We start from the raw sequence: 129,593 nt of genomic DNA, 5'->3' as shown, positions 1-129,593 counted from the left end.
GAAGGGGATTAGGAGTGGAATGTGCAATTTATATGGGATGACCAAGGAAGACATAAAATGCACATATTCCTTCAGGTTTAGGATTATGTAGTATTTCACCTGCACTGAGACGTATCTGATATATTTTTATATGCTACCAAAATAATGATGTTAAGAGGCAATAAAAAGAAAGTGTACTGGGTTTTAGGGTTCTAGGTAGCAACACTTTTTAAAAAAAATAAATTTATTTATTTTTGGCTGCATTGGGTCTTCATTGCTGCGCGCAGGCTTTCTCTAGTTGTGGAGAGTGGGGGCTACTCTTCGTCGAGGTGCAGGGGCATCTCATTACAGTGGCTTCTCTTGCTGTGGCATACTGGTTCTAGGCGCATGGGCTTCAGTAGATGCGGGGCCCCGCCTCTAGAGCGCAGGCTCAATACTTGTGGCTCACGGGCTTACTTGCTCCGCGGCATGTGGGATTTTCCTGGACCAGGGCTCAAACCTGTGTTCCCTGCATTGGCAGGCAGATTCTTAACCACTGCACCACCAGGGAAGCCCTACTTTTTAAGATTAAATCCATTGCGAGATACCCCTAGTTTCAATTCCACTTTAATAATGAATACTTGGGAGTCTTGTTTTTTTTTCCTTCAAATTTAGTTTCCCAAGAAGTAGCAGGACTGACTTTTCCTGTACTCCAGGAACACTTACAAGGCTACGTGTGCTCTTGAGAGCAGGCGATATGTCTCATTTTTACTTTTTATTCCCCAGAGTCCATGACAGTGTGGGGCACATACCTTTCAAAGCAAGTTTGGTGCTTGGAAGCCACTGAATGTGTGTCCAGTAAATACTAACTGCAAGTATTGGTGCGAGGGAGAATGTTGAGCAACAGGGCCTGCTCAGGCACAGCACATCCCAGAGATTCCAACTTCACAAGGGCAGATTTCTGAAGAAATCTCTTTATTTGGATCAAAATGCTTTCTGGTGCTTTCCCTCTGCCGAATAAGCACGAATTTATGAAACGTGCTCCTGTCTGCTCTAAAGGCAGCGTCCGACGTTGACAGCTGCATTGGGCCGAGAGGCCAAGTTCGTCCTCTGCCAGTGTTAGACCTGTCCCTAGAGGAGCCCCTCTAGGTGGAGAGACTGACGTCTGCCTCTTTGTCTCCCCCCTGTTTCTCCTAGACCCTCGTTCCCAGTCCCGAGTTGCCCAATGCGCCTCCCGCCCGCCCACGCCCAGGTCGGAGGACTTATGGCCACGGCATCCATCCAGGAGGAGAACACCGAGCCGAGACCTCCAGCGTGGCCTTCCTCTTCTACCGCCCCGCGCACTCACTCCCGCCCCGCCCCTCCGGAAGCTCCCCGATTGGCTCCGGCGGGCGAGGGTGCCGCTGATTGGCCAGCGGGCCTTCACCGCGCAGTGACACTGCTCTCTCCCGGCCCGGCCCGGCCCTGAGTGACAGCCCGCCGGGCCGCGCACGGGGACGAGGACTTCGCCTGCGGACTCACGCAGCGCGGGTTGCGGCTCCCGGCTCAGACCGAGGCTCACTCGGCCGGGGAGAGGGTGGCAGGAGCAGTGGGCCGAGGGGTAGGGGTTGGGGTGCAGGGAGGGCCTCGAGTCTTGGGCTGGGGTTGCAGGGCTGGGAGGAGGGCGGGGGCGCCAGGCGGCTCCGGGGAGCCCAGGGACATGGCACTGCCCGACGATGAGGAGGGGACAACGGTGGCGAACGGGCACCCGCCCGCGAACGGATACCTCCCGGTCCCGGGGGACGCGCCGGCTGGAAAGGTGAGCGCGGAGACGCAGAACGGGCCCAAAGCCGGCTGCCTGGCCCTGAATGGGGTCTCTCGGGACAGCCCCAAGGCCGCCTCGGGAGCTCTGGACGGGCCGAAGACTCCGCTGGCCCCAGAGGAGGAGACCCAGGCCCGGCTGCTGCCCAAGGACCCCGGCGAGGAGACGCCGGCGGTCGAGGGCACCCTGGTGCCCCGGACGGCGCTCTCCGCGCGGCGCTTTTTGGTGCTACTGATCTTCAGCCTGTACTCGCTGGTGAACGCGTTTCAGTGGATCCAGTACAGCATCATCAGCAACGTTTTCGAGAGCTTCTACAACGTCTCCTCGCTGCACATTGACTGGCTGTCCATGGTGTACATGCTGGCCTACGTGCCCCTCATCTTCCCGGCCACCTGGCTGCTGGATACCAGAGGCCTGCGGCTCACCGCCCTGCTGGGCTCCGGCCTCAACTGCCTGGGCGCCTGGATCAAGTGCGGCAGCGTCCAGCAGCATCTCTTCTGGGTCACCATGTTGGGCCAGTGCCTGTGCTCTGTGGCCCAGGTGTTCATCCTCGGCTTGCCCTCCCACATCGCTTCAGTGTGGTTTGGGCCCAAGGAGGTGTCCACAGCTTGCGCCACCGCCGTGCTAGGTAATCAGGTAAGGACTAGGGTAATAGATGAAAATCGGATTCTGAAGGACCAGATAAAACGTCATAGGCCATGTGAGCTAAGTATATGGATGGACCCTTAGGAGGCGTTCTATAAATGAAGGAGAGATGAGCAGTCATAAAATAGGAAGCAGTCTTGGATTAAAGAGGGGTTTTGCTTTATATGTGAAGACAGACCTTTCAAAACCAGTTTAAAATGACTACCTGGTCATCTTTGAGAATTACCTGTAAAGTAATTACCGGTACAGGCCCATATCTAGGCCTAACATCATAGAAAACTTGTCAGTGCAATAATGAATGAGTCTGAAGTAGGTATTATTTTTGTCATCAGTGTATTCTTTGCAAAAGGAAGGTGCTGGGTTCTGGGAAATTTGTTCTTGAGTGGTCCATGTAAACAGCTTCTGTTTAATTTTATATATTAGCAGTCAGCAGAGTGCCTGGTACATAACAGACATTGTAAATGATCGCTAAATAAATCTAGTGATAAAGACCTCACAGCATTACTGAGTCCTATTACCAAATTTTAACGGTAAGAAAATGCAAGACAAATCATAGATCATAGAATCCATTGCAAAAGTGTGGCTTATTTTGGCAAGTCTCCATTAAACTGTTTCCTAGACTTTGCCAACACCGTAGGTTCAAATTCATTAGCATTCCAGTAGCATTATTAGGTAGAATTTGTGTGTGTGTGTGTTTTAATTGCAGAATGGTCCTTTTACTGTAATTTAAATTTTGCATATGGAGTCCTATGATACTTTATGTAAATTATATTGAGTGTTCATTCAGCTTGAGGAGAATCAAGTTAAAAACCTGTATAACAAGGGACTTCCCTGCCGGTCCCATGGTTAAGACTTCCCCTTCCAATGCAGGGGTTGCGGGTTCGATCCCTGGTCAGGGAGCTAAGATCCCACATGCCTTGGGGCCAAAAAAACCAAAACATAAAACAGAAGCAATATTGTAACAAATTCAATAAAGACTTTTAAAAGAAATTGCTTAAAAAAAAAAAAAAAGACCTGTATAACAAAAATGTTACCTCTCTCTATACATATATCATGTAGCTATGTAACAAAAGAATGTTACTCTTTTACTTCTGGTCTAACACTTGTTTCAAGATCACAGTAAGATCTATTTAAATTCCATGTAAAGACTAACTCTACATGTGGGCTTATTGCTTTATATTTATTTCCTTTAAAAGTACAGAAGCAGGGATAGCTTGAAATATAGTTGTATATCCAAAATAATTTGTGACTGATATTTTAGTTGGTTGCTTCTGCATGTTTGGATAGGAACTGTTCCCTTAAAATATTTTTTCATTTATGAAATTATATGCAAGATTAATACTTCATTGAGCATGATGGAAATATTATCAACTCCATATCTATGGATTATCTATTTCATGGATAATAAATGGAAATGTTTTCTCATAGGCAGATTTCCCTCTAACACTTAGCATACCTCTGGGCCTTCCTCCTATATTCTCCCTAAGTGTTCGAATCCTTCCTTGGCTCTAGTAGCTCTGCACTTGCTCACGACCCCCAAGTATGCATCTTTAGCCTAGATTATGGAGTGATCATTCATAGTAATATTTAACATTATTGAGCATTCACTAAACCTGGCACCATGCTAAGTACTTTACACACATTGTTTCATTTAATTTAATTATGTAAGGTAGGAACTATTAGTCTCCTCATTTTATATATACAGAAGCTGAGACTTGAAGGGATAAAATTATTTTCCAAAAGTCACACAGCTAATTAGCAGCAGAATTCACACTCAGGTCTGTCTGATTCCTGAACCCTGTCTTTTAACTACCCATCTACTGTGCCAAGTCTCTAACCTGAGGGAACCTTCTAAAAAAATTTTTTTTTTAAATTTTTTAGCCATGCTGCACAGCTTGCAGGATCTTAGTTCCCCAGCCAGGGATTGAACCCGGGCCCCAGCAGTGAAAGCACCAAGTCCTAACCACTGGACTGCCAGGGAATTCCTGAGAGAACCTTTTAAAACATAGATCAGATCATGTCACAGTTCTGCTTTGAACTCTCCAATGATGTCCCATAGTAATTAAAATTAAATCTAAATTCCTTACTCTGGACTACAAAACCTTACTAATATGTTTTTGGTTCCTTAAACAACACTAAGCTTGCATTTTTCATAAGGGCCTTTGCAAAAACATTCTCTCTGTCTGGAATGTTCTTCCTCCTAGGATCACATTGTTATATCCGTATTATCATTCAGCTCTCAGTTTAAATTCATTTTAAATATCATTCAGTGGCATTTCTTGAGGATCCCATTTAGAGTTGCCCAGTCGCTGTCTTATTACAATATTGTACTTTAATCCTCTATGTAGTGCTTATCACTGTCTGATGTATTTATGTTTATATATTAATTGTTAATTATTACTCTTCTCCCATCCCCACCATTAGGTTGTAAGTTTCATGAAATAGGCACATCGTCTGAATGTACAGCATTCATTACAGTGCCTGGTGCGTTGTAGATTCTCCATAAAAATGTATTCAATAAATGAATGAGCTTCAGACTTAATGTAGATACTGGTCAGCTGGATATTTCCACTTGACTATCCCATATGACCCCACCAATCAAAATTTACCTTGTCTCCCAGCTCATTGCTCTTCATTTCTGCTGCCACCATCTTAGCCTTGACCCCCCGTAGCTCTCACCTAGAGCTTGCTAACTGATTTTCCTATCTCTGCAGCTCTTGCTCTCTTCCCTCTGTTCTCCACATTCGTCCATTGTGGTCTTTCTAATGTGCAAATCTGTCCTGGACACTCCCTTGCCCCCTGCAGTGTCTTCCATTGCCCTTAGGAAAAAATTCAAACCCTCTTAAGTGTCAAGTGAGACCTTCCAGTTCTGCCTCCTGCCAATTCCTCAGCATCACCTCTCTGCACAGCCTCCATTCCTCATACACAGACTCTTTCTCTGCTCTGAGGGGACTTGTGCACTGCTTACAGTTTCTCACAAGGTCATGCTCTCTCCTTCCTTTGTACATGATGTCCCCTTGACTGGGAACATTTTTTTTTTTTTGAATTTTATGTTATTTATTTTTTATACAGCAGGTTCTTATTAGTCATCAATTTTATACACATCAGTGTATACATGTGAATCCCAATCGCCCAATTCATCCCACCCCCCCCCACCCCCGCTTTCCCCCCTTGGTGTCCATACGTTTGTTCTCTACATGTGTCTCTATTTCTGCCCTGCAAACCAGTTCATCTGTACCATTTTTCTAGATTCCACATACATGCGTTAATATACGATATTTATTTTTCTCTTTCTGACTTACTTGACTGGGAACATTTCCATTTCACTTGGCTAACTCTAATTTCTTATTCAGATCTTTGCTCCTTCAGAAATTTTTCCTGAACCCCAAGTCTATACAAGGTGCTCCTCCAAAGTACTCTCTTAGCTAAGGTGACCGTATGTTCCAGCTGGCCTAGAATAGTCCAGGTGTACATCTGTTGCCCAGTACAGCTGCTCATGGGGTCCCTTTCACTCTGACTAGTGTTCTTGCTTGAATGATCAATTACACGATCTTCCCAGTCTTGGCACCCTCTACCTCTCATCACAGTACTGCTCTTACTACACTTGTAATTACCTGTTTAACTGTCTCTATCCAGCTTTTTATAGGGAGCAAATGAAATATTTGGTAAATGTTACTATCTCTGCCTCAGCCTCTGTTTTGAAACCAATCTTGGGCCCTTCTGTCTCACCTCCATCCCCCAAAGAATCTGAAATCTCCCTCCACTGAGCCTCCTTTAATACTTTGATTTTATTTCTCTTGTTGTGATTATCATAGTCGGCCTAATTTTTTTTTCCTGAGGTGAAATTCACATAACATAAAATTAATCATTTGAAAGTGTACAGCTCAGTGGCATTTAGTACCTTCACGATGTTGTGCAGCCATCACCTATATCTGGTTCCAAAACATTTTCATCTACCCTCAAAGAAGACCCAGTTTCCACTAAGCAGTCACTCCTCATTCCCCCCTCTCTAGCCCCTGGCAACCACTAATTTGTTTTTTCGCTATGGATTTCCCTAGTCTAGATATTTCATATAAATAGAATCATACAGTATGTGACCTTTTGTGTCTGGCTTCTTTCATTTAGCAAGTTTTCAAAGGTCATCCATGTTACAGCATCTATCAGTATTTCATTCTTTCTAAATAATATTTCATTGAATGGATATACCACATTTTGTTTATCCATTCATTCATTGATAGACAATTTGCTTGTTTCCACCTTTTGGCTATTGCAAATAGGGCTGCTATGGATATTCATGTACAATATTCAATACCTGTTTTCAGTTTGGGGGTATATACCCAAGAGAGGAATTGCTAGGTCATACAGTAATTCTATGTTTAACTTTTTAAGGAACTGCCAAATTGTTTTCCATGGTGACTGCAGTGTTGTACAATCTTATTAGCAGTGTACAAGGGTTCCAATTTCTCCACATCATGACAACATTTGTTATTTTCTGTTTTTTTTTTTAAATTATAGCCATTCTAGTGGGTGTGGTTTTGATTTGCATTTCCCCAATAACTAATGATATTGAGCATTTTTTCATGTACTTGTTGGACATTTGTACATCTTCTTTGGAGCAATGTCTATTCAGGTCTTTTGCCCATTTTTGAATTGGGATGTTTGTCTTTTTGTTGTCGAGTTGTAAGAGCTCTTTATATATTCTGGATATTAGATCCTTATCAAATATATGATTTGCAAATATTTTCTCCCATTCTGTAGGTTGTCTTTTCTCAGCATTTTTTGTGTGTATGTGTGTATTTTTATTCTCCTTTTTTATTGTAAGTAGCCAAAGGGTAAGGAGTGTGTCTTACACAACTTTATAGCAGCATCATTTGGATGGTTGGAGCTTAGTAAATGTTTATTGAATAGGGAAGATATTTGACAGCAATTTTCCTTTAATGGTATGGTAAAAAGACATTAGAATATGGTGCTTTAGAGCTTACGAAAGGACCTTGCAATAGTGGTTGTCTTTATGCTGATTAATTACTATTTTTTCTCATAATAAGAAGAAAGAATTAACAGAACTGTTTCTTTTACAGCTTGGAACTGCAGTTGGCTTTTTGCTGCCACCAGTTTTAGTGCCGAACACACAGAATAACACACAACTGCTGGCTTGTAATATCAGTACCATGTTTTATGGAACTTCAGCTGTCGCCACACTTTTATTTATTTTAACGGTAATTGGTAAGTGAATTATTTTCCCTAAAGCTTAAATAGATAAGTGCATGACAAACATATGAAAATAAAAGTAACCAACCCTGAAAATTTGTACTGGTAATATCTCAAGTGCTATTTGCTTGTTTCATTCTTGCTGTTCACTTTCTTGTTTAGGTAATGAATGCTACACGCCTAGGGATATGTTATGGTCCGCTACATCCGTTTTAATATTGTAAAGGGTTTGAAGACTAATTCGTCTCATTTATCTCCCTACTAACTTTTCTTTCCTGATAACTGTTGGTTTCAAACATATTACCTGCCTCCTCTTTGCATATCCGTCTACATGTCTGCATCTTACGCTAACCTCGCCAGGAACAAGTTCTTGTCGTGCTTTGAAGTGATGCGAATAGACTACAACCTTCCTTTAAATGATAAATCCTTCCAGGGATCCCCAATTTAACAATTAACTGGATCTGAAAATGTTGACCAGTGAATGATCCTGGGCAGCAGCAAGCTGTTCAGCAGAATTTCAAACTGTGGCAACTATCTGCTTGTTAGGCCACTCCAGCAAAGCACTGCTGCCACCACTCGTCCCCGAGTCCTCTCGTCCGGGCCTGTCTCTTGAAGCAGTCAGTCAAAATCAGCTGCAAGCAGCCATCATCAGTTTGGAAGAAGGTTTGGGAAGGTCTGCTTTTTAAAGTTTATTTTTAATGGGAAACAATTTTGATTTCAGGGAAAAGAATAGGTGAGGCTTATTTAAGTAATAGAGCTGCTAACATAACTATAATATTGCCTTTTGGGCGCTCAGTATATCTTAAATTGATTTGAAGAAGAAAGGAACTTTAAAGTTGAAAGGCCATCTTTTAATCATTAAAATTTATAATTAAATTTCATTATAGCTGGAGTTTTAAATTTTATATGTTAATTTTTACCATGGTTATAACAGTAATGAAAAATGCAAGTTTTGTTTATGATCACCAGATATAAAATCCTCAGTTTTCAAAGAAAATGTATGTTAAAGACTATGGAGTGTTTTGACAGAGATGCCTTTATTTTTTTACATTTTATTTATTTAATTAATTTATTTTATTTTTGGCTGCTTTGTGTCTTTGTTGCTGTACATGGGCTTTCTCTAGTTGCAGCGAGCGGGGGCTACTCTTCATTGTGGTGCGCAGGCTTCTCATTGCGGTGGCTTCTCTTGTTGCGGAGCACAGGCTCTAGGCTCACAGGCTTCAGTAGTTGTGGCACGTGGGCTCAGTAGTTGTGGCTCGCCGGCTCTAGAGCGCAGGCTCAGTAGTTGTGGCGCACGGGCTTAGTTGCTCCGTGGCATGTGGGATCTTCCCGGACCAGGGCTCGAACCCGTGTTCCCTGCAGTGACAGGCAGATTCTTAACCACTGCACCACCAGGGAAGTCCAGAGATGCCTTTAGAGATGAACTGCTGGACCAAGGGATAGGAAACTCAGCCCACATATTTTTAATTTCCCTTAAGATAATGAACAAAGTATTCTCTTGGTAGCATTTAAAGTATTCTGACATGTCCAGTCTACCTATGATTGGTTTTTATGTTTCTGTTAGAGAGTGGCAGATTTGCTCTGTGCTGACTACTGAAAAAGGATAAATTATCCCTTGTACTATTTTGGCAGTTTAACAAGGTTTTAAAAGAAATCTATATTTTTAAAAAACAAATTCCTGTATCTACTTTTCTGGTAGCCATATTTGATTTGCTAGATGAAGTATGAGATATAGTTTATATACATTTTGCATAAATGGATCTTCCATTAGCAATAGGGACTATTAAAATATAAAATTCTCTTTCCTTTGATTGCTATGTATCTTTGCATAAATTCTGGTTTTCCTTTTTTTATCGTCTTCAATTGCTTATCTCTTTGGAAGAAGTGAGAGTAATAGACTGTATATAAGATATCTATAGATACAAAATTATATATATGACACATGTATTTAAACATATATATATATATATGAGATACTACAAATATAAGATTTTTATTTGTCAAAGGAGTGGGACAAAAAACATAGGTATGACCATTGGCATATCACCCTGTATTATTTAAGAAATTAAAAGAGAGCTATTCATGTACATAATTATTTATGTACTCATGGCTTATGAGTAGAGAGTGGAAATGCAAATGGGGGGGAATGGAATGGTAATAGAATAGGAAAAAAAAAAGCTCATTGTCAAGTTTTGCTTGGTGACCTATAAACTTAATCTTATGATACTAAGCATAGTATAAAAGCAAGATAATATACAGTTGTGATATGAAAGTCTAGGTTGAAAATTGTGACGTTTAAATTAAAAATTTACCTGTTTTCCTTATACCTAAATATTTGCTATTGAGGAAAATATGGATTATTTTAAAAATCCTAACTTTCTTAAAGTTCCTTAATTACTAAGAGACAATGTCACTTCCTTCTAAATTCTACCCATAAATACTTTGGAAGCACAATCAAATCTTATAAAATAATTTAGTTTTGCTGATGCTTTTCAGCAATGTGACATATACCAAACTGGTATTCAGAAGTCTTCCTAAAATACTAACTTGAGGAGGGTTCATGTCATGTAATCCTATTACCCTCCCTAAGTGTAATCCATCTAACATTTCTAGGAATTAAGCCCAACCTTCCACTGAATTTCACACTAATACCCCATTCTTATTGGGAGAATACCATTACAGTCTCTAACATTTGATTGATATGTACCAAACATGTTTAAAAGCACAACTACATGCTATATTTCATTTAATCCTCAAAGCCCTATAAGGGCGGTACTATTATTATCATTCCCATTTTATAAATGAGGAAATGGGGCACAGAATTGAAGTAAATTTAACTTACCCATGGTCACAGTTAGTATATAAATGCTAAAGATGAAATTTGAGCCTAGGCAATCTAACTCCATTAATAAAATGTTACATATACAAATATATCATTTTAATTTTTACTTAGTCTGATTTTTTGTTTCAATTCCTCTTGTATAAGTGGTAATGCTGTTGTATTTGAAAGCTGTTCTTCTTATGCAGAGCAGTAAACTGTATCACTTAAGTATGTCAGTTAAAATCCTTATCATCCTGATTCACTAAAATGAGTGGATGACAGAAACCAAAAGTAATGGCAGTCAAAATATTTAATATTAAGGTATTTAAATACATGAGTATAAAACATGCATGCATAATTTTACTTTTGATTCTTATATTCAGGATATTTATATATTGGCTCCTATTATAAATTGTTAATAGAAGTACGTTTTACTTAGTGTATAAGAATTTCAAGCCCTGAGAAAAGTCTCTGATTTTATTTTATTTTTTAAACTTTATTTATTTATTTATTTTTGGCTGCACTGTGCAGCATGTGGGATCTTAGTTCCCCAAGCAGGGATCCAACCTGTACCCCCTGCGGTGGAAGCCAACTCCTAACCACTGGACTGCCAGGGAATTCCCTGAAACGTCTCTGATTTTTAAAAATAAATATTTCTCAAAAAGACAATGTATTTTGTGTAGTACTCAATAATTACAAAATTCTTTTACACATATCATATAGTCCTCATACCAGCTTGTTGTTATTATCTCCATTTTATGAATGAGAAAGCAATAGCTGAGAAGCAGGAATTGATTTCTTCGAGTCATATAGTGAGATGAGGCAGAGCCAGGATTCAAACCTGTGTTTGTCTTATAATAAATTAATATGTGTAATGTCCGCTTGAATCACAAAGGCACAAATAATGAAATCAAAAGATAATATTATAACCTGATTTCAAAAAATAGAAGTGGTTCTAAACACAATAGATTTGTTATTTATTCATCATGGGAGAAAAAGTTTGAATGTGGTGCCCAAAATCCTTTGGCTACTTTCCATGCCTATTGCTAAGGGTGGAGAATAACTGTTTTATTAATTAATTATTTTATTAATTATTTTATTTGCACAACTTTTTGGTGGGGAGAAGAGAAGAAGTTAGAAGTCTATTTTTCAGTTTCAAAGGGGAAAGAAAAAGCCATATTTCGTCCTTTGAAAGGAGCAATGAGGCCTAAACAGGGTCATAGACCAATGGTTTTTTTGTTCCTCTTTTTTTTGTTTTCTTCATAGACTTAAGCCTGACTTTACTATATTGTGTAGCTGGTAGATAAAGTCTTGAGTTTGTCCAAGAGAGCAGTTTGACTTCCTGAAACTGACATAACACTTGTATTCAGAAAACAAGTCTAATGGAAAGTCTACCAGAACTTGTTTTTATTTTGCATTTGAGTTCAGATCTGAGCCATTTAGACTTATTTTACTATAGTAAATAAAAATCTAAGTAAGAGACTTAGGACTCATTCAATACCCATGACTACATTGTAAGCATAGTTTTTACATTCTGAAACTTTGTTTTACAACCATGTGAGTTCTGTTTTACCAATATTAATAAAAAGAGATGTCTCCTGTCTTAACTAGGATGCAAAGAGACTTTCAGGAGAGGACAACAGGTGTCCTCAAGAGTGCAAGGAGCAGATAGGGTGAAAGGAAGGGGAGGGATTGCAACCACTTAAAACATTTTATGTCTACCAGTCCTCCAATGTAAGGATATTAAAAAGTAAATATTTATGAGTTATGTCTCCTCTTCAATTAGTTGTAAGACCTATAAAAATAGAAGTCTAGTTTGTTGTTTTATTTATATCGTAATTCATGTTTTGGTGAGCAAAGAGCTGTAATTTTTTAATTTTTAGCAGCAAACAGGAGAATTAGAGAATTACAATATTGTGTGCAAGTTTTAAGGCTCATTTCTTTCTTTTGCAGTGATTTTCAAACCTGGCTGAGTGTTGAGTTTTGTGTAATACAGTTTTAAGGTTCTGTTCTGGAGGTTCTGATTCACTGAGCCTTCTTTAGAATCCCAAAATCTGTATTTTTAAAAAATTTCTACATGATTACAGTTGACAGTCAGGTCCATCAGATCTAGACCACTTTCAAACTACAAAGCAGGCTTCTTTGTTGGAAGAAAGAAATAGCCACTATTTAAAAAGAGAGAGAGAGAAAGAGAAGGAGGAAATTCTGATATTTTAGAAAATATTACTTTCTTCTGAATCCCTTTACCTTCTTTTTGGCTTTTGAATTTACCCTACTTTATTGATTCTAAAGTGTACATTTTTTTTATGGTGTCTCTGAAATTGAGGTGCCTTTAGTAATCAATCAATGGCGTCTAAGATGAATAAGTTCTAGAGATAATGCTGTATAACATTATGCCTATAGTTAACAGTACTTATTGTACACTTAAAAGTTTGTTAAGAGGGTGGATTTCAAGTTAAATGTTCTTATCACAATAAAAAAATATCAATGGCATGTAACATTGGTGTCAATTGAGACATGGTTATGTGAAAACCTTCTGTTGATGCCTGCCAAGGTCATTAAGTGCCAGCATCAGACCATTTAAGATTCAGTGAAATACAGCATTTTTCCTGTATGTATTTTAGTTTAAAATTTTGAGTCAATACTAAAACTAGATTTTAATTTCTGATGTAGCACTCTTAGCAGGTCAGCTCTTCTATCAAAAAGTCTTGACTCCTGGCTAGCCATACCCTACAGAAATCTCTGCCTAGCCATCTGTTGTAGGAAATTAGTAGATCCTTCCCTGCCCAGCAAAAGGGCAGTCTCTAAATGTCTGGCTGAGAAGGCTGTGCGATCTTTCTCTAACTACATAGTAATGGGCAGTGCTAGAACTTACAGTATCAGAAACTATGTAGCACACTTTTATGTCTCTCAGCTCTACCCCTAGATTTTCCATATGCAGCTGAAGTGAGTCAGCAAGCAGGACCTAGCTCTGCTCCCATGAATCCACATGGACCTTTTCAGTTCTAGAGGGGTAATTGCATCAGATGATAAACTTTATATCAAATTTCAGAAGAAAGTAGGTACTAACTCAAGACAATCCTCTAAAAGTTCAATAAGATACTGGCTTGCTCATATCTGATAATTACCTCTAGTTACAGATTGAACCAAATTTAGAAATAGAATTGTTGAATACTTAATATAAGAAAAATTAATCTTGCTTAACTAAAAATGGAATAATCACTGGGCAAAGTTGTGACGTAGTATTGATGGTTTTACAGTTCAGTTCTGTGAATTGGCCAAATCTCGCTGAGTTTTAGTCCGTCTCAGAGGGTTGAGATGATAATATCAAACTATTCTTCACTTAGAAATTAGTGAAAATGAAAAGCCTTACTGTAAAAGACTTTTACTACCTATTTAAACGTAAACTGAATTTAGTCTGCTCGCTAAAGAAGACTCGTATATTGAATTATCTTTTCATGTATGTTTCCAGCATTCAAAGAAAAACCTCAGTATCCACCAAGCCAGGCTCAAGCAGTTCTCCAAGACAGTCCGCCTGGAGAGTATTCCTATGTGAAATCAATAAGGAACCTATTTAAAAATATTCCTTTTGTCCTTCTATTGATCACTTATGGTAAGTGGTTTTATTTTCGTTGATGTCTGTGTAAACCTTTGAGCATTACAGATTATTTTCTTATAATCTAGTGGCTTGAGCTTTAATTAATGAGATAATGAGATAGGTATATTAACTCTATAATAATAGCATAGTCATAAACTTAAATTTTTAACCAAAAGCAAAAACTTCAGAATGGATTTCCTTACATGTTTTTAGAACAAAAAAAATTTGTGGATATTAAAGAGAGAAGCAGTCTTTTTAAAAAAAATTTTATTTAATTAAAAAAAATTTTTTTATACAGCAGGTTCTTATTAGTCATCCATTTTATACATATGACTGTATATATGTCAATCCCAATCTCTCAATTCATCACACCACCATCCTCCCCCGCCACTTTCCCCCCTTGGTGTCCATACATTTGTTCTCTACATCTGTGTCTCTATTTCTGCCCTGAAACCGGTTCATCTGTACCATTTTTCTAGGTTTCACATATATGCGTTAATATATGATATTTGTTTTTCTCTTTCTGACTTACTTCACTCTGTATGACAGTCTCTAGATCCATCAACGTCTCTACAAATGACCCAGTTTCATTCCTTTTAATGGCTGAGTAATATTCCATTGTATATATGTACTACATCTTCTTTATCCATTCGTCTGTTGATGGGCATTTAGGTTGCTTCCATGACCTGGCTATTGTAAATAGTGCTGCAATGAACATTGGGGTGCATGTGTCTTTTTGAATTATGGTTTTCTCTGGGTATATGCCCAGTAGTGGAATTGCTGGATCATATGGTAATTCTATTTTTAGTTTTTTAAGGAAACTCCATACTGTTCTCCATAGTGGCTGTATCAATTTACATTCCCACCAGCAATGCAAGAGGGTTCCCTTTTCTCCACACCCTCTCCAGCATTTGTTGTTTGTAGATTTTCTGATGATGCCCATTCTAACCAGTGTGAGGTAATACCTCATTGTAGTTTTGATTTGCATTTCTCTAATAATTAGTGAAGTTGAGCAGCTTTTCATGTGCTTTTTTGGCCATCTGTATGTCTTCTTTGGAGAAATGCCTGTTTAGGTCTTCTGCCCATTTTTTGATTGGGTTGTTTGTTTTTTTAATATTGAGCTGCATGAGCTGTTTATATATTTTGGAGATTAATCCTTTGTCCATTGATTCGTTTGCAAATATTTCCTCCCATTCTGAGAGGTTTTTTTTTGTCTTTTTTATAGTTTCCTTTGCTGTGCGAAAGCTTTTAAGTTTCATTAGGTCCCATTTGTTTATTTTTGTTTTTATTTCTATTACTGTAGGAGGTGGATCAAAAAAGCTCTTGCTGTGATTTATGTCAAAGAGTGTTCTTCCTATGTTTTCCTCTAAGAGTTTTATAGTGTCCAGTCTTACATTTAGGTCTCTAATCCATATTGAGTTTATTTTTGTGTATGGTGTTAGGGAGTGTTCTATTTCATTCTTTTACATGTAGCTGTCCAGTTCTCCCAGCACCACTTATTGAAGAGACTGTCTTTTCTCCATTGTATATCCTTGCCTCCTTTGTCATGGATTAGTTGACCATAGGTGCGTGGATTTACCTGTGGGCTTTCTATCCTGTTCCATTGATCTATATTTCTGTTTTTGTCCCAGTACCATATTGTCTTGATTACTGTAGCTTTGTAGTATAGTCTGAAGTTGGGGAGTCTGATTCCTCCAGCTCTGTTTTTTTCCCTCCAGACTGCTTTGGCTATTTGGGGTCGTTTTTGTCTCCATACACATTTTAAGATTTTTGTTCTAGTTCTGTAAAAAATTTCACTGGTAATTTGATAAGGATTGCATTGAATCTGTAGATTGCTTTGGGTAGTATAGTCATTTTCACAATATTGATTCTTCCAATCCAGGAACATGGTATATCTCTCCATCTGTTTGTGTCATCTTTGATTTCTTTCATCAGTGTCTTATAGTTTTCTGAGTACAGGTCTTTTACCTCCTTAGGTAGGTTTATTCCTACGTATTTTATTCTTTTTGTTGCAGTGGTGAATGGGATTGTTTCCTTAATTTCTTTTTCTGATCTTTCGTTGTTAGTGTATAGGAATGCAAGAGATTTCTGTGCATTAATTTTGTATTCTGCAACTTTACCAAATTCATTGATTAACTCTAGTAGTTTTCTGGTGGCGTCTTTAGGATTCTTTAGGATTCTCTATGTATAGTATCATGTCATCTGCAAACAGTGACAGTTTTCCTTCTTCTTTTCCAATTTGTATTCCTTTTATTTCTTTTTCATCTCTGATTGCCGTGGCTAGGACTTCCGAAACTATGTTGAATAATAGTTGCGAGAGTGGACATCCTTGTCTTGTTCCTGATCTTAGAGGAAATGCTTTCCTCTAAGAAAAATGTTTTACACCATTGAAAATGATGTTTGCTGTGGGTTTGTCATATATGGCCTTTATTATGTTGAGGTAGGTTCCCTCTATGCCCACTTTCTGGAGAGTTTTTATCATAAATGGGTGTTAATTTTGTCAAAAACTTTTTCTGCATCTATTGAGATGATCATATGGTTTTTATTCTTCAGTTTGTTAACATGGTGTATCACATTGATTGATTCGCGTATACTGAAGAATCCTTGCATCCCTGGGATAAATCCCACTTGATCATGGTGTATGAGTCTTTTAATGTGTTGTTGGATTCTGTTTGCTAGTATTTTGTTGAGGATTTTTGCATCTATATTCATGAGTGATATTGGTCTGTAATTTTCTTTTTTTGTAGTATCATTGTCTGGTTTTGGTATCAGGGTGATGGTGGCCTCATAGAATGAGTTTGGGAGTGTTCCTTCCTCTGCAATTTTTTGGAAGAGTTTGAGAAGGGTAAGTGTTAGCTCTTCTCTAAATGTTTGATAGAATTCACCTGTGAAGCCATCTGGTCCTGGGCTTTTGTTTGTTGGAAGATTTTTAATCACAGTTTCAATTTTATTACTTGTGATTTGTCTGTTCATATTTTGTATTTCTTCCTGGTTCAGTCTTGGAAGGTTATACCTTTCTAAGAATTCGTCCATTTCTTCCAGGTTGTCCATTTTATTGGCATAGAGTTGCTTGTAGTAGTCTCTTATGATGCTTTGTATTTCTGCAGTGTCTGTTGTAACTTCTCCTTTTTCATGTCTAATTTTATTGATTGAGTCCTCTCCCTCTTTTTCTTGATGAGTCTGGCTAAAGGTTTATCAATTTTGTTTATCTTCTCAAAGAACCAGCTTTTAGTTTTATTGATCCTTGCTATTGTTTTCTTTGTTTTTATTTCATTTATTTATGCTCTGATCTTTATGATTTCTTTCCTCCTACTAACTTTGGGTTTTGTTTGTTCTTCTTTCTCTAGTTTCTATAGGTGTAAGGTTAAATTGTTTATTTGAGATTTTTCTTGCTTCTTGAGGTAGACTTGTATTGCTATAAACTTCCCTTTTAGAACTGCTTTTGCTGCATCCCATAGGTTTTGGGTCATTGTGTTTTCATTGTCATTTGTTTCTAGGTATTTTTTGATTTCGTCTTTGATTTCTTCAGTGATCTCTTGGTTATTAAGTAGTGTATTGTTTAGCCTCCATGTGTTTGTATTTTTTATGTGTTTTCCCCTGTAATTGATTGCTAATCTCATAGCATTGTGGTTGGAAAAGATGCTTGATATGATTTCAATTTTCTTAAATTTACTGAGGCTTGATTTGTGACCCAAGATGTGATCTATCCTGGAGAATGTTCCGTGCCCACTTGAGAAGAAAGTGTAATCTGCTGTTTTTGGATGGAATGTCCTGTAAATATCAATTAAATCTGTGTGGTCTATTATGTAATTTAAAGCTTGTGTTTCCTTATAAATTTTCTGTCTGGATGATGTGTCCGTTGGTGTAAGTGAGGTGTTAAAGTCCTGCACTTTTATTGTGTTCCTGTCGATTTCCTCTTTTATAGCTGTTAGCATTTGCCTTATGTATTGAGGTGCTCCTCTTTGGGTGCGTATATATTTATAATTGTTATGTCTTCTTCTTGGATTGATCCCTTGATCATCATATAGTGTCCTTCCTTGTCTCTTGTAACATTCTTTATTTTAAAGTCTATTTTATCTCATATGAGTATTGCTACTCCAGCTTTCTTTCGATTTCCATGTGCATGGAATATCTTTTTCCATCCCCTCACTTTCAGTCTGTATGTGTCCCTAGGTCTGAAGTGGGTCTCTTGTAGATAGCATATATATGGGTCTTGTTTTTGTATCCATTCAGTGAGCCTGCCTGCGCCTTTTGGTTGGAGCATTTAATCCATTCACGTTTAAGGTAATTATCGATACGTATGTTCCTATGACCATTTTCTTAATTGTTTTGGGTTTGTTTTTGTAGGTCCTTTCTGTCTTTTGTGTTTCCCACTTAGAGAAGTTCCTTTAGCATTTGTTGTAGAGCTGGTTTGGTGGTGCTGAATTCTCTGAGCTTTTCCTTGTCTGTAAAGCTTTTGATTTCTCCGTCGAATCTGAATGAGATCCTTGCCAGGTAGAGTAATCTTGGTTGTAGGTTCTTCCCTTTCATCACTTTAAATATATCGTGCCACTCCCTTCTGGCTTATAGAGTTTCTGCTGAGAAATCAATTGTTAACCTTTTGGGAGTTCCCTTGTATGTTATTTGTCGTTTTTCCCTTGTTGCTTTTAATAATTTTTCTTTGTCTTTAATTTTTGTCAGTTTGATTACTATGTGTCTCGGCATGTTTCCTTTTGGGTTTATCCTGCCTGGGACTCTCTGCTCTTCCTGGACTTGGGTGGCTATTTCCTTTCCCATGTTAGGGAAGTTTTCGGCTATAATCTCTTCAAATATTTTCTCAGGTCCTTTCTCTCTCTCTTCTCCTTCTGGGACCCCTATAATGCAAATATTGGTGCATTTAATGTTGTCCCACAGGTCTCTTAGGCTGTCTTCATTTGTTTTCATTCTTTTTTCTTTATTCTGTTCCATGGCAGTGAATTCCACCATTCTGTCTTCCAGGTCACTTATCTGTTCTTCTGCCTCAAATATTCTCCTATTGATTCCTTCTAGTGTATTTTTCATTTCAATTATTGTATTGTCATCTCTGTTTGTTTGTTCTTTAATTCTTCTAGGTGTTTGTTCTTTAACTCTTCTAGGTCCTTGTTAAACATTTCTTGCATCTTCTTGGTCTCCATTCTTTTTCCGAGGTCCTGGATCATCTTCACTATCATTATTCTGAATTCTTTTTCTGGAAGATTGCCTACCTTCACTTCATTTAATTGTTTTTCTGGGGTTTTATCTTGTTCCTTCATCTGGTACAAAGTACTCTGCCTTTTCATTTTGTCTGTCTTTCTGTGAATGTGGTTTTCGTTCCACAGGCTGCAGGATTGTAGTTCTTGTTTCTGCTGTCTGCCAGCACTGTCTTCTTTTGTGAGTTCTCCCAGGGTGTTTTAGGTCCTTTGTAAATTATAGTTCTGACCACTGTAAGCATATGGAAAATGTCATCAATAATTCCTTTCTTTGACCTTGTGCAAACTGTCATCTATTTTGACTACTCTATCAAAGTCTCATCCTTCTAGGTCTTTCAGCATAGCAGACAGATATTCCTCCTAACACTGTAGCTTTGACTGCAGGCACCAACACAATGTGTTCCCTTCAGAGTTTTCTGGCAGAGTATTCTTTCGTCCTTGTATTAACACTGTTTATTAACCAATACCCCCTATTTCTGTCTTACTTGCCTTCAGAAGTCACTCACTGCTATTCTTTTCTTTATATTTTTTGGGGGCAGTGCACACAGGAGTACGTAATTGTTTTATAAGTTGTAACAAATTATGCTGTGACCTAAACTCTTACCCTTTTACTGGGATTACTTCCCCCCACCCCTTTTCTTAGTGGAAATTATTAAACACAAAAGTAGAACATTTAATTTAATGAATTCCTAAGTACCCATCATCACCCAGCTTCAACAGTTACCAACAGTTCACCAATGCTTTTTTCCTGGAATATTTTACCTTTTTATTTTTTTATTTTTTTGGCTTTGGCCACTCTGCAGCTTGTGGGATCTTAGTTCCCCAACCAGGGATCGAACCCGGGCCCTTGGCAGTGAAAGCGCAGAGTCCTAACCACTGGACAGCCAGGGAATTCCCTGGAATATTTTAAAGCAAATACCAGATGTTATATCATCTCATAATTAAATACTTCAGTTCCTTTTCTTAATTTTGGTTACCTCCACTGCTTAGCTTAAACCTAAAATTCATAACTAGGAAGTAGAGAAAATATAGTGGCTCACTGTTATCTAGTAGAGCAAATTCATTTCTTTAGCCTATCATTTAAGGTGGCTTCTTTCCTTCTTTTATACCTCATTGTTTCCCAATGCAAAATTCTCTTTTAGCCAAATTTATAACCAACCCTGTGCCACATACACAGAAGCACAAACATGCCTTCACATGCATATACACTGTTAATTCTCATCTATGTAATACATTTTGTGCCATTATTTCTTTTACCTGAAATGTGTCCTTTTTTTCCTTAAGCAGTCCTATAAGAGCTAGCTTAACGTTTACCTCACTTATTGTTCATTGTATTATTCATTCATTTATTCATTTATCCTACCAATAATTGTCAAGTATCTACTAAATGTATAATAGTGCCCTAGATGCTGTGTGGATTAGAAAGAAGCATGATACATGATTTCCACCCTGAAATAATTATAATTCAATTGAGGAGATAATGTAAACCTCTGAAAAGTAAACAATCGTGTAAAAGTTATTTATCAGAAAGATAACAACATAAGAGAAGTTGTATGGCAAGTGCATGCTAAAGGCCTTCAGAATACATAATTGGGACAAGATACAAGAAAGGAAGGGGTGTGGATGGCAGGGAGGGCATCACAGCAAAGATGGTGGTTGAGGCTGGCCTTGAAGGACAGGTTAGATTTGGATAGACAAGGGGGAAGAGGGTAATGGCATGAGCAAGGGCCTTAGATGGCACCGTCTCTGAATATTCTGATTTCTGTGGAGCTATTATGTATTTTATAGCACATTATTTAGCACCTGATTATGCATAAATAATTAGGTAAAAATTTGTTTAGTTGTTTGAAATTTGTAAAGGACTTCCATATATATTATTTCAGCTAACTTTTTGAGAGAGAAAGATTATTATACCTATTTTAAAAATAAAGACTCCGAGTTCTCATTTCTTTTTCTTTTTTTAAAAGAATATTTAAATATTTATTTATTTGACTGTGCCAGGTCTTTTTTTTTTTGGCTGCATTGGGTCTTCATTGCTCTGTTCAGGCTTCTCATTGCAGTGGCTTCTCTTGTTGCGGAGCATGGGCTCTAGGTGCGCAGGCTTCAGTAGTTGCAGCACGCAGGCTCAGTTGTTGTGGTGCACAAGTTTAGTTGTTCCGTGTCATGTGGGATCTTCCCGGACCAGGGATTGAACCCATGTCCCCTACATTGGCAGGTGGATTCTTAACCACTGTGACACCAAGGAAGTCCCTGCGCCAGGTCTTAGTTGTGGCACGTGGGATCTTTGTTGCCCTGTGCGGGATTTTCATTGCGGCATGAGGGATCTTTAGTTGCGGCATGTGGGCTCTTAGTTGTGGCATGCGGGATCTGGTTCCCTGACCAAGGATCGAACCAAGGCCCCCTGCATTGGGAGCACGGAGTCTTAACCACTGGACCACCAGGGAAGTCCCCTGAGTTCTCATTTCTTAATTCTAAATTTTATTTGTATAGAATTTAAAAGGTACAAAGGACATACAATGAAAAGTCAGTCTTCTCCCATCTCTATCCCCAGGTCATCCACTCCCTGGAAGGAATCACTGTTACCACCTGCAACTTATTTGTTATCATCTGCAATTTATTTGTGAAGCTAGTATAACCTTGATATCAAAATCAGACAGGGACAGTGTAAGAGAAAAATTATAGGCCAGTTTTACATATGAACCTAGATGTAAAAACCCAAAATAAAATATTAGAGAACGTAATGCAGCTATTTATAAAAATGATACTGCATTCTGATGAAGTTTGGTTTATCTCAGGAGTGAGAAACGATTTAGTGCTAGAAATGTATGCATATAATTGACCACAGTAAGAGATCAAAGAGGAAAATTTACCCAATGGCTGAGGAAAAAGCATTTGGTAGAATACAATACCCATTGGTTAAAGACTCTTAGCCAATTGTGAGAAAAATGAACTTTCTGAACTTGATAAAGTTTATCTACAAAAACCCTATAGCAAACATCATTCCAAAGGCAGAACCTTAGGAACATTACCCTTAAAAATCAATAAGCAGTATCCCTTAAAACAAGGATGCCTATTGTCACCACTTCTATTCAACATCCAACTGAAAGTCCTGGCTGGCCCACTAATACAGGAAAAATTAAAAGTATATGAATTGGAAAGAAAAAAGATGCTATTATTTGCAGATAATATGATTATGTATACCAGAGGTCAGCAAACTGTCTTAGGAGCCAAATCCGGCCATTGCCGGTTTTTATAAAGTTTTGTTCACTTACATATTGTCTATGGCTGCTTTTGAACTACAAGAGCAGCAGAGTAGCCACATCAGAGACCATATAGCCTGCAAAACTAAAATATTTACTGTCTGGTCTTTTACAGATAATGTTTTTGCTGACCCCATGGTCTACAAAATAATTCAAGAGAACCTACAGACTCTATTAGAACTAATAAGGATGGGTTCAGAAAGATTATGAGATACTTAACAATGTGAAAATATCAATTGCATTCTTATAAAAAGATACCTTTTATAATAGCAACCAGAAGTATAAGATGTGTAGGAATAAATCTACCAAAAAGAACTTAATGTAAATCAGCTATACTTAAATGTTAAAAAATAACTTTATAAATTATAAAATTATAGAACATTGAAAGACATAAGAGAAGATCTCAGTTAAGTGGAGGGATATGCCATGTTTTTGGAAGACTCAAGATTGTAATAATTCCAGTTAACCTTACAGGACCACTATATTAACAAATGCCAATTATGGATTTGGACTGATGGAAAGGCCAGACACAGACACAGGCTTCAGAAACTGAACAGAGTTTACTTGTTGAAGGAATTAGAAAGAGGGAGTTGGGAAACCCTGTGGAGAGTTCAATAATATTCCCCAGGACAGTTGGAGAAGTTTCTTGACTTGATATTCGTCACCGAAGGGGTGCGTAGTTAGGGATCATAGTGTCTGAATGAGTGAGAGTCATATCACACCTTTTGGAATTGTACCTGTCCCCCTCCGTGCCTAGTATTATATACAAAAGATTGGAGCAGACTTGTACATGGGATAGTCTGGATAGGCACTACACTCCTAGGACAGGTTTTCAGGATTTTTTAGTGTCCAAAACTCAGGAACCAAATAAACCAAGAAACTTTTGTACCATCGTCTGGGTTTCCCATACATGTTTTAGCTGTAGGAAGATTTCCTTGAACCTGGAGATTTGGGAGCCATGGAATGGGTACCACACAGTATTACTTTAAAGGGTCTGCATTTGCTCACCCAACCTCACCAATCCTCTCAGCCCCAAGAGTGTCCAGCCTTATGTCTCATCCAGCTGTGGGTCTAGATGTGGTCAATCCAGGTTGCATCACAGCCCCTGAACGAATTTTGTAAGAATTTCTCTCTCTTTCACTGTCTTTGTTTTTGGGGGTTTTTTTTGTAATTTATTTTTATATTGGGGTTTAGCTGATTTTCACTGCTGTGTTTATGCCACTTTACACCCACTTGATTCACTTACAGAGAGATATCAATAAATACTTTTTTAAGATTCTTACTAGTCAGATATATTGTTCTGCGGTGAATAGGCTTGTTGAGTCCAGTTCATTGAGCAATGAGTAGGTCTTGTCTATTACATATTTGGTTTATGGAATAGTATCTGTGCTAATTTCAAACTCTTGGTTTATGCCTCACCCCACCTCACCTTTCCCCTTAAGCAGCCATAAGTGTGTTTTCTAAATGTGTGACTCTGTTCTGTTTTATAATTCAGTTCATGTGTAGCGATTTTTACATTCCCTCTCTAAGTGATGTTATGATAAGTTTCTTTTTCTGTGTGACATATTTCACTTAGAATCATCGTGCCTAAATCCACTCATTATGCTGCTACTAACCTTATAACATTGATTTCATGGCTGAGGGATATTCCATTGTACATAAGTACCACAACTTCTTTATACATTTTTCTGTTTCCTGGGATATTTAAGGTGTACCCGAGTCGAGGTTCTTTTAAACAGAGCAGCCCTAAACTTTTTTTTGAGTTAGGGCTATTTGGAGAAAGCATGATCCCTCACTGTCCCCATCTGTAGCTACTTGCTATCTGAAACTCAGACAAATACCATACTCTAGATTCAGCTAACAGTATTCTTTGCTATTATAATTCTTTCTTCAGATTCTGGCTATCCTCACTGAGGTCTGGAATAGATTTGAGATCACCGTAGGGTACAGTGCAGTAGAGTACACTGAAGCCTCAGCACAGGCCTCCTTTATTTTCCTTGGCCTCCTCAGGCTAGCCTAGCTGGGTCCCTATGCATTCCTGAACTCAGTGGGAAGTGAGTAACAAAGGCTAGTTACCCAGGGGTTTTTGATAAGATCTTTAGACCTAGGCCTCATCTTGCAATCTCCAACTTAAACAGGGTTTGTAATAAAACTTGGCTAATTCTGAAATTACTGTGAGATAAGTAAGGGCCAAGAACAACAATGGTAATTTTGATAAAGAACAAGGTAAGGAACTAATTCTCAGATATCAAGATTTATAGAGCAGTGGTAATCATTATGTCATGTATTAGTAAAGGATAGACAATTAGATCACCGAAACAGAATAGAGAGCCCAGGGACCTAGCCCTGTGTATCAGTTGGCATAGGTTAGGTTGTATTATAGCAATGAAACCCCACCAAAAAAAATCTTAGTGGCCAAACACATCAAAAGTTTATTTCTTGCCAATGCTACCTGTTCACTGTGAGTAGGCAGCAAATTACTCAGGGATCCAGGCACATGTCTCCATGATTACTCAGGTAGGGAATGAGAAGTATCACTTTTACTCACCTTTAAAGTCATATGGCCATGCCACTAAGTGCCTGGATAGAGAAAAACTAGAATATTTGCAAACAGCTGTGATGACATTATGCATATATGAAAACTTGATATTTGTAGAAGAGAATCTACATAGTAAATTGTCCTGGGACAATCAATTAGCCATAGAGGAAAAATAAGGTGAAATTAGGAAATGAATTGTGGATTAAAGATCAAAGGGTAAAAATCAGAACTTTAATTTTTTTTTTTTTTTTGGCCACGCGGCACGGCATGCAGGATCTTAGCTCCCTGACCAGGGCAGGGATTGAACCCGTGCCTCCTGCAGTGGAAGCATGGAGTCTTAACCACTGGACCACCAGGGAAGTCCCCAGAGCTTTAATGTTTTAGAAGCAATAAAGGGAAGGGAAGGGAACCATCTTTAGTATTCTTAAAAGAATTTCCTAATGCAAAAAACATAAACCCTAAATAAAAAGATTGATAAATATATACATTAAAATAATGATATGTTCTAAAAAGACATGACATAGGCTATGAGAAAATGTCTGCAATGCATATAACCAACAAAGGCTTCGTACCCACAATATAAAAGTGACCCCTACTAATCACTAAGAAAAGAGCAAATAGTCCGGGGAAATCAGAAGGCATTTATATGTTTGTGTGTGTGTATATTGCTCATGTATGATGCTCAACCTTACTAGTAATTGAGGAAATGCAAATCAAAACCAAAGTAAGATACAATATCCCACACATTCAAATTGGCAAAAAAAAGAAAAAAATTTTTTAATCTGATGCAAACAAATTTGGCAAGGATGTGTAGAGTAAAGGAACTCTGTTGGTAGTACAGCAAGTCCCCTACATATGAACCTTCAAGTTGTGAACTTTCAAAGATGCAAACGTGCGTTCCATCAACGTCAGGCGTGAGTGAAGTTGCAGCTTGCCCCCCGTCTCCTATTGCTGATGATCCTTCAGCTCTACCATCTCCCACCTCCTCTCCCTCCTCCAGTCAGTAACTCTCCTTGCCTGTTCACTTGATGCCAGCCCCTGAATGTCAGCTGTTGTACTGTACTACTGTACAAGGTACTGTACTGTAAGATTAAAAATGTTTTCTTTATTTTTAGTTTGTTTTTTATGTATTATTTGTGTGAAAAGTATTATAAACCCATTACAGTACAGTACTATGTAGCTGATTGTGTTCGTTGGGTACCTAGGCTAACTTTGTTGGACTTACGAACAAATTGGACTTACAAACCCGCTCTCGGAACTGAACTCGTTCATATGTAGGGGACTTACTGTATAAACTGGCACACCCATTTTGAAGAGTAGTTTGGCTATATCTAGAAAGTAGAAGTTTTACTCCTAGGTACATACTTAGAGAAACCCTTATACATAAGAACAAAAACATAGTATTTATTGCAACATTGTTTTAAATAGCAAAAAACTGGAAAAAGCCTTAACATGTCTATTGACTTAGGACAAGAGATAATTAAATGGAAGTATATTCACACAATGTACTATTATACACCAGAGAAAACCGATGAGCTAGAACTAAAAGTATCAACATGGTTAAATCTCAAAACCATGATATTGAGTGATATGAGCAAATTGCAGATGGATACTAATATCATATTATTTATATAAAATTTAAATACATGCAGAATAATTCTAACTATTGTGTATTGATACACATATGTTATAATATCTACGATAATAAACACCAAGATCAGGATGGGGATTACCTCTGAGGAAGAATAGGATTAAGGAAGGTCTAAAAAAATGAATCTAAAGCAAAAATGGCAAAATGTTAATGTTTAGTAAGAGGGTGATGAGTAAGGGTATTTGTTAAATTAGTCTCTGTACTATTTTGTATGCTTGAAATATTTAATAATAGGAAAACAATAAACTTAAATTTCAGCTAGGTTAAAAGACTTAGACCTAAAGTTACACAACATATGTGAAGAAACTCCATGATTCAAATCTAATCATATGATTCCTGATAACCAGCTGTTTTTATTTTTCCTTTTTAAGTATTCTTCAGTTAACATTGTCTTACTAATTGCCTTATAAGTCTTTGATGCAGGGGTGAGATCTCTGAAAGAGGGATTCTGTCTTAATGCTTTAACATTCATCAGCTTGTGCAGGCGCTCAGGAAGCAATCCGTTGCTAGATTGCTGTATACAGTGTTAGGCATGGGACTGTGATTTCTGGTCCATCTGTCTGAATCTAAATAATAGTAAATGATGTAATGACAGAATTTTACAATCACAATCTCTAGTAAGTTTAGGTGTTACGTTGATCAGTCCACATCCTGAAAGGGAATAGCAAGAGGTCTTAATTTTTTCTTTCAACTGTCTAAGAAGACATTATACTTTCACAACTGTCACAGAGTGTTACATATTACTTTATGAACTAGTACATGGTACATTGATAGTTTTCTCTTTATTTATTGTAGGTATCATGACTGGAGCATTTTATTCTGTCTCAACATTATTAAATCAAATTATACTGACATACTATGAGGTAAGCTTCTGCCTATATTGTGTTGCATGCCTGGCCAAGAATTTTTCTTTAGAAATATAATTCCTGTTAGCATGATCATAAGGCTAAAGATTTATGACCTTGTTGCTGTAAAAGATTTATATTTGTTTTCACTGAGAATACATTTAATCCAGTTTATAAAACAACATGGAAAGCAGAAGTCATTATTGCTTTGACAGTACCTGAGTCTTTTTTAAATTTTTTTTAAAAGAGATAGTGTGACTGGTTATATGAAAAAAGACAAAGAACAAACTTTAAAAGAAAACCAACACAAATATAAAGACGTAAATATCAAGCTCTGATCTCTCTTTGCTTTTGAAAGGAGAACGCAGTTGTAGTATGTAAAAGCTATCAGCTTAACTTCCTTTTCAGACATCTGTGAATTAGTTAAGAATTCTAACAAAAATTGCTCTACTTCTAACCATGGAGGATCAAGAAAAATTCCCTTTTTGATTTCTCCCATATATCAGGGTTTTTTTTTTCTGTTTTAATGTAGAATGTCCTTTAATATGTGCTTTACCTGCCTCTACCGCATTCACCTTAACACATGTACTGAATTCTTCATGTTATATTGTATGCTTAATTTTATCTGCTATTTCCATTGACTTTGAGAAGGTATTGGAATGTGAAGGATCTGTTTGAATTAGAAGTATCTGATCAACTTCTTTTGAAAAAAATTTTAAGGGAGAAGAAGTGAATGCTGGAAGGATTGGGCTAACACTAGTATTAGCTGGAATGGTGGGCTCTATTCTTTGTGGTTTATGGCTGGATTATACCAAAACATACAAGTAAGTGAAAGTAGGCAAATGTATGGTGTACAACCTAAGGTATTTTGGTTTTAAAGGAACCTTTACTTTTTATTTTTAAGAGATTTACAAAGTGTTATTATTACTAAAAGACTTGGATTCTAGACACTCTTAGGTTCCCTTAACTTCTGAATACAGTAGTCTCCCTATTATCTTATCTGTCATGTTTATTTCAACTTTGAGAACTTGGATACCTTATGAACTCTCCTCCCCTGTAATAATACTCATATATACCTCTTCAGAATGGATCATTTCTATTCTAAAAGGGGCCCTTTCTGAGAAACATTTGACTTCTGACAGAGACTTTATATTGCCCTTTTCTCATGTTATGAACTTAAAAACAAACAAATAAAAAGTTGTTCTTTCCTATCAAAAGGTTTTTTGGTAAAAAGTTTTTGGCTAAAATGCCCCCAAACTGTAGTTCCACTTAACTATAATACTGTAATACATAATATGAAGATGCTATATTAATTGCACATCTGTATGGAACCAGAAAAATGCTAATACAAAAGAAAAAGTGAGTAGTACCAACTAGGAGACTGAGAAAGGGGTTTCAGAGGCAGCATCTTTTGCACTGGGCCTTAAAAGAATAGCTATATTTCAAAAAAAAAAAAAAGAAGAAGAAGAATAGCTACATTTCTTAACAGACAGAAACTTCCCATCTGTTTGGGAGAAATGAATGAATGGAACTATGAATGAATGAAGTATGGAACTATGTCCTCTGCACCTTTCAAGGCCTAAGATATATTTGATACCGTTATCTAGACCCTTTCAAAGTACTGCTGATCTTGAAATTCTCCAAGGTAGTTCTCGGGTAATTTAAGACAGCACTTACTGTGGCTTCATTATTACGTAATGGTAGCTTAGAGTAAAACCCATTAAATTTGTAGATGAAGGGAGCATATGTAAAGGATTTACATTTATTAATAGTCTTTGGTCCATTTTATAATTAGGAAACTGGATTGGCATAGAAGTGTTCTTTGTTGCCCTGGCTTTCTTCTCAGGATAACTGCCATTCACTCACCAAGTTCCTGTTATGTGCATCACTCTTAGCTAGGAATCGTGGGAAGTAATATTTGATCCCTGTCCTTAGGACCTTTGCAGTCTAATTGGGAAAAATAAGGTGTTCACATATGTAAAGTTAAATAATAATATAACAGACTAAAATAGATGTCAAGTGCCAATTATGTAGATAGAAAATGATTAGGGAGTTTGGAAGAAAGGAGAATCTTGTAAGCTGCAGTGGTTAGGAAAAGCATTTTGGAAGAGGCGGAATTTGATCTGTATCTTGAAATACGGATAGGGAACTATCCCATTTGGTGGCACAAAAATGATTTTATCCTTATGAGTTTTCCTTCTTGTCTGAGCATTGGATGTGATGTGAGTTTTGTTGTCTGTTGCTGTTGAAACTTAAATTTAATCTTTCAAGTCCATGCCTTGGTGGAAACATTTTCCATAGATAAGAAGGGGTTAATCTTGAAATCTGAAGAATTTATTACTGTATGGACAGAGCATAGCCAGACATGATTTTTATGTGCCTAAGAAAATCAGACAAAATACTAACAATTTTGTTGTTTTTGTTTTAGACATACTACTTTGACAGTTTACATTTTGTCTTTTGTTGGAATGGTTATATTTACTTTCACACTAAACCTTGGACACATTATCATCGTGTTTGTCACTGGAGGGTTGCTTGGGTAAGCATCACATGTGTTTAGGAGGAATGATAGCATGCTGTTATAATTCTGAAGTATAACTACTGTGGGTTTTAATTTTTTTAAGTTCATTCAAAAGTTCTTTAATATTTTATTTATTATTTTTTTATTTTTATTTTTTTAACGTCTTTATTGCAGTATAATTGCTCAAAAGTTCTTTAATATTTTAAACTTTAAAAGATCTGTCTCGTGCACGTCAATGTGTAATTCTTTACAACTATAAAAAATTAGCTTAAAATTATTTTTTTGCTATACTATCTGTGAAAAATGGATAAGCCTTACTTAATCCAAGTAACTTTACTTGGCTAGAAAGACAACTGACTTAGAAAACTAGGGGTAAATTTTTCTCAGGAAAAAAAATTAGAAATTGTTTTGCTTCCTAGTTCATGGTTTTGCGTCTCAGTTCTCATGTCCTTGGGTTAATTGGTGAATCATAATAGTGCCTTCCCTTCACATACCAACCTCAAAACATTCACTTACTTGATAATTAGAATAGGTCTGAGAAGTTAAGCAATTGCATCAATATGTGATATTGTCCTTTTAATGATTCTTTCTGTGATTTTGGATTTATTTTCTTAGTTTCTTCATGACTGGTTACCTCCCCTTGGGTTTTGAATTTGCTGTTGAAATCACTTACCCTGAGTCTGAAGGTACTTCATCTGGTCTTCTTAATGCTGCTGCACAGGTAAACCTCTGATTTCTCTTAAATCTGAGACCGTTAGTTTACCAAATAGTCTAGTGGGTAATGAGTTTGACCATAGCTTTTGTTTTAAAAATTCCACCTTTCAATGCATGTTTCTAGAAACCAAATCATATGAATAAAATAGTTAAGAAAAGTTCTGGGGAAAACATTATATTTGTTTTAAAGAAGCAAACAATAAAAATATTTCTCTTACTTTATTTTAGATATTTGGAATTTTATTCACGTTGGCGCAAGGAAAGCTCACATCAGACTATGGTCCTAGGACAGGGAACGTTTTCCTCTGTGTTTGGATGTTTGTAGGCATCATTTTAACAGGTAAATTCGGGAATTTGCCTGCCAAAGTACTCGTGTCATGTCCTCTTTATATTTAATTTTCATTTATATTGCTTCTCAAGGCTTGACAGAACTCAAGAAAAAAATGAGATAAAAAGCAGGATATTATTGTTTCCCTTCAAGGATATGAATCTATGAATTCAGTTTTCAGGTTTCAAATTCAATGCAATTGCTATGCGTAGAAAACAAAACCATTGTAACAAGTGTCAGTAAAGGCCTGGAATGGACAGACCTGGCCTCAAGTTCCGATTCTGCTGCTTAGTAGCTGTGTGACTTTGAAAAGTTACTCAACCTCTCACATCCTCCCTTCTTCATTTATATAATAGGGTATTAAAAGCCTGCTTTATGATGGTTATACAATTTTTTGAATATAATTTTAAAAACACTGAATTGTATACATTTAAGGGGTAAATGTTATGATATGTGAATTGTATCTCAAAAAAATGTATATAGATGTAATATAAATATGGTAAAAATAGCAAAAAGAAAGGGGGAAATGCAACTATACTATTGCAAGATTTCTACATCTTTCTTGAAGTAATTCTATATAAAGTCTAAGAAGATTGTGATAAATTAAAGATGCACAGTGTAATCCCTAGAGCAACGAATAAAAAATAAACAACAACAAAAGCCTGCCTTAGGGGGTTGCTGTGAGGATTAACTGAGACGGTTGATGAAAAGCTCCTAGTATAGTGTCTGGCACCTAGGACATGCCTGATCATGTATCACATAGGCTGCTTTTTTTTTTTTTTTAAGATTTTTGTTTGTTTGTTTTTTGGCTGCGTCGGGTCTTAGTTGCGGCACGCGGGATCCTCCGCTGTGGCGTGCAGGCTCTTTGTTGCAGCACACGGGCTTCTCTCTAGTTGTGGCCCGTGGCTTGTGTGCTCAGTAGTTGCGGCCCATGGACTTAGTTGCCCTGTGGCATGTGGGATCTTAGTTCCCTGACCAGGGATCAAACTCGTGTCCCCTGCATTGGAAGGCAGATTCTCAACCACTGGACTTCCAGGGAAGTCCCCTTAAGATTTTTTTGATGTGGACCATTTTTAAAGTCTTTATTGAATTTTTGCTTCTGTTTTATGTTTTGTTTTTTTGGCTGCGAGGCATGTGGGATCTTAGCTCCCCAACCAGGGATCGAACCCACACCCCTTGCATTGGAAGGTGAAGTCTTAACCACTGGACCACCAGGGAAGTCCCAGGCTGTTATTATAATGTGGTAACCATGGGAAGAAGTCAAATGGTGGTGGTGGAAATAGTGTGTGGAATTATTTGCCAGTTCCTCTTAGGTCTAGTCAGAATAGACATGGGCAGGAAAGAGAATAGTGCCCAACCTCCAGAAAAAGAGCATGTTAAAGAACTTTTATCCATAGTTTGTCCAGGCACAAGGGTGTAAGGATGAATTTCAAACCAAGATTTATAGGGAACTGCCTGGCAGTCCAGTGGTTAGGACTTTGAGCTTTCACTGCCGGGGCCGGGTTCAGTCTCTGGTTAGGGAACACAGATCCCGCAAGCTGTGGGGCGTGGCCAAAAAAAAAAAAAAAAAAGCAAGATTTATATCCAGTAGTGCTTCCAGGCCCATGTTGGCCTCAACTGTTATTTCGCTTTGTTAATTTCTTTCTGAGTTCCCTTGTCAACATGAGAGACAGAAGCCATGGAGACTTGAAGAGGGGTTATTTTTTTGATCTGCTATAACTTGATTCAAGGATAGAATCTAACAGAAAGATATGAATCAAGGCTTCTTTTTATATTCGTTGAATACCTGATCATTCTTTTTGAAACCCCCGATATGATAAGTGCTTACCAGTGATAAGCACTTATTTTGGAAATACACAACCACCTAAGGTCACTATCATTCATTCATTACACTCAAAGGGACTAAATGGACCATTTCGTCAAAGAAAAACATCCTACCATGGAAGTGTTTTCCTCTTATTCTCTTCAGTTAGTAAAACAAAGCGTACAAAACTGAATGTTTTGTAACTGAATGTATGTAATTTAATACATTAACTGTCTTAACTACTGATCTGTCATAAATAATTCCATATTTGTTCTTAATTTCCAGGGAAGTAACACCTAGCTATCAAATGAGTGTTTCTGTTGCACCAAAAAAGGGAACAGTTTTGTGTTCTCTTTTCACATTATCTTATAGTAAGATTCATAAATGTTAATTCAAACAGGTGAAGTACAGAAAATTAATTAAGAAGTGAAAAAAAGATCTTTAAAATTAGTTTTACATTGATACTTTTGCCACCTAAAAATGCTAATTAATGTCTCTCATATGTTGAATATTTTACTGGAGAGAGGTGATGGATTTATATCCAGTAGTTATTTGTTTAGACAGAGGAAAGAAGGCTGGGAAATTCCTGAGGTGTGGTGAAGGTGGTACCTTTTCTTTTTACATTTTTTGAGAATTGTTGGCAGGTCTTGTTTTTTTTGTTTTGTTTTGTTTTAAACGTTTCTTTAATTTATTTATTTATTTTATATTTTTTTATTTTTGGCTGTGTTGGGTCTTCGTTTCTGTGCGAGGGCTTTCTCCAGTTGCGGCGAGCGGGGGCCACTCTTCATCGCGGTGCGCGGGCCTCTCACTGTCGCGGCCTCTCTTGTTGCGGAGCACAGGCTCCAGACACGCAGGCTCAGTAGTTGTGGCTCACGGGCTCAGTTGCTCCGCGGCATGTGGGATCCTCCCAGACCAGGGCTCGAACCCGTGTCCCCTGCATTGGCAGGCAGATTCCCAACCACTGCGCCACCAGGGAAGCCCGGCAGGTCTTGTTTTGACAGGGGAATTACCATTTAAATGCAGTGCATTCTGCTTTTCCAGTATTGACAGCTCTCTGTAAAGTCTATTATATATGCTCCTTAGCCTATTTATGTCCATTGAAAAAAGTGTTTCTAAACACTTCACAGTGTTTCTAAATTCTATGATTAATATTAATGGTAAAGAAAGCCACAGTTTCCCCCTATAAAAAATGAGTAGCCTCTTTGATTTGGTGGATTGTACAACAATGTCGAGCGGATCAGCTGATGTCGACCATTGCTGCAATTTAAAGCATGACGTTTTAATGTCAAGCTGCTTGTAAATATGAGCTTGTTACACAACATCACTTTAAAATCATTTAAATGGGGCTTCCCTGGTGGCGCAGTGGTTGAGAATCTGCCTGCCAATGCAGGGGACACGGGTTCGAGCCCTGGTCTGGGAAGATCCCACATGCCACGGAGCAACTGGGCCCGTGAGCCACAATTACTGAGCCTGCGCGTCTGGAGCCTGTGCTCCGCAACAAGAGAGGCCGCGACAGTGAGAGGCCTGTGCACCGCGATGAAGAGTGGCCCCCGCTTGCCACAACTAGAGAAAGCCCTCGCACAGAAACGAAGACCCAACACAGCCATAAATAAATAAATTAATTAATTTAAAAAAAAATTAAAAAAAAAAAAAAAAATCATTTAAATGCATTCAGAAAGGCCATTTTACATATATCCAATTAGTTCAGCGTAAATATCTGAATTTCTAAAATATTGGTATCAGTAATGGAACAGAATTATAAGGGGCAGTGTGGATTTCTAAAGAAGCATTAGTCTAATTTTTAAGACTGATTTTACTTTCACCTTTCAGACTTTGCTTTATGACTGATTAGATTACTTAACTACCCACAAACTTTTATCTTTTCTTGTTTTACACTCTCTTTGTGCAGTCTATGGCCTTAACTACCACATTAATCTGTACCTCCAGACCCTGATCGTTTTTACGTTTCAGACCAAGATGTCTAATCATCTATTTATCTCTGGACCTGGATGTCCCATGGGATTTTATACTCAACCTGTCCAGAACTGAACTCACCACCTTCCCAATCACACCAATTCGTCTTGTATTTTCAGTTTCAATAACTAGGACCTCCATCCTTCAGTTGCCCAAGCAAGTCACCCACTTCCCCCTCCCTAATCCCCATTTTTCATATCCTATCAAACCACTGCGTCTTTTTAAAAAAATATTATTTATTTATTTATTTTTTGGCTGCGTTGGGTCTTAGTTGAGCCACGTGGGGCTTTCGCTGAGGCGTGCGGGCTCTTCGTTGTGGCACTGGGCTTCTCTCTAGTTGTGGCATGTGGGTTTTCTCTTCTCTAGTTGTGGCGCACAGGCTCCAGAGCATGTGGGTTCTGTAGTTTGCGGCACGCGGTCTCTCTCATTGAGGCGCACGAGCTAAGTAGTTCTGGCATGCGGGCTTAGTTGCCCCGCGGCATGTGGGATCTTAGTTCCCCGACCAGGGATCGAACCAGCGTCCCCTGCATTGGAAGGCGGATTCTTTACCACTGGACCACCAGGGAAGTCCCTCAAACCACTGAGTCTTATTGGTTCGATTCTAAAATAGCTCTGAAACCTGTCCCTATATCACCATTTCTCACACATGCAGGCTTTACCACCTCTCAGCAGGATGAAAGCCTCTTGACTGGCCTTCCTGCCTCTAGCCTTGTTGCTGATGACATCCCCCGCACAGCTGCCAGACTGAGCTCCCTAACGCACAGACCTGATCACGTCCTCCCCTACTCAGACGCAATGTCATCCTGCCAACCCAGCCTCCCATCTTGCCACCTGCCTCTCGTACTTGATGTTCCAATGATTCCAAACTACCTCTAGTGCCAAGAATAGACTGTACTCTTCCTGTCCTGGTCTCTTGGCATGTACTGGTTTCTGCCTGCCTAGAACGCCTTCCCCTCTCCTCTTATCTGCTTGCAAGTTCCAACTCATTTTTCAAGTTTCAATTCAAACATATCTCCTCTGGTAAGCCTTTCCTGATTTCCTTCTGACATAGGCATTTTTTCCCCCACACTTCCGCTACACGCTGTGCATGCCTGCATTATTGGAGTTATTATGCAGTGTTATAATTGTTTGCATGTCAGTGTTTCTCCAGACTGGAGTGTCCTTTAGGGAAAGAATGGTGCTTTTCATCTTTGTGTCTTGGTTCTTAGCATCCTGTATTTGTTCACTAATGAATGACTTGCTAATTAAGTTAATGGCTTAGAGAGATACTGTTATTTTTTCAGGCTACAAGAATGTTATGGAATATTATGGTACTGTAGAGTGCTAAATTTGACAATATCAAAAAAGATTTTGTACTGCTTAGAAAAAAAGTATATATATACATACTCTACGGTAACTCCATTGATGCTTCTCTGTTTGCAGCATTAATCAAGTCCGATCTGAAAAGACACAATATAAATAAAGGAATTACAAATGGTGATATTAAAGCTGTAAGTAGTGAATATTTTTATGATTATACTATTGAGAAATGTGTGCATAGAGTGAGTATAAACCCATCTACCCCATCACCTGTTTTTTTTCATTCCTGTGGATCTGTCATAATGGCATATGCCAGATACGTACTGTAAATTTTTTATCCTCTTATTCTTTCTACAGGTACCAGTTGATAGCGCCACAGATGAAGAATCAAAAACTATTCTGATGTCCAAGCAATCAGAATCAGCAATTTGAGGTGAAAGGAAAAGTTAATATCATGTGATAACTGAGTAATAAAGCTTAGTTTATAGATTGTGGGTAATGGACACTTACTTGAAAATTGTTGTATGACTTCTGTATGCAGGTACTGTTCTTACTTGTTAATTTAAGCAATATTTTGCTTAAAATACTTTTGTTTACATCATTTTAACACTACCATTTATCTAATGAGTGTCCCATCTTATATTATTGACCTAAAAGTAAGCTTCTTGACATTTGGTTTTCAAAAGTAAATGTTCTTTTTGTAGAAAATGGAAGCTTAGAAGGCTTTCTAAAATGATAATATGGAGGTCCAATCCCTTCAAGTCACATAGGAGTACATGCAATTTGTTTATATAAAACTATCCAGTGGAGCCAAGTGTACAATGTATTCCTAATTATCTCCCTTTCCATTGTTCAGACCAGCTGTCCAAGCCCCCTCAGTGTGAATACAGTCTATGAATATGACACTTCTAACCCACCAAATGACACTATTGGGATGAGACTTCCAGATGACCTCTTAAGATTTCTCCCATTTCTTACATTCTTGTTAGAAAATGCTTTGTAACAGGTACTGTCAGTGGCCATAAAAACTTTTCAGTGTGCAGACGGAACCCATAACTTTGGTCTTAGGCATATGTTCTCATTAAGCGAAGTAGCCCAGACACAGACTCATTACCGTGAGTTCTTCTTTGTGCTGCCTTCCCATTCATCGTAAGAATGCTAACACTATATTTTTCACTCCAACTTGATATAGAGTAGTTTTGTATCCACTACCTTTTTTTACTCTTTTTTTTCTTCAATATATAACTTTCTAGTAAGAAAATGTCATCCTATGTGTTACTGGCTTTTTCATGATTTTTTGTATCACACCTTATACTTTTGCCTTGAAGATTCCTGAGATAAGGAAATCTGTAATAACTTCAGGTAGCCTAGGTATTCCCATTTAGTGGAGACCTCTTGAGATGCTGTCTGTTCTAATTCAGCAAATCATTCTTTATGGAGTCTGTATCATTCTTTGAGGAGTCCTTTGCCCAGGTCTGTGCCCCCTCAGCGTGTTGGGGGAGTGGGCTCTTTGCTTCACCACAGAATGTGCATAGGCTCCGAACTGCCGGGACAGTCTGCTCTTTTACACGCTCAGGGTAAGGAGAATAGGACCAAATGCATTTCCACAGTGCCTACCACTGCGTTTTGTTTACAGTGAGAATCTCAGTGTTGTTCGTGTCCTGGCTCTCTAAGCGGATAGGGAATATCTTTAGAGTAATGGCATTTAAACAGCCGTAATATTTATATTATGTCCACATAAACACAAAAAGCCAATCAGGTATTCCCTTGAATATCCTTGAAGTGAATTAGCAATTCTGATTTGGGTGTACTATATGCATCGCTTTATACTGAAATTATAACATTGTCTGTAACCAAACGACAGTAAATTATGTGGAATCTTACCCTGGAGAACGTGTTACCAGAAGAACTTAGCTGGGAATCAGGAACTTCAGGTCTATGTCCTGGTTCTGTTTCTAGCTTCCCTGTAAATCAGGCAGCACTTTCCTCATCCGTATAATGAATGTGTAAAATTTGATCTCGGAGATCTTTTTTGAATTTTAAATGCACTCATCGGGGGATAGAGCAAATCATTGTACCACAGGAACTTAAATCTAGCTGGAGAAAAATTACCTGGACAGTTGAATAAACAACTGTGGTTGTTACCTTGTAGATACAGGGAACTTAAAATCTGTTTTTAGAACACCCCTGGTGGTGCAGTGTTTAAGAATCTGCCTGCCAAGGCAGGGGACACGGGTTCAAGCCCTGGTCCGGGAAGATCCCACATCCTGCAGAGCATCTAAGCCCGTGTGCCACAACTACTGAGCCTCTGCTCTAGAGCCCGCAAGCTGCAACTACTGAGCCCGCGAGCCACAACTACTGAAACCCATGCACCTAGAGCCTGTGTCTGCAACAAGAGAAGCCACCACAACGAGAAGCCTGTGCACCACAATGAAGAGTAGCCCCCACTCACCACAACTAGAGAAAGCCCTCACGCAGCAATGAAGACCTAACGCAGCCAAAAATAAATTAATTTTAAAAAATGCATGACAAAATTTTTAAAAAGTAAAATCAAATCTGCTTTTATGCTTTTTGTTCAGTTGGTGATAGTTCAGGCAGAATATGCTGAATCATTAACTTCCTTAGATATTTACATCACAGATTTTATGGCCAAAAATATATTTTAAGGTCCCTCCTCTAAATAATTGTTTTTACTTTTAAACTGTCAATGTTATTTCAAATAATCATGTACTTGTCAAGTTCCTGAGGTTTGAACAAATTACAGATAAAAGTTGGAATATTTTATTTCTGAAAAGCATATATACATATATGTCATGTGTATTTTTCCTTGTTGATTAGAAAAAGAATGAAATATGATGTGACAAAACACAAAATGAATTGATAATTTTTCTGTATTTTGAATTAAATTTGTCTGTAATGTATCAAACAAGAATGTCATGTAATTCTATGTCGTATCTTTGGAATATGGAGTTGGTAACTATCACTTGTGTAAATTTTAATCAAGTGATTTTAGAAAGAAACTGGATGCTTTCAAAAGCTCTTGTATTTATAAATGTTGCAAATATAGCTTTTGCGAATGTTGGAGAAATGTCTTTAAAAATGTGTTTTAAAAATATGTGTAAACATAAGAGTATTGCCAGAAGAATGCCTGTCTGTCTTAAGTCATTTTTCATGTTCTAATTTTAGCTCTTTGTACTGTTTAGCTGTATGCTTGTTCTTCAGTTATTTCAGACGAGATAAATTTATTTTTTTAAGGTTAATTTTGTGTGGCTTTTTTTTTTTTTTTTAAGTTCTGATGTTTTAGTACACATGGGGAATGGAAAGGGATTATAACATTTCAGAATGGGCCAAGGGAGAGAGGTGGTTTGTGGAATACAGTAAGTCCCCTACATATGAACCAGTTCTGTTCCAAGAGTGCATCCCTAAGTCCAATTTGTTTGTAAGTCCAACAAAGTAATTTTCACATTTGTTTCCATTGTTATTGCTTGGCACTTCTTAGCGGTAGTACCAGCTACATCCCTGCTGCTTTCACGCTTGCTTCCAGACATACTAGGCTTGAAATAAATATGCTATACTACTGTACTCTATATAGTACTGTACAGTAAGGTACACAAAAGCACGTGATTGGACATGCAAATGCACGTTCGCATCTTTGAAAGTTCGCAACTTGAAGGTTCGTATGGAGGGGACTTACTGTACAAGGTAACAAAGCCCACCAGGGTCAGGGTCCAGATCAGGGTCAGGGCTGAACCAGCAAAGTAGCCAGGGCTCAATCTCTTCCCCTTACTTTGGTGCTTGCCTCTCATTGGCCAGATGGGCGGCCCGCCATGAGCCATCATGGACACTACATCTAAGCTCCAGACTGTTCTCTGCCTTTTTCTCCTGGTAGCATGTGCCTATATGGGACCTTATATCCTCGAGTATGTGTAACTGTTCCTCAAGGCCTTGCTGATTAACGTAATAATATCAATCTACAAGTTTCTTCATTGAAAATAGGGTAGGATAAATGTTCATTCTTCATAAGATTAAATGAGATAATACATGAAAAGTGTTTAGAATTGAGCTTGACATAGTCAACACTCAAAAGTTGGGTATTCGGACCTCCCTGGCAGTCCAGTGGTTAAGACTCCGCACTTCCAATGCAGGGGGTGCGGTTTTGACCCCTGGTCGGGGAATAAGATCCCACATGCCATGCAGTGCAGCCAAAAGATTTAAAAAAAAAAAAAAAAAGGGGGCATGATTTTAATACATTAATGACTGGTAACTAGCAACGACTACCACTTACGTGTATTTAAATTTGAAGAGAGACGTTCAAGTGACATATCAAAAAGAATACCAATGAGGAAAATCTGAAGTCCTGTGGAGGGTCAACAGAGAAGATATTTGGGGAGAAGGGAAGTGGTGGCCTGCGCTATTCAAATCAAACCGGGCAGGGGGCTGCCCCCCCTGCCCAATCCAAATCCTCCCGAAGCTAGTCTTGTGTACTAATAAATGGGTTAGTGTCTATTAAGGAAACTGTAATAGAGACTGGAGGCCAGATGAAAGATTGGTCTAGGGCAGTGACTCCCAAAGGTTTTGATCTCAGAATTCTTTTACACTTAAAAATCAATATGTATCATATTAGAGACTAAAACAAAACTACTTGATTCATTTAAAAATAACTTTATTATATCTTAACATAAATTACATCTTTATGAAAATAACTATTTCCCAAAATAAAACAAAGGTAGTGAGAAGAGTGACTCTTTTTAATGTTTAAAGAATGCAAAACTCTTTAATGTCTGGCTTTATAGAAGACAGCTGGATTCTTAGATTCTGTGTTCAATCTGTAAAGATACGCTATTTTGACATGTTTGAAGGAAAGCTTTGCAGGTATATGGAGCTGGAAAGGGAAATGTATTGTACTAGTCTTTTCAGGTAATTGTGGATATTCTTTAATACTATACCAAAATTCGAACTGGTAGTGTCTTAAAAGTTAGTTGCTATGTGGAATCTGAAACTTTGTTACATTAAAATCTAATGGTCTGTCTTCTTGTTTAAATAGATCTGTAACCATGCATGATTTTGTAATATTATGCATTGGCATTTGGAAAATAGGATTTCACTGAATTATGCAGCTCTTCCAAATATTGATATATTTCATTATATGATGCCAGACAAATCACCTCTGATCTCATCAGAAAGTCTTTTAAGTATTGGGAAGCAGTCAAGCTCATACAAGCATTCTAAATCTTGTTTTGGCAGATGCAGGATTTCCAAAACGCTAATTTTAGTTTGAAAACTTGATTCTTATCATTGGAAAAAAAATTCTGTCAGTTGTTTCTTGAAGTGACTCACTTCATTGTTTCTTGAAGTGACTCACTTCATTGTCTCTTGAGAAAATACCTACTAAATGCCCAAGTCTAGGTAACCGTAACTTGTGTCAGTCGTTCTTTCAAGTGAAAATGATTTTCTGTGAAAATAAGGCTCTAGTTCAGCTTGCAACTCAAATAATTGTACAAGTGCTTTTCTTCTAAACAACCCTCATACTTTGGTGTGTGGCAGGGTGTGTTATGCATACCTCCCATGTCATCACAAAATATTAAAAAGTCATATACCCAAGGATCGGGATTCAATAGCTCTTACTCCTTCACTGAGGATATTCTTAGGTGAAACTGACTTTAAAACTGCAAATGCGTGGTGGTAAAGAATCCAGTGACCACCAGTAGTATAGTTTGGTGCCACAGCCCTATTCGGGCTAAGATGCCAGCAGTTTTACCAGTCACTGCTTTTTGCAAATGTCACCCAGTAAAAAATGCAAGTAACTTCTTTGTATTATTATTATTACAAGAATTTTTACATGGATTCCCTGTAAAGGGTCTTGGGGACTCCCAAGGTTCTGCCAACCGCACTTTGAGAACCACTGTTCTAGAAAAGAGATTGGCTTTCAATCAACGATTGACAGTGTGAGAAAAAAGGAAGAGTGGAGAGTAAGAGGAGGTCAAGGATCAAAGGTGTCTAATAAGGAGACAGAAGAAAGGAGAATCATTGGAGACAGAAGAGTCTGTGAGAAAGAAAGGCAGAACTGGGTAGTTTTATTAGTTATCCTATAATAAACAAGGACTTCCAAATCTAAGCCCTTTCTTAGATCCTATTGAAAAGCGCTAAAATTACATTTAGATTTTCAGTGGGAAAAAAGACTCCCTTTCAGAAAAAAAGTACCATTCTCATTTTCCACAGCAGGCAAAGATATATAGGTAAGTAGCACATTTCTTTTTTTTTTCTTTTTTAATATCTTTTTAAATTTTAACCATGTGCATTTTATTGCATGTATTTATACCTTATTAAAGCTTAAAAATATTATCCAAAATAAAAATCTGGATTTCTTACTGTTTTTGTAAAATCCCCTATATCGACTTCACCACTTTCTGCCTCACGCCCTGGGAGGGTCACCTTGCCTCAGTGGTCAAAAATATAAGTAAGCAATGAAGACTGTTCCCACCTGATTCAACAGGAATATTGTCTGGGTCACAAAGTCCGTGACTCGATGAAAAGATATCCCTTCTCCCTATTCTCATTTTTCTGTCTGCACAGAAATGGCCTTGAGGAGGATAGCCCACAGAGGCTACAGAAATCCACCAAACCTTCAAATTATTTTCTCTTGTAATGCCCTCTGCTCTACAAGCTTCACAACTCAGGAGATCTGAGACTTTCTGTACATTCTCATCCTTCACAGCCACAATGACTGGAACATTGTCATTGTGGTGCCCCTTTAAATGAGGCACATTCCAGCCAGCTTGTAATAGTGTCCTCCTCCCACTATTAATCCAATGTTTTCTGTAACAATTATCATTCCCCCTATAATCTTACAACCAGTGATGCTTCGCTACAGAATTCTGCACATAAGGGCACATGGCTCTACCGCAGGACCTGGGAGAATATTTTCCTCACTAATGCTGAGCTCAAGGCAATATCCCTTGTGAACAAGACAACAATTTCATGTTACTCTCAGAAGCAAGGAAGGTTGTCACAACAATTGCTTCTTCCCCAGGCTGACCTCTGAACCAAGAATATGTGGCACTCAGGCCACCAATTAGGACCAGAAAGCTCTGTAGTCTTTCCTTGGAAGCCTTGGGCAATAATGCAAACAAGGCCAAAATGGAGAGAGGTATATCTGCTATCATACTGTGCCCTTAAGGCACACAAAGCGTGGGATTCCCAACAAAAGGTGATCACTCCTTTATGTTAGCAGAACCCAACTGTTTTCAAATCATCCCATACAGTGAATGGAACCTCAAGATTTAATGTGGCTTAAACAGTGAGACCTTTTTAATTGCACAAACCAGAGCAATGGGAGGGAAGCGACTCCTGGATTAGTGACTTGACGGCTAGAAAATCCTATCATAGGAGTTATGTGAGGCCAACAATATCCCTGAATAAGGTCGTCCATTTTTGCAAGTCATAAGCAGAGTCCTTTGGGCCAAAAATGGGTCAGGTCAGTGACTTAGCTCATCAAAGAAATGAGAAAGGAGTGAGTGCTCAGGCTTCTCACAATCCCGCCTGTGAATGGGAAAAACCAAGATTTCTTTCCCTGAACACACTGTGGTGGGTGAATGCTGTACACTGTGAGTACCTGCCAGGTGGGAGAGGTGAAATGGCTTTGGCCACAGAAACTGTCAGTGACAGAAATCTGGCAAGGGACCTGGGCAGGTTAAAAAGTACAATGCAGCTCCCACATACCTGGGATGTTTGCAGATGTTTGGATGTATGAGGTTCAATTCAGATGGTACCACGAGGAGGGATCTCAAGTGTTGACCTACTGAAAAAAGGAAATTGTACATCCCTGCACATGTAAGATGTTTTTTTTCCTTCTGAAATCTGTGGTTCCAGAGTCAAAACCTTGGGCTAATGGCCTTATCGTATTCGTTGCATTAACAAGGCCTTGATCCAGTGTAAACAGTCTAGTGTTTGAAGAGACTGGAGCTGTAGGTAAATAATTCAGCATATTCCCCAAATTGAAAGGCCTTTTCTCAGTGTGAACTCTCCGACGTGTGATGAGGTTAGAGCTCTGGCTAAAGGATTTCCCACATTCACTGCACTCATAAGTCCTTTCTCCAGTGTGAACTCTCTCATGTCTAATGAGATGGGAGCTTTTGCTAAATGATTTCCCACATGCGCTGCACGTGTAACATCTTCCTCTAGTGAGGACTCTCTGGTGCTGAACAAGTGTGTTTGCCACTGAAAGTTTCTGGGCAGTCTCCCCATTTATAATGATTTTTTCCCCTTGGAAAGGGAGCCTCACGCTCAGATCCACTATTTGACTTCTCCCAGGTACATGTGGCCTGTTGGTGAAGAAATCCTGAGTTGCCAGGAAGTCCTTCCCCACATCCCCAAAGGTAAAGGGCTTCCTTGATACATAGAATTTGCAGCTGTTCACAAACAATGCTCTCCTCGCATCACTTCTCAATGGTTTGTCTCCAGTGTGCTGCTTTTGGTGATGGAGGTTTGCTCTGAAATAGAATGGTTTCTCACATGCCCCACGCGTGTAGTTTCTGCCCACAGCGTGCTGCCTGGTACTCAGCCAAGTGAAAACTGTCACTCAAGATCGGGCCACACATCTCATCGAGGTTGGCCTTCTGGGGAGACAGACCTGCCTTAACAACTCTGATCTGTGAGCTCCCTTGATCAGAGATACTCTGCCCAGAAAGTGCCTCCTCATCCTCTTCTGCATGCCAACAACCCAGGGAAGTTGTAAGTGCCAAGTTCTCCAGCATCACATCATGGTACAGGCATCTCTGAGCCTCGTCAAGGAGACCGCATTCCTCCAAGGAAAAGTTCACGGCCACATCTTCAAAAGTCACACTGCCCTCAGGCGGGTCCCTCAGCGCCGCCGCCGCCATCGGACTCTGTGGGCGGAGCGGGGCCGGTAGCGGCGGGAGAGGAGGCGGGACGCGGACACGGCGGTCGCTCTCCCGGGCCTGGCGCGGGGCACCCCGAGCTGCGTCGCCGAACCTCAGGCCCGCCTCTATGCCGCAGGGACAGTCCCTCCTCTCGCACCTCTTCTGTCCCGTCACCTCCGTCCCTACCCAGCGTTGCGGAGCTGAAACAGGCCAAGGCCAATTAAAAACTAATATTTTTTTAGAATTAAAATTTTTTATTTATGTATTTATTTTTGGCTGCGTCTGGTCTTAGTTGCGGCATGCGGGATCTTTCGTTGCGGTGCACGGGCCTCTCTCTAGTTGTGGCTCAGTAGTTGCGGCATGCGGGCTTAATTGCCCTGCAGCATGTGGGATCTTAGTTCCCCGACCAGGGATCAAACCCGCATCCCCTGCATTGGAAGGCAGATTCTTAATATCTCACAGGAGATAAAATACCTTTGAGTTCCTAAAGAGAGATAAGGTTTCAAAGTGCACTGACCATCAAGGAAGAATACCTTATCTTAAATCTGTACTAAGATCTATAGATGTCCTGTGAGCAGGTTTGAATTGGAGGAAGGAGGACATGGGTCTGGAGGCCCTAAAACCTTGAGAAAAGAGGAGAATGGCATTCAGGAGAGAGGGAAAAACGACTCATAAGGTAACGTATATGAGCTTCATTTCCTATTTAGACAAACGACAGATCAGGCTTCTGCCTACTCCTGTTCCATGTATTCATTTGCACTTTTCCCTTCATTCCTATCATTTTAAGCCCATGGTGAAATGGTCACTCTAAAGAGAAGTGTCAGAAACCAGTAGACCCTTCATTTCTGGTTGCAGCCTCCAGGTTTTGGTTGACACATGCTGCTTGAGTACACCTTTCTCAGGGAAACATCTGATTCCTCCAGGGATTGAAATGGCCCCTAACCCCCTGAGATTAATGGATAGAATAAATTTTCATAAAGCTTCAGAATGCAAAAGAGTGAAGCTGAAATAAGAGTAACAATGGGCACTTCCCTGGTGGCGCAGTGGTTAAAAATCTGCCTGCCAATGCAGGGGACACGGGTTCAAGCCCTGGTCCAGGAAGATCCCACATGCCACAGAGCAACTAAGCCTGTCCACCACAACTACTGAGCCTGTGCTCTAGAGCCCACGAGCCACAACTACTGAGCCCGAATGCCACAACTACTGAAGCCCGTGTGCCTAGAGCCCATGCTCCGCAACAAGAGAAGCCACCGCAATGAGAAGCCCGCGCACCACAACGAAGAGTAGCCCCCGCTCACCACAACTAGAGAAAGCCCACACAGCAACAAAGACCCAATACAGCCAAAAATAAATAAATAAATAAATAAATAAATAAATAAATAAATAAATAAATAAATAAATAAAAAGAGTGACAGTGATTTCTTTTTCAGTGAAAAGCCTAATCCTTCAAAACATATTTTGACGCAAAACCAAGAGAGGTAAGCTCCAGATCATCAGCTAGGGCGCGATTTATGGGTGGACGGAGCTTCCCGTTACACAATCAGCAGCTCAGTATTAGAGAAGGGGTCCCTGGAGACATTACACATAGGCATAGACTCATTGTCTCCAAACCTATGCAGTGCTCGGTACTATTATTCATGACAGTTTTCCTGTATAGTTAGGCTGTATTATTCATGTGCGTTATTTTATTGCCTCTGCTGCATTGTGAGCCCTTTGAAAGCATCCGTCATGGTATGGTGGGTAAAACATGCACGGCCTTTGGGAGCCTAGTCTGAGGTATGAAACCCAACTGCCTATGGTCTTGGGGAAGTAATTGAAACCCTCTGAATTTCTGTTTCTTCCTTTACGAAATGGGATAATATTTCCTTGCTTGCAGGTTTGTGGTGAGGATTAAATTTACGTAGAAGCCACACAGTAGCTTCTGAAAAAATCAGATCCGTTATTATTCTCATTGAGAAAGGGTACATATAGGGACTTGCTACAGATAACACTTGAGAAGCAGTTGACTGATCTGGGAGAACTTAAATGAGAAGCAGTTAACTGATTTGGGAGAACTTCAGTTTAAGTGTTTGAACTTGATGTTACTCACAGCAGCTGCCATAAAATCATTAATGTCCAAAGGATTTAGATACTTCTGTGTGCATGTGGGTGCAGCCCCTGGCATTGTGACCAGCACACGGAACAAGTGAATTCTGAAGAGACAGAGATCTGAGCAAACAGGATGGGAGTCAACGTACTTTGGCACCAAAGAACAAAACTGAGACGCTCTTGTGAGCAGGAAAAAAAGGTTTTTATGTTTATTGCACAACCCACAACAAAGGAGATTAAATCACAAGCTAGGAAGGAAGCTACCCACACGTCCACTGCCCTGCCACAACTCTTCATTTCTCCTTGTTCCCTTTTTGTTCACATGAATGCGCAATCTTCTGTAGATATAAAGCAATTTGTATACTCAACATAATATCATAAGCATTTCCCATGTTGCTACATGGCCTTTGTAACCAATATTTTATTTTATTTTTATTTTTTTCCAGTTTTATTGAGATATAATTGACATATAAACTGTATTAGTTTAAGGTGTACAACATAATGATTTGATTTATATATATAGTGAAATGATCACCACAGTAAGTTTGGTTAATAGCCATCACCTCACATGGTTACAATTTTTTTTTCTTGTAAGAGCTACTCTTTTAGCAATTCTCAAATAACCATTATTTTATTTATTTATTTAAATATTTATTTATTTATTTGTCTGCGCCTGTCTTAGTTGCAGCATGCAGGATCTTTTAGTTGAGGCATGTGGGCTCTTTAGTTGCGGCATGGGGGATCTAGTTCCCTGACCAGGGATCGAACTCCGGCCCCCTGCATTGGGAGCGCGGAGTCTTAACCGCTGGACCACCAGGGAAGTCCCTGAAATAACCATTATTTTAAATCACTGCATAATATTCCAATAAGGCTGATACACCATAATTTACTTAATGGTTCCCAACTCGTGGCCATTCATTTGTTCATTTAGTCAACTGTTATTGAACATTTACAATTGTGTCAGGGTTTATGACAGGAGCTAGAAATACAAAGCAGTATCCCGCTCTCAGAATGCTCAAAGGCAAGAAAATAAACCATCAGGGTCCACAGCACTTGATCAGAGACTGTCCACGTGCAAATAATAACGGACCCCCAAGAGGCGGCGTCCCTCCCGAGGGACACAGACACTCAGGCAGACTCAGCTCTCACCCTGGGAATCACACAAGGCTTTTCTTTTCTCTGGAACAGAGGAGGATTGCGATACTTGCGAGGCCTCAATCTCATTGTTTTATGCCCCGAATGCCTCTCCGCCCACCCCAGCACTCACTCACCCTCACCTTCTAGTTTGTCAAAACCCTCTCAGCTCCCTCCGTCTCAAGGAGACAGGAAGGCCTGAAGTGGAATCCTGGATTATATTTGCATTTTAAATGGATAAACCTCAGACAGTCTCAATTGTCTGGGAAGACAGACTATGCGAGCCTTTGTACCTCCCTGTGTCCCTGAAGTCACTCTGCATTAGGCTGGTGCCTCTTTGACCTCTGAGTCAATCTGGGTTTTCCTTAGCACTGAAAGCCAGCCTGCTAGACCCATAGCGGGCTCAGGGCCCGGAGAGCCGGTTCCGCCCCAAACTGGGGCGAGTGCGCCCTCTACTGGGTGGTCTCACAAACCGTTTCAGACAAGGCAGAAATCTCACTGTTGGGGAGTGGGGGATAGGATGTGCTGGTTCATTTCAACCATATCCAGGCCAGCAGGAGTCACTTAACCCAAACACACACACACACACACACACACACACACACATCACATCACGGGGCAGCAACAATCTCTTATACTTCTAGTGACGCTTCCAAGCCAAATAACGGGATGCTTGGTGAACATGCTGACTTCTCTTAACTGTCCTGCACAATTTCTGTAAGACTGGGAAGACCACAGTGTTTTCTCGCTGGAGGCTGCTCCTGTGGCCCTCGGCGTACCTCTGGCCACACTGCTCCAGACCCAGCCCGGTAGCCCAATGGAGGGCTTCCTTCCACTGACACCCCTCAGCTTGGCCGTGGGCTTTCTCCCTTCTCCACACCTGCTGACCAAATATCAAGAAGTAGCGGGCCTGGGCTTCCCTGGTGGCGCAGTGGTTGAGAGTCTTCCTGCCAATGCAGGGGATACGGGTTCGAGCCCTGGTCTGGGAAGATCCCACATGCCGCAGAGCAACTAGGCCCGTGAGCCACAGTTACTGAGCCTGCGCGTCTGGAGCCTGTGCTCTGCAACAAGAGAGGCCGTGGTAATGAGAGGCCCGTGCACCGCGATGAAGAGTGGCCCCCGCTTGCCGCAACTGGAGAAAGCCCTTGCACAGAAACGAAGACCCAACACAGCCATAAAAAAATAAATAAAATAAATTGAAAAAAAAAAAAAAGAAAGAAAGAAGTAGCAGGCCTGTGCTGAATGAAACACGACAGTTTTATGTTGGGCAAAAGGATCTGCACACTATGTTAGTCTCCAAGCCAGGTTACCAGGGAATCTGTGGAAACACATTCTCCAAGTTGGGATAAACGGTCATCTGCACCTGGAAGAGAGAAGGCATCCTTCAGTAGGTGACTTTCCTCAGCATTTCTCCCTGTCATGTGCTTCTCAGCTGGCTCTCAAACGTTTTTCACCTGCCAGCACACCTAGAAAAGGATACTCTTTTTTTTTTTTTTTTTTTTAAATTAATGAATTTATTTATTTATTTTTGGCTGTGCTGGGTCTTCATTGCTGCACACGGGCTTTCTCTAGTTGCAGAGAGTGGGGGCTACTCTTCGTTGGGGTGCACGGGCTTCCCATTGTGGTGGCTTCTCTTGTTGCAGAGCACGGGCTCTAGGCGCGCGGGCTACAGTAGTTGTGGCTCGTGGGCTCTAGAGCGCAGGCTCAGTAGTTGTGCACAGGCTTAGTTGCTCCGCGGCATGTGGGATCTTCCCAGACCAGGGCTCGAACCTGTGTCCCCTGCATTGGCAGGCGGATTCTTAACCACTGCGCCACCAGGGAAGCCCCAAGGATACTCTTTGTACAACACACTAGGGCAGATGGATGAGGCTGCTCTGACTGGAGGCCCCCTGGGGGGACCCCCGGCCCCTGAGCCCTGCCTCCCTCACCAGGGCTCAGGGCTCCCTATCCTGGCAGACCTTACCCAGAGGCCCTGCCTCAGAATCCCCTGGAAGGCTTGTTAAATCACAGCGTGCCACGCCCCACTGCAGAGGTTATGACTCTGCCCGTCTGTGGTGGGGCCCAAGAACTGGTGTTCCTAAGAAGTTCCAGGTTATGTAGACGCTGGTTCCAGGACTGGGGACCACTCTTTGAGAACTCCCACCCTACAGTAGCTGCTTCTGGCCTCGCGTCCCTGGGTGGGCTGAGCGCAGGCCGCCTCTTCAGGGGGGTCTCCCCGGGCTCAGCCCTCCCTCCCCACGCATGCGCCCCCTGGTTGCCCCAGAAATGCTTCCTCCAGCCTCACTGGAAACAGGCCCCGGCTATTTCTTTCATGATTCGGATGGGAGGCTTTGTCTTTCCCCCAGTGAAGAGGAACAAGGTAGAGACTGGGTTTCTTAGCCACCTGGACAGTTCCGAGCCGGGCGGGTGCATCTGTGGCTGCGGAGGGAAGGCACGCAGATGGCGCAGGGGGCCCGTCTCCAGCCTGCCCGGGACACACGCCACCACCAGGCACCTGCTTCTGTGCAGAAACAAGCCGAGCACCCACAGGAGACACGGGGAGGGCCAGGCTGGTCCCTGGAGAGTGTCAGCTGGCGCTCTTCCCAATCAGACGTTTATCTTCCTCCCCTCCCCTTGCTTTTGGACCAATTCAGAGAACAGGGTGGATTTGAGATGGGAGCGAAGGACTCTGCTTCAAGGGAAGGAGGGTTGGAAAAACCAGCTTCCAGGAAAGCTGCTTTCTCCCTGGTGAAGACAGCACTAACACACACCCTGTTCCCGTAGCCACTAAGCGAGGAAGGCAAGAAACCCCCTTACCGGGACTTCCCTGGTGGTCAAGTGGGTAAGACTCCGCGCTTCCAATGCAGGGGGCCGGGGTTCAATCTCTGGTCGGGGAACTAGATCCGCATGCATGCCGCAACCAAGAAGTCTGCATGCCGCAACTAAAGATCCCAAATGCTGTAACGAAGACCTGGTGCAGCCAAATATAAATAAATTAAAAAAAAGAAAAGAAACACCCTTACCTGGTTTGGAGAAAAGGTAGCAAAGGAGAGAAGAGGCTCTGCCCCAGAAACTGGGCGCAAAATCCACCACTCTCAACAGGGCAACCTCCTAGGCTTGATGCTACGGCCTCTTTCCAAGAGAGTAGAGGAGGGAAAGCGATGCTTGTGGTCTTGATTTTTAATGTCTAGGAGTCACCTAGTGATCCAGGATGGCCACACTGGGTCAGACCCACACAAGACAACCACTTCCCTGAATTACATATTCACTTCTAGAACTCTCAAGTATGGGTTTGCCTAACCCTTCCTCTGCCTGTTTATGTTTTCCCTCTAGTACTTATAAGGATAATGAATTGTATGATTAGGACTTCCATTTTTTTCTTCTTCTTTAAATTCTCTCTTAAAATTCAAGATCTTCTCCGGGTTTCTGTCTCACAGGTTAATTATGGGATTTGTTTGTTTATTCGTTCAACAAACATTAAGCAGTACTTTGGACCAGTGGATGGGCTGCAGAGCCAAGCAAGACCTGATGCCAGTTCTCATAATCTGGTGAGGACAGACATATGGAGAATTTTAATGGTGAGAAAGCGCTAAGGAGGGGATCTGTGCCACGTGCCGAAGCACATTAGCAAGGATGAACTCTGTGGGTGGAGGTGCGGGTGCGGTGGGCAGGGAGTTGGGGAGGGAAGCCTTCGGGGTAGAGCTGCTGTTCGAGTTGAGCCTGCCAGGAGCATCCGCTAGCCCCCTGTGAGACCTCCCCTCGTTTTCTGTCTTTTCCAGACAGGAGCTTCTGCCCTTAGCAAAAGTTCCTGATGCATTTAAAACCCGATCTCCCCAGTTCTGTTTTTATTCTCGAGTTTCCTTCTGCACTATTTCAACTGACTTTTCCAAAAGGAATACGTGGCTGGTATATGTGGTGTGTTCCTGTCACTTCATCACCTCCCAGGGACTAAGCGAGTACTTTAAAATTGGGAAAGATTCTCCCGAATTTGAATGGTTTGCAGGAACTCTGTCTGGGCAGGGCACCAGATCCCATGCAAAACCCTTTCCAAAACTCAAATTCAGTTTGTACAACAATAACCAGGGATGCTTGTGATGAAAAACCAAACCAAACCAAACAAAAAAACCTCACAGATTGTTCCAGCCCACTCCCAGAAATTAATTCCTTAGACAGAGGGTGCGGCTGTGGAATTTTTCACAAGCATCCCACCGGTTCCGGAAGCGATTGGCCACCTTTGCCTCTGAAGGTTCTTACCACCTATTTGGAGGACTACTTGGGCTGCTGATGAGTAGGGAGATTCCTCCAGAAAACAATGCTTTGTGGGGGGGGGGGGCGGGTGGGAGGATCCAACCAAGTCCCTGGCGTAAGAAGGAGGCAGATAACCACTTGGGGCATCGTCCACGGCCGGGAAAAGTGCTCACTGGAGGCCTCGCTGCAGAAGGGTCCACAGGAACATCACTGACCCATTAGCGAGCAATGCTGTTCAGGCTCCTGGCTGAAGGGCTAAGGTCCTTCTTTAGGAGGAGACACTAACATGCTCCATCTGTTGAGAGCATTACAATTCCCAGAGGGCTTCACTGCATGATCTCATTTGACCATCACAATCACCACGTGTGGGAGGCAGGTTTTGATTCCTGTAACCATGGCAGCACTAAAAGATGGCTGGAAGAGTCTTCAGCATCGCCCTGGCTCCCCGTTCCCCAACCCACCCCCAACAAGCCTGTAAGCTAAGCAAAATGTTGTATATGTGCTTGTGGACAATTTCCCAGCACCTCCTTCCTTAGGGCCCCTAAGTGCCTCCTATAAAAAACTCTGGAGCCTCACTGATTACAACCATTTTGCAGAAGAGTAAACTCAGACTCAGCCTTGCCAAAAGTTGCAGGGCTAGAAAAGAATGGAGCTGGGACTAGGAAAGCTTTGCAAGGCAGGCCTTTCCCTTGCTCCATGCTGCCTCCTTGGGAAAAGAAGGGTCAGAAAACTCAAGCTGGGAGATGCTGGCAGCTGCCCCAGCCTCAGGCAGGCACCAGCCCACCCCGGTGACCCAGAGGGATGCATGTCTCTAAGGAGAAGTCAGCGCTGATTACCAGCCTTGAGGGGCATCAGGGGCTGGCTTTCTTAGCCCTGGAACGAATCTGCTGCTGGCACTTCTGCCTTCCAACACCCACAGGACAGCTGCCTGGATTGCTCCCCCGCATCGGTCCCGTGCAGACTCTCTAGAAAGGTCTCCCACACCCGACCTGTCTGGGGCAGCCACTGCTGGCGCCCTCAAGGCAGTCCCCTTTCTACGCCCACTCCATCCTCTGGGCCTCGAAGTCAGGCATATGGCAGTGGACACTCTGGGCTGCGAATTATGTCAGTGATTGTAAGCCACACTGGTGATCCCCTTGGGGATCCTGGGGATCTTTTGGCAAAACGTCCAACAAGCCACACCCACCTGCTCCTGAGTCAGACACCCTGAGGGAGCAGGAGGTTCATATATGTTAGGCTCTTTGATGACATCCATATGTTGAATAAAGCTTAAAGTATAAATCCATTCATGCTTTTCCTGTGTTTTTTCACGTGCTTATTTTAGTGATGGTTATGTAGTTTGGAGTCTGCAGCAGAAAATGTATCTTAAAAAGCTACCTTGGTTTCAAGTGACCTGTAGCATGAGGTGGCTGTGGCCCACCTGATGGACCCAGGAGAACAGTGGAGCACCTGGGCATCACGTCACCATCCCAGGTTCAGCTCGGCTTGGCTGGGCACCTGCACCTGGGGCTCATGGTGGCCAGGCTGCTCCGTGCTGCACCAGGGGCCCCATCTGTCCCTCCTCTGGAAGAGCTGAGCTATTGCTTTTCCTCCTTCTCCACCCTCCCCAACTTGGGCTCTGCTCTGCAGCCCCCACTGGGAGTCCAGAGGGTGGAGACGGGCACCCTCTGCATGTAGCTTTGCCCTGGCGAGAAGGCTTTCCCTCTGACCTGGGAACACAGGCCAGCGTTCCTGGTTTCTGAGTTGGCTGGACCATCTTCCCTTGTCAGAGCTGCTGTTGAGCCACCAAAGAGGGCCCTGGGAGCCGAGGGCAGGGCAGCTAAGCAAGGATACTCTCTTGCTGTTGGATCCCACAGGCTTCTGGGTGTGAGAACTGCCTGGCATGATAGCCAGCCCAGAAGGGCTCTGTGGTGGGGAAGTGGGCAGCAGGGAGAGATGGACAGAGAATACAAAGGCTTTGGTGTTCGATCGTACTAGCTTACTAGCTGGGGGCTTACTAGCTGTGTGACTTTGGGCAGGTTACTAACCTCTCTGAGCTGAGTCTTGCTGGGAATTCGGTGTGAGTGGGTTAAATGAGACGGAGAGCACAGGTTCCCTACACAGCACAGGATGCCCTACGGACACTGGTTCTCGTGCCCTTCCCCCTCCCTCAGAGTCTCCAGAGCACAGTCAGGACAAGCCAGATGTGAACAGCCTACTCAGCAAGCTGGGCACCTCCCCCCAGAACCCCACAGCTGCCAGCTCCTTCCATAAAAATGCAAAGTCAGAGCCAGTCCCCCAGGCACTAAGCCTCCTGCCCTGCTGAGTCTGAGGTCAGGGGGCAAGGGAAACAGCAAGAGGCCTTTGTCTCTGGACATTTCCTCCTGGTTGAGCTCAGGTGGCGAACCCCGTCTCTGCAGTGCTGGTCGCAGAGCCTGGAGGGGGCTGCGCCCTGAGGGATCATCTCTTGTTCTCTTCCCCCTAGACTCCTGGCAGAGACCCAGGGAGGGCCAAACTAGGTGAGCCCTGGGATCCTGGGGGCCTAATTCACAGGATCCGGCTGAAGTTGTGTGCTCTCCCAGGGAAGAAGGGGCTCTGCTTCTCCTGACACCCCCTGAACTTGACAGCAACTTTTGGACCCTGACCCCTAATGGGGTCATCAGTCTGAACATAAAGGCCTCTTCCAGCCAGCTGTGCCTGGTCCCCATGAAAGCCCCAGGGGGGTTTGCCCTTCTAGAAACAGACTTTGGGTTTGTCTCTGGGCTGGACTCTAAGTCTTAAAAAGTGTCTGCGAGGCAGCCTTGCGTGAATCCCCTGCGGGGCCTGTGGATTCCCCAGTGCTTTCCAGAACTTGCTTCCTAATCTGTGTATTAGCGGTGCTGCCTCCTCAGCCCCAAGTTTGTCCTGCGCTGGAAGCTGGGTTGTTGTTCACGCTGCGGCCACTGGGCGGCAGAGTGAAGCACTGTCCTGGCGCCCTCCACCTGGGGCTCCACCACTACAGCAGGGATTCTCAGACTTGTGTGCCCCAGAATCACCCAAGGGCTTGTTCAATTGCTTTTGTCCTGCCTCTTACTAGCTGTGTGACTTTGGCAGGTTACTAATCTTTCTGACTCATCAGGTCTGAGGTGGGGCTGAGAATTTGCATTTCTACCAAGTTCCCAGGTGATATGGCAGCTGCTAGTCAGGGGACAGTGTCAGGGGCTAAGAGCCCCTTCCAGGCCCCTGAGAGCCCAGCGCCTTTGATCCCCGTGGGATCAAACTCTCTGATTTCATAGGAGGTGGGTGGAGGTGGCCACGGCTCTCCTTCCTGTAAGGCTCCTGTGCCGGCATTTCTCGCCCTATCCCCCTCCCAACATCCTTTATCATTGTCCCTAGAGCATGTCTCCACTGAAGCCCTCAGTGGCCAAACAATCAACCTTTCTGCAACCACAGAACCCCAAAAGAGGGTAGGCGCCATTGGAGAGAGAACAGGAATTGGAGGGAAGTAACTGGAGAAGGTCAGAGAGACAAGAGACAGAAGACGAGCCCCGCACATGCGCAGTGGTCCCAGTGCCGCCCCAGACGGGATAACCAGTGCTAGGGCTTGAGATGGGAGACAATCCTATTGGCTCCCTCTGGCCCTTCTTCACAGCACCTTTCCCAGGCTCCCTGTGGCGTGTGACGGGGTTCTGGCCAGTGGAATGCCCGTGGAAGTGACGCCATTCCCACGTGGCCCACAGAAGGTCCCAAGACAGTCTTTCTCTCTCTCTCTCTCTCTCTCAGCTTGTGTGCCATGTGGTTGTCAAAGCCCTGGGCTGCCTTGGGGGCCACAGCTTGAGGATGATGGAGCCTCTGACATCCTTAATGACTACACGGAGCAGAGCACCCCCTTCCCCACAACCATTAGACTTTATGAGAGAAGAATGGACTCCCACGGAATTAAGCTGCTGAGATCTCAGGCTCTACCTGCAACAGGATGTAGCATTCCCCAACCAATGTGTCAGACATGGGAAGGGAGAAAGACAGCAGATGCCACCACATACAACCTACAACCTTGCTGGTCGCTCCATCAGTCTGATCGGAACAAGCACATTTAACATCTCCTGCTCTAGGATAATAACAGTCACCACCTAGTGAGTGTGCGCATGGGCCAGACGCTGCTTTCCCTTCATGAATTCATTTGTTCCTCGTAACAATGCGAAAGGCAGTGCTATGATAACACCCATTCTGCAGATGCAGATCTGAGGTGGGTGGTTGGGATGCTAAGTACGTGCCCAAGGTCATGTAGTGATAACCTCTGGTAGGAGGGCAGAGGCAAGATCTGAACCCAGACTGCTTGTCTGTAGCCCACACACTCCAAACTACACCAAGTGCTCCCCGAAGACTCAAGCCCTGGTCCTCGGCTGTGAGGGGCTTGAGCTGAGTTGGGAAGACATGGTGTGTACTTGGGAGTATGGATTTGGGCTCACGGAAGAGAATTTTTCTGGCCCCAAGATTGCTTGCTAACTGCAGATATGATGATCCCACAGCTGAAGAAGGAGGTAGGGAGTAAAGGAAGATGGGATTAATACAACAGGGACAGACCCCTGATAACCTTAGGAGTTTGATGAAATAATGTGTAAGTTTGGGAACTCTGTGTGAATCAACACATTCCCAAAATTCCCTTCCCACTCTCTGCACCATCCTACACCCTCCTCTTTAGCTTTGTGATTTCAGGTCTGTCCTAAGAGTTGAACACAGAAGAGGGTCTGTCTCGTTCCAGCCCCTAGGATGGTGCTAGGCATACAGTAGGTGCTCAATAAGTATTTGTGGAATGAATTGATGAGGAGAAACAGCTGGCTGGGACTTGGCAGCAAGAGCCTGTCCACTTGGAGCCTCAAAACATTGAATGTTATGGCAGTGGAACTCTCAAGAGGCCATCTGGTCCATGCCTTGCTTCCACTGAGGACTGCCTGCCAATCATCCCCTCTCTCCTTTCCTTAAAGACTTAATATACGGCAGCAGGGCTGATTGAGACCTTTAGAGACCACGTAGCCCTGTGGGTCTCAAACTTGGGTCCATACAGTATTCTAGTTTATGGGATACTGATGCCTGGACCTGCTCTTGGAAAGATTCTGATTTAGTTGGTCTGGGCTGTCGCCAGGTATCAGAATTTTTAGTAGTTCCCTGGGTACTTCTAATGTGCAGCTGAGGTTTAGAACTAGGGATCTAATCCAATCCCTTCTTTTTATAGACCAAGCGTCAGAGAGGGGAGGGGGGGTGCCCAGGATTACTCAGCCAGTTCGTGGCAGGGATGAGCCCCAAATCCAGTGTGCTCTCTTCTCTACTTCAAAGGCCTCTCCATCATCTCTTCTGAAAATGCATTTTTCGATCTCTTGGCTTTTGTGGCCGAAAGATCTTCCCAAGGTGAGGAACTTTAAGACTTTCCTTGATCTGCCCAGAGTGGATTTAGCTTTAATCCAGAGTTTCAGTGCAGCCCCCAATGCAGCTTCACTTAGGTCCTCCTTCCTGCTCTGTGAGGTCCTCCCTTTACAACCACTTGCAGGTTCTTCCATTTCTGGGGGAGGTCTCCCTGCATGCCTCTCCGGGAGCGTCTGCTCCACAAGCCTCTGCTGCCCAGCTCCTTTCTGGCCTTCTTTCCTCCACCTCACCTGCCTTTAACCCACTCATTCTTCTCCAGGTCAAAGTCCTCGCCAGAGCATTCCCCCACCCCCAGTCCCAAGCTGTCCCCAGCAAGACCTGGCAGAAAGTGAGTTTTGCCTCCTTCTTTTGCATTTCTCCTCCTTGGTGACTCCCATCCGGCTCTGCAAAGGGTGAGCTGGCCCCAGAAAACCAACTCTTGTCTCCCTCCCAGCTGGCAAACAGCTAACTTGAGTCATGGCCTTGGAACACACATAATGGCTCTCACTTGTTAAAAAAAAAAACCCCAAAAATAAAACAAAAACAAAAAACCCCCCACCAGCAGCCAAAAACACACACTGACAAAGGCTTTGCTGAAAGATGATACAAAGTAGATAAACTGTTCCTTAATCAGCAGCTCAGTAAATACTCCCTTCCTAGGGGAGCCTTTCTGAGACTATTTTGAGCAGCCTGGAGAGTTTTTAACCCTCATTAGCCCCAACTCAAAATGGACCCACTGGAATTTTTACAGGCAGCTATTAAGCACAAGTAGAACTTTCAGTGCATTATTGCAAACACTCTTACTAATTCTCCCAAGCCCTCCCGGGCAGAGGAGGCTGCTTGGTTCCTGTCTTCCGGGGGTGAAATCACTGCTCTCTCATTCCTGACAATTTCTCCACCTCTTAGCCAGGCCCCTGGGCTCTCCAGATCACCCTCTGCTGAGTTGTAGAACTTGGCGGATCGTTTCTCTTTCAAGCATGTTACAGCCAACAGTACCCTGTGGGTAGGGAGCTCACACACCTAACTCTGAGACGCCTGATGATGTATGGGAAGGCTGAGCACCGTGCCTCTGACCCCAGCAGGGGCTCCACACGCAGCTAACTCATCAGCTGCCAGTTGCTTCCTCCTGCACCGTCTTATTTAATCCTTCCACAACTCCTGCCAGGTGGGTGTCATTGGACCGGTTTTCAGAAGAGGAAATGGGCTCAGGGTTACATGGCTCAGCCAAGTCTGCACATCGTTCTTGGCATGGACTCTGCTTGGAAACACTTCTGGATCATGGTGGTGATCATTTTCCTGAAGACAAGGGACTTAGAGACACCACAGGAATATCTCAGAAGGCAGAGAATCATGGCCAAGTGGAGAGGAAGGGAGAGAAGGGAGGGTAAAAAAATCACCGAGTCCAGAGGGGACATTGTACACCAGACATGGCCTGCAGACATGTTTTCATTGGCCTGCACACTCTTTTATGATGTAATTTGTTGCCAATATTTGAAAAACCAGAACATTTCCCCAAAAGATCCAGACTTCTAAGTTTGTCTTGAAAAACTGTAACCACTTGGCCAACCATTGGTGGAAGCAGACTAGGGCTTCCCTCCTCTTTAGAGAGGGCAGTGGTCTCCAGTGTGCCAGGGTCCCCACTCGGCCAGCTTCACCTGCTTCTGTTACCTGCATGACCTCTGTTGACAATTGAGTTTATGGCCCCTGACTTATTTCCTCCTACCCCCTTCCTATAAGAAAAGCAGGACCCTGCAAGGTGACAAGATCAAAGTCAAAGGCAAACGGGGTGACCTAAGAAAACCACTCACCTTCCCTATACTGCAGTTTCCTCATCTATAAGATGGAAATATTGATAGTGCTTGTCTTGGCTCGGGCTGATGTAACAAAATACCACAGACTGGATAGCTTAAACAACAGACATTTATTTGCTTACAGATCTGGAAGCTGGAAAGTCCATGATCAAGGCGTCAGTAAATTTGGTTTCTGGTGAGAGCTCTCCTCCTGGCTTGTAGACGGCCACCTTCTTGGTATGTCCTCATGTGGCCTTTCCTCACTGCATGTGCTCGGGGGAAGGGCAAGCTATCTGGTGTCTCTTCTTATAAGGACACTAACCCTATGGGGTCAGGGCCCTACCCTATGACCTCATTTAACCTGAATTCTTTCCTTAGGGTCCCCATCTCCAAATACAGTCACACTGTGGGGTTAGGGCTTCAACATACAAATCGGGGCAGGGGGACGCAATTCAGTCCATAATGGTGCCCATTTCCTAGGGTTGCTGTGTGAGGTTGGACTGAGTCCATGCAGGAAGAGCACTCAGTGTCTGGCACATCGTATGTTCTCAGTAAATGGTAGCAGTAACGTGATAATAACATTCAGGGTGTGGACTTCCTCTTTAGCTTTCAGTAGCACTTCCTCTACCGAAAGAGATGTTTGTCATGGGCACCTACCTGCTCCCCAAACAGCTGTTGTTTTTGATAAGGTCGAGGAAAATGTTAAAATAAAAAAATTAAAAATGTTGGCACATTTCTAATGCTGACTCTTTCCTCAAATTGGACAGTCAGGGAGCATCCAGGGAGACTGTCAACAAGAGGCCCCTTGGTCCTCTCCTCAGGGAAGGTTGAACACCTCCCTACGTAACTTGGGCTCACATTCCCTATTCAGTATCCCCCAGAAGACAGTCAGCCTCTGAATGTGCTTAGCTCGTGGTCTGGATACACGAATGCCTTGTTTTCCCTCCTGTGTTAAGTCCTCGTTCCATCTTATCTGTCTTTCCCTTTCATCTCCAGGTGTGTGAGAGTCCCCGGAAGGCACTGGGCCTGTGCCCATGCCCTGAAGATCAAGGTGTACTAGTCATCTTTGTTTGCCCCCCAGCCCACTTTCTGCCCTGCTCTCTGCGCAGGAGGCCACCCTTGGTGGCCTGGGCTCCCGTCTCCTGCCCTCACCTGCTCAGGCCTCAGGCAGGTAACAGCTTCTGGGTTCCGCACCATCCCTGGTGGTCCCCTTCATCCCGCCTATGCCTCTGTCAACAAGGCCTTCAAAAAATATCTTTCACTTAAACCTTTTTTGAGAGTCCCACCTGTTTTGCGCTTGACCCCTGACTCATATAGGAGGAACCTGATCTGTACATAGATTTTCAGGGGACAGTAGAGAGATCTGAACCCAGAAAAACTGCTCAGTGGCTGGGATGATGGGTCACGTACTCATCCTGCTCAGGGATGACTGTCCTACTCCAATTTCCATGAATATTCCAAATACACATCCTGTGGCATTCACCAAATACCTAGAGATGGCTACCTGCCTCAGCCGGGATGTTGCAGGCAGAGCTAAGACTGGTAGATGGAGTGCCCTTCATATCACATGGGTTCCTGCACCTTCAGAAACTCTCAACTGTAGCTCCTGTATGGACCCCAATCATGTGTCTCCATAGCAACTGCCTTAGGTCTCATTCATCAGATGGGGCAGGCCTGGGTCACTGTGTTCCCATTTTCCTTTGGGAAACAGATGCTATCTTGTTAACTTGCTTCATATTTTAGTCTTCCTAAAGTGCCAGAGAGCCAAAAGGGGAGCTTCCTCACATAACCCCAGCTGTCCCAAGGCATCCGCTCCGCGTGAATCTCAGGAAGCCCACAAAGGCCAAATACAAGTTTTTGCAAGATGGTTGCTATTAGAGACTGAATTTTTGTGTCTCTCCGAAATTCATATGTTAAATCCTAATCCCCAATGCAGTGGTATTAGGAGATGGGAACTTTGGGCAGTGATTAGGTCAAAAGGATGGAGACTTCATGAATGGGATTAGTGTCCTTGTAAAAGAGGCCCTGGAGAGCTCCCTTGTCCCTTCCACCAAGTGAGGACACCGTGAGAAGCCGGCTGTGTATGAACCAGGAAGTGGGTCCTCACCAGAGCCTTGAATCTGCCAGCACCTTGATCTTGGACTTCCCAGCCTCTGGAACTGTGAGAAATTAATGTTCATTGTTTATGTCATGCAGTCTATGGTCTTTTTGTGAAGGGGCGAGCACAGAGCCTCTGACTGCAGTGTCCAGAAGTGACAACAGGTTTCTCCTTTGAAGGCTGCCACTGTAAATTTACAGCAGATGATCCTCTTCCTCTCTGGGCAAAAAGTAGCTGTAATCCAAGAAAGTCTTAAATTTCTGCTCCCTCTAGCCAAATGTCCTCAGAGCACCTTAGCACTCTAAACCTGGCAGGGAGGACCACTGTCCAGGGCCCGTTGCTGCCAGTGGATCATTCCAGTGTGGTTCTTTCCCTGGCGGCTCCCCTGGTCTTAGTAATTTTGTTTCTAATTCTCCTCTCTGCTCCCCCTTCTCTGGCGTCCCCTCTCCAGGGGATAGGTTAGAAAACTTAATGAACCTGAAATTCAGGGGACTTCCCTAGGAGGCAAAAGTTTGAAGCATCAGGACAGTAAAACTTTTTGATCATAAAGACGCCTGGGACTTATCTGTGATAAGCATTTACATCCATGTTCCTCCTACTATTTAAAAAAAAGAAAAAAGAGAAAAGAGTTGGATTAAGAGAATCTAGTTCTTTTATTTATTTATTTATTTTGGCTGCATCGGGCCTTAGTTGTGCCTGCGGGATCTTTTGTCGTGGCACGCGGGCTTCTCTCTAGTTGTGGCGTGCGGGTTTTCTCTCTCTAGTTGTGGCATGTGGGCTCCAGGGCGCGGGCTCCAGAGCACGTGGGCTCTGCAGTTTGCGGCACCCAGGCTCTCTAGTTGTGGTGCGTGGGCTCAGTTGCCCAGCAGCATGTGGGATCTTAGTTCCCCGACCAGGGATCGAACCTGCGTTCCCTGCATTGGAAGTCGGATTCTTTACCACTGGACCACCAGGGAAGTCCTTAATTTCTAGTTCTGACACTCACTAATTGTATCATCTTATGCAAGTTACCTAACCTATTAAACCTCAGTTACTTCTTTTGTAAAATGAAAATAATACCTGGCTCACAGGGCTAGTATGATAGACAGTTATTATGTTTACAGGGATTATTCAGTCTCCCCCCTTTTTTAACCTTTTACTTTGAAATAATTTCAAACTCACAGAAAAGTGGCAAGAATATGAATAGTGCAAAAAATGTCCACATACTCTTTTACCCAGATTTATCAACCGTTAACATTTTACCTTATTTCTTTTATCATTTTCTCTCTCTGTATACACACATACACACACACACACACACACACTGGGGTTTTTTCTGAACAACTTGAGAGTAAGTTATACATATAATGGCCCTTTGCCCTGTATACCTCAATGTATATTTTCTAAGAAAAGGAATCAGGATATTCTCTCACATCACGATAGTACAGTTATTAACTTCCGTGAAGTTAACATAGACACAATACTTTTACCTAATTGAACACCTAGATTCCAATTTTGTCAATTGACCCAATAATATCATTTACACCATTTTGTCCCCTATAGGTCAAGATCTAGTTTATAATCAGATACCACATTTAGTCATCATGTTTTTTTTTCTTTTTTCTTTTTTTTGGCCGTGCAGCATGCGGGATGTTAATTCCCCGACCAGGGATCGAACCCGTGCCCCTTGAAGTGGAAGCGTGGAGACTTAACCACTGGACCACCGGGGAAGTCCCAATCATCATGTTTTTTTTTTTAGTCTTCCTTAATCTGGAACATTTCCACAGATTTTCCTTGTCTTTTATTACATTGACAGTTTTAAAAATATAGTTTTTTGAATGGAACTTTTCTTATTTTGGATTGGTATGATGTTTCTTCATGACTAGATTCATGTTAAGGATTCTAGCCAGAATAGTGTAAAGGGGATATTGTGTCCTCTGGATATCACATCTGGACACCCGTGATGTCCATCTGCCCATAATTGGTGATATTAACTTTGATCCCCTGGTCAAGGTGCTGTGTCATTACTCCACCGGATAATTACCATTCTTTCTCTTGAAACTTATGAGCAATCTGGAGTAAGACACCTAAGACCATGCAGATATGCTGCTCCTCATCAAAATGTCCCCCTAGCATGCATTTATGACTCTCGCCTGAAATAATCTTTACTGTGATGATTGCAGAATGATGATTTTCTAACTCTAGTACTCCTTTCACATTTATATTCTTCTCTAAGCAAGTCTTCCCTTCTTCCCCACTTATTTATTTATCTATTTATAATCAATATAGACTCATGGATTCCTATTTTTCCAGTGGTTTCTATTTCATTACTGTAGTTAATTATTCTGTGCTCAGACTGTCCCAGATTTGACTAATGGGAGCCCCTTCAAGCCAGCTTCCAAGGTGGAAGGTCCAATATAAGTTTACCTGCCACCAGGTGGCTATATGGCTCCGCTGAGGAATGCTGCTATATTGAGGGCTCAGCATCAGTCTTTTCTGTTGGCCAGTTGGGCTCCTCAGCAAGAGCAATCGCTTTGGGCCAGATCTGGTTTAGATTTGGAAATGAAGAAGGGTCTATGATTTTTTTTTAACAATGTTTTTCTTTGTTTGTTTGTTTTTAATTTTTAAATTTATTTATTTATTTTATTCATGGCTGTGTTGGGTCTTCGTTTCTGTGCAAGGACTTTCTCTAGTTGTGGCAAGTGGGGGCCACTCTTCATCGCGGTGCGCGGGCCTCTCACTATCGCGGCCTCTCTTGTTGCGGAGCACGGGCTCCAGACGCGCAGGCTCAGTAATTGTGGCTCACGGGCCCAGTCGCTCCGCGGCATGTGGGATCTTCCCAGACCAGGGCTCGAACCCGTGTCCCCTGCATTGGCAGGCAGATTCTCAACCACTGCGCCACCAGGGAAGCCCCTATGATTTTTCACTATGGTGACTGAAGTTGGCCTCCTGCTCACAGCTCTCTGTTCTGTCTGATGATACAAATCATGCAACACTCGAATTGGCTGCTCACCTATCTCACCCCTGGTAGGGTGACCATGGGTATCAGTTTGACTGGGATGGTTCTGGTGTATACCTATGTTCCCCATGTAATTATTACGAGGACCCTTTTCACTCTTAAAAGTGGCTCAATTTAGACAACAAATTCTATGAATACCCTCCCCCGAGGAACACCATGACTGATTATCCAAACACCAGGAGTCCCTGCAGATCTAGTCACCCTGATCTTCCTTCCTCCTTGCTGTCCATTGTGGTAAGCATTCCACCTTGTCCTTTATGATTAAGTGCTTTGCAGTTCTGTGATTTTTATCATCTCCACTGAAAGTATGGAGCTCAGTTCCACAGACGCTTTCTCCCTCCCATCGACCCTGGACTACAAGGATAGCCACTACCAGGTGCACAAAAAACCTCCTTGCAGGCTTCCCTGGTGGCGCAGTGGTTGAGAATCTGCCTGCCAATGCAGGGCACACGGGTTCGAGCCCTGGTCTGGGAAGATCCCACGTGCCGCGGAGCAACTAGGCCCGTGAGCCACAGCTACTGAGCCTGCGCGACTGGAGCCCGTGCTCCGCAACAAGAGAGGCCGCAATAGTGAGAGACCCGCGCACCGCGATGAAGAGAGTGGCCCCTGCTTGCCACAACTAGAGAAAGCCCTCGCACAGAAACGAAGACCCAACACAGCCAATAAATAAATAAATAAAGTGTTTTTTTTAAAAAAAACAAAAAACCTCCTTGCTAGTACACTCTTTATTGCTTTAGTGAAGGGAGTGTCCTCTGGGCTGGCCCAGGGAACTAGTCAGGTGGTGGGTTCTTGAGCCACGTATAATAAATGCTTCTAATATTCCTTCCTTCCTGAGTCTTCTGACCCCTTCCTTGACACGACACGAGGAAGTCTGGCTTCTCCACTTTGCTTACTATAGGCCATCGTTGAGACCAGGCTTCAAAGAGCCATCCCAGCAGACTATCGGGACAAACTCCGAGCATCCTTGGGAAAACATTAAATCTCGCGTTCTGTGTGAGTATCCCCGAATTAGTGGATCCTCCCAACTGAGCTTCCTGTTTCACCCCCAAATATAACATCTTCGAGATCCACTCCCACACATATTTCTACAGTTCCTGCCAGTACATGTTAGCCAAGTCCCGCAAGATCTTTGGCAGGTATGCTTTTTCTCCCTGGAAGAGGACTTTTTCATGCCAGTGTGGGCTGTGCTGCAACTTGACTCTGGGTTTTGGCAGAGGCAGTAAGCGGTGGGTCCAGGTCTTGAGAAGAAGCAGCCCTGGAGAATGGGACCTGGTTTGGGCAGGAACATTCAGGGGATCTGAAGGGTCAAGATGCTCATCCACCGAGATATGCCCATCCCAGCTCTCAGGGTTCCAGTCTTTCCCTATCAGGGCTCTGCTTTGACATGGATGCCTATCAAGGCCATGCATTTAGTCTTTTTTTTGCAGTTCTGCTACCCTGTGATCAGATCTTGGGCTTGATTTTATGAGTCTCTCCCACAGTTTCAGGAAATAAGACTTTCCCTTAAAGCCATAGCGGCTCTCTGGCTTTCAGAGCGTTCCATGAGTTGGTAATTAACTGCTCTGAGCCTGTCATTTTCTGTTTCCAAGGTCTCTGGTACCTGTCGTTAGCACTGTTTCCAAACTGACTACCACAGCCACTTGCTCTCCCAGTGTCTCGCTCTCCACCCAGTTCACCCCAGTTAACCAAGTGAAAGCTTGGGTGCGATCGCATATCGAAGCTATTGCCATCTCTCTTATCACCAGCAAAGGACTCTATTGATTTCAGACAGCTAGGAGATACAACCCCAGAATCCATCCTGAGGACTTGCTTTCTTGAACCACTTGTGGAACCAACTGTCTCAGCTCTGTTTCTCTAGAAAACGGATCTGAAGCAAAGACTAAATCTGACTGAGATGGCAGTAAGAGCGAGCGAGCGAAAAGGGGAATGAGGTGGGCTAGGATGAGAAGCAGTGCAAGATGGTGTGTTATCACGCAGCTAACTGCTTCACCACCCACTGCAAAGAGCCCCGGCAGGTTACTCAGGAGGTATGTCTGCTCAGCCATGCAGGACATCTCCAGACAGGCTGTGTTAGAAAATCATGACTCAGAACAGTCCACAGGAGGCAGGAAGGAAGGAGAATTTATTTGCCCAGCTCCCTCTCATCTCGTTTCTCATTGGTCAAAATGTTCCCCAGAGGGAATTAATTCCCTCGGATTCCCCTATGACGGCTGCTTAGAAGCCGCATCCTGCAGTGTGGCATTTCTTCTGATCCAGAAGTAGTGGAAGAGTCACGGGCACCGGACATGTGGTCAGCCAGCTTGGCTGTGCAACAGCAGCCTGGGCAAGTGACTGTCAGTCCTAGGTGGCTGAACTACACAGATTTGGTTGGCTGTGCAGGGAGCTGCGGAGGCAGGAGAAAGGCAAGGTCTAGCCGGTGCGATTAGGCTCATAAGGTGCGTCTGATACATCCATCAATAGGCTATTAACATCAACAGGTGGTAGAGCTAGAAATATGATCATCGGGTTAGGATTTTGTGTTATTTATCTTTGAGACCCCAGCGACTGGCACTTGAATAATAAGATACCATCTGAACCCAGTTTTCCTTGTTCCAAACCTTCCCACTACATGTCTCTGCTATACCAGTTGTTATGCCATTGAATGGACGTGACCATGCCCTCAGAGGTTGGGCAGCTAGTCATCACGTGTCCCTGTTCAAGTTGCAAGTAGGCCCTGCCCCACTGTGTGCTATGTCATTCTTACTAACCATTTGAGCTATGGTTACCAAAGGGAAAGGGTGGGGGGATAAATTAGGAGTTTGGGATTAACATATATACACCACTATATATAAAATAGGTAACCAACAAGGACCTATACTCAATATTTTGTAACGATCTATAAGGGAAAAGAATCTGAAAAAGAATATACATATATATTTGTATACATAAAAGAATATATATGTATATATATATAACTGAATCACTTTGCTGTACACCTGAAACTAACACAACATTGTAAATCAACTATAGTTCAATTAAAAAAATTAAAAACAAGCAGAAAACAACAACAGCAAAACCCCAAAACCCATAATCTGTCTGGCCTGTGTTCACTTGAGTGTCACATAACACAAAATACACAAAGAAATGAAGAACAGAGTTGGCTGGCCCACACAATCAGCACAATTCTCAAATGCAAAAGAATTCTGAACAAAAGGGCCCTTCTGCTTTCCAGTCCTTTCAATGGGACACTGCAGCTCACTTCAGAAGCCTTCTTACCACCTCTTTGGAAAATTAGCCAAATCTCACAGCTCTCTTCATAGACCATTTCACTTGCCTCCCCACTGCACCCCATCTCCTGGGGAAAAGAGAACAGATAGTTGGATACTGGAGATGAAAAACAAAAGCGTTTCCCTCAACTGTCAGGGAGTCCTGAGGTGCCTGGGGCGGGAAGATGAACCGATAATCCTCTCCGGTCCCTAGGATTTTGATTCAGGTAAAGCAGGAACCAGGCCCTGGTTTGACAGGGACATTGTAGTTGTTTGGATTTGGCCTGAGTCGGGACACTGGGAATCGATGCCAAGGACAGTGGCACATGCCAAACATTCTTCGATGTTCACCAACTGGTCTGATCACTTGAGCTTTGAGAGCTCAGTTTTCTCCTGAGGGGTGGTTAGGCCATATTCTCATCCTCTGCATAGAGATCTGCATCCTGAAATCCTAGTCTCCTGGGACTTGAAACCCCTGGGGAAGCGAGGAGAAGGGGACAGATTTGAGAGATGAGTGAGAAAAGAAGGGAGGAAGAATGTTCGAGATGAGAAAACAGCTCACTCTCTGAGGCATGTTTTCTCCTAATCAGGAAATGAAAACTGAGGCAATTATATATTGAGAGGATAATTCTCTTTCAATTCCCTAATTTTTTCTTCAAGTGTGCTTGTTCCACTTGAATTATTCAGATAATTTCCTGAATATTATTATTAGGTCCATTTCCTCTGTCTATCCAGACCTAAGTTTGTCTCCTTATGGAATCTATAAAGTCCTGGGCATGGGCTCTGTCTGCAGCTGTGCAGGACTGGTCCAGAATCCAGGTCTCCTCACCCAACACCTGGCTCTCAGCTACCCTCCAGCACCCGCCCCTCACCACGCCCTCCTCTGAAAGAGAAGTTCCAGGGTTAAGCATCCAGATAGAGATCTGTCATCAGTGGTCTTTGATGACTGCATTCTTAATTCGAGGTTAACTTAGCATTGCTGTCACAGCTGCTTCACTCCCCTCAAAGCTGGCAGGCTGGCCTGGAGTTTAAAGGGAAAGCATATTATGGCCAGGTTCCCAAGTGTCCATAAAAGAGGAAGTCAGAGGATCACAGAATCTTAGAGCCAGAACAGGCCTTGGAGAGTGAAGGGTCTGCTCTCCTCTTTTCATAAAGAGGCTAAGGCCCAGAACAGGCAAATGGCTTGTCCTGGATCACACAGCTTTGCCAAGTGATAAACCTGGACTTAGGGCCAGACCTCAGGTCAGTAGTCTGGGGCTCCTCCTCACCTTGCTCTTCTTTTAAGAAATAAAAAAAAGAAGAAGAAGAAGATGCCTTTAAGGAAAAGGTGTTTCCCTGGAGAGTGTGGGAGGGTCTCCACTTCACCGTGGCTCTGAAGCATCTCTCCACCCTCTCCCAACTCAGTAGCTGTGACAGAGCAGTGGGGACCTGGCTGACGTCCCCGGTTTTAGTGTCGCATATCAGCTTGGCTTTAAAGGGACTTTATTAATCATCACTAATGTCAGAGGGTATATGGCTGTGTCCCCTTGTTAGTTTTGGGGAATTTGTAATGTAGGATTAAAAAAAAAAAAGATTTAATATGGTGCCGTCATGTTTACATGCCTGCCTGAACCATCCATCACTGCCCGGTAGCGGCAGGTGACTGTGTGCCCAGCTTTCTTCAGGGAATGCTGTCCTATGACAAGCCCTCCTCTACCTCAGGGCCACTTCTTGGGTGGCTCTAATTCTCCTCTGCTTCCCATAGTTGCTTCCCCCGCAGTGCCACGACCCCTGGGGAAACTCTGTCTTAAGTCCCAGGGATAAACGCTCCAGCCCCGCGGCGCTCGCAGGACACGACAGCGATCGGATTTCGCGCGGCGGCCCAGCTTCCCCTACTCCTCACCCCTCCCGCCCGGGAACCCCGGGAGCCAATCAGAGCGTCGCGGAGCTCCGGGTTGTAGAGTCCCGCGCCCGGGACCCGCCCCTCTTTGTTGCGGTGGCCAATGGACGCAGTCGGAACATCGGCGGCTGCCCGGGTGACTCGGTTATATGTCACAGAATAACATTAGAGGATGGGACATGGAATGAGGCGACGGCCACAGCAGCCCCAGCAGCTCCCGCCACCCCCGCCGCCCGGAGAAGCCGTGCAGCCATGAGGCCGACCGTCCAGAGGTAGGGTACGGGAGCTGCGGTGCGCCCTTCCCGCGCCCCGCCTGCAGCCATTTCCCCGGGGTGCCTGGCACTGAAACTCAGGGAAGGGGGCGGGTGGAGCCACTGCCACAGGAGCCTGGGGGCCGGGGCCGCCCCTCGTCCGCCCAGCCTCGGGAGGGCTTCTTGTAAGAAACGCGGCCGCTTTTGCAAGCCGAGGATGTCGCTGGGCTCTCGCGGCAGCCCCGGGCGCTCACGTGCCGGCACGTTCTGGCTCGGCTCGGCGCTCGGCCACATCTGGCGACCAAGGGACGTGTGGAGCCTTGCGGGGACCTCCTGTTCCATCCCGCTGCACGAGCTGTCTTTCTTCTCCCTACCCCGTCCACTCCGCAGCCTTCACGCTCCTTGTCTTTCCCTCCCGCGGTTTAGGTGGGTGTGAAGCTTTGTGGCAAAATTCAAGTCGCCTTTCTAGGTAATTGCAGGGCTGGAAGCTCGTGTGCAATTCCCTGGTGGGTGGGTGGGCGTCCTGTCCGCGCGCGGGGGGAGCGGATAGGGAAGTGGGGACACTTCGAAGCCCCCCCCCCCCCACGTCTTGGCCACAGCCCCCTCCTTGGTTCCTCCGGGTGTCCACTTACCCTTGGTATGTGCTGGGTCTCACTGATTTCAGGCACGGCCCGTAAGCGGAGTTCCAGCCGCCGCTCCCCCTTCGCGCGTCCTGCTGCAGCCAGAAGCATGGAGAAGGCCGCCTCCGCGGGGCGCTGATCCCCGCGCCGCGCCCGCGCTCACACGCCCCCTGCCGCCCTCCCCGCCCCTGCCCCACCATGACCGGCTCGGCGGCCGACACTCACCGCTGCCCCCACCCCAAAGGCGCCAAAGGCACCCGGTCCCGGAGCAGCCACGCGCGGCCCGTGAGCCTCGCTACTAGCGGAGGCTCGGAGGAGGAGGACAAAGACGGCGGGGTGCTGTTTCACGTTAACAAGAGCGGCTTCCCCATCGACAGCCACACCTGGGAGCGCATGTGGATGCACGTGGCCAAAGTGCACCCCAAAGGGGGAGAAATGGTGGGCGCCATCAGGAACGCCACCTTCTTAGCAAAGGTTAGTGGCTCCGAAGGAAGGGGGTGGTGTGGGCAGTGATGGGACCATTTTGCCTGTACGTAGCAATTTCCATTTTCCTGGTCCTGCTGCAAACTCCCTTCCCCTCCTCATTTTTCCCAACAGCCTCCACCCCTTTGCTTAATTGAGATGTTTGCCTTGGACGTCTTAGGAATGGGGGAGGGAGAGAAAGGGGGCTTGTTGTCCTGGGACTGTGTGGTCGGCTTGTGCCAAGGTTTCTTTGAATCTGGAGCCAAACTCTATCATTTACTCAGCTCCGTGTACATCCTGCTTCAACGAAGACTATAGCCACCAAGTAGCACCAGTGATGCCAAGAATGCATAGGCCCCCTGGGGATCCCACCCCGCTTATCCTCTTTGGAGTTTCTTGGTCCTCCTCTGTCCCCTCCTGGTAAATGATTTATTAGGCTATGAATGATTTTACAATCAACCAGTCAGACTTCTCAGCGTGAATCATTCCTAGACTTTTTGCCAAATTTTTTTTTTTTTTTTATGACAGTGACTTTCAGCTCTGAAACTTGCAAAGCAGTCAGCTCTCTCTTTTCCCAGCTTATCTGGGCTCTGAGAAAAAAGAGTTTTAACTATGGCTTAAAAGGGACTTTCCAGTACACATGATGAATGAATCTCACTGGATAGAGAAAGAGGCTCAGGAGTGAAACTCTTTCTACCTTGGAGAGAAGCCAGTGAGCCAATTGGGTTTGGTGGCCAAAGATAATGTTAGTAAGATGGAGGAAGATGTGCAGTGGTCGCTGTATGAAGCACAAAAATGCAAACTGGAGGAGAAATGCTGCAGAGCCTGGGGGTTGTAGCATGGCAGATGGTTTCCCATCCATCCTGGGGACACTGGTATGGCCAAGAAGATTCCTGGACAGGTCTAGGAATGCCAGACCTGAGACCTGGAAGGCCATCTGGTCGAGCCCCCAACCTGGAACATCTGGTGACCTGAGCATCTGAGCCTGCAGGCCAGAAAGCTGCGTGTGCCCTTGGGAAAAGTAACAGAGCCTGTAAGCTGCCTGCTGTAGTTGGTTATGGTGTTTTATTACCCTGCTGGTCAATGAGATCTTCATTATGCCCAGCGAGAATCTTGCCTGCTTTTGTGTCAGCTATAATTACCCTTGCTGAGTCCTCCTTGAGGACTCAGAGCCTGAGAACAACCCTGATACTGGAGTGCAGTTCTGACTTCGGAGTCTGTCCTCCCTTAAGTGAGCCTTTCTCATTTAGCACCCTTAGCACCTGATTGTGTCTTCTGATTGTGGCTTCATCTTTCTCCCAACATTGTGGGTGGGGACCCCCTTTCTCTGTGGGAATCAGACAATGTCAGTGTTGGTAGAGACCAATCCTGTACCTTTCAGCAGAATCCCTTCCTCTTTCTGAAGGCCTCCTGGGAATGGGGGGCTTGTCGCGTCACAGGGTAGCTCCCAGGCCTGGCCAGATTTGGTCACTGGGAAACTCTTCTCTGACACTGAACAGAGCTCCTCCTCCTCCCCTTCTCGGTCACATGTCACCACTGATTCTTGTGCTCAAGAACCAAAGGGCGGCACACGTCGAGTTCCTGTGCTACTCATAGCTCCCTCGAATGTTACGAGATGGTTCTCTTGGAGTAAGGAAAGGACTTGGAGCGAAAAAATCAAGGGATTGAATTCTGGATCTGGTTGTGCTACCTCTAGCTTTGTGGCCTAGGTTACTCACTTAAAATCTCCGGCCTTAGTTTTCTGGCCTATAAAATGTGAGTAGATCAGATTTCATGTAAAGTTCTTTCCAACTCTCAAATCCCATGGTGTTATGACCCATTAGTCTTCAGGTTTCTAGTCATCTGTGTGACACTAGAGGTGCACTGGATTATTCTGCATCTTCCTTTAATCGTCTTTGTCCACAGGTAGTTCCTTTCACCTTTTCTTATGTGCCATAGTTCTCAGATCAGCTCACTTTCCTCCTCCTCTTTCTAAGACAATTGCTAGTTTGTCATCAGTCAGTCCCCGAAAACATGAGCACAGTAAGAAACACAATATTCTAAATGTTGTCTGAGCAGCTTAGAACATAAATTACTACTTCCTGAGACCTGTACTTGATACTTCCGTTATTGTGGCTGAATTCTGCGTTCTTAAAAAATGAGCTTTCTTTCTTTCTTTTTTTTGAATATAGTGGCCATATCATATTGTACTTTCGTAGTAACCGGAAGGTCTCATGAGAACTGCCAAGCCAGGGCAACCCCAGGCTGAACATGGGCATCGGCTTTTTGAACCTAAATAAAGAGCTTCACATTTCTCTCTCTTACACTGCATCATAATGCTTGGTTCTCCATCCTCAATGCCCATCACAGCATCCCGTCTCTCCCTGGTCCTGGCATTCCCCAAACCCTGACCCCTGTGCAGGCCCTGGGATGGGAACAGCTTTGAAAGTTCCTGTTTCCAGGAGCCACTCCTCTCTGATTTGAGGGCTGTTCCTGCACTCAGCTCAGCAGACTTTTTCCTCTGGGGCCAAGTCCTTTTCTCCTTTAATCAGATCAGTGTCTTGCTGAGGAATTTGTACAGAAGGGGGGTGGTGGTGGAGTGGTGGTGGAAGGGTTGGAGAGTTTCAGGGAGGTGAACCTTTTTTTGGCAATTGAATTGTGGACTGAGAAGCAAAAGAAGTGGCCAGGGGAAGGTGTCAAAGGCGTGAGAGGAGGACTGAATGACACTTTCTTTGGCCACAGGACATTTTGTTAGCAGCCGTGGTAATTTCTGCCCAAAGATCCAGGTGCCCCCACTGGGGAAAGGGGGACAGGTGTCACCTGCTCTGCAATCCTAAATTTGTGACTGCAGGCCTCTCCCCTGGTGGTGACTGGGTCTGAAGTTAACAATTGACTAGGTGAAAGCCAGGGTTTTTCAGGGATAGTGCAAGAAAGCAGCACGGGTCAATTGGAGGATAGTAGAGGTTGGGAAGGGAGGGGCAGGGAGGATGGCTGGCCCAGAAAAAACAGCTGGGCCGACTAGGAAACAACACCTCCTGCTTCTCGACTGGCTGGAGCCCGACTGTCCTGGGGCAGACAGCCAGATGGATTCAGCAGGAAACACCAAGCCGTTTCTTGCAGACACCACGTTTTTGTGCCTCATTCTCACGCTGATCCCAAATTGGGAAATAATTCACATTTAGAGGACTCAGCTTTGCGTCAGTGAAGAAGTGTGAGGGCTTTGGGGCCAGACTTTGCTGTGGTCAGGGCTCCTCTCCTGCCCCCTGCTGGCTCACACAGGCAATGCACTTTCTCCCCTGTCCTGCGTTCAAAACCATCCATCCGTCCTACCTTCCTGCTCAGCCCAAGGTTGTGACCGCTGGACCAGGTCACCATCAACTGATTCCTGGCTGCTCCTGATGCAGGGGCCTGGGGCCCATCCTTGGCCCAAGAGTGATGTTCCATGCTCCCCCCCCCACCGCCGCCCAAGGTTGCCAGAGAAAATTCTTCTGCCTGGCACCTGCACAGTGTATATAATGCATATTCAGAGCAGGGACGGCAAAAGGCTTCACTTTCTCCTTGTACTTTCTTGTTAAAGACTCTTGGTGCCTGGGGCTCTCGATGCCTCCCTGGCTCCTTTCCTGGCTTCTCCCTTCTTTCCACATGGTGATGCATGGTGATGATACACACTCGTGTCCTTCCACATCCCTTCTTGCATTCTTCTGACAGGGCATTGCATTTGGCAAGAATGGAGTGAAAGAGAGCCTGTCCACAAAAGCTTGCCTGTGGTTTGTTTCATTTTTCTTCTTGAACAACCATATTCCTGTCCACTCCCCTCCTTCCCCCTATTCCCTACCCTCAGGGACCCCACCCCCTAACTGTAGGCACAGTGCCTGTGTGGAGAGGGTGGTTTTGATCTGTGCCCTCTAGATTCTGCCTTCATCAGCTGGGCTGTGGCTTGAGATGGCTGGATGCAGGCGGCAGGAGGGAATCTAGAGGGACAGGGCCAGGGGAATTCTAGGTTGGAGTCTCAGCTGAAAGGGGGCAGGAAAATAACAGGAGAGACTCTCAGGACCCCAGTCAGGGAGGAGAAGAAAAAAAAGGAGTGTGCCCTGGTCTTTTCATAAAAGTTTGTACCAATTAATTTTCCCATCATGCCGTATGAGAGCATCCTCACCAGCACTGAGTATCCACATTTCAGAATATCTCTGCTAATTGGAGAGGCAAAAAATGACATTTTACAGTGGCTTTAATTTGCAGTTCTTAAATTGTTAGTGTGCTGGAACGTTTTTAAAAAATATTTATTCACTATTTGCATTTCTTCTTTTGTGAATTGTCTTTTCATGGCCATTTTAAAAATTGTGCTAACGTATAATTTACCATTTTAACCATTTGAAGTGTACAGTTCTGTGAATTAAAGATATTCACATTGTTGTGCAACCATCACCACCTTCCGTCTCCAGAAATTTTTCTTCTTCCCTGACTAAAACTTTGTGCCCATTAAACACTCAGTTCCCATTTCTCCCTCCCCTCAGCCCCTGGCAACCACCCTTTTACTTTCTGTCTCTATGAATTTGACTACTATAGGAATCTCACATAAGAGAAATCGTCCAATATTTTGTCCTTTTGTGACTGGATTATTTCACTTAGCATAAGGTCTTCAACGTTCTGGCATGTATAGCATGTGTCAGAATGTCCCTCCTTTTTAAGGCTGAATAATATCCCATTGCATATATGCTACATTTTGTTTATCCATTTATCTGTTGATGGACACTTGGGTTGCTTCCACCTTCTGGGGCCACTTTCTTTTCATTGAGGTCTAGAGAGTTTTCTTATCACTTTGTATGAACTCTTCATGAATTAAGGATATTAACTCATGGTCACCACGTGTCCACAGGGGAAGTGGGTGCTTCCCCCACTCAGGCAGATGTGAGAAGGCATCTTGGTGACGCTCCTGAGTTGAGTGTCTGGGGGCTCAGGCCCTGCTGATTCTGTTTTCCAGTTACTGAAAAGTGGAGACCATTCAGGCTCCCCTAGCTAGACCTCTGAAAGCACACTGTTGATGAATAATGATAACACAGCTAACACTTAAAACACCGAGTGCCAAGCCCCAAGTTGTCTGCTTTATACATTAGGTCATATAATCCTCACAACCAGCTCAGAAGGTTTGAAGTAGGTGATATCCTCTCCTATTTTATCAGGAAGGAACCGGAGGCTTAGAGAGGCCGTGCAGCTTGCCCAGGGTCCACAGGAGTAGGTGACAAAGCAAGGACTCATGATTACACCCCAAGGAGCCTGCCTGGTTTATAGTCCATCATCCTGTGGGGCCTTGGCAGCCCGAAGTGGTGCTTGGGAGCTGCCCCAGCCTGAGCCCCAGCCTGAGCCCCAGCCTGAGCCCCCTCCAGCTGTCCCAGACGGCAGGGTGGGCTGTAGCCAGATGACATCATCCCCTCAGCAGTCTCGGCTTCTCTCCCACCACAGCCCGGCTCCCCAGCTGGGGTCTGGGGAACGTGACTGCAGCTCCTGCACTCACTCTTAGCTGGGGCTGAGGTAACAAGACAGCTGTTTTTAAAAGCCCTTGGGCGCCACTGGGCTGCTATTCTGAGGACCGGCTGCTGCCTGACTCCCCCCATCATCTGGCTCTTGTGGGCTCCGCTGGGCTTGGGGGAGTTGAAATAACTTGGTGGTTGGCCCCCAAAGCCGACTCAGAGCCAGGTCACTCCGGCTTCCTCAGGGCTTTGGCCAAGGGACATCCCTCTGGGGATCCCTCGGGTGGCTGGTGATTCTCCGGGGCGTTGTCCCATGCTTGCCTGGGTAGAGGTATGCTCCTGCCTTCATAAACTCTGTCGTTTGCCACCTCCCTCTTGTACCTGGCCTAGAGCTTGGACCACTGGAGGTGGAAAGAAATGGTTGTTCTCGTCTCCCCTGCTTCCTCACTTCTCTGTGAAAGCTCTGTCACATTCTTATGCAGAATTCCAGGTGTGGGTAGATCAGTGGATGTTACTGCCAAAAGCAGGGACAAGCGTCCTCACGTTTGCTAGGTCGGAAACACCAGGACGCGCATCGTATTTTGACTCTGGGCTGGGCGGGGGTGTTGTGGGAATGGCCCTATAAGCAGATGTTCAGATGGGAACGTTTTGCTCCCAAAAATGACTCTCCAAGACAGGAATGTGATTTGAGTTGATATGTTGTAAACAAAATGTTTGCAGAACAGCTGTGAGTGTGTGCACACAGTCTCACATTCTCTCTCTGTCTTTCACACATGCAGTCATGCACACACACACACACGCTCTGCACCTTGGCTGTGAAATCGGATGTGTGACTAGTTCCCTTCTATTTTAAGTAAAAGCAGTGGAAGATGCAGAAGTATGAAGAGCCTCCTGCTTCAGGCCCGGGGGACCCCCTCGCCCTCCAGCTTGGCTGTGGGGCCTGAGCTTGCAGAGCTGGGGACAGAACTGGGGACCGTCCGTGGGCAGCGTCTGGCGCTGGTGCCCAGCCAGACTGCCCCGTGCTGTCCCTAAGTCTGTTCACCAGTGGCTTCACCTTCCATCAGCTAAGTACTAAATCCCCAGGGCCTTCCTTTCCCTGTTTTCTTAGAGGGTGGAACTAATCTGTCCTGTGGCCCCTTGTGCCCCTCCCTAAGCGGCTTAGTCCTCCTCTCCTTCCTGCTGGAGCTACAGACCCACATGGGCTGAGTGTCTCTGTCACCAGCGCCCCTCCCTCCACCCATCGGAGAGGCTGAGGTTAAGGGACTGGGTAACATAGAGAAGAAATAAAGCAGAAACTGCCGCCTTGCTTCCCAGGAGTGACTGGATTGGAAGCCCCTGCTTGTTCTCGCTCTTGGCCTGGTCGGCAGGGTTGCTCAGAGCTGGGTGGTGTCTCAGCTCTAAATTCCCGAGAAGAGGGACTTACGTCCCCCTTTTCAGTCCTGGCCCGCCGTTGCTCCCTTCCCTTCCCAGCGGGGGTTAGGACGTCATACCCTCCGCTGGTGAATGTTGACCAAGAGGCAGACTAGGAGATGCCCAGGCAGACTGGGCAGCCGGATGGGGTCAGAGGGTAAGATGGCTCACGAGTGAGAGGAGCTGCACTTACCTGGGAAGATTCAAGGCAAGAAGGGAATCTTTCCTAATGCACTTGGGGCTGGACTCAGGGAATGGATGTGATGGGCATTGCAGGGGGTGGTGGTGAAGAGAAATGGCATGTGTGGCACCATGTTGCATTCCTTCGGGGCGCCATACATCTTGTGTTCAGTGGTGCCCTGGAGTGGGCACATACAATGGTGACACCAGACACGCAGCAAAAGTGTAGTCGTGCAGTAGAAGTGTGAGGGTTAATGGAGCACCTCTGAACCCTCCTGGACCAGGCCTGGGGAGGGGGGGACACTATAGGACATGGTCCTTGGCCTCAAGAAGGGCTGAGGCTCTCATGGGGAGGCAGGCGGTGTTCACACCGCAATACACAAAGGGCCATAGAGAGCCGCTGCGACCCAGGGCGGAGTGTGTACCAAGGGAACGCAGAGAGAGGACTGGCCGGTCTTGGGAGACCTTGTCCAGGAGGCACCAGTTGAACGGGTGCCCAGGCCAGCGTGGCCGTCTGCCCTCAGGAGTAGCTCTGCATCTCCTTGATAAAATGATCTCTCTCTACTTCCCTGCAGCCTTCAGTACCCCAGGTTCCCAACTACAGGCTGTCGATGACGATCCCAGACTGGCTCCAGGCAATCCAGAACTACATGAAGACACTACAGTATCCTTCCGACCAGGGTCTGAGCAGACCCAGCCCGGGGACAGGCGTGATGATCGCACGCCTGGTGGCGGCTCTGTCCCCACCTGGTCAGCAAATGCTGTCTGAGGTTGGCGAGGCCGGGCACGGAGGGATGCCTCGATGTGACAGTCTAGAAGAAGTGACACTGGAGGACGTCATCGCAGTGATCAGACCCTCTCCGTTTAAGCAGGGTGTGGGCCGGGACGGCAAAGGGCAGCGAAGCGGCGGTGGGCAGCACACGCCCCTCTTCCTTCCATCTACTCCTCTTTCTCCACCTCCTCCTCCTTGGTTATCCTTGGCTCCCTCCATCTCTCCTCCTGTACCAGCTTTCTTTCTTCCTCTTCCTTCCTAGTCTTTTTTTTTTTTTTTTTTTTTTTTAGTATATCTGTTTATTTATTTATGGCTGCGTCGGGTCTTAGTTGCGGCACACGGGGTCTTCGTTGAGGCGTGCGGGATCTTTCGTTGCAGCATGTGCTCTTTGTTGTGGCGTGCAGGTTTTCCCTCTCTAGTTGTGGTGCACGGGCTCCAGGGCGCATGGGCTCAGTAGTTGCGGCGCGCAGGCTTAGTTGCTCCGCGGCATGTGGGATCTTAGTTCCCAGACCAGGGCTCGAACCCGAGTCCCCTGCGCTGGAAGGCGGATTCTCAACCACTGGAACGCCAGGGAAGCCCCCCTCCTAGTCTTCTGTTCCTTTTCTTTCACTTTTTGGCCTGATCCTGACCGCTCATCATCTACAAGAGGCCCACCTGGCGTTGCCTTTGGCGCCTGGTGCCCTTGGTCCATTCTGCATGAGTGAATGGGGCCCTGGTCTGGGGGCCCTCTCCCCTCATGCGAGTTTGAAGAAGAGCTGAGAAGTCCTGTGGGTCCAGGCTGGGTGCAGACCAGCCAGCCTGTGGCCCCTTTTCTTCTCCAGTGTTCGCAGTCAGGATTACATCTGTTCTGAGTGCCCATATGAGCTACGTTGTAAGAACCAAGGGGCAGGGTCAGATGGTCCCCTCGCCACGGCTGGTGGTTTATCAGGGATGGGTGTCAGACGGGAGCCGGGCCAACAGAGGAGGTGTATGTGAGTGGGACAGGCCGTTTGCCCAAGCGAGTCAGTGAGCATCTCAGCTAAGCCAGCATCGGACCCCCTGCCGAGGCAGCTGCTGCCATCCTAGCCCCCAGCACATTGTTCAGGAGGTCTGCTGACCTCTGTCCTTCCTCCCTAAAGGCATAGAACTTAGCAGAAAGGATTTCACGGGGCGCTGCACACATGTCCCACATGCCTGGGAAGAGGCCTCCCCTTTCTGTGCTATAGGCAAGAAGCTTTCCTGTGGACTTTTGTGTTTTCCCTGAAGGTAAGGGTCCTACCAGATGAGAACTGCCTCTCGTTTGGGTGGGCAGATTACTTGATTAGCCTCTCAGTTCCCACTTCACGGACTGTGAACTCCCCTGCATGGCATCTTCCTCATAGAATCCTGAAGCGATATTAGAGAAGATAACACCAGCCTCCAGGGGTCAGGCGGACAGTTCTAGCCCACGGAAGGCTGATGTCGGTGCTGATCGCTGAACTGGGACCCCACGTGGGGAGTTCCATGTGGCCCAGAAGCATAAACTCCTGCCGGAGTCGACCTGGACCCCAAAAGCTGAGCCTTCCTGGATGTGATCGACTCCTCACAGAACGTTTCAGAAGGTGACAGAAATTAGCATGGCTCCCCCCTTCTATTTAGGACATGGTCTTCACAAGGATCATCTGGTTGGAGATTAAAGAGGACAAGCCTGGCCGCTGGGAATGCACTGATGGGGCAAATTTGCATGTGCTTTACATATCATTGGCTCATTCTCCCGTAAAGGCTGCAGCCCATTCTCAGTCCTGAAGGATCTGCTTTTTCATTTTTCCCTTCACTGACCCATTGTGATGGTCACTGAGCTGGTTCACTGACTGCAGAGAGGGCTGGAGAAGGGAAAGCACCACCATGCTGCTGGGATCAGGCTCCAGGTCATCTGGCCATTGGAGTAACCTCTTTGTTCTACCTCCTGACCAGCCTTTTATTTAATTCCTTGGGCCTTCCTACTGCTTTGTCCTGGATGCAGTGACTGATGCTAGGGTATGGGGACCGATTGGGGCCAGCCCTGACCACAGATGTCCTCAGCTGGGGACGGGAAAGGACAAATCCTGCCTTCCCTTCTGACAGCCTCACAGCGTTGGCCAGCAGGAGTGCTGACCTTGCACTGGGTTCTGGAAAGAGAAGTCCCCACCCCCGAGCTCTGCTGTGTAGGGAGCAGAGGGTGAAGTCTCTCTCTCCAGGCAGCGTTTACAGGAGGCTCTCCTCCCCAGGCCCATAACTGTAAGGAACGGAGAAAGAATGGTCGGGTAGTTTTTTATTATTTTATTAGAGGTTTGTCTCACTCCATGCACTAGATGTATAAACTAGACGTATGAACAGGGGGAAAATTGGGCATATAAATAGAACTTTTGCCAATTGCATGCTACTTTAAATATACAAGGAATCTCACTATTTGAATGAAATCTTTGGTAAAGTGGAAAATCATTTCACAATGAGGCTACGTAGCCCTTCATTTTTCTCTCGTATCTCTAGGGTTTTGTATATTGTATTTTTAAAAAGCTGGGCAAGCCTGTATTGTTATTGGTTATTCTTATGGCTCATGCTGGTAATTTCCAAACGGTGAGCTTGTTAAAATCATCTCCTGGCCCTCACCCTAGAACTTCCAATTCGACAGCGCCAGGTGGGGCGACTCTGACATCAGGGGCTAAGACCATGGCCTGAAATCAGAATCTCTAAGGATGGAGCCCAGAATCTGCTTATAACAAACTCTCCAGGTGATCGTTACATATGTTTGTGTCTTAGCGGCCAAGCACATCTTTGCCCGGAGAGGAATCCCAACCCTTGTTGGGAGGGTGTGCAGTGCCTTGAGGTGATCATTGCAACTTTCTGCAGCTGCTCATACCACTGTAGGGGCACACGTCGAACCTCATACTTCCTGCCTGGGCTACAGGTTCATGCTTCATTAGCACCTTCCCAATATGCACTTTTTCTATAGGATTTTGTTTGAGGCAGGAAAGAGAAACATATAAAACAACTGTTCTTCAGGCTCAGAAAAAAATCAAGATCCAGTCTCAGAGAGCCCGGTGTCTGAGAATCTCCAGTCTCCTTCAGAATGAGCTGGTGCAGGCTTGCCAGTCCCTGAGACCTTGTGGGCAACCAGCTAAATCCCAGTTTGTGGATAATGCTGTCATCTTCTCAGATCTAGTAATCAATGTCAAATATCAGTCCAGGCATGAAATGAAAGTGCTGTCGCCACAGTAAGCTCTGCTGCAGAGTCTGCGCTCTTGAGAAACCCTACTACCACCTATCCACCTTCCATCCATAACCCTTCCATCCTTCCTTTCACCCATCCATCAACCTTCCTTTCTATCTGTCCATTCATCCATCCATCCACTCTTCTATCAATTCCATCCTTCCTTCCTTCCATCCACCCATCCATTCACTTATTCCTCATTTATTTAATAATACTTGCTAAATGGAATATGTTGGGCTTGTGCCAGGCTTTATGGGTGACACAAAAGATGATAAATGGTCCCAACTCTCAAAGGGCTGGTAGTCTAGTAGATGAATTAAGACGTAGTCAACTAAACAAAATACAGAGCAGATTGAAAATAGCTATTGTATAGATCCAAGGTGCTTTGGGGCCTAAGTTAGAAAGTAGATTTCTAGGGCAGGACAGAGAGGAGGGAAGATACTGTGGGCGATCTTCTGGCTACAGGCCACCTTCTGGAAAGCCCCCACTTCCTCATCCCTTTGAGAAATCCCTCTGCTGGATTACTGGGACCTTTGGAGTTTTCTGTCACTTTCCCTTTACATACTTCACACAGATACAATCATACAGGGACCCAGTTCTTTGAAATTAGGAAAATGAGACCGCTGAGTGGGTAAGTGGTGCATGATCTGTGGGCCAGGTGACCATGCTCCTATCTGAGAGCCGCCATCTTTCTCTCCCACTCTCTCTCCTTCATCCCAGTGCTCAAATATTCTGGTCTGTAAGGGGCTAGGGGTGCCCCGGGCCAGGTTGGCGGTGGGGCTGAGCTAAGCTCAGTGGTGGAGACTAACTCAGGGGCGGGGCAGACCTGTGAAATTTGTTTTATGTGGCCTTTTTCACTTGCTGCATTGTAACACCCGTGTCCTGGGTTAGTGGGAGGGTGCTGGGTAGTACAAAAACTAATCTCCCGGAACTACGTCTTGCAGAGAGGAGTGGAGAATTTAGGAATTTAGTTCCACCAGGTGCGGATGCGCTTTGCGAGCCTCCTGTGAGGCAAGTTCTGCCCTTTCTCTCTGTACTCCTGCATGCTGCCTAGTGTGGCGATGGGCATGCTGGTGGATTGGCACACAGACCGACTGCGTAATTAAATAAGTCTGAGATCCTTTGCTGTGCTCTACCCTACAGGTTAATGGAAACAGCGAAAGAAATGACTCGGGAGTCCTTGCCTATCAAATGCCTTGAAGCTGTCATCCTGGGCATGTATCCTTTAAGTGATGTAAGCTTAAATTTACTCCATAGATGATGGCTTCACTGTGGGGCTGTTTGTGGATCCTAGATCCACAGAGGTGATGCCTGTTGTCTCCTTGGAGGAAAGTGTCAAGCCCTCCTGGTGCTTCTCTTGAACTTTCACCATCTGGAGTTGAACCAAATCAGAGCTTGGACCATCATCAGTGTAACCTGTGAGCTGAAGCCTGCATCAAGGTCAGCTCCCAGGCCAGACGCATTAGTCACGAGGAGAATTCTATCTTCAAGGGACCAGCGAGAGAGTGTGTATCATTATTTTTTGCATTAATCTGGCATTGCAACAGTAAAGACACTCCAAGGAAAATGGGATTATCCAAAGCCATCTCCAGGGAAAGTTCTATGAGTGGATTGCAGAGGAGACCAATGGCTTAGTGTCCTGACCCTACGGGACATAAAGCTGAAACAAGGGTCTGGTCTCTCCACACTTCCTGCTCCGTTTTCCACCAGACTCCTGGATCCTCAGCCTGAGGGGGAATATGGTCCAGAATAACTGTGATGGCACTGATTTATTAGTGGTGGTGGCAGTAGAATATGATCTGGTAGAAAAGCAGAGAAACTCCCAGTCCTGGGGCAGACGGCTGGGGTGAACCGGCCAAGGGAACACAGTAAGACATGAGCCCAAGAGGTGATCCCAGGTTAGGACAGGTAGGTCCTTTACTACCATTCTGAGAAGGGTAACTTTTTCCAAAGGCAATGGGCAGCCCAGCCGAAATCTCTGGAGCGGAGACAGGACATGATGAGGTGTGCACTTTAGAGAGGTACTTCTTGGGGCCAATTGCAGGGCAACAGGAGAAGGTGGGGCTGCATCTGCAAGGCCAGTTAGGAGCTGCTACATGAGGGCAATGGTGATGCTTGAACCATGGTTTTGGCAATGGGAATGGATTTGAGGGGACCGTTTCAAGAGATCCCGAGGAGATAGAATTTACAGGACTTGGAGGCCAGAGAGGTAGAAGGAAAACCAGGAGAGAGAGCAGATACAGAAGTCAGTGGGAGGACTGGTGACTCAGAATCGGACTGGGGACAGTAGGCTGGGTCTGGTCTGTTCTCCAGGCCCCCTGGACATCTTCGTGGGGAGGGGAATTTCCGCCCCTCTAGTCTGCAGAGCGCTGGCTGGCCGGATCTGAAACAGGACTGTCCGCAGGTGCCCAGGCTGACGTCTGAAAAATGGAAACTTGAGCTTTGTGGAGGCCTTTGCCCAGCCCTCCAATCATACCTCCTCCCTGTTCCCCACCAAGGAGATGGACCCAGCAGGAGGGCAGGATGGGGGCGGGGGGGGCAGCAGCAGATGGCTCCGGGCCCCACCCTTTGGAGGCAGGAGTCAGCACAGCTGTTGGGCAGAGCCTCCTGCAAGTTTAATGGGGGGAACAATTGTCGGGGATTTGCTGGTGATGGGTGAGGGAGCCCATCACCACGGGCACCAGCTGCCTTCAGACCCTGTGCTGACAGAGGTCGCAGGGCCCCTGGATGGAGGTCATCTTGCTTCACACAGCAGTCCCGTACACAGTTGTCTTGTCCCCGAGCAATTATATCAATCCAAGTCGAAATTAGGTTACCGGAGTTACCTATAAAACCTTTGGGGTTGGGGGGATGGACCTGTGGCCAGCCTCTGGGCCTGTCTGAATCAGAGGGTAGCGTCCTCTGGGTTCTCCTTTGTTCTAACCGGTGTGTCATTTCAGAAAAGTGGAGGGAGGGTGGAGAAATACAGCTGAACTCAGGGAAATGTGACTCTTGCACAGACAAGAAACACAGCTGAATTCTAAAAGTTACGGCCTCTTTGTCTTTGCTCTGTGTCAGCAGCCCTGTGGCCTGCTTTGCTCCCAGGCACAGTGAAGGACGGACTTGGGTCATCGGTCGGCCTCCCATGGGCCCTTCCACAGGTCCTAGGGGACAAGCGGTGTGTTGACAACTCTGAAACAGGTCGGTTTGGCTGCTGCTTGGAAGCTTGTGTCCATGGGCTTGTCCTTGTTTTCTCTTGTTTGACATGAGCTCCGAGTTCAGGATTCATTCGCGAAGGGCCACTTCTTTTGATCTTGCTTTTTTGATCATGCTGGAGAGAGAGACTTTTGGTTCCCAATTATTTTCTGAATCATGGCAGCTCTTTAGGGGGCCTCACTGGCCCTGGTGGGGCTTAATCATGGTGCTGAAGTGCTATGGTTTATTCAATAACAGGTGTGTAATTAGAGGCAGGGGAGGCATAGCCCCAGCAGGCTGGGTACTGGGCAGATCTTCCCCAAGCTTGGGGCACTGCTGCTTCCTTTTCCCTAGAAAAGCTCAGGCTACTTCCCAGCCCTCATCCGTACCCGTTAGTCCCCTTCCTCTGTGTTCACAGAGGTTCCAGGTCCCAAGGCTTTACTGATTGCTGTAGTGATGGAGCAAATCCGAGTGATTGGTGACTTGTCACAGGATCGACTGGAGGCCCCTCCAGTCCCCTCCCCACTCACGCTTCTCCCCTTGGCTGACTCCACCTGTCCCGTGGGACTCATTCTGGTCCTGAGGCCTCTTCTCTGCTCTTCCTGAGATGGCAGGGATGCCTGTCACGTTGGGGTGGGTTTTTTTCAGTTTGAGATAAAATTGACTTAGGGCACCATGTAAGTTTAAGGTGTACAGCATAATGACTTGACATATATCGCGAATGCGGGGTTTCTCAAAATTGTAGTGAAATATTCATAACACAAATTTACCATTTTAACTATTTTTAAGTGTACGATTGAGTGGCATTGAGGACATTCACGCAGTTGTGCAACCATCACCACCATTCATCTCTAAACTTCCTCTTCCCCAACTGAAATGCTAAGCCCATTAAACACGGGGTCCCCAGTCCCTGGCAACCACCATTCTACTTTCTGTTTCTATGAATTCAACTACTACAGGTACCTCATAAAGTTGAATCATAACAGTATTTGGCCTTTTGTGACTGGCTCATTTCACTTAGCGTAATATCCTCAAGGTTTATTCACGTTGTAGCATATTGCAGAATTTCCTTCCTTTTTAAGACTGAATAATATTCCATTGTATGTATATACCACACATTGTTTATCCATTCATCCCTTGATGGGCCCTTTGGTTATTTCCACCTTTTGGCAATTGTGAATAATGCTGCTGTGAACATTGGTGTGCGAGTATCTGTGTGAGTCTTTGCTTTCAGTTCTCTTGGGTATATACCTGAAGTACAATTGCTGGGTCATATGGAAATTCTATGTTTAGTTTGCTTGAGGAACCTCCATACTGATGGTATTGTGTCCATTTTGAGTCTGTCTCCCTATCAGACTTCCAGGGAGTCTTCATCTTTGGCTCTGCAGCCCTACCTAGCAGTCTGTCCGGCACAGGAAACACTCACCCAGTGTTTGTTACACTGACTTAACTGAGGAATGCCCTTGTTCCAGCCCCAGAGAACTCGCCCCAGAAAGCAAGTAAGAATTTATGTAAGAGGACTCAGAAGGTTGTGATTTCACTCCCTTACTGCCAGTTTATCTCACATGATAAAGTGAAGAGAAAGCAGGTAACCATTTTTATAGAGAGGAGCCATCTGTGATTTAATTGAGGGTAGAGGACAAGGCTTCTTTCTCTTAAGGGTACTGGATTAGCCCCACACCCAGTGCAGACCTTTTTTAAAAAAATTTATTTTTACTTAAAAGAAATTTTAATATAATTTTTAAAGGTTACTTTCCATTTACAGTTATTACAAAATATTGGCTATATTCCCCGTGTTGTACAGGATATCCTTGAGCCTATCTTACACCCAACAGTTTGTACCTCCCACTCCCCCATCCCTATGTTGCCCCTTCCCCCCACTCGTAACCACTAGTTTCTTCTCTATATCTGTGAGTCTGCTTCTTTTTTGTTATATTCACTAGTTTGTTGTATTTTTTTAGATTCTACATGTAAGTGATATCATACAGTGTTTGTCTTTCTCTGTCGAGTACAGTCTTTTTAAGCGCAAGGAAATGTATCCTCACAATCTAAGATTCATCCTTTCAGCAAGCACTAACCAGGTACTTCTGTGTGCCAGGCCTGTGCGATGCCTGGGGACACCAGGATGCAAAGCACAATTCCTGCCATTACAAGATACAAACGCACACACGTGTGCGCGCATACACACACAAAGCAGGATGAATAAGCACCAAGTGCTGTGGGAGTTCTTGCAGGGGGTGTGGGAGACTTAACCCACACTGAGGACGGTCAGGGAAGGTATCACACCCAGGAAGTGAGGCTGTTCCAGTCAGGGTGCAGCCTGTGTAAAGAGAGAAAGCCCAATAACATCCTTTTTTTAAAAATAAATTAATTTATTTATTTTTGGCTGCGTTGGGTCTTTGTTGCTGTGCATGGGCTTTCTCTAGTTGCGGCGAGCGGGGGCTACTCTTCGTTGCGGTGCGCGGGCTTCTCATTGTGGTGGCTTCTCTTGTTGCGGAGCACGGGCTCTAGGCACGCGGGCTTCAGCAGTTGTGACACACAGGCTCAGTAGTTGTGACGCATGGGTTTAGTTGCTCTGCAGCATGTGGGATCTTCCCGGACCAGGGCTTGAACCCGTGTCCCCTGCATTGGCAGGCGGATTCTTAACCACTGCACCATCAGGGAAACCCCAGTAGCATCCTTATCACTCATGATTCTTAGGAGACCCCAAAGATCTCTGCCAGGTTTAAATCCCCCACAATATAAGACTGATGTGTGAGTGAAGCCATAAAAGAAGTTACACTACGATGGAGACATGAGGTCGTGTACAGTGGGTTTAGTAGCTTATTTTTGAAAGTTTCATAGGTCACTTTGGTCTCATGGCTTTGTAATGTAAAGGTCATTTAAAATTTTCAGTTATATTTGACTTCATATTCTGGGGGAGTATGTGCTGAGGGCAATGGGCACAGATCTTTGGGTTCTTTATGGTCTCAGGGTCTATCCTTCAAAAATGTCACAGGTCGGGAGTTCCCTGGAGGTCTAGTGGTTAGGACTCCACGCTTTCACTGCTGAGGGTGCGGGTTCAATTCCTGGTTGGGGAACTAAGATCCTGCAAGCTGCACTGCAGGCAAAAAAAAAAAAAAAAGTGTCACGGGTCAACTGTAGGTCAGTGTGTGAGCCCAGAGTGCGGGGGAAATGAGACGGTACAAGGAATGATGAGCAGGGGCTGAATCGTGGCAGGACTTTGCTGAGGGATTTGGACCAAGTCCTGGAGAAGATGAGAGACACTGAAAACTTAAGCAGAAGAGGGACATGTACCAAATTTTGGCTTCAATAGATCATTCTGGCCACTGTGTGGAAGGTAAATTGGAGCAGGGGCAAGAAATGGTGAAGACAAGTTCTCAGAGAGCGGAGAATGGTACCCACTTACTGAGCACTCACCGTGCACAAGCCACCATGTTAAGAGCCTGGATTGTCATCTCCCTTAGAAAAGGTCCGGAGACACCAACGGTCTTCAGCAGAGTGTATTTGAATTTCCAGTATCCCTCTCCAGAAGAGTTGGGTCTTTGAGTCTCCACGGCCACGCCAGGGCTGTCCAGAGACTTTGAGGTGGACTTGAGGATGTGGTGCCTCTTGTCCGTCGTTGCAGCGTGTGGAGTCAGTGGGCGTAGTTACTTGACGCTGCACCACGTGGGGTTGCTGGGCCCAAACCGAGTTAATGGTAAGAGGCTGGGTGGCTCAATCCAGACGGGCAGACACGTGGAGAGAGCTGAGCTGTGACACCAGCTGGGTTGGGGACTGAAGGGAGCCTGAGGTTCGGATGCTGCAGGCAGCTCTCTGTGGTACCCAAGGCTACTGGCATGGGTATGCTGGGGCCAGTGAGAGGAGCAGACAAGGCGCAGATATGACCCATTCTGACACCATTCTGTCCCTTCCCATCCTGTCAGTTGGTCTGTGCCTTTTACATCTCCACTGCCTTGCCTTGGCTCTGGTTGTCATTTCTCCCTACACCATTGCAGAGACCTTCAGTTCCTGGTCTGTCCCACATACTCCAGCCAGAATTAACAACTGAGAACGTCATTCCAATGGCAGAAACCAACTTTTAATAGCTTACCATCCCCTGTAGAGCACCGAGGGAGGATAAAGCACGTTGTTACGGTTTTGTTTACATTTATTTATTTACTAAAGAAGTGGGCAGATCTTCCCTCTTTGTCCCATATTAATTTGGTTTGGTACGCACCATGTAGCTGGTACTCAAACATATCCAGTGAATCCTTTATAAGAGGATCGGTCTGGAAAGGTTAGGTCTGGGCCTGCTCAGAGGCAGAGGGGTGGACCCACTGACCGTATGGGCTACTTTCCTTTCCTGGGAGTCCAAGTTCTGGTATCTTCAAGGCCTCCTTTCTCTTCCTTGACTCAGATTCTGTAAGATACTTGACCAATGGACAGCCTTCCATCGAGCGATTCCCCATCAGCTTTAAAACCTACTTCTCAGGAAACTACTTTCACCATGTTGTGCTGGGGATTTACTGCAACGGCCGCTATGGCTCACTGGGCATGAGCCGAAGGGCTGAGCTGATGGACAAGCCATTGACCTTTCGGACTCTGAGTGACCTCATCTTTGACTTTGAAGACTCCTACAAGAAATACCTGCACACAGTCAAGAAGGTCAAGATTGGGTTGTATGTCCCCCATGAGCCTCATAGCTTCCAGCCCATCGAGTGGAAGCAGCTGGTCCTCAATGTCTCAAAGATGTTGAGGGCTGACATAAGGAAGGAGCTGGAGAAATATGCCAGGGACATGAGAATGAAGGTAGGTGCAGGGGAGGCAAATGAGCAATGCAAGAGAGTTCTTTCCTCATTCTCTCTCTCTCTCTCTCTCTCCCTCCCTCCCTCTCTCTCTTTCTCTATTGCCACGTGCCCTGTGTTTCTGAGATGGTCAAAATTTTCTTGAGGTTATCTTGCTTAGTAGGCACCCTGTTAAAAAAAAAATCATTCAATTTTTGACATGGACAATTTAAGTCTCTTTGCATTTACTACTTTAAAAACTAGAGCTAAGCTCAATTCAGGTGTTGAAGCTGAAGCAGAGTCTTGGCCTGCAGTTCCTTCTATGAGTCAATCTAAAATGTTAGTCATTTTATACTAAGCCTCTAGTTTTGTTTTATTCTGTTTTGTCTTTATGGTAGGAGTGGCCAGTCATCTCAGTTTCCCTGAAGCTGAGGGGTTTCTGAGGACATGAGATTTTCAGTACTTAAAGCCAAGAAAGTCTCAGGCAAGCCAGCATGAGTGGGTCACCCTGCTGTTATAATATATTTCAGAGTCGTGTTTTATCTCTGCTTTGCTTTGTAAGTTGCAAAGCCCTTTGGCATAAAATTTTGACCTGGAGTCACAAAAGCAAACGAAGGAGCATGCGCTCTGCTGGCTTTATATAAACTACACTCATAAGCCCTTCTTCCTTCTCCCATGTCACTTCCAAGGTGACAGGATGCCTGTTTGTCCCTGCTCCTCCAGAGCTCGTGGAGTCACTGAGAGAGAAAGCCTGTGTGTATGCTGAGACCCGCAGGGGCAGGGGATTATGCCGAATTCAGGCTTGGTTGTGTTTAGCACCTGGGGACTTCACTCGGCAGCACCTGTAATGGAGATTCTGGATCAGCTGGACCCACTCTGCGCATGCGTGTGGGGTGGGCGGGTCAGAAAAGGAACAAGTTGGCCTCTGGGGCAACGTGGATGGGACTTGGCCTTCGCGAGAGGGGAATTTTCTGAGCAACCAAACAGCCCCAGGAGGCTGAGACATTGGGCCCTGCTCCTCTCTCTGCCGTGGGGAAAGGGGCACAGTGTAATGCTGTCATCCTCTGGGAAGTGGTACCTCTGCTTCTTGTCAGTGCAGCATGAGAGGAGCACATCTGTGTGTCAGGAGGAGGCCTCCAGCTCAGGGCCTTCTAAACCCTGGGATCATGGAACGGGCAGGGGTTGAGATGCTGGGCTGTAGGAAGGCACGAGGGCGGGTCTGTTCGGAACCAGCCTGGTAACTCCTTGTATCTCCTCCAGATCCTGAAACCTGCAAGTGCCCACTCTCCAACCCAAGTGAGAAGCCGGGGAAAATCACTGTCCCCCCGAAGGAGGCAGGCAAGCCCCCCAAGACGGCTCGGCAGGCGAGACAAGTCGTGAGTAGTATTTCCTCTTCCCCAAATTAAGGCCTAGCACACACGTTTGTGAGGTTGTCCTGGCCCTTGGGGACGAAGTTGTGTCCTGGGCTCGGCATTTGAACCAAATGCTGATCTCCAAAAGATCTGCCCCTCATTCGGTGGACATCTCTTATGGAAAAGGATCCACCATGCACATCACCCCCAGTGCTCTTACCCTCCTGACTGTCAGCTGTAGACACAGTTGTAGGGATAAGCCCCAGATGGTGTGAGATGGAGAACAGTGCGAAATCGTGGCAGCATGGAAGGAGCATTGGCCTTAGAGTTAGGAAACCCGGGTCTGGAGCCAGCTCAGCTGCTTAAGGAGCTATGGGGTCTTAGGCATGTCATGCAACCTTTCCGGGCTCAAGTTCTCTCACCCCAAAAATGAGATTGTTAGAAATGATGAACTTGCCTAAAACCTTAGCCTTCTGTGCCCAGCAGAAAGTGCAATCGCCCTCCATGGATGGTGGCGTCAGAAATACCACTAGGCTCATCCTCTTCCCTGGTTGACTGTATCCTCCCCTGTTTTAGCCCTGAAGCTGGTGATTTCACACCTGCATCTTAGTTCAAAATGACCCACTTAAGAAATGATGGATTGGAGATGCTGAGGCTACCCAAAGTAACCAGTGATAATCCACTGGCAAATATGTGGGTCATAATTACACTGGGAAAAACTACTACTTTGACTAACACCAGCAGCATGCTGTGTCTGTCACATGGGTTCTCACCGTGCAGGGGACCGAGTGGTACAGGGCACAGAAGTCAAGCTTGGGCCCCGGCTCTGCTGCCTATTAACCTTGCAGCCTGGGCAAATCCCTCGGGAGCCTTAGTTTCCTCATCCGTCAAAGAGGATAAAAATGCTTTCCTTGCCTATATCACAGGGTACTGTGAGGATCAAGTTAGAAGACGTAATGAGAGCGATTTGTTAATGGTGAACTGCTGTACGCAAGCATATCATTGTCACATCAGTTCTGTAGAGGGAGAAGGGAGAGTTGTACGGTTTTCCTTTTTAGATGAAGAAAGCAGAGCACAAAAAAGGTTTGTCATCTTTTGCTGTGTCGTGTAGCTGGCCAGTGATGGCACTGGGGCTAGAACCCAGGCCTCTTGACTCTGGGAAGGTGGCGGGGGAGGGGAGCATTGGTTCTGTTTTTGGAAGAATAGGACAGGACCAAGTATTGTCAGTTCTGAGGAAGGTTTCCTGTTCATCGCCCCTCCACCTCCCACTGCCAATCCCAGGCTTCAGCATCTACAGCCAGGAAGGTCTTGGGCAAAATGACTGGAACCCAGGGTTTGAAAGGGGAGGAATGACGAAGCAGGAGGGTCAGGTGCTCCTGTAGCTGAAGGTCAGTCAGGGTGGTTTCAACATAGGTGTGTCTTTCTAGGGAGCAGGATGGCTTCAAGCCTTTCATACGTGGCCTCTGACCCTGTTCCTGCCCCTGATGCTGACGAGCACCCTTGACCCTGACCCTAACCCTGTCTCTCCTCCTCTCTGATTCTAACATCCATTCATTGCTGTCCCTGAACAAAGTAGCAGTTGTCTCACAGGACTATGGACATGTCAGCCCTTCCCAGAGGGTCATTTGGCATAGAGTGAGTGACCCAGAAATGGGAATCTGGTGGCTTCTGAAGCAGGGGAGGGGGCCCTTTAATCTGATTGATTATCCTTTCTGCCCGTGGAAGCCTGAGTCCTTTCCTGAGGGGCTCCCACTCTTCAGCAAACGTTGAGCAGTCCATAAAGTCTTTCTCTCCCCTTGAGACTCTGGCGTCCAGGGTACATGAAACCCTAGGCATTCTACCTGACGGATTTATGCACAGAATGGCAGCCGTTGGTTTTTAAGGCGATTCCTGTCCGAGTCATTTTACTTGGATCCACAGGAACTTTGCAGTCCAAAATATACTACGTTTTTAACCAGAAAAAGTTACTGTGATTGCCCAGGGATGGTAAAGCCAATAAGATCTTAGAAACTGGTTGTAGAGACAAAAGTCAGGATGACAAGCTGCTGGTGATGGTGGTGGTATTGGTGGTGGTTTGAGTGGGGTAAGAAGGTGAATTTGAGTTTGGACTGTGGACTCTGAGGTGCTTCTTAGGCACCCAGGGAGCGGGGTGTTTGTTGTAGCTGAAAATGCAGATCTGGAGTTGGAGTATGTTGGGAAATAAGAGATCATGCTTTTAGAGCCATCTCCTCAGAAGTGACATTTGAAACAACAGCTGGATAAATTTGCAAGGAAAGAAGGGAGAGAAAAGAGAAAAAAGAAGTGATGTCAAGGTCCTGAGTGGGCCAGAGGAAGAAGACCCAGCATAGTAGACGTGGAAGAAACAGAGGGCGAGAGAAAGGATCAGGAGTGTGGAGGCGTACGCCTGTGCCCAGCAGAAAACGGTGGGGAAGAGGGAGGGTTTAAGGGGGATGAGGAGGTAGAAGTTGACGACCGTACGTCAGACGGCTTTGATCCTGCTGGGGAAGGAGGCCTGGTCATCTGGTGGGAGTGAGGAGGTGGGTTATCAGTACAGGGTGAAAAAAAGGGCTGCACACAGGGCCCATCTGAGGAGAGACGGAAGGATCCTATAACCCTGTTCTCAAGCTTGAGCAAACCTAGAACCCCCCCGGAGGGCTTGTTCAAACAGGTTTCCGGGCCCTGCCCCCAACCTTCCTGATTCAGCAGATCTGGGTGGGGCCTGAGAAGGTGCCCTTCTCACACGTTCCCTGGTTCCCTGGTGATGCTGCCGGCCCAGGGACCACACCTGGAGAGCCACCGTTTGATCAGTCAATGTGGGAGAACTGATTTGGGGCGTGACTTTAAAAAAAAAAACGGAACGTCAAGATGAAGGTCCTACGTCTGCTGAGAGGGGCGGATGAGGCCATTGAGTGTGGTTCAGGGGCTCAGCCCTGCCTGGTCCTGCCTGGGCCTCTGGATAATGAGGTTGCTGGGGTGAGGTTAGAGGGTGCGACCGTGGTTGGGCCCCACTGAAGTCACTCTCGGAGGAACCCAACTGGTCTTTCTCCTGTGGGCCAGATAGAGAAGTCCTGTTCTCAGTCATCCCCCAGGCCATGCCCCTGCTCTAATCTGCAGCTACCTTGTTGTGCAGCCAAGGCACGCAAGCACACCGGTGCCTGCAGAGGACGGCTGTTAGACTGCCTAGGATGTGAGTGCAAAGCCACTCTCTAGTGTCAGGGCCCACCCTCCCGAGGCGTGGGAGTGGGCCTGGGAAGGGGGAGAAAGACTCGGGAGAGGGCGGTAGTTACCGAGGCGTCAGGAAGGAAGACACGCAGGGAGACGAGATTCAATTCCATCAGCCTCCTTCGTGCCCTGAATTGGTCCCAGCTGTAGCCGAGAAGGCCCCAGGAGCACGCAGGTGGCGGCTCATGGTTCCATGAAAATGTAAACTTTTCCGAAATGGTGAAGAGTGGCTGCAGCCAGCCTCTGAATCCCTTGGACTCCTGACCCTTCTCCGCAGCCCCTTCTTCTGGGCAGAGCACTGGTTCCCAGGAGTCTTCCTTCATAAACTCCTCCCAAGGGTCAGAATATGGGGATTTGTTTTTTCACAATTAGGGCCAGGTGGCCTTTGTTGTTTGCCCATCAAGGGAACCCAGGTGGCTTGTGGGTTCTTATGGACAATTTGATGTGAGCAAATCCAGTAAGACCACGGTTATTCTTGGTGGTGGAAGCCCCTGCCGCTTCTTTTCTCCTAGTGTCTGGAGGTCAGGAGAGGAATCTAGAGGGCAAATATCTTGGCTGAAGTTTCACAGTGGATGGAGGAGTTACAAGGAGGGAAGAGTCTCTCCCCGGTTCCTCCTAAACCCTGACTTCTGGGTTGCAGGGCTGGGTGGCGGATGGCAGGGGCCACCATGTAGGAAGAGAGGGAAGAGAGATGCAGGAGATGAGAGTAAAAGGAAGGCTGTGAGAGGTGGGGACCACGGGAAGAACTGAGCACCAAGCCCCTCCATCCCTCTCCAGCTCCCAGCCTCCGCCATTGCAACAGACTAGAATCCAGGGCAGCCTGGTTCCTAGAGGTGTGTCTGGAGAAAAGCAGCTTCTCAGCTTCTACCCATGGCCTTCTCCAAGCAGGCTTTTCTCCAGGTAATCTTGCTTTTGGCTAGGAAACGAGAAAGTGACAGATTTGACTATGACCCAATAACTCCATCAGACTCTGGGCATCCTACTGTAGCATGGTCAGGACTAGGAAGGGTTTGGTGATTCTCACTGTGTTATTATTTCAGCATTACCTAAGGCCATCAAGTCATTTCTAAATGTGTTGGGTGCCACAGGGAAGCCGGGGAGTGGCCCAAAGGGTGGAAAATTACCATAACAGGCAAGAGGCCCATCAGCTGTGGGGCCCCAGCCCCTGTCTGTGCGTGGATAATTTTAGTGGCTTTATATCCCCAGCCACCACCTCCCTGCAGCTGGAGCTACTTCCAGCCCTGCATTCCTCTCCATTTTTGCACATGTCTGAATAATCCTTCTAGGAAGGAGGATCGGTGTCACTGGGTTGCCGGAGAGTCAGCTGAGTGGGAGGAGGGCAAGTAGCAGTGACTACGTTAGTGTCAGCTGAGACAAAGTTTCGAGAGAGAAACAGGGACTCCACCCCTCCACCCACGAGTCCTTTCTCGTACTCGCTGCTCCTCTAGGAGTGTTTAGAGAACCGTCCGCACAGAACAGTCAGGCTGTTTCCTGAAGTTCTTACAGAGTCAGGGAGATGGAGGTTGAGATCTAGGTGTAAAAGGCCTGTTGCGAACTTGAACCAACTCCTCTACAACTCTGGGCCTCAGTCTCCGCTTAGCTGTTCACTGGGGGGTGTTCACAGAGGTTCTCAACAGGAGCCAGGGCGCCCCCTGGGGGAGAAGGGTTAGAAGTGCAGTGGGAGGGGAGGGTTTTGCGTATCACGGTGGTAACGCCCCCCATTAGGGCCTGGGAGCCAAGATGGTGAATGCCCTGCAAAGCTAGGGATGACCATCCTCCCCCGTAAAGAACCATTCCACCTAAAATGCTTCCACTGAGAACCCCAGATGCTCCCTGGGGTCCTTTCCGTCTCTGACCGTCCACAGCTCTTGGCCTGCTGACTGTAGCCTGAACCCCGGGGGCGTGGGGGTGAATGGACAGTGGTTTTCTGGCTGGGCTGCCTGTGTTCGCATGAAAGCAGCTCCTACCAACTGGAGTGACCCCGAGGAGCATTCTTCTGAACTGGGGCGAGAGTCCCTTGGGACCCACGAGACCATCTTTGTCTTCTCTCCCCATCTGGCTCCTTTTTTCCCCCTCTGTCTCTGCTCTCTTCTTTGCTGTTCACGATTTTTTTTTTTTTCCTTCTCTTTGATTTCCCTTCTTTGTCGTCTATCTCGAGGGCACTTCGTGCCTCCAGTGGGCTTCACTCACCCTGCTGGAGACCCTCAGGGTCGCAGAGGTTACTCAGCCCGGTGAGCGGTCTCCTGTCACTGCTGGGCCGCAGCTGGATGAGGGAATTCCTGCTCCGTTCTATCACCAGGCTCATGAAGATGCCTCTAGGCAGCTGGTTGAGCGAGACCCTCAAGTCATTTCTAAATGAAGTCATGATGTAGTCATAGGAGAAGCAGTTTGGTTCCATGATCTAATCACATCGAACATATTTTGAATGGGGCCCAAGAAGTTATTCTCTATAGACCCCAAATGAGAAAATCTCCCCAAGGGGGGGGGAAGGGGAAAATTGCCTTCACATGGAACGTAGCAGGGGCACAAAGAGGGAGAGAAAACTAGGAAGGTTATGGAGGGAGAAGTAAAACCTCCACGATGATGTGGGGTTTCTTTCCAGGAGCCCAGAGAAGGTAGTCTCCAACTCAGCGGCCCGCCCTGCTTCGTTCCCCAGGGGATTTCATATGGTCCAGGGTCCCCGGGGATGCTTGAAGAAACCAAGATGGAGTGATGGGCCTCATCAGGAAAGACTGCCTCTGGCAGAGTGAGCCAAGAGCCTCCAGAGCTGACGATTGAAACAGTCATGCCGGGTTGGGGTTCCTACAGGGCTTCTCTGCCATGGAAAGGGGAGGTGAGATCAGAGCCTGGAAACTGTGCCCTGGAATCTCAGTGGCCCATGGCTCTTGGTCTCTGGCCAGAGCTCCTGCCTGGGGAGGGCTTGAAAGAAAGGGCAGAGGGCTAGAGGATCTCTTCAGAGCCACGTCTCTCTTGGCTCAAGCCTGTCTGTTCACATAGCAGCCTCAGCTGTCTGCCCTGTCAGCTGCCAGCAGTGGTGCCTGCGGTCCTGGGAAGTAAGGAATGTGAGCGAGGCACAGGACTGGCTTTGAATGAAGGTGACAGGTGGGAGGGAACCACCCCGCCATCCCAGTGTTCGTCCCTGAGGCGTACCCACATAGGCCGTGAGTCCTAAATCAGGGCCTGGCCTGACCTGACTGCTGCCAGACTAGACCAGAGAGGAGGGCCTGGGGTCTCCCTGAACTTGTGAATGCTGGGCCAACACCATCCCTGATTTAGTCCGTTCCACACCCTTAGCACTGAGGACCGAGAGATTAACATTGCTCCTTTACCATATATCCCTTTCTCGAATCCAGAGACCACAAGGATCACAGCTAAACTGGTCCTTGCGAGCGTGTGGTGTGTGGGGACGGTGCGTGTGAACATGGGCACATGCACCCCGCACCCGGAGGGGTTGTGACCTCAGGGGAAACAGGAGCAAGAAGCGTGAGCAGCCTGACTGATGGTCTGTGCGTCCCCATCAGGCGGCCCTGAACTGGACAGAGCTGGGCCCTGTCCCTGAATCAGTATCTCACACTCGTAGGGGAGAAGCAAGAGGTAAATTTCCACTGGAAGAAAGGGGAACGGATTCTGGCTCCACTGAGCTGCCGTTTGTCTTGCTAACCCCGAGACTTGCAAGGTGCTTGGCACAAAGTGCTGCTTAATAAATTCTTGTGAATGAGTAAGTAGCAAGCAAGTTTCAGGAGCCCTGCTGTCCGGCTGCCACTCAGGCCCTCTGACCCATCCTGCCCAGTGACGGCTTGGGGGCTGGGGAGTTGAGACGTGAGGAGAGGAGATGCCCCAGACACAGCCCTTAGTCAGAGGGACAGAAAGGGCACTGCGTGGTTTTAGGGAAAACCCTGTAGGCTTTTCCTCCGCTTACTGCCTCTTTCCCGAGAGCCAGTGTCACACAGACCACACGCCAACTCGTTGTTCAGCCCCAGGATATGATGTTGTCCCCGCTTCTGTCCCCAGCACGCTGCCATCACTTTCTGGTTCTGACGCTTCTTGCGGCTTCAACACCAACATCCAGTCTAGCCGAGCTCTTCCTCCTCCCTGAGGCTGCCTCAGGGTTTGTGAAAGACACGATGTGCCACCTGATGGTTCACTCTTCCCGAACTGTCAAGGTGTAGTTAGCGAACACGAGGGGGTGTGGTGAGTAGCAGTGGCACGTCTCACAGAATACCTTCTCCGTGGAACAGTTGCCCTGTCCTCCGCCGCCCACCTCCCCCTCTGCATAGCTCCGCTGCGGCTGACTCCTGGGATGCAGGCCTGAGGGTGGGGCTGAGGGTGGACCTGGGACCAGGCCATCCAGCCGTCACCCTGGTTCACCCTGGATACAGGTGAGGCTGGGATTTTCCATTTGTGCTCGGAGAGGAGCGCCCCCTTTTCCATCCACAAAGTGCATCAAAGGAAACCTGAAGTCCCTACCCCGCTTCCCCTAAAATAGAAGGTGCCCGAGAGCTTTCCAAAGGAGAATCTTTGATTTCTTTTCCTTGTTTGGACTGGGGAGGGGTTTGGAGAAATATATTGTTCTAAAATAATAACCCTGGATCTGATGCGAGGTTCTGGGCAAGCGCAGACCCGGCTGAATCATCATCCTGGTGCTTGTGTTTCTTAAAAATAAACCCCCTTGCAATATTCTAATTATAGTCAGGGGAGCACTTGGAAGAGGCCTCTCCATACACAATAGCTCCCCCAGCTCTGGCCCTGAGACGAGCTGGCAAGGACTGAACAGTATTTCTGGCTAGGTCCACGGGCAGGTGGCATGCTGTGATAACCCACTTCTGCCCTTCGCCAGGCCAGGAAATTGTAGCCAGTGTTGCTGAGAAAGAAAAGGGTTTCACCTTACGGATAGGTCACCAGGAATCTCAGTTTAACTCATTTTCTGCCAGTGTTAACCTTTTTTTTTTCCTCTTCTGGGTTCTGGGCTCTTGGGGGAAGGTGGGAGGGGTGGAGATACAGAGGAAGGAGACAGCTTAGTCCCTTTCCATTGGAAGCCCCCAAGCTGTCTGTCGTTGCAGAACCACATTCAGCTGTACAAGTAGGCAGGTTCCCCAAATAGTTTTCGGAGATAAGGTAAAGCCTCTCTTACACAGAAAAAAAAAATTCTTCCTACTTGTTAATTCTTCAAATGGTGTCATGGTGGCTTGAATTCCTGGCTTAGGACTTTGTTAAAATAAAAATATCCCATGACAAACGTAACAGAATGAAGTCCTATCAGCCGTTTACACGTTAGTCAGAACTAGACCAAAATTTATCGAGAGGTACGGGTGCAACAGTGGGGATTCACAGATGAATTTACTTGATCCCTGCTCTGAAGTTGTTTGCAGTCTCTGAGGCAGGCACAAGGATTATGAACCTTCGAGATTCTTTAGCAGATGTACAAAAGGAAACGCCAGTGCATACAGAGCAAGGAGCAGTGTGCTGTGGGGAGAGGAAGTCAGAAAATACTGCAGGGGAGAAGTGGCATCTGGGTTGGTTCTTGAAAGGATGACAAGAAGACATGTGGGAGGCATTCCAAAAGCTAAGGTGCAGAGGCAGGAGTGGCCTGATGTCATCTTCAGATGCTTGGGAGGATACTTTGCGTGGGGAGCGGGAGGATGGGGGCCAGTTTGCATCTTGGTCGAGCGCATGGGCTCTAGATTCTGGGGAAGAACTCTGGTTTCCACCACTTGGTAACCACACGACTTTGCTTTGAGCAAGCTTCCTAACTTTTAGTGCCTCCCTTTCTTTCTTTGTAAAATGGGTCGTAAGGCTATCAGCGCCATAACATTATGGTGAGAATGAATTCACCCATGTAAACTGCTTAGAACAATGCCTGGCACAGAGTAAGTGCCTAATAAATAAAAGCTATTTATAACGGTGATTTCTCAGCACCTGGAAGGCGTGGGGAACTGGTGGAAGTGATAAGGAAAGGTTTAGAAAAAGGAGGCCAAAGAGCCCCAAATTATTTATTTATTTATTTATTTATTTTTGGTCACACCGCACGGCTCATGGGATCTTAGTTCCCTGACTAGGGATCAAACCTGGGCCCCTGGCAGTGAGAGCACTGAGTCCTAACCCCTGGGATGCCAGGGAATTCCCATAAGAGCCCCTCATTAAAGTGCATCTGTTTTCAAGGGTGCTGAGAGCAGAACATGGGAAAGGTAAAGGGAGAAATTTTCAGGGCACAGAAAGTTCAAAAAATATGAAAATTCTGTTCCTCAGGGCTGAGGGGCTCCAAAACGAGGAAGCCAGGAGAGTGGCCAAAAAGTGGCTTCTGAGGAGGTGGCAAGCGTGTGGTTTGTGCCTGTGGCCTGTCGCTGCAGTGACCCCAGGGAAGCCCTCGTTACAGGGCTGAGTGGGTGGGGTTTGTTCTCTCCTTGACCTACCCTGTCACCTGTCCTGCCACTGACTTTCCAGCAGATGTCGTTGGTCAGAGGACCGAGGGAGAGAAAATAGGTCAGTGCAGATTTATCCCAACACCTGAGAAATGATACGAAGCTAGGGTCTTACTAGCATCATTCTCATATATGAAGGGCAGCACCTTTAGAGTCTCAGAAGGAGGAGAGGTGTGACTTAGTGTTGAGGAAGATGCCAGGCCAGGAAGAAAGCAGGTGCGAGAAAGGTTCGGAAACTGGGGTGAGCTAATTGGTAGGTGCTGCAAGGACCATGGAGCAAGGGATTCTCTTGTTAAGCACAAGGGATTGCTAAACTTTCAGAGGCAATGGGAGGTCTAAAGAGCTGCCATGGTGGAAAATTATTTCAATTGCTATAGGAAATGATCCCTACTGAATCCTTTTCTAAAGCAAGGAATGCACATGGGTACTTCAAGCTTATCCTTTGGCCAGTGGATTTTTTTTTTAATTTATTTTATTTATTTTTGGCTGCATTGGGTCTTCGTTGCTGCGCGTGGGCTTTTCTCTAGTTGCGGCAAGAGGGGGCTACTCTTCATTGCAGTGCACAGGCTTCTCACTGCACTGGCTTCTCTTGTTGCGGAGCATGGGCTCTAGGCGTGTGGGCTTCAGTAGTTGCAGCACGTGGGCTCAGTAGTTGTGGCTCGTGGGCTCTAGAGTGCAGACTCAGCAGTTGTGGCGCATGGGCTTAGCTGCTCCGCAGCATATGGGATCTTCCCGGACCAGGGCTTGAACCCGTGGTCCCCCGCATTCGCAGGCGGATTCTTAACCACTGCGCCACCAGGGAAGCCCGGCCAGTGGATTTCTGACTACTGAATTTTCTAAAAGTGGGGCACACTGCGGAGGGGGGGAGTAATTTACCTTTCTAAGCACATTTGCCTTAGGCTGATGCTAACTTAAGGGGAGTCCACTTGAGGGAGAAAGTCCCACATTAGCTATTTGTAAAGATAGCACCACACCAGGCAAGGAGACAAAACAAACTTCTTTCAGGCTTTATGACAAAATGAACAAGATATTGATACATACGGACCGTGAACCTGGCTTGTCTGCAAAAACCCTAGTTCTCCCCACATTAGTTGGCCAAGAGCTAGGGCAGAAATATGTTTAAGTTTGAATCCTCAAGCAAAAGCGTGCTCCCTTTAGCCGTCAACGCAAGAATGGCTCTTGCAGTGGTCCCTGGGAGCCACTCTACCAGGCCTGAGGCAGTGGCTCTGTTTATAGGGAATGGCTAATCTCTAGGGCATGTATGCGCTGGAGGACACCATTGCCCTGAAGGTCAGAAGCCTTAGGCTCTTTGATACAATGAGGGGTGTAGGCAAGGAAGTATTGGGATTTCTACCCACAGTCGACCATATTTATCAGCATCATCTGTGTATCCTGAGCACCATGAGAAGATACACAAAGGAATGAGAGGCATGATTCCTGACCAATAAAGCAGGGCACGTGGTCCAGCTGAGAAGTAAGCCCCGTGCAACGGAGACAAGAAAGGTTACAAGTTATTTTAGTAGTGCCAAGTAGCAGGTCAGGGAAGGTTTCTGGACCACTTTGGATAATCTGGTTTCAGAGGGAATGATCATAGACTGTTAATGACTATTCAGAAATGGGACATCTCTGAAAACAAGAAAGGAAGGGAGAGAGGGAGGAAGAGGGGAGAAGGAGGGCCAAGAAGAGAGAGAATGAGAATGAGAATGTGAGGGGTGGTAGAATTTGTTGCCGAAACTAAGCCTGGTGTCCTGTATCGAGCAGCACCCTATGTAGAAGCTAGCTGTTGATTTCTCGTTCTAGCAACACTAAATGAGTTGGACCACATTCATGCCAGGGGAAAAACAAATTTACTGCTAGGAAATCTTTCAAAGGTATAAACCAAGAAACTTTTAAACAATTATATTTTCATTTTGGTCTCTCTCTCCTTTTTTTAACACTTAAGACAAGGTTCAAGTGTAACCTAAAAATGTCTTTGATCTTCTTGTAAAAACGTGAAACTTTTCAATTAGAACTCAGACATACTGGTTTACAGTCTGGGTTATGGCTTACCAGAGAAGGTGAGGAGGAGGCTCATTTTAAAAATGGAAAAAATTGTGAGATAAATCATGAGAACATTTAGGTATGATTTTATACTGGGAAGTCACCTAGGAAGTATCTTTAATGAAGACAGATGATGTGCTACTGAATGATTCCTTTCCCCACCTTGAAGTACTTTCTTACGACTTCCTATAAATGCTTGGGTGTACTGTCATATTGGAAAGTGCTTGAGAAAATGTATTTAGGGAAGAGAGGTGATTTGCCACTGAATGATTTTCCACACTGACCTGCTTTTACAGATGAATTCTAAAAGATTGATCCTGATTTTATACCCTCAAGCCTGGAATAGTGACTGAGAATCTCCACAAGAACCTGAGTCACCTGAGACATCTTGTAGGTGCTGGGCTTCCCCAGGGCACCGACACGAGGCAGCCAAGGTTTCTAGGAGAATTTGGTTCAGATGTTCAGTTCTACTGTAGTCAAACTTTTTTAGACACTTGCAAGGTTTACAGATACTAGGTTTCAGAAGTTACAGTGTGACCAAATTCAGGCTTAAAGTTGAACAAACTCATTCAGCAACCTGTAAATTTTTTTTGAACTCTACATTGAAAGCCTATTAAAAGGTTCCTTAAAACCTATAAAGGTGGACTTCAGAAACAAGAGGTGGAGTTGGGAGCTAAGGCTGGTGTGTGTGTGGGGGTGGGGGGGGTGGGGGGGGCAAATACCAAAAGGGTAGAGGTCCCTAACAATACTAAATGATCTTTCTGTATCCCTTCCCCTCTCGCCTACCGTCTTTTACCCTTAGGCCTGCACTGCCTGAAAAGAAGGTGGCTGATCTCAGCACTCTGAATGAAGTGGGCTATCAAATCCGAATTTAGGCCAGCCATACAGCCGGCAACAGGGCTTCTATGGTGCTTCTGTCTGCACTTTACCCAGCATCTTCAGGAGGAACTGCAACTATTTATTAAGAACTTGTGAATTTTATTTGTAAGCGTTCACTTGGAATAGACTCTGAGTGGGTGGTAACAATTTACTTTAAAAAAATTCACGAAGGGACAACCACGAAAAGGCTAAGTAATAAACCCCACTGGGGTCAGACTGTCTCCCTCACTCCAGATAGAAAGGATAAGACCATAACTGTAGTTTTATATTTTCCCATTTACCTACATTCTTTTGTTTTAAACAGCAGTAGTAAATGTTCATGAAACCCTCTCTCCCACTTTTGATATAGTAAGGTAACTCAATCAGTATTAGTATCTTTTTCAGCAATAACAGCGGCAAAGATTGGTGTTTTTTTTTAAGCAGTCAATATTACCTCAGCATCTTGACATCAGATATGCAAATTTAATGGTTTTTGTTTTTTTATATTCTATTTGTATTGTTTCCCCAGTATTTTCCATGGGGATCTCCACAAGGTTTGGAATTTTTTTCCTGGTGCACACATGCGATGAAATTTAAGGTATTATATGCAAGTGTTTTACTAAAAAAGCACTGAAATTCTTCTGGCAATACGGGAAACCACTTTCAGGACCTTGGAGTTACTTCTTTCTTAAATCTTTCTTAAAGCATTCACTGACAGCAGTTTTTGTTCTTTCAAAACAAAACAAGAAAAGCACGTTCAGAAGCTAGTCTATGTTCTGTCACTAACATTTAAACTTTGCAGAGTCCAGCAAAAAGCACACAGGGTCATGAACTGTTACACAAATTTAGCAGTATTGCAATTACCTCTGACAGTAACACACTCAGAAAGGCACAGGCCAGGAGTATATGAGTAGGTCTTGAGAACCAGCTAACCTTGCTGATCCCATTTCACCTGATTTCGAAACTCTAAGTCAGGCCTCGATTCTGAAGGACCCACTGTTGTTAGAGATGTGTTCTGATGTCTTATATTAAGACCAAATACAACACGATGTGATTATTTTCCAGTACCTTGCTTTTAGGTACCACTTCATGATGCTTAGGAACTGGTATTGGAAAATACAATGAATTAGAGAAGCAGAACCTTTTTTTTAATGGAAAAGTCTTCAGGTACAGTGTTACACCTTACAGTGTGATTTAGTCCACAGAGCACAGTATGAATATCCGGCCTGCATATGGTAGTTACAGTGTAACTTCTGGCTGCAGACCACACAGAATAACTCTAACAGCATACCAAGTCTCTATGTTATCAAGAGTACAGCTTACGTTTCATTTGTTTGATCTTAGCAACCATGCCAACTCATGAGACCAAAAGGCATATTTAAGTGAAGTCTGCTAGTCAACAAAAGTATTATTTCAGTCTCAGTGCTTCCCCCTCTGGTTTTCTTTGACTGAAGTGTACATCTCAATTAGATTAAAATACAGCCTAAGTTAAAAATTCGGAACTTAACCACTTTCCTCAAGAATAGTACTATCAGTTAGCAGAGTTTAAAATGAGTTAGTTATCTTTAATCTTCACAAGATGAACCCATTTGCAGCCTCATGGCCACATGTATTTAGATGTTTGCAGTCGCCAGTGAATCATTTCATTCTCATTCTAAAACAATACTGACTTAGCTCTCTCTCTAGATGAAATACCATCATCTGTTTATCAATCTGAAAATATTATATCCAATAAGTAGACTACTTATAACATTGCAATCATTCTAAGAGCTTGGAATAGGATTTTCCAAGTATTAAGTACTGTCCAATCTAAAATATGGAATGCCAGTAGTTGCATAGCCTCTTGTTTCCCACAGAAAAGGGGAAAGGAATAGGAATACAACCTGTTTCTAATATGCTGATGTATAAGCCTTAAAACTGCCAACTGGCTTGATGATTCAATTAGTAACCTGATTTATTCCACACTCATTTCTTGATTTTAAAATTCATTTCCCCAAAGCAAGAGTTAGTCACAGAAACATGAAAATTAAAATGTTCTTGGTTGTTATTCTATTTTTATTGCCTATAGAGTATGTTAATTTCTAAAAGATATGAGAAAGGCACCAAACTCTCCTACATTCTAGTGAAGTAATTTAATTGATAAGGCAAGAAAAAAAAAAGACATGATTTACCCCCTAGAACTGATTTTAAAACTGGCTATAATTCAAAAGATAAAAAACAAAACTATGAAGTGATCTGAAATCTAGTTTTTAAAGTTATTAATGCAAGAGAAGTTTTATGCTTAAGCCATATGGCAATACATGCAAAGTTTAAATGAATGACAGAAATTTTGATTCTAGACTACATGTTGTGCTGTTTTGAGTACACTTTATTTCAGAAAGTGATATTTAGTATTTTCTATACACTCTGAAATCATGAGCATTTCACTTTTTCTAAGTCAATTATTTCATAAGGATTTTAATAGATATTGGTAAATAGAACTTTGGAAATCTTAATTCAGTATTCTTACTATACCCGAGGCTTTTGTAAGCTATAGTTTTATGTACAACCTTGTACAGATTTTTTGACATGCAATTCAGAATCTTGTTTATTCTTTGGACTTTGTTCTGGCCAACACATTTTTTTTAAATCTTTTAAGAAAACCTGTGATTGTTTTAGTGGGTATTTTTCTAAGTAAATGAAAACTTGTATAATGGTATTTTAGAGAATGCCAGATAAGTGCATGTTTCAAGTTAATGTTTTTCTCATCACTTGTATGTTTATACACAGCATGGGACTTTAATAAAACCATCCTGGAAACTCAAGGATTGTTTTCCTTCTAAAAATATAATGGTGTGATTTTTTTTCTTATTCCTCTTATTACATACTTGTCCTAGTAAACTAATTTATCACTCTCTCACCCTTGTTGTCGTCCACAATTTTCAGACTCTGTGTTAAACATCACTCTATTTTGGTGTATCTTAATTCACTTATATTTTGGTATCACCCTAAGTAATAAAGGCTGAAAAGGGTAATGAAACAGTTTAGAAGAGGCAACAAGTCAGTTACACAGCTTAGTACATCTACCACAAAATCTTCAGGCACAGATGTATTAGTACAATAATTTATTAGGTAACTCGTAGGGAAAAAGTGCAAATGATTTGACGTGAATGTTTCTCCAACCCCTTGAACTCTCTAGATCTTAGTTTTTTTATGAACGCAAAGGGTTAAAAGCAGACAGCTGCTAAATTCCAAAAAAGATGATTTCAAACACACATACTGATAGCAAAAGCTACAGTAAAGCCAAAATTTCATTACTCCACAAAATATCCTTCTATTTAAAACTTAAATAGCATAGGGAATTCCCTGGAGGTCCAGGGGTTAGGACTCAGTGCTTTCACTGCCATGGCCCAGGTTCAATCCCTAGTCAGGGTTCAATCCCTGGTCAGGGAAGTAAAAAAAAAAACAAAAACAAAAAACCACACACACACACGCACACACTTGGACAGCATAGCGCTTGAGACTGGGAGATTTGGTTTCAGCAGTTAACCAAATTTAAATTAATTTAATTTTGGCAGATAAATACAAGGATCCAACAGAGTTACTAACTCTTCTGACCAAAAAAAGTAAAGACAAATGGACGTTAATTTTAGTGGAGCTTTTTTTTTTTTAATAAATTTAATTTATTTTTGGCTGCACTGGGTCTTCGTTGCTGTGCACAGGCTTTTTCTAGTTGCAGCAAGTGGGGGCTACTCTTCGTTGCAGTGCGCAGGCTTCTCATTGCAGTGGCTTCTCGTTGCGGAGCACGGGCTCTAGGCGCACAGGCTTCAGTAGTTGTGGCTCGCACGCTCAGTAGTTGTGGCACATGGGCTTAGGTGCTCCACGGCATGTGGGATCTTCCCGGACCAGGGACTGAACCCATGTCCCCTGCATTGGCAGGTGGATTCTTAACCACTGCACTACCAGAGAAGTCCCTAGTGGAGCTTTAAAAAGCTATGATGTTACATGGACCCTTTGGCCTCCTGTACACAAAATAATACTTCATTCTATAAGCTAAAGTAGAAAGCAATTTTATGGATTAACTCTATTGAAGTGAAGTGCATGAAAAGGGCCTAAAATCACAATATATTAATCAGGATACAAAAAATTAAGTTTTCATAGAGGTTTTCAGGGATGTTTATCAACAATACCTATATATAAAGTTAGCTAATAAATTCACACAACACAAAGTAGTAATCAATGAATCTTCATTTTTCTTCCCCCAATAATAAAAGGGGATAAATATACTATGTGCTGTTATTATTTAATGATGACAATATCTGCTAATTAGAACATACAATTTTCTGAAAACTGTTACTATGAAATGAAAAATCCTAGAACTATAGTTAATACTGTAAGAGAAAGTGAGATATTAAACAGTTAAAAGTACTTGCTTATCGCTATAATTTTTACTAGGCAAATCCTTGTGACCCACATGCCTTTTGGGGGTATTTACCTGGTTTATTTTTTAAAAATTGTAGTAAATACTTTAGTAGAAAAACATTTAAAGTCCAAGACTATAAAGTAGCTGCTGCTTTCCAATTTAAGATGAATAATTCTATTAAGAAAACCCACTGTAAAAACTTGTATAATTCAGTATAATATAAAATTACTACTTAGTAAAAATGTACATAATTCTTTGATCCCAATGTCTAAAAAAGAGGAAATTTTCACTTACATTTAAAAATTTTTGATTCAAACACACAGAGCCAACTACAGGATTTTTTAGGCCTGCTCTTCACCACTTTATAAAAAAAATCAGCATCATCTCACACTGCTGCATCATGATAAAACATTTTAGAAACAAAACCCCAACAGTTAAACCACAACAAAACAAAACAGTTAAAGTTACTACTTACAAGCATTAGGTCTCCAAGTTGATATCTCTCTAGAGTTTTGCTGGCTTCCTCTTATTTCCAAGGCAAAATAAAAATAACCTTATAGCTGCCACTTTGTTCCAAACATAAGTTTCCTAATAAAATAAATTTCTACAGGATTAGTTAAGTAAAATAAAATATCTTTCCCAATCCAGGGATCTTTTCTTGAAACTGAATAGAAAAAAAAAAAAATTACTAGGGAAACACAAGGCATAACCCCAATCTCTGCCTCTCCTAGGTATCCTGCAATGGTCTATGACAGGATGGAAAGCGGGCTTGTGTAAAGCCCTTCATCCTACTAGTTATGGTGACCTATATTTCCCCAATAAAATGCAGGCATATTACATGGCTCAGGATAGTAATAAGATGGATTAAGCAATTTGTACAATTTTAAAAAGCATTACTGAGCCCCCTCAAAAACAAACTACAAGGGTTGGTTGGACACTTGTGAACACGATGATTTCTGAGATGAACTACTTAGGACTCAACAAACATGATCCTCATGATGAAATCGGGCCTCTGCAAGGGAAATGAGTTGTGGTTTGTAAGAACACAAAGATATTTTGGATCCACTGTAAAGCTTGCCAAAAACATGAAATTCTTTACTAAGAGGACTAAAGAAACTGCACTATATTTAAAAATCACTGTCAATTTTACTGGAATTTGGAATAAATATTTACAACTCTTTTACAATAAAGAGCATTTAGATCTCACTTGTCAGGAAAATATTTTTTCATTATCAAAAAAAACTGTTGTAAACTTGTTTCTTCTGCTACCTGTTTCAAGCATTTAACATAACCTCTTCAGAAATTCCATAGCGTAAAAATAAGTAACATGCAAACTCTTAAGTACAACTTTACATTCTTTGAAAAAGAACATAAATGGGAAAGCACAGTATATATGTAATCAAAGAAGAGTCAGAGCTCAAGTCTGAATTTAGCCAATAAAGGCAGATGATCCGAAGAGTTATTTTCGTTTGGAAGTCCATTAACAGTCCACAAGTCTTGTTCTGTAAGAAGTGACAGTCTAGCTAGAAGTTTCAAGCCACCAACCAAAGCAACTTCGGCTCCTACATTAAAGAAACATATACATATTTAGTGAAACAACAGGTTACTGTAAATCATACAAATCTTTTTTTTCTTATATAGCTTATATAGCTTTTTTATATAACTTTTTATATATATATAGCTTTTTATATATATAGCTATATATATAGCTATATATATATATAGCTATATATATATAAGCTTATATATAAGCTTATAGCTATATATATAAAAGCTATATATATAGCTTTTTATATATATAGCTTTTTATATATATAGCTTATATAGCTTTTTTTTCTTATATAGCTCAAGCTTATATATAGCTTGACACCCTTCTGGAAGTCTAATATGAAACAGTTTTTAGAATATGGTTAAATTTTTATTGCGATATAACCTAATTATAATTCTCTAACAAACAGAAGTTTCAGATCCTTGTTTTTTTCTATTTCAGATTTTTTTTTCTATTTCAACTTCTGCAAATAATCTTTAGAAGAAAATATCAATGCAACACATAAGATGTTAAGAATAATTTGAGATTGACAACTACCTAAGAAATTCACGCATCAACCTTTCTGTAGTTGTATAAAATCAGACAGACCAAGCCACATCTGAGTAGGACGTTTATGAGGTGACTGCAGAATAAATTAGTATAGTTTGGTCCCAGAGACTCAGTACCCATGGAAGTAGAGTAAAAGAGGATGTGCTCTTAATGTTAACATTAGCGATGCTGGTTCATGGCACACTTCCGCCACCTAGTGAGTGTTCTTCAGTATGACAACTACCAGAACCTTATTACAAATTCAAAGCAAGCTTATTTTGCAGAGTTGATCTAGCAGAGAGGAGTAAACCACCTCCTGAATGTTACTAGTAAGGTTATCCTTGTGAAGGAGAAAACAAACAAAGAGATGGGAAAAGAAAAGTAGCACTGAAAAAAGAAAAAGGAAAAGAAAAAAGGGGAAAATCAGGAAAAACAAAATAGCTGCCCACATTTAGGATTTTCAGTTTTCTGAATATATTTTTGACTTCCAGTTACTTTAAATGGCACTTTCTTCTCCATGTTAAGTCCTCTGATTAGCATTTAAAATCCTATTTTCATTGACTCATACAAGGAAGAGTGTGTTATCACCTTTGCTTTTTGAAAACACATGTATTATAGACTTCTCTTTCCAGGAAGAACCAATATTCCAGGCTCAACATGACACAACTGTCAATCGTTGGCAGTACAAGCAAGGCCCTACAATGAAGGCAGCATACTTCAGTAAAATTTAAGTACAAAACTGTATGATGTTGCTGTCACAAGAAGAACATAAATGTATGGAGAGTAAAACCAAAGGGCACTATGAAAGATCTGTGCTCTACCTCAGAAGCTGACAGGGACGGGAGGGTAGAGCTGAGGATGTAATTCTTGGGTAGTAATTTGCTTTGAGGTGTTCCACTGCCTCCAACTTTTGCAGGTGATAAACTGATTTACTCAAATATATCACCAATCTGCCAAATATATTACCAATTTAAAAATATTTCTAATTTCTAAATCTAAACATCTAGATGTTTAGCTAGCTTTCTCAACTTTAGCCCTGAAGTCTTAGTTACTGTGTTCTCAAGCAGAATTTAAGATTACGTGCATTCTTTACCTGGCTGCCCAGCAACACCTTCCTTTTCAGCAGAATAGAAAATATAATCCACAGTTATGGCACTTCGGGAATGACAGGTGGTCACTTCTGGAATTCCAGTGTCAGGAAAATAATGTGAATAAACAGATGACAAGCTGAAATGGTGCTGTAACTTTGAAGATAATCTAAATTGAAAAGAAAAAGTATTTCGCATCTATCAAGTTCTTCATGATTTTTATAATTCCTCCTATTTAAACCACTTTTTCACTTAATTTCCAGACAAAACCAGACATTAGGACAATCTTTATTTAAACAGACCGTATCACAATTTTGCATTCCTTTATTCATGCAGTGATATCCAAAACCCATTAACAGAGCTGTGATACATGGGGTGGGGTGGGAGTGGGGAGCTCAATACTTAACCAACTAATGTGACTTTTAAAATTAATTATAACATATTTGAGAGCCTTCACTTGCGAATGAACACATATTCTTAAACAATTTATAAGTTTTTTTGTTGTTTTTAAGAAGGAAAATTAAAGTGGCCTTTAGGAATGCTATTTAGAACTAACAGACTTCTGATGCCAGAGGGGTTATATTTTACCATGACTGTTCTTGGTATGGTATATGAGATAATTTTGTACTGCATCTGTTTTTTTTTTTTTTTTTTTTGGCTGCACTGCACGGCTTGCGGGATCTTAGTTCGCTGACCAGGGATTGAACCTGGGCCCTCTGAGAGCGTGGAGTCCTAACCACTGGACCGCCAGGGAATTCCCTCATACTGTATCTTAAAACAGCTTCTATAATGGTTTACATTTACCCCACACTACAAATACACATAATGTTATGGGTAAAAGGTTTAAAAATCATTTCTTATTAACACATGAATTTTAAGGATCTTTTATGTCACAAAAGAAAACAAAATTTAAAAAAACCTTTTTTTTTTAATTCACCCAACAAACATTTACCAAGCATGTACTAAGTCCCAGGCACTATCTCATCTTATGTGCTGAGAATACACAAATAAAGATGTTGCTCTGCTTTTAAAGAGCTCATATGTCAATAAGCAAAGGTAATTGCTTCAAGATGCTCTACTTCCAAGTTTTAGCAACTTTTTATGTCTAAGGACTTATATTTACAATATTTTTAGATGTAAAATAGGTCTCCTGCAAACTGTTATCTTACTACCAACATTTCAGTTTACAGATATAAGCTATGCATATAAACACACTGTATTTATATAGATACCTGAAAGTATCTTTTCTTATACCCCATTTTGTTATAAAAAGATTTTAGAATTACTCAGAACTAAGTATTTGTTAGTAAGAGTAGCCTTTTTATTAATCTTACTCAGGGAAGTTTTTACTTTGAATGTTTTAATCACAGATTTTTATATATTCTGTTTCAAAAATTCAAAAAAAATTGCTTTGTTTCTTACTAATTCTTATATATGAGATATTTTCCCAAAACAAAATACACAAAATAAAATAAGACTGAGGAGAAAGCAGATAAAAAGAATGAGAAGTGGTCCCGAAATTTAAATGTTAAACAAAAGTCAAAGCTATAAAAGAGCCACAATATGAAACAATCAAGACATTTCAAGAATCTCCCAAGAGACAAGATTTAAGTCTCCATCCTGTTGTATTAATATACATCTGTTTCTCAACCACAGCCCTAAACATTCATGATTCTTTAATAAAAAGAAATCCAGGCATCCTCACCCAGCTACTTCTGATGACCTTTCCCTGTAGTTTAAGAGTTACGTATAAATAATTGTCTTTTCTACAGACATATTCTTTTTTTGGATCAATTCTCCTATAGATTTGTTTCAAGATCCAGTAAGTCAAAGGAGGCTAAAGGTCCTCTTGAAATCTGAAAGATATTTTTCTGTGATTTTGACCTTTGTTTAAATACGTAATAGCAATAAATTTCAAAGATAATAAATTTACTAGCCTGTTCAGGTCCATGGACAAGCTGCTTCTATAAACAGCACTGCTTAAGCACTTACTATATGTCAAACACTGAGTTTTACATGCTTTGTCTCATCTAATCTTCACAATAACCCAAATTATAGATAAAGAAACTGAACCTTAGAGATGTTAAATTTCTTGCTCAAAAATCACACAGCTAAAAAGGAGCAAAGTCAAGGTTGGAACTCAGGTCTATTTGACTTAAGAGCCAGCATTCTTCACCAGCATAAAATATCATCAACTTCATTTTTCATCCAAGTGATTTTTGAGACATGATTTCTTTACTCAACTAAAGTCAGCAAATGTCTATTGTTGCTTTCCAAAACTCACTTTTCAGCCGTTACTAGGACCTCTGTTTTGTCCAGCTGTGTTTGTGTCAGATCACTGTCTGTAAGAACAAAGAGAAATATATTAATACTATCAATGTATTGTTTTGTTCTAGCTTGCCTTAGTATAGTCCTTTTACTCTAGGAACAATATTTAAGACATATCTAATTTAGATAGATGCCTAGTTAAATGGTTCATTCTGGTATCTCTGTTTTGATGATCTCCAGAATTAGCAAAAATAAAACACAAACATTTCCAAAGCAACATGCAAGTAATTCATGCAAAGATAATTTTGGAAGCTGAATTTTAAAAAGGTAAATTTAGAGCTCTTAAAAAAAAAGGAATAAGCAAACAACTATATGCTTTTATATATGAATATTCATCCCTGAGATGTTATCCCTTTAAAAATTTAGTTCTATGTCTTCAAATGGAACACTATTATCAAGAAGACTGCCAAAATGTATTGCAAACACTTACCTGTCTTTTCTACTTTTGGTACCTGCTGTACCTCATACACACAGTTCTGTGAGATACCTAGGTTTGGGGGCCAAATTGGAATAGATAAAATTCTTTGTCCCCGTGAAGACTGTTCCTGGCCAGATACCTAAACAAAATTTCAACAGGTATCTTAGGTGAATAGATTTTAAATAGTCTGTGTACTGAAAAGTTTATTTCTTAGATAAAAGGGAATCCAAGAATGGTAAATATTACCCTTTATTCATTACATTGATTATTTGTGCTTATAAAATCTTGTTCAAATACAGTTCAGAAAGCACTTATTATTTACATGTAAATGGCAATCTTTTCCTATGTATGTTTTTGTCTAATTTGGAAATCTAAACGATCTATAGTTTTGGACTAATACTGCTCCTCCTTTTTACTACCTGCAATATATTTCCTGTTACATAAAATACTGAGATCGATCAACTCTTATAAAATTTTAAACTATCATTCAAAACTCAGTGGTGGAGAGTTTATTTTGGTTAAATATACCGAAGATGAAATGATCTAAAGTAAGCAAAAGAAAGTACAATGAAAATAAAAACATGGGCTAAATTACACTCAGCTAAAGAAATATTTATCATTGTGTAAAGGGAAACTTATATAATAAATAAATACTAAATTACTGTTTTGCCAACTATATTGCCCACATCCAGCATTCAAAATTCTATTCTGCCACCTTGTAAGTAGCTCCTTATTTATGCAGTACTCATGTCTGTCAATGCTTTTATTTTTCTTCTCCTCCCCCATTCTGAATTTTTTTACTGCCTGTCAATTCCTCCAAGCAGAATGTTGCCACAAATAGATGGAAAAGGAGAAATTCAATCAAGTAAATATAATTACTTATCAGTAGCTGTAGATCATCAACACAGGTTGGTAAAGTGAGGGTACTGACTCATCAAGGTTTTCAAACAGCCCTGTGATGACTATCCTCCCTTTACAATGAAGAGAGAGACTAAGTCCACCTCCTAATAATGAGGAAGCGAGCACGTACCTTTCCTATGGCAAGTCCTTCATAATTCAATTTCCCTTCCTTTATAAAACTATAGAGTGGAGAACCAGGAACAGAATTAAAGTCACCACACATAACAATGGGGCAGAAGCTGCCATCTTTCTGATGGGCAACACTGGAAATCTCTGCCAGAAGCATTGCCAATTGGGTCAGTTTAATATCACCTCGCCTTGGGTTATACAACAGATGTGTGTTAGCCACACAGATCGCAGGGGAGGCAGCACTTGGGATTTTGGGCTGCAAGAGTAACACTAATCCAACATTGTCTCTGTCCAATAGAGGAACATCACGGCGGTAGAATTCCACTGGGTTCACTGATAAGAGAGAAAATTTGGAATGTTTGAAGCAAATGGCACAGCCATCAGGTTTCCTTCCTGTCCGCATCTTGTATTCACAGTGATAACCTAGAGGAAAGAAAAAAATTTCAAACGAAGATGGCTGGTTTTTTATATATGTAAGTATTAGAAGAACTGTGTTTTGCCACACACACAAAAAATTATATATATGGCAAAACACAGTTCTCCTAATTTTTTGAACAATGTTTACCAAAGTGTATTCTGCAAAACATTAGTAATGTAGGATGTTAATAAGTGTTAGAATCAAAAAAGTCTGAGACTGGGTCAAATAGATTTTTTTACTGGCAGACTTCAGGGTTACATACGTGTACATTATCACATTCTCATTTCCATCCTAACAAAAGTCAGAGTCATGACAAAGACAGTGAGGCCTTATAGTAATCTGCCCCCTTACTCCCCCCAACCCCATATCTCTCACCTTTTTGCCTCTAATTCTTCCCCGCTTGCTCCACTCCACACACAGCAGCTTCACTTGCCTTAAGGCATTCCAACCTCAGCGCCTTTCCTTTGCTGTCTCCACTACCTGGAAAGCTCTAGCCATGGCTTGTTCCTTCATCTCCTTCATCTTTACTCAAACGTTACCTTCTCTGATCATTTTGTTTAAAACTGAAACCTGACCCATTTGCTTTTCTCCAGAAAACTACCATTACCTAAGGCACTATTTACTAGTTTGTTCAGTTTATTCTTGGCCTTTCTCCACTAGAATGTATGCTCCCCAAGGGCAGAGACTGTTGCCTGTTTTGCTCACTGCTGTATCCCCACTGCCTAGAACAGTGCATGGTGTATAGTAGGCACTCAAAAAATATCAATATTTGCTGCATGAATGAATGCAAAGTAGGCAGCATTTCTCACAGACAACCTGTTTCTAGAGGTATTCACTCACTAAACAGATTTTCAGCTTCTATCCATTACACACGGTGGACACTGGTATTATATGATGATGAACTAGACACGATGGTCCCTGATCTCATGGAACTCAGAATCTTAGGGCTCTGGGAGTAGGCAAAGCAACTCCTGGAAAGGAAGCTATTAAGAGATTCTTGCATACCTTTCCATTCAAATTAAAATTATGTATTAACACAAAAGGTCCCATTTGATATACCTCAATCTTTTCCTGACCTTTTGAAATGCATATTAAGTTTTTTCAAAATTAAGATTTTTGGTCCAAATACACCACACATCTTTGTTATTAGCAAGTTATACTTTAACAACCCATTAAGTAAATCTGGCTGAAGTAAAAGTTACACTGTACCCAATGATTCCAAACTTGGCCTGATCTCTGTTCCATAATGATCTTCTTGCACTTCTTGCAAACAAAGTACCTTAAAAGAAAAAAAAATGGCTTGAATTAAAACAAAAAAATGCAAATATGAATTTTCTGGTGCTTTTGTCTTTAAAAATAGGTTTCTAAAATTCTAAAAACCTGATGAAAGCTGAAATAAAAAAATTGTTTTTCTTGTAATGTATAGATCTATCAAATTAATGTCTCCAAATTTGATCAGTCCCCAAAACCCTGACCTTTAATCACACGAAGCCCTCTTATTATCAAAAACTGGTATTTACCAAAGGAAATATTTATAATTTATATGTTGGAATATTTTTCCTGAATTTACATGTTCATTAGTACTAAATACTTCTAGTCCTTTTTTTTTTAAATATATTTTATTTATTTTTGGCTGCACTGGGTCTTCATTGCTGCACGCAGGCTTTTCTCTAATTGCGGTGAGCAGGGGCTACTCTTCGTTGTGGTGCACAGGCTTATTGCTGTGGCTTCTTTTGCTGTGGAGCATGGGCTCTAGGTGCGCAGGCTTCAGTAGTTGTGGCACATGGGCTCAGTAGTTGTGGCATGTGGGCTCAGTAGTTGTGGCTCGCGGGCTCTAGAGCACAGGCTCAGTAGTTGTGGCACATAGGCTTAGTTGCTCCATGGTATGTGGGATCTTCCCGGACTAGGGCTCGAACCCATGTCCCCTGCATTGGCAGGTGGATTCTTAATCCATTGGCAGGCAGATTCGCCACCAGGGGAGCCCCTAGGACTTTCTTAAGAGATAATTTTTCGAATGCTATCATCTAAATAAATTTTTGCATGAATTATTTAAATTTTGAATCAAAGGAAATATTTACTGAATACTTAATATGGTGCCAGTCCCTGTCTCAAAACTGATCGACACTTAAAAAACTTTTTGGATCTTATTTGAAACATTATATAATTATTTAGATCAACAACCATTAGCAAGTTATTCCTCCAAAGTTATGATACCTTGTTAAAAACTGTTCCATCACTATATTTATTTATTATTTATTTATTTATTTTTGGGCCACGCTGTGGCTTGTGGGATCTTAGTTCCCCGACCAGGCGCTCGGCAGTGAAAGTGCAGAGTCCTAACCACTGGACCGCGAGGGAATTCCCTCATCACTATATTTAATGTCTTCCCTTCTTACCCTACAAACAAAAGGGATAAAACCATTTAGTTCAGAAATGAATCCAACTCTTCCTTATGTGAAGAATTTTGATGATATTTTGTACTTACGTCTGCATCAAAGTGTTTAATTTCTTTCAGAATATTGGGAAACCTAAAACTCCAGTGTAATACTGGCCGCCGGCAGTGTTTATAAAGGTGTGAATTGTCTTCCAATAAATCTTGAGAAAGTATATTATAGGACATCACTGAAAAGTCAAACTTGTTCTCACTGTCTTCACATATGGGGTCATCATTTTTGTCTCCTAGGATCTTCGTTTCTTCTTTGTTATGGTTACATACATCTTCCCAATGCCGTTTTATTGTGCCTGTTAAAATATATTAGATAAAATACAAAGAATTAATAAAAAACGGATCATATTTTTCCTGTATATAAGTATTTTCTTGCCTTTTAAACATTCCTATAGGCAATGAACAGAATGTTTTTCCCTAGGCAATGGCATTGTAGTACTTAATAACTAGAAGTTGTCATCAAATTGATTACAAAGGCAGTAAAATGATACATTGACTGACCAAGAGGTACAAAACAGTTTAAAAGGGTCTAGCAAGTCATTTTGGAGGCTGAGAGTGTGTGTTAATAAAACTGACTATATTGGGGTCACGGTTTCTCACTTTCCCATGGTTACGAAGTGGCTCTGCCACAGACATGCTCAGCAACTTCATAACCATGATAATATATTTGTATGTCACAGCTGGCCTTTCAATAAGGTGATTTCACATTGTATTTTATCACCTATTAGTATGATAAGATCATCAAATGCTTAACTAAGTTCTAGAAACAATTCATCTGAGAAATCTGATTTAGACATGAATGAAGGGTATATAATGACAATAAATGGAAGCAGTATTTACTGGAAGAATGCAAACAAAATAAGCAAAAGAAATATTTTTAATGCACACCAAAGCAAAAGTTAAATGTAACACAGCTACAGAATGCTAGTAAATGATAATGCCTGACTGACAAACCTAGCATGCAGCAACCAGGAATGTGTGATAGTTTATATTCTGCAAAGACACCATGTACCCTAATAAAGTGATGAGAAGAGGATCAAATAGCATGAGATTTTGCAATTACAGGCAGTCTTTGACTTAGAAATGACGACTAAAAATAAATATATATATGTGTATCACTATAGATACAGACACACACCACTAAGTATATATGTTTATATATATGTATATATACACAGACACACACACACCCCCTTTGATCTTGTCTTCCTCACCCCACCATTAAAGAGGATACTCTTACTGCCATGGAAGCCATGAAAAAAAAAATGTGGAACATTTTAGAGAATCTATAAGCTCAAAAGAAGGGGAAAACAAGAAATGGGATGAACTTGGGAAACAAAAAGATTTGAAGATGGACTTTTGAGCATGATTAGATGATATGAAAAAAATCTGAGCCCTAGAATATCTCCCTTTTCCTGCAAGAAGGTTTTCACTTCACTAGATGACAATCACTAAAATTTCACCAATTAAAAATTAAATTGAAGAAAAATATTTTATATATGGGGGAAAAAGACTAAAGGGAAACATACCCGTTTCTGAGAGGAAGGACTGTGGTAGATTTTTCCAAATCTTCTACAATGACGGTATATTTACAGTCAGAATATCAACACACTCTAGTGGGGAGGGGGAACTGGTTGAGGGCAGTCAAAAGGTACAAGCCTCCAGTTGTAAGATGAATAAATACTAGGGATGTGATGTACAACATGATCAATGTATGAGCACTGCAGTGTGTTCTATAGGAAAACTGTTAAGAGAGTAAATCCTAAGCGTCCTCATCACAGGGAAGAATATTTCTTTACTTTCGCGTCTCTGTGGAATGACGGATGTTCACAAAACTTATTGTGATAATCATTTCATGATGTATGTAAGTCAAATCATTATGCTGTACACCTTAAGCTTATACAGGGCTGGTATGTCAATTATATCTCAATAAAACTGGAAGAAAAAAAGTGTCAGTACACTCTATAAAAATGCCAATGAAGTAAAAATTTTAAAATACACTCTGGTAAACTGACTTTAATCAGGTTTCTTCCCTCAAATTCTAAATGCTGATATCTGCTGCACTGAGGGAATAGGAATTTTGACCAGAGGACAGAAGAGGAAGGTAATTTTTATGAATAGTGAGGTCTGGGTGGAACAGGGGAGTTGGAATTATGATACCATGAAGGTACTAGGAGCCTGAGGAGAAAGGTTAAGAAAAAATGGTGGAAGGAAAGAAAACCAAACTAAACAAAAGCGTTCAACTATTACATAATTTAGCCTAGAGCTTGTCCTATGCCCAGGAAAGAGAAGGAAACTATCCCCTTCCTTATCCTTCACTGAAAATGGAGAATCCTACACCTAAAGGCCAGAACTAAAGCAAATTATACTGACTCCACACAACTACCCTGAGATTTTATAACATAGCTTCTATGAGGAAAACAGAACTGATTCTTAAGAACTGATTATCTAGAACACAATTCATTTATAAACTTGGGTCTGTCTATGGTTTTAGCCACAAATCATTAAGTCTTTATATGTATACGAGATGGAAAGGGCTCTAGTCATACAAACAAAATGTAAGCTACCATCACAAACTTACAGCACTACCCTGATGGCACCACTGCATTAAAATATGAAAGATGAAAGTCTAAAAAAATCATTCATACTTTCTTGTAGAATATGTATATATAAAGGCATATAAAAGCATTAAGATTTGTATAGTCCTGGCAATTAAGAGTTTGTAACCAAGTCTTTTTGCAATTCCATTTTTTAAACAACTGAGACCATCAGATTATCAAATTAATACAGTGGCTTTCAGACTTCTACAGCTTGTATAACCCTTTGGCATTACTTTTCATGTCATGACCATCAGTCCCTGGTACGTTGGGACAGGTGCTGGGATGATGGGGTAAACACATTTTATCCTGACCACATTTGCTTTTAATAAACATACAGAAATGTGTTTGAATGCTAGGGCTCCCTGAAAGACAATCTGAAAACTACTGAGAGAGTGGATAGTCTTTGGCCTTCACATACTTCACAACATAAATTCACACTACAAAAGCTTATATACCTTCCATGTCAGGAGCAACAAGGTGATCACAGCAGAGAAGACAGATGAATCAAAGAAAGTAAGCAATAGGCCTGATCGGGTTTTTAGGGCGCCTAATTAAAAGGTCATAATTGTGTCACACAAATCCTTCAAATACCACTTTAAAGTGATAGGCAAGTTAGCAATGCTGTTCTCTTGATTGAAAAGTAGTATTAGTGAAATATCAGAAGTCACAAATATGGCTTAACGAAGAGCATTTTCCTTAGTCACAATACCTAGGAAGAACGGACATATAAAGAGTCAGGTTGCAAAGTTTATCAGTCTGTCAATGTAATTCCCCATCCATTAAAGGGAAAACAACAACAACCAGGATTTTCTGAGTACCTACTATGAAGCCAACAGTGTGTTAGGCACTTTGACATATCTCACTTCATGCCTCCACAGGCTTTCAAAGTAGGCATTATTTTACACTAGGAAACCAAGGAGCAGAGAGGTTCAGTGACCTGTCCAAACCCACACAATTAGTGGTGCAGCAGAATGAGAGCAGGGAGCGGTTCCTAAGCCCATGCTTGTGTCACTACACCACCGCTCCATCTGAGAGCACACCTGCTTTATCACAAAAGGCTAAACAGAAGAGGAGTGTGCCGTCCTGATGAACAATGAATGCGTGAACGAGAAGCTATCTCGTCATCATACAGCCCTAGATTTATAAAGTATGCGTTGTCCTTAGGAACCTAATTTTAATGTCTGTAAATACACCTTTTAATCATTCAAACAAAGCTTTGTTTATAAACACATGTGCAATTATAGGCAGCCTTTGCTATACAAATAGATTTTCACTTTTGAGTGCTTAGAATTTCTACTTAAATGTGTAGTAGAAGTTCAACTTGAAAGAGCACTAACTAATCTAGCTCTGACTTCCAGGTGAGACACTGTGAATGCCATCCTTTGACAAACTTAGGTCAGCTTCCTACACATTAACACTCACACAGCCTATTTTCATTTCTTCAGAGGAATGATCTGCACTGAAAACCACAGCTCAGTAAGAAAGACAATTCCAAATTTATTTAGACAACTCATGTATACTTTGGAGGTAGGGCTGGGCTGGCAGCACAGAGAGCCTAGTGAATTGTTTAGAGTAAAAAGAATATGAGAAAAATAGAAATAATCAAGATATCTAGAAAAAATTGTCTCAAAGTTGAATAAGATGTGGTTAAAAGATAAAACTTCCCACAGACTCTCGAGATGTCTACAGACCCCAGTATGAGAAATATAAATTTAATAAGCTAAAATCTGATTCTGTAAGAAAATAGCTTTCATTTATGATTGTTTCTATTTAAGGAAATTCTTTTGTCTTATATAATAAAGCTAACATTAAAATGAAAACATGATTTTTTTTAATAGCTCTGTGGACTCCCAAGCATACATCCACCAATTTCTAAGAAGTCTAAGGACCTTTGTTGCAAAAACACTGAATTTGAAAATTATTCTTAAATTAAACTTAATGTTTTAATCTAGTCCTCCATTGTTTTCCAACTTTAGTCTATATGTAGAGTCACTTCTATTTTTACTGCCAGAAATACACAATTAATTGAAGATTTCTTTTTAAACGTCTTAATTTTAAAAAAGAATTTCCTTTTTCGTAACAGAAAACTACTGGCTAAAAATAAACACCAACACCTCTAAAACCTGCAGGTTTTCTAAGGATTAAATATGAAAGTTTCAATTACTCTATGGCTTATGTCTATTTCTGCACCAGGATAAATGTCACCTTTACCTTGGTGTTTTCTTCGTTTTGATGAAGGCTCATCTCCCTCAGAGTTCATGATGTAACTAGAGAGATGAATCAAAGATGTCTGGCTCAGGTTGTCAGGTCTCCAGTTCCAGTACTGAAACTGAGTTCTAGACTCAAACAAACAAGGTGGTCTCCAATTTAGTGAAAAATGCCTACTACTGAAGTATGGGTAAGGAGCACGAGAATAATGTCCAGGCCACCTCATACAACTAGAAATATGTCTGTTCCAGCAACACCTTTGCAGATTCTCCCACGGTGCAGTCCAGTCTCTGCCCAGACTCTTCTGGTGATAGGGTAACATGGGGTATCTAAAAGAAATAAATACACTCCTTGAGGCACCACTTTTTGTTCAGCTGTAGAACACAAAATCTAAATGTTTCCTCAAGGGAAGGCAATGTCTAATATTTGAAATCTGACTTCTAAATCTGTGAAGGATGGGGGGAAAAGCAGCCATTACTTAACTACTAGTGGCAATATCTCAATACTCTCCCTAAACAACTATGAATGGTATTCTAAACACTTAACATAGAATCCACCAACCTCCCAAAACACCAGATACACTTCTAAAAGTCCACACAATTCAACTGTGTTGAATCAATCACCAAACTGTATTCAGAGCTTTCTAGCATCTAATAAAACTCAATGGACAAATAAAATCCACAGCAAACATAATACTTAAATCAAATATAGAACACATAAGGTGACTACAATTAAAGTGAATCTCTCCAACCTGGGTTTAGAGTAAAAACATGTTTCTGAACATGTTTTTTATACCAAGGTTGTATTTTCCAAACATCTTTATAGCTAACAAAACAAAAGCCTATCACTAAAAGTACCTCTCTTGCTAATCAGTAGATAGATAACTTATTGTTCCATGCTACTCCCTTTTTTTTTCTTTTAATTTAAAGCACGCTTCTCCTTGAGGGAAATGAAAGAGAATTACTTACTAGAAATTCACCAACACTCCAAACCCAACAGCATCAATTATCTGATACCAATTATATGATAGGTTATAGCGTGAAAAATGTCTCCAAAGTAGTGTTATTATTATTTTGAATAGATATATCGCTCTCAGGCTCTCTTAAGAAACAACGCAACTCAAGCACCACCTTCTTTCTACTACACTATTCTGGCAAAATGCTAGGATTCTGAGAAAAACTTCTATCCTTTCCTCCAGAATTCATTAAAGGTACATTTCCAAGACAGTGTCAATAACGTCCACTTTTATCACCAAAAGAATTTTGCTTAAATTGTATTTAACTGTTATTTGACTTTTATATGTTACATTTGTTTCATTTTAACAGCATTTAAATGTTTAACTGTTACATAAATTTATCGAGCAGTTTACACATTTTCAAACTGTTCTCTAAACTCAATGTAATTGTAAATCTTTAAAGGCATGACAAGGGTAGTGTATCCTGCTTTGTGACAACTCTGAAAGCCAGAGATTTGGCGCTTGCCCGTACATTTTCTATCCCAATAAGCTACCGTATTGAAATATAATACTTGTACTACAAAACATTCTCTGTATCTGTAGTTACTTATACAGACTTTTTTTTCCTCTTAGAATGATGAGCTCCTTCACGGCCAGAGCCTTCTTATTCATTCTAATCTGGGTCTCTTCCCAAGTGCCTAGCACAGTGCCTGACACACAGCTGGTACTCAGGAAACACTGTTGAACTGAACTGTCAAGTCCCAAGACTACAGGAGTTAAAACCAGATCCCCACAACTTAGGTAAAAACTAACAGAGTGCTGTGCTTCCCACGTGTGGTACACCAGTCGGTTTCGCGTGGTACACATTTAAACTTAAAAATTTTTTATATCTAAGTATCCATTTCAAAATGTATTAGAAAAAAAAATCAGTATACCAAACCCAAGATCTCACGGATACTGCTTAGGGAGACGGTAACGTGTGCAGCACCTATTGCAGTGCTTTTTAAAAAAGTGAGTCAATTTCAAGAAAAATATCCAGTAAGTAATATAGATGTGGAACGAGAATTTGGTAATAATCGTAAAGGTTGGGATCCCAGTGACTAAAGTTCGACAGGCACCAACACAGCAACAAACCAGCCCCTCCCTGCAGACTGGCAGCTCCCGGAAGGGGCTGCAGGGTTTGGGAAGGAGGCCGGGGACCCGGAGGCTCAGGCTGGCTCGGAGATTTGGGTTGGGGGAAAAGGGCCGGGACTCTGAGGCCAACCTGGTCCGGAAAGCACGAACCCGGCCCATGGCCGACGCGCTCCGCGCCCGGGCCCCGGACCCCGGACCCCGTGGGCCGAGCGCCCTCCGGCTGCGCGCCGGGTTTACCTATCCCTCAGGGTCTCCAGAGGTCCGTCCTGACGGTACCGCGGTCCGGGCCCTCTTCCTCGTCCAACCCCCACTCCCCACCCCGCCCCGCCCCGGTTAACCCTGGCCGCCCGCCCCCAGGCCGCCCGCCCCTCCCTCCTCCCTCCCGCCACCCAGCCCTACAGACCTGCCTCTCCCCACCGCACAGCGGCTGTAGCCCCTCCTCACACAGCGCCACGCTTCCATTTTCCCCCTCTGCGAGCGTCCAATTCCCAGGCCCCGGGCTCAACCTCAACCGCTACAGCCGATTTGGCGGCGTAGAGCACCAAAGGTTCCCCATCACTAGACGTCGGGCCTCTCGGCCGGGCTGCAAAGCATGCTGGGAGGTTCAGTCTTGCCGGCCGCCAAGTCCCCATCTTGCGCCGCGTAAGTCACTGAGTTGCCACTACGCCAAATTCTGTTCAAGAAGCATGCGCAGAGCGTGTGAAGCAGGGGCAGCCATTTCTGAACAGGGCAAAACACCCGACTTACGTCTTAAAGAAACAGAGGAAATAAACTAAGAGCTGAGCAGCTTTATAAAGACTTGTGGGAGGGTTCACTGCAGTTACTGTTAAAAAGAAAAAAAAAAATTAGTGTATTTATATAATGTCCTTGGGAATTTACAAAGGTGGATGCCCAAAGTGGGGAAATGCCCTTCTCTGAGTTCTGATAGTACTGTGGTACCACGGGTTTTTTTTCAATTAATTTTGTGGGAACACGGCCGAAGAGCTCACTTTTGAACGTACGTGTGCGTCGTCTGTGTCCATCGCTATCAAATTTAGTATAGGACTCTAGATTCTTGGAAAACATTACTTAAGTGGAGAGCCCCTTCAAGAGACACACAGAGAGAGAGAGAGAGAACTGAGGAAGAATAAAGTGGAGGGGGGAAAGGACTAGTGGAAAGCCTGATGACCGCTTTTATAGGCTGTTTGGGAGAGTAGTAGAGCGATTTCTTGGGAAGGCTTTTTTTTTTTCCCCACTTGTGTTAATAAGAAAATCAGATGCATTTGAAAAACACTTTTCCCCTCAGTGTACATATAGTTGATTTCCGTTATTTGTGGTAGTTATGTTCTATAAGGTTGATACCAGCCAGGGTTCTTGGCCTTCCCCCAATCAATAGAAATTGATAAGAGGCCAGATAAGGAATTAAGGCAAGGCTTTATTGGGGCCCCTGCTGCAGTAGGGGGGAGCGAAAACAAGTAACAGTTTCCCTTGTTTGCTCCCCAAGGTCGGTGGTGACCTGGTTCCTTTTGTGGGGTGAGGGTAGGAGTCTGTGCAGTGGTCGGGCTGGAGGGGCTTAGGTTGTTTGCCCACCCCTTTGGTGGTGTTGAGTGCAGCATGCATGTGCAGTACACCTTTTTTGCTCCCCGTTCTTCAGAAGTGGTAGTTGGGTTTTTTCGGTCTTTTTGTATCATGTCCATAATTTGCCCCAACTGCTCAAGCACGCACGCAGTTATTATTAGTCCTTTAGAGTTTCTTTGTATTTTGTTGCTCAAGGAGATGTTTGTCCAGGTGCAAGCACGGCAGCAAAGTGTCCCAGGTCCCAGCCTGTCTCAAAGTTACTGCCAACACTGAATTAATAACTACTGAACCATTGCTCCTAAGGTAAATACAGTTAGGTTCCCCCAAGCCACTGCTCACATTTTAGTCACTGAATCAATACATAACCTTGTTTGATATGTGTTTGTTTAAAGACTTTATTTACTATATATTTTTGATTCAGTAACATTGAATTCATGACCAATAGCACTAATTCATACCTGAGTGAAGCATATATAACGCATGTATTTTCTCCGTAAGGCACAACAAGGACTCTAGGAACAATAGACAGCATTTCAGCACTACCTTTGGGGGCCATTTAAAAAATATTTTATTTTATTTATTTTATTTTATTTCATTTCATTTCATTTTCTTGGCTGCACCCCACAGCTGTGGGATCTTAGTTCCTGAACCAGGGATTGAACCCAGGCCCTGGCAGTGAAAATGTGGAGTCCTAACTACTGTACCACCAGGGAATTACCTGGGGGCCATTTTAAACAAGAAAATCACTAAGAAAAAAGGCACAAAAGTGTGAAAAGTGTGGCACTAAATAGACCGTGAAGAGGACACTTGTTTATGATGTGAGAGCTGAAACAAGAAGGCAGCACTTTGCTTCCCTAGACCTCTCCTGGGAACATGCACATTAGGCAACCAAATTTTTTGCCACTCTGCACATGTCCGTGAATGACTGCAAAAGCACTGCAAATATTGATGGTGGACAAATGATTGTCCACCACTAAGGGGGTGGACAGACCACCTAAGCCACCCCTCTGGCCTGAGCCCTGGACCCATCCCTACCCTTACCCTGTATAAGGAACCAGCTTGCCCCCCTACTCAGGGAACAAGCAAGGGAACCTGTTACTTGTTTTTGCTTGTTTTGCTTGCTTTTCCCTCGTGCTGCAGCAGGAGCCCCAATAAAGCCTTGCCTTGAATTTCTTGTCTGGCCTCTTATCAATTTCTATTGATTAGGGAGGCCAAAAACCCTGGTGGGTAACAGTATGATTTTACTTTGTTTTTTGAGAATTATCCTATAACAGTTTTGCAGTTCCCACTGAGATGCCCAATGTATTCATCTGACAAACAGTTGAACTTCACCACCAGAGAAGTACACCTCATGGACTGCTAAATCCAGGTACTTCTCTTCTTTTCTTGCTCCCAGAGGTGAATCTGAAGCACAATAGAATTCTTTAGGTCTTTGTTTTCCTCACGTAAATTTTCTCCTCCACTAATTTTTGGGGGCTTATATGTGGCCAATAAATTATTTCCCCTTCATGGCAGCAAGGATCAGGAATTTGGTTGTATGGTCTGACCATTGGTGGGCTCTGTAAAAGGATTAATGATTTATAGAGATCTATTTTCTGTTGAGTGAGAGACAACAGAGAATCTGGTTTGTTGGTTTTGTTTGTTTTTCTATTTGTCTATTTTCAGTTCAGAAATTCTGTGTCTACTGGGAAGAATAACTCTTTGATATCTAGACTAGTGAATTTTTATGTTTTACGTTTCTATGTTTACTCTTGACCCATGGCTGAAATTGTAAAATCAAAGCCATAAACTCTCTATATGCCTGTGTGTCTATGTGTCTGTTATTTCCAAAGGACTTTACCTCTCATTTTGTGAGTATGAGATGTCTTACATCTGGATGGTACTAATAAATTAAATTATAAAGTTTATTAAAGGAGCTCTGTTCTGATTGGTTTATAAAGGTAAATAAACACATATAAATTTAACTTCTAAAATTATCTGAAAACAAAGACATAGAAATACTTTAATGTGATATGCTTAAAAGAAAAATATATTAGTCTTACAGAAACTAACTCAGAAATGTTTTAAGAATCCAAGTTCAAATAATTAAGGTCAATCTCTAGTGAACAGGTGATTTCTTTTTTGAAATAGTTTAATGGTAATAAGAAATGGGTGGGGTGAGACACTGATTGATATCTCAAAATACCATTCCATCATAATTGCATAGATAGCCAGGGGCTGAGGCAGTGAAGAAGAATGGTCAGGAATGCCTCAGCATTCAAGGTCTCTACTAAAGGGAAACCGAATATTTCGGGCAAGCATACAGAGATTCATCTGCTGCTAAGGGGACTGCTTAAAAGCTTAGGAACTTGAATCAGTTGGGCGGAGGTGTGAGTAGATAATACGGCAATAAGTGTGAGTTAAACCTCTCCCAGAGGCTCTGATGTTTGAAAGAAAAGGGAAGTGCTTCAGAGTCCACATTCTATGATATGAGGACTCTCAAGAATTCATTGCCCACTGGGAAGGAGAACAGCTGTTTAATAACTGGACAGGTGAGTTTCTGTGTTTCTGTGTTTACTCTTGAACCATGGAAGTTGTTCTTGCTGCCAAAAACTAAAGTAGGTAAGACTCCCTCTCCCTTCCATAGAGCTGCCAGGGCTGATTATGGAGCAGAGAGGAGGATGGAGAGGTGCAGTGGCATGAAGTCAGAGACTGTCTCTCCTCTCAAGGAATAAGTCACTAGTGGAGGCACTTTCAGAGTGTGACAGAGGTACAGAGAACCTCATTAAGGAATTAAGGGCTCTACAACTAGACATAGAGATGACTAGAGCTATGGAAATGTGGCAGAAGATAAAATAATACTCAAAAATATGAATTTTGTAATGCCATTTGCAGCAATATGGA

At 43.4% G+C, this 129,593-nt stretch overlaps 3 protein-coding genes across 8 annotated transcripts; 2 read left to right on the top strand and 1 right to left on the bottom strand.

Annotated features, from left to right (window-relative positions):
• The first annotated feature begins 1,617 nt into the window (after positions 1 to 1,617).
• Positions 1,618 to 38,854, top strand: FLVCR1 (FLVCR choline and heme transporter 1). Of its 2 annotated transcripts, XM_068541450.1 has the most exons (11): positions 1,618 to 2,395; positions 7,483 to 7,627; positions 13,906 to 14,046; positions 27,484 to 27,551; positions 28,254 to 28,357; positions 29,962 to 30,072; positions 30,670 to 30,775; positions 30,997 to 31,108; positions 36,297 to 36,364; positions 36,531 to 36,606; positions 37,030 to 38,854. In XM_068541450.1, exons 1-10 carry the CDS (start codon positions 1,658 to 1,660, stop codon positions 36,603 to 36,605), a joined length of 1,668 nt encoding a protein of 555 aa, XP_068397551.1. In that variant the 5' UTR covers positions 1,618 to 1,657; the 3' UTR covers position 36,606; positions 37,030 to 38,854. The 2 variants fall into 2 exon arrangements, with proteins under 2 accessions (XP_068397551.1, XP_068397550.1); XM_068541449.1 differs by lacking the exons at positions 36,531 to 36,606; positions 37,030 to 38,854 and having other exon boundaries at positions 36,297 to 36,521.
• A 31,157-nt stretch (positions 38,855 to 70,011) lies between these two features.
• On the top strand, positions 70,012 to 106,491 carry VASH2 (vasohibin 2). 2 transcript variants are annotated; one of them, XM_068541446.1, is made up of 9 exons: positions 70,012 to 70,141; positions 70,547 to 70,589; positions 70,785 to 71,214; positions 78,815 to 78,903; positions 82,794 to 82,850; positions 83,363 to 83,437; positions 89,803 to 90,184; positions 91,420 to 91,535; positions 103,995 to 106,491. In XM_068541446.1, the coding sequence occupies exons 3-9, from the start codon at positions 70,939 to 70,941 to the stop codon at positions 104,065 to 104,067; spliced, it is 1,068 nt and encodes a 355-aa protein (XP_068397547.1). In that variant the 5' UTR covers positions 70,012 to 70,141; positions 70,547 to 70,589; positions 70,785 to 70,938; the 3' UTR covers positions 104,068 to 106,491. The 2 variants fall into 2 exon arrangements, with proteins under 2 accessions (XP_068397547.1, XP_068397549.1); XM_068541448.1 differs by lacking the exon at positions 70,547 to 70,589.
• Positions 106,492 to 108,319: 1,828 nt separating this feature from the next.
• ANGEL2 (angel homolog 2) lies at positions 108,320 to 125,800 on the bottom strand. Of its 4 annotated transcripts, none has more exons than XM_068541442.1 (9): positions 125,557 to 125,800; positions 123,068 to 123,393; positions 118,296 to 118,552; positions 117,020 to 117,089; positions 115,394 to 115,815; positions 114,376 to 114,502; positions 113,902 to 113,959; positions 111,623 to 111,786; positions 108,322 to 110,014 (listed from the first exon to the last, which is right to left on the bottom strand). In XM_068541442.1, exons 1-9 carry the CDS (start codon positions 125,613 to 125,615, stop codon positions 109,863 to 109,865), a joined length of 1,635 nt encoding a protein of 544 aa, XP_068397543.1. In that variant the 5' UTR covers positions 125,616 to 125,800; the 3' UTR covers positions 108,322 to 109,862. The 4 variants fall into 4 exon arrangements, with proteins under 4 accessions (XP_068397546.1, XP_068397543.1, XP_068397545.1 ...); XM_068541444.1 differs by lacking the exon at positions 125,557 to 125,800 and adding an exon at positions 125,391 to 125,456; XM_068541443.1 differs by lacking the exon at positions 125,557 to 125,800 and adding an exon at positions 125,284 to 125,384.
• Between the last annotated feature and the right edge of the window lie 3,793 nt (positions 125,801 to 129,593).

Source organism: Eschrichtius robustus, chromosome 3, assembly GCF_028021215.1.
Source record: "Eschrichtius robustus isolate mEscRob2 chromosome 3, mEscRob2.pri, whole genome shotgun sequence".
NCBI classification, from domain to species: Eukaryota; Metazoa; Chordata; class Mammalia; order Artiodactyla; family Eschrichtiidae; genus Eschrichtius; species Eschrichtius robustus.
Note: the sequence above shows the minus strand (reverse complement) of the source record. Positions and strands in the feature narration are given on the sequence as shown.

What these genes read in the sequence shown, in the direction of transcription:
- ANGEL2 (XM_068541442.1), bottom strand. Translation starts at nt 125,615, where the DNA reads ATGGAAGCGTGGCGCTGTGTGAGGAGGGGCTACAGCCGCTGTGCGGTG. An exon ending in TTAAACACTTTGATGCAGAC is followed by an intron (nt 117,090 to 118,295) that starts GTAAGTACAAAA and finishes TTTTCTTTTAAG; the next exon opens with GTACTTTGTTTGCAAGAAGT. An exon ending in ACCAAAAGTAGAAAAGACAG is followed by an intron (nt 113,960 to 114,375) that starts GTAAGTGTTTGC and finishes TTGTTCTTACAG; the next exon opens with ACAGTGATCTGACACAAACA.
- VASH2 (XM_068541448.1), top strand. Translation starts at nt 70,939, where the DNA reads ATGACCGGCTCGGCGGCCGACACTCACCGCTGCCCCCACCCCAAAGGC. An exon ending in GAAGCTGTCATCCTGGGCAT is followed by an intron (nt 83,438 to 89,802) that starts GTATCCTTTAAG and finishes AGATTCTGTAAG; the next exon opens with ATACTTGACCAATGGACAGC. An exon ending in CCAGGGACATGAGAATGAAG is followed by an intron (nt 90,185 to 91,419) that starts GTAGGTGCAGGG and finishes TATCTCCTCCAG; the next exon opens with ATCCTGAAACCTGCAAGTGC.
- FLVCR1 (XM_068541449.1), top strand. Translation starts at nt 1,658, where the DNA reads ATGGCACTGCCCGACGATGAGGAGGGGACAACGGTGGCGAACGGGCAC. An exon ending in CCTTCTATTGATCACTTATG is followed by an intron (nt 14,047 to 27,483) that starts GTAAGTGGTTTT and finishes TATTTATTGTAG; the next exon opens with GTATCATGACTGGAGCATTT. An exon ending in TTCTTAATGCTGCTGCACAG is followed by an intron (nt 30,776 to 30,996) that starts GTAAACCTCTGA and finishes ACTTTATTTTAG; the next exon opens with ATATTTGGAATTTTATTCAC.